At 51.1% G+C, this 140,515-nt stretch overlaps 1 protein-coding gene across 1 annotated transcript; it reads left to right on the top strand.

Moving 5' to 3' along the window:
- Positions 1-23,859: 23,859 nt before the first annotated feature.
- Positions 23,860-138,805, top strand: GRIK4 (glutamate ionotropic receptor kainate type subunit 4; the record flags this gene model as incomplete). The annotated part of the gene is made up of 19 exons (XM_082297104.1): positions 23,860-23,956; positions 72,058-72,222; positions 79,012-79,109; positions 81,487-81,652; positions 86,212-86,390; positions 89,268-89,321; positions 100,041-100,202; positions 104,325-104,477; positions 105,354-105,458; positions 112,079-112,186; positions 113,141-113,344; positions 121,132-121,245; positions 128,574-128,683; positions 130,584-130,757; positions 131,357-131,522; positions 133,501-133,726; positions 135,131-135,259; positions 137,764-137,882; positions 138,440-138,805. Exons 1-19 carry the CDS (start codon positions 23,875-23,877, stop codon positions 138,803-138,805), a joined length of 2,880 nt encoding a protein of 959 aa, XP_082153230.1. The 5' UTR covers positions 23,860-23,874.
- Positions 138,806-140,515: the final 1,710 nt, after the last annotated feature.

The raw sequence follows: 140,515 nt of genomic DNA, 5'->3' as shown, positions 1-140,515 counted from the left end.
TTCGCATTCGGAAGTTAGAGGGGTGATTAATATGTTGTACATTGTATATTAACACCTTCTCAGGGGCGTAATGAAGCCAAAATACACGCTCTGAGACGAGGCTGTTTATTTGTCCGTGTGTTCCCTGTGTTCCACCACCCCTTCCCACGGTGAAATACAAGCTCTCCAATCCAGAGGGTTTTGTTTCAAAGCATAATTTGGAATCAATCAATGAACTTTAATGTCTTAATCCTTTATTTCCCCCCTCTCCTTTTCACTGAACAAAAGGCACGAAGGGAACGGGATTTGAGGAGGGAAAGGCTGAGAGGGTGCTGGCAAAGGCCAGTGATGTGCCAGGTTCCTGGAGCTGTCACCTCATGGTGCTGGGGGGAATGATCTGTTGGTGGAGGTAAGCTGGAAAAAGAGTCCAGGGAAAGCTTTTTTCCCCTCTCTTCTGCTCCTTGACCGATGGCTCCAGAATCCTTGTAACGCTGCTTGGTTTTTTTTTTTTAATTATTGTGATAAATGGCTCCTGTGGCTGGAGCTTGGCTGGAGGCCGGAGCTGTGATTAATCTGTGAGGCTGCTGGAGGCTCTGAGTGCATCCATGTGACGAGCACAGATCAGTCTCCTGTGTTCCTGCCTGGGACTGGGGTGATGAGGGCTGTCCTTACTGGGGCCCCTCTGCCTGTTCTTCCTCCTGGATGCTCCTCACCCTTCCAAGGAATGTCACCTTCTGGATTAGGCTGGGATTTGGATGCTGCTGTGGCCCCAGCCTCGCTGTTGGTTTATCCCAACTTCTTGTCTGTGCCACGTTCCCAAAGTTCTGCTTCCAGGAGGGATTTGAGCAGGGCAGGGATTGCATCCAGGCACAGCCCTGGCACAGCTTTTGGGAGCAGTGACATCCTGATCGAGACCAAAAGGGTTAATTCCACACTTTTGCCCTCTGGAAGAGTTCAAAAGTCGCCCAAAAGTTGGTTTTGTTGCAGATATTTGAACAGGCTCATTGTTTTCCAAGCAACTTGCAACTCCTGCTTCCCTTTCCTAGCCAGATTAAGTCTCTTGCTTTCTAAACAAACCTTGGGCACAGCAAATGTGGTCAGAAAGCGGGAGGAAATGAACAATCCCACTTAATTCATTGGATTAACAACGATTCTGGTTAATTCCAGCATGTAGTGACAGGAGAAGGGGAATGATTTCAAACTGAGAGTAGGGTTAGATGGGGTTACAGTAAAACATTCTTTGCTGTGAGAGACTGGCACGGTTTTCCCAGAAAAACTCTGTCTGCCCCATCCCTGGAAGTGTCCAGGGCCAGGATGGAGCATCCTGGGATCGTGGGAGGTGTCCCTGCCCGGGCAGGGGTGGGATGAGATGGGATTTAAGGTCCCTGCCAGCCCAGGCCATCAGTGTTTCCATGCTATTGGTATTCACCTGTTGCTCTGTGATTGTTTGGAGATTTATTACTTTTAGTGTGACTTTGTGTGGTGACATTGGAATTGTTCCCTCAGCTGCTGATTGTGTCTGGGGTTGTTCATGATGGACAGCGTGGGATTTTTATTTTGTAATGAAGGAGGTCTGGTTCAGTGCCTCAATGTGCTCATGTGGAAGTGCAGGATCTGTTGAAATTCCCATAAATCCTCAGGGACGGTGAAGCTGTAACCTGGGAAAGCCCTTCAGGTGGGAAGGCAGGGCTTTGGTGCTCCAAACCTTGAGCACCAGCTGTTTCAAGAGGAGGGAGCAGATCCACAGCCACGTGGATAAAACCTCAGCATGAGGCTGGAAGGGTTTTTTTTACGGCTGTGACAGAAACCTCTGAGCCCTTCTGGCCATCCCAGCTCATCCCAGCTGCTCCCCACAGGCAGCAAGGCTGAGGAGCATCTTCATTTTTGCCTCTCTCGGTGCTCTGAGTAGAAGACTCCGGGAAATGAGTAGAAAACTCTGGGAAATGACTCTTCAGGAATATTGTGGTGGTGGGTGGGAGCATGCTGGAGGCTGTTATGTAACTGCAGGAAGGGGAAGGCGAGCACGGGAGCTGTAACACGTCTATAATTAAGCCCAACAAACAGCCAGAAAACAACAAACACTTCTCAAACCCCATTCTTGGCCACAGCTGAATTATTTTTCCTGCTTTGGCAAAGTCGTTAGAGGGGAAAGCGACAGGGGGGAAGCATCGACGTGTCAATTCATCAAGTGTGTTTGAAACCTTTTTTTTTTTGGGGGGGGGGTTGTTTTTTGGGTTTTTTTAATCTTTAATGAATGAAAATGAAATCTGAGAATGGGTAGAGAGCCCTGGTGAGAGCGGCAGAGCTCCCTCAGGCCGTAGGCAGCTCCTATTAATAGCACCTGGCACTGCTGTTCCCACTGCTTGGGCGACAGAGAGCCCCAGCTCTGGAGTGCTGCTCCAAACAGGGAGGGGAGGAACCAACCTGGAGTAATTCCTGTTCTGCAAGCTGAGTGTTTATCCACTTTCTGAATGAATGGAAATGTGCTTTATTTATTAAAACGAGCAAAATGCCTTTTTTCTTCAGGACTTGGCATGTTTTTCCTGTCCTTGCTGCCTCCTCACCCCTTTGGCTGCCCTTAAGCCACGTATTTGCGTGAAGCCAGCATAAAACTCTGTTTTATCTGGATGATTGTGGGCTCAAATTAAGGCTCTCGGGTTTCTTGGCTGTGTCCCTGCCCTCAGAGCAGAGTCCTGTGGCTGTGGACATGATCTTACCCTGCTGTATTATAACCTCCTTCCTTGCTTGGCTCTAATTAATCTCCCATTAATAACTCAGCCCAAAAGAGCTCCAGACCTGAGGAGTCACAGATAGAAAGAGCTGAAATTGAGAGTGATGCTACCAGGAGAACCCAGGGAATCTTTCAGGTTGGTGGAACAGGGTGATTTTATCCTTGTCTCGCTGTTCCTGGGCCAGCTGTGGTGGGAGGGAGGATTTACTGCTGCTCTTCCCTGCCTGTTCCCCTGACCTTCTGCTCCACCAGGCATTCCAGCCTGGCCATAAATCCGGGGCTATTGCTTCTCCCAGTCATGCTGGTGAGCTCAGTGCAGCCTTGTGCTCGCTGTTCCATGTCTGTCTGTCTGCCTGCCGCCTCTCCCGGGCTCACATTCCAATTTTTTGGGGGTCACCAGGCTGTGTCCTTGCTTTTCTGCAGCTTGCCCGGTGCTGGAGGGAGAGGGATGAGGGGGAGGGTTGTCCTCTCCCACCTCGGGCAGCTTATCTGGTGTCACCTGAGCAAAACTCATGTGCGGGAATATGGCCAAGGAATAACAGGCTGGAAAATGGGGATGGTTTGGGAAACTGGAGGAGATGGTGCAGGAGCTGGCGAGGCTTGGGTACCACCCATATTCTTGATGGTTTACTGTAAGGCAAACCACTTTAAAGGGGGAGTTGTAAGGTCCTTCTCGCTCATGGATAAGGATTTCCCCGTCCTCCAGGGATCCTTCTGTGCTCTGGAATTGTCAGGGTTGTGCTGGCACTCTCAAAAGTCGGGAATGCTGCTGGCACCGGGGAGATCAGGAGGGCTGATCCCAGGGGTGCATCAGCAGCTCCATTGTCCTGGAATGGTCAGGCAGGAGGCAGAAGTGACTGCCCTTAGAACCATTCCCACGTGGAATTTTCTGCCTCACACCTCGAGGCAGAGTAAATCCAAACTGCCACAATCCATGAGTGCGAGCCCTGCTGCACAACCCTTCAGCAGATTGCACGAGCTGCTTCCAGGTGAATAATTCAGGGATAAGGAGTCCCCAGCTCCAACTTAGGCACGGCTTGTAATGACTCCCAGGGAGCAATTCCAGCATCCATAATCCTGGGAGGAACCACGCCTGTGTCAAAGAGCTGAATGCAGTGGGCAGCTAAGGTACAAATTTGGGGCAGTTTGTGGGGTTTTGCCATGAAATCCAAGTATGGGAAGCAGCACTGGGGCAAGGAGAGGAGTAAAGGGGCTGGTTAAAAAAGATAAAGGCACAGGCCTGAATGTCATTTTAGAAACCTTGATAAAGAAAAAAAAATCCAACTCCGAGGCTGTTAAGACCAGAATGAAGGCTCAGATCAATAGGCTTTGAATGAATTCCTATAAAAAGGAAGAATTTGGGTTTGACTTTGTAGGCACACTGCAGGAGAATCGAATCCATTGTCCCCAAAGGAGCCATTCCAGCCCTCCTCTCGTCAAGATACTCGGGGATTTTAAAACCTGCCAGCTTTTAGTGGTGGTGGGGAGGGGAAAAAAAGGTAGAGAAGAGGCGGAAATTAAACTACCAATGTTCACAATAAAACCGTGATAGAAATGGAGGTGGACAGGGAAGAGGAGAGAATCTGGATTCAGTCTCAGGGGAGCAGTAACTCACCCAGGCGTTTGGGCTGCTCTCAGGAATTGCTGCAAAGGCCGAAATCAACCCAGAGCTGGGTTTTTTTGGCATATTTTGGGTGTCAAAAATGTGATTCCCATCCAGGCAATTGCTTGGATGCCCCCCCCCACCTTTTGAAATACGCCCAAAATCTGGGCACAGAAGCGTTTTCCGCGCACGTTCCCAAGCGTTCGTGCCTTGCCTCTTGTCAAGCCCAGCTTCCACAAACTTGTGTTCTGCACGCAAACAGATTTTCCACCTCGAAGCTGAGCTCTGTGTGTGGATATACGACAAACTTACAATTTTTTGATAGCGATCATTCATTTTTTGGTGGTTTCTTGGCTCTCCCTCCCAAATCCCCTTACAGAGGGAATCAGTGGGTGCCCTCTGAGGGCTGGAGGCATCTTCTCTCCTCGTAGCAACGTTTGAATCCACGGTGGGACTTCCAGGGATGTTATGGCATAGACAAAACAGCATTTCTGAAACGCCTTGGGATAAATCCGTGCAGTACCAAAGCCAAAAAAACCTCGCGGGGAATACATCCAGTTTTACAGAGGGGGAAGGAGAGCCAGGGAGTTATTTAGGGCTAGGGAACGGGGCATTTTCGGGGCTATAAATGGCTTTGTGCAGTGGCAGTGGACTAGCCCAGCCTCGGGGGGTGTGTGCTGGCTTTGGCAGGCTCGGTCCTGGGCACGAACAGCTCCCCGCCCACAGCTTCAGTCGCAGCCGCTGTGTCAGACACTGCTGCGGGGCGAACCCTTGGAAAACTCCACCAGGCAGTTCCAGAGGCGCTGCCAGAATTTCCCTGGCTGGTGGAGCAGGAATGCTGCCCCTGGGGGCTCCCTTGGAGGAGCAGCTGGGATTTTGAGCAGGGATTTCCTGGGGAAGGGGATTCCCCCGCTGGCTGTCCAGCTCTGATATTGTCCCTCCTGGCCCCAAGCAGAGCCAGAAATGGGAATAAAAGCGTGAAACTTTGTGTCTTTTCCCCATGAACGTGCAAAACTCAGGGTTGTGTTGTGGTGGGGCTTCTGAGCACGTGGCTGAGGCTCGATCCTCTGGTAACACCCAAATCCTGGTGGATCAGGTGCTGTCAAACCCAAATCAGTGCTTTGATTTTTTTTTTTTTTTAATTTTTTTTTTTTTTGTTATTTCTTGCATCTCCTGGACTTCTACACAGTCAAGATACTGGAAGGTGCAAACCTGAAGGAAGTTTTCTGGTTCTATCTCGTCCAATGTCGTCCGTGGTGGGTTTTGTTGGGGTTTTCCCCTGGTTTGCATTGGGAGGATGGGATATTTCAGGGCTTGCAGCGTTACCCTGGGATCTCAGTTCAGTGTCCTGCCAACCATGGACACTGTGGGATTCTGGAAAACCCCTTTGGGATTCTGGCAAAGGGGAGAGAGTCTGAGAGTCTTTGGGTCTCGGTTTTTCATGTGAGGATGGACATGTGCCGAGGAGCGTCCGTCACCCCCTGACTCTCGCTGGTGCCAGCTCGGGGTTTATTTGGACGTGGCTTTTTGGAGAAGGCCACTCCAGTTCCTCTCTGAAGCCCATCTCGTCTGTGTGGGGCCAGCAGGCAGCTCCGGAGCCCGCTGGCAGCTTTGATTCTGGGTTTGCCCATGACAGCGATGAATTGCAGGCACAGCGGATGACTAAACAGCTTCGTTACCACGTCGTTAATTACCTTCATCCCCGCGCTGCTCTGAGGCAGAGCACTGACCTGATGCTACCAGAGCTGTGTTGCTTGTCCTGAGCTGTCAGGGGAGAGTTATGAGAGTCTCTGCAGCTGGTGAATCACTGCTCTGGTTTGGGCTGAGAGAAGTGTTGTGCAGAGGGAATTTGCCTTGCGTAACCCGCTCGGTTCGTGTCTGCAGGGAACTCTTGGAGTGACTTTTCGATGCCCTGTCCCACGGTGGGGATGGCTGAGCTGGCTGCACCGCAGGGTGAAAATCCCCGTGGAAATGTTGTTAAAAGCTGTTATTTCCTCATTTTGCTGAATGTTGGGCTTTTCTACGACTGCTGTCTGTAGACTTTGGGTGTGAAATGTTAATGGCAGCATCTTCTAGTTCTGTTTTGGGGGGCATTCTGAGGCACAGGGTGGTTTTCTTGGGGTTGTGCTGTGCGGGGACAGCAGTTGGACTTCGATGATCCCTTTCAGCTGCGGATATTCCACGATTCTCTGTCTTTTTTTTTTTTTTTTTTTTTTTTTTTTTTTTGCTGTGCAGAGCAGGAATTTATTTGAATGACAGGACATCACGTTTGGGGGACAAGGATCCTTGAGGATTTCATTTGGGGTGCTGCTGCGCTCCAAATAAATGGCAAATAAATGGCAATAAATTCCAGCCAGGCAGAGGAGCAGGGTGTGGGCTGCAGGGAGGGAAACACATTCCAAGTGCAGCTGGAAAAACGCTGCTCCAGGTTCCCAGCGCCTGGGTTATTCCTGGCCAGAGCTAATGATGATGTATGAGCCTTACAGAACACTCTTCATCCTGACACCTCCTCTGGAGAGGTCTGTGGCTTTATTCTCGCTAGGTACAGGTGGGAAAATTATTGCATGAGGAGAGAAAGTTTAGCCAGGCAGCAGAGCTGGGGAGGAAGCGTTGGTGTCCTGAAGCAGTGTCAGGCTTTGCCTCGCAGGAGCCTTTCCCAGCTCCTGGAATTTGCTGGTGCTTTGATTTCTAAATCAAGCCCTGCTGTTTTGGAAGGTCAGCAAGCTTCATACCCCTTGTTCCTGCATAATTCCTTGTCTGGGGTGCCACGAAGGGCTCTTAACCCAGCATCTGCCGTGTGCTGCCAGGGAGAAAATCAAACACGAGTTTATCATCATCATCTCCCTTCTGCCGAGCAGCTGCTGGCACTGCCACATGCCAGTGCTTTAAGTCTCACAGATCACTCACAGAGCTTGTTGTGGAATTTTTGAGGCCTTTTTGGGACATGTGAAAGCTACAGCACCCTGAAAAGCCCTGGGAAAGAGCGAGGCCCGTGGCTGGTTTGGGATGTGGTCTATGGATGGGGTCACACCTGTGTGCAGGGCTGCCCAGTCCTAGGGATACTGGCACCCCTTTTCTCATCCTGGTTTTGGGATAGAATCCTCATTTTAGCGTGGACAAACCAAGTTCAGGGCTGAATGACATCAGGATGTGCTGCCTGCTCCTGAAATGCATCTGTTTCCCTTTTTCCCTCTCTGGTTCCTCTCTCAGGGTGCAGAACTCTGCACCCCTCAGTCTTGTCCCTGTTTCCTGCCCTGTGTCTCTCAACTATTAGCAGCTAAAACCTGTTCCTTGCAGTTTGTGGGTTTTTTTTCCCCCCCGTTTTTCCTTGCATGGGTCCTGCTGAGCCATTCTGCACCAACCCAGGGATCTGCCAAGCCTGTGCCTGACTCTCGTGGTTTTGGCTCCTTTATGTAACACTGCTGCTCCTGCCCTTGTGCCAGGGGGATGCATTGGCCAGGAGACACCCAGCAAGGAGGAGTGGGCCAGCACCAGTGGGAGCAGGGCTAAAGCCATGAAAACCCACAAAAATCCACAAAAATAGGGAAATCCTCTGTTGGACAGGAGCACGTGCCTCCCTTCCTGATCTGCTCTTTTCCTTGGCTTCTCCTCGGTGCCTCTCCAAGGTGTTGGCTCTGCTGCCTCCCTCAGCTTCTCCACCACCCTGGCAAGAGTTGGATCAGGACAGAGTGGGGGGAAAGGGCCCTGCACGCCTGCCCTGCCGTCCCTGTTTGCAGCACTGCCGAGATCCCCCTCCCGAGATGCTGCACAGATGGCCTGAACAGTCTGGGGAGCAGATTCTCTTCGTTTGTGTAAAGGCAAAGAGGCTTTGAAGTGCCTAAACTGCCACAGCAGGAGCGATGGGGGAAATCAGGGGGTTTGGGGCGGATTGATGTTAGGTTTGCTCCCTTCAGCTGCAGCCAGAGGTGGTGGCACGCACAGGGGGGATTCTCTGCACGTTCCCACAGCCCTGGTGACATCCTGAGCTGCCCCCAGCTGCAGCTGTGCCCTGAGCTGTGACATCGTGGCACAAACCTGTCCAGCATCTCCCAGCTGTCACTTGGGAGGTGATATTGGCTCTCTTTTGGGAAGCTTCTCACTCATTAAGGGGTTTATCACCTGGAGAAGTCACTGGGGTGGAAGGAGCCTCTTCTGCCCGGTGGAAAATCCCTGCCATTTATTCTGTGAGCAAAAGGTCAGGCTGGCAATCTCCCCTATTTAGATAAAATAAGAAACCCTCCCCTCTCTGCTGCCTGGGCTTGCTGGAGCACTTTTTGTTATCCCAGCATTCCTATGGGAGGAAGCAATGGACTGGGGAGATTCTGGAGCTGGTTCCTTGCTCACTCAGAGGCTTCACTCATGTCCCCACCCCACGCTCAGACACTGCTGCTGCCCACCAGGAGCTGATTAAATGCCACACAGGGAAGTTAAGGAGAGCTCGAGATTCCCACTGCAGCTGTGCAGGATGTGGCACAGCCCAGAATTCCGGGCAGGCTAAAATCAAATTAAAGTTTCCCAGCTTGATGTTTTAGGAGGAGGAGGGAGGGAAAAAAAAAAAAAAAAGATAAAGAGATGGGATAAAAGAAAACCCCAAACAAAAAGAGCCCCCTGCAGAGTTCATCTGGTGGATGGAGTTACATTAAGTGAATGGAAATTAAAGGCTTTTCATAGAGATCTTCAGTATAATTTGATGGAAGACTTTAATTATTTCAAAGTGCCTAAGAAAAGGAGCTTGGAATGATTTCGGGAAGGGAGGGGGGAGCTCTCATAAAAATATCTCTCTTCAGCAGCGTTTTGAGCTGTTGTTGGGCTGAAAGGCTGCTGTCAGCTCCAAGAGAGGGATTTGAAAATCCTGTGCCCCCCATCCCTCCCCAGAGAGCAATTCCTGCCTGAGTGGCAGCAGCCTGGGAAGAGAGGGACAGGGAGTGAGAGGAGGAGGCTGCAGAAAGAGCAGAGAGTCCTTTGTCGGCCTTCCCAAGGCACGGGGGATGGAGAGGGCTCCTGGCTGGGAATGTGAGGAGGGCGGGATGTGGGGAATTGGGATTTCTCATGGAGTTTCAGGCAGAGAGAGCATCCTCTTCCTGGCACCCTGGGGACGTGGGCCATTGTGGTCGTTGTGCTGAGGTTGTCACTCATCCAGTTCTTGCTTGGACAGCTCAGGAATTAATGGGTCCTTGTCTAGTCTCCAGGTTGACATAAATCCAGGGATCTGGAGACTGTCCATTCTTTCCCTGGGACTTGGATGCTGTGCTGCTGCCTCCAGCCTGGCTCGCTTTGAGGCAGAAATGTGGTCTCTTTGGGCTCTGAATGCTCAGTGTTTCCAGCTCCTCTTCCTCAGACCCTGGGGTTCCTGTCTCTACCTCCCTGTGCCTCTCTCTGGGATAGGGAGGGCAGCAAGCTGAAGCACTGGGGGCAGGACTGTACAGAATCAGGTTTAGAATCCAACATTTAGGTTGGAAAAGACCTCCACGATCAAGTCCAAGCTGTCCAAACCCCACCTTGTCACCAGCCCAGAGCACTGAGTGGTTCCTTGGACACCTCCAGGAATGGGGACTCCAAACCTCCCCTTCCAACGTTTAACAACCCCTTCCATGAAGGAATTCTTCCTGACCAGGATTCTGCCACCCACTCACGGACCTCTCTTCTCCTCTCTGAGCTTCTGCTGGGCTGAGACTGGAGCACAGTGGCCAAGGCTGGTGGAGTTGTCATCAGGGAATGGATTCGAGCTGGCCTGAGTTAAAATGCCATGGAAAACCAGCTGCTCTCACTCCTGCAGATCCAGGATCCTGCAGATGCTGTGGTGGAGGCTGGCACTGAGGAATGGCAGCGGCTCCGTGGAACCGGGAGCCTTGCCTGGCTCCCGACAGCCCAGGAGCTGTGCAGCCCTTTAAACTTCAGGGTGCTTTTCCTTGCTGTGCCTCTCCCCCTCCCTTCTGACAGTCCTGAGGTTGATTTGGGGGCTTTGTGGGGGCTCTGTGTGCCCCAGCAGTGCCTCTGTGTCCCCTGTGGCACACCAGGCTGTGAGCTGGACAACAGCACCGCGCTCCTCTGCAGGGATGCCCCGAGGACAAACCCCGCCAAGGAAGTGGAGGGCAGAGGGAAAAACACAACCAGCTTGGATAAATAGGGGAGATGGGGGGAGAGCAGTGGGATCCATTGCCAGGGAATGACTTCCAGAGCAGGGAAAGGCAGGCACTGATGCCTCCTCCCCGAGGAGGGGTGTTTGGCAGGCAGCTGGCAGAGAGTGGTGGTAGCCATGGGGATGGGAGGGAAAAGGGGATGCAGGTGGGAGTCAGGGGAAAAAAGGACAGGCACTCATCAACCTGGCTGCAGCAGGCAGCACAGGAGGTGAGCTGCTTCCATTTTCAGTTTTCCTGCTGAGCACTGCCAGGCTCGGGGAGGCATCAAGGTGAAGCAAATCCAAGCAGGGAGCTGTTGGGGTGAGCATCCACATTTTGAGGGAGATGAACTCTATTTTAGGGGGCTCAAATGACTGCAGTCGTGCGGGGGAGAGGGAGCACGCAGTGAACTTCAGGGAGAAGCTGGATCTGAAGGGACTTTTGGTGTTTGCAGCCCTAAGGAGCAGCTCCCTGCAAGTGCTGCTCGCAGAGGTCCTGCAGGACGGAGAATCTGAGCCTGGTCAGGGGCCAGAGTTAATCCAGCGCCTCAGTAACAGCAGATTGTGCTCTGTTTATTGCTGAGAGTGTTGTTTTCTGGGTTTTTTTCCCCTTGATGTGTCAAAGGCTTTCTGCACCCATCGTTCTTCGCTGCATTCCCTCGCTGAAGCTGCTGCTGGGGGAAAAGGAGTCTGTGCCGTGCCCCTGGCCAGGCTCCTGCGCGGTGTCACTGCACGAGTTCGGGCTGTGCTTGTCACCATTTTCATTTCGTGGTAGCAGCACCCAACCCCGTCCCTCCCACACCCCATCTCCTGTGCCACGGGGTGGAATTGGAGCCCTTTGTGAGCCCCCATGGACAATGCCCAGATCAGTGGCAGAAATTCATGTGAAATAACCTTCCTGATGTGTTGTCAGCCCAGCTGCTGTGGGAGAAGAGCTGTTGGGGTGGGATGGTGGGGGCAGAGAGCATCCTGTGGGTTCGGGGCAGGGCCTGTTGCCCCACCAGGAGCCACTGAGGTGCTGGCAGCTGGTTTTGTTTTTAATTTAAGGCTCTGTTTGCACGCACCAGGCTGCCCTGGCTCTGTTAATAACGGGGGGTCACAGCCTCGCTGTGCTCTCTGAGGGTTTGTTGTTGGAGCAGCAGCGTTTCTTGGGGGTGGCAGAGAGAGAATGGCCCCCTGATGTTTGTGGTTTAATTGGGGCTGAGGATGGAGGGGAGGAAAAGCTGCTCCAGCTCCAGCTGGGGGTCTGATCAAGATCCTTCCTCCACCTTCAGTGCTGTTCTCTCCCACCAGCAGTATGGAAACTACTTTTGGGAAGGAATAATGTGGATTTTAGCATTAACAGCTTTTCTTTTTGGGGGCAGGGGGAGACTCAGAGGCTGCCAGGCTGCCATTTGACAGCAGTCAGCAGCAATCAGCTGGGCTGGTGGCTCCTGGGCAGCTGGAATAGTTTGGAAGCCTGCTGGGCTCCAGCCTGCTTCAAAATGAGCTGTGCTGAATCACAGCCACTCCAAACTCCCTCTGCTTGGAGCGGGGCTGAGGTGAAGTGAATTCCAGAGGCTGGGGGGATAAAACCCAAGTGGTTCCCGTGAGCTGGGGAGTTAAGGCAGCCTGGAGAGTTGTTCATGCCTCGTGGCTGAGCTCAGCAAGCTCTAAGTGATGATTTTCCCTACGTTTAGGACATGAACAGTGTCCTTCCCTGGTGGATTCATTGGTGCCTGATGGGAGCCGAGCTGAACACGCAGCCCTTCCCTCTGCGAGGAAATCTTTCTCTCCTCTAGCAGACTGTTATTTCATGAAGCTCAGAGAAACCAGGAGTTTTTTATGAGCCTGCAATCCCCATGAAATTTGGCTGGGAGCTGGCCAGATTGACTGGGAATGGGCACAGAAATGGGTGTTGAAAGCTCAGCCGTTTAAGCCTCTTTTTCTCTGTTGTTGAGACACAACCAGAAGTGCCTGGATGAGAAGGAACAAGTCCGGGATGTCACATTCCCGAGTCCTGTTGGCCCATCTGGGCAGACAGGCTGTGAGTTTGGGCTCGGGGCTGACAGCTGCATTAGGATGTGGAGCTGGGGCTTGGATGGATTATAGGTCAAGATGCAAACATTGAAGCTGGGCTGAATCTGCTTAATGAGGACAATTTATGATAGAGCTGGAGGAGATGTGATGATGCTTTTCAGCGCGCTCAGCTTGGGCATAACTTTGCACTTCCCTCATTGAACCAGAATTGATGTCAAGCCAGCGATGAGAACAAGTGCAAAGCCAGCCCTGGGCAGGGCTCCTCCTTGCTCAGTTTGGAAATTGGACATCACTGACGAGGATGAGCGCTCTGGGAGCACTTTTGGGCACGCTGCTGAGCCAGGAGCACGGCCAGCCTGGTTACAGCAGCGAGGCAAGGTGGGCACAGAGGATTTGGTCAGGGGACAGATTTGGTTTTGATGCCGAGGCCGTGTCCTGGGCCTTTGTGGGGCTCTGTGTCACGCTTTGTTAACGGAGCCAAGTGATCTTTGCTCGCTGCACACGGAGCTCCTGGAGGAAGCCCACGACCATGGTGTCACTCCTCATTTTGTACCACGCTGCAGACAGGAGAGAGAGTGGAGTAAAACCTCCTTAAGTGTCTGGGAGGTTTATCCCATGCTTGGCTCTTCAAATGCTGGCTCCATCTGAATCACAGGATCGCAGAATGGTTTGGGTTGGAAGGGGCTTCAAAGCTCATCTCATTCCAAGCCCCTGCCATGGGCAGGGGCACCTTTCCCTGGACCAGGTTTCAGAATCAGTGCTGAAAATATCTGTGGCTGTGGGGTTTTCCTCAGGGCTTTCCTTGGGGTGGTTTTCGTGGCAGTGCAAGCCCCATTAGCACTTCTGGGGATCTCTGCTCACCTTGAGTGTAGAAAAGCTGAGATCTCCTGCAGGAGTGGCTCTGCCTGGGCAAGCTCCCCTTAGCAAAATAGGAGAAACAATGAAAAACTCAGGCAGAACCACACAGGGAAGTGAGGAGCTGTCCTGGAATTGTGTCTGTGAAGTGGCCAGATTTTGGAGAAACAGAGGATAAAGGAGGCAGAGAGGAGTTTATCTTGAGGCTTACGAAACTCGAGAGGTGCTCGGTTCCACTGCGCTCCTTGCAGCACCAGGCAGGCTGCTCTGAGCCCAAACTTCCTGTTATGCAAAAGGTTCCCCAAGCCTTAAATAAACCCACGAAAGGCCATGAGACAGGCAGGGGAGCGTGGGGAGAAACTGAGAGGTGCCAGAGCCAAGGCTGTGGAGGCAAAGTCATGTCTGCGAGTGAATTCTCTGTGCCGTTGTTGTGGTGCGGGGAGGAGCGGAGCGGGTTCCTGCCAAGGATGTGTGTGTGAGGGTTTGTCTGGTCTCCTGCCCAGCAGTGTATCGACAGGCAGGAGAGGAAATTTCCTTTTGTCAGCCAACAGTGCCTCTCTCCTGTCCTTTCCCCAGCCCTGCTCCAGGGATGCTCTTCCTGCTGAGCCGGGAGGGTGAGGGCTCCTTCCCCAGGGAGTCTTTGTTGGATTAAAAGCAAATCCGACTCCCTCAGGCTCACATCCTCACCAGGGAGGGAGGTCAGCAAATAGTATCCCCCAAAAAGCCCTGAATACTCCACTTGTCTGGCTGGTATTTCCCCTAGAGCCAGAATTCCCCTCTTTTACCTGGGATTTGGTGTGTGGTTACAACAAGCAGAGGAAAAGTGCCAGGGCTGCCTGTTCTCCTCCGTCCCTCTGGACTTTGGGTGTTTCATCTCAGCAACACAGAAGCACTGCACCCCTAATTGGTGCTCTTTGCTGTTCATTAATCAAACCCATGCTTTTCTGGCCTGAAATATTTTTTTTTTTTTTTTTCCTTCTTGTCACTTTTGCTACGAGCAGGATTAAAAGCTTCTCTCATGCAAAATAATGCCTTTAATTGCAGCTTCAGATCCAAGTTTGGACTTTGATTCTGCCTTCCTGTGCAAGACTATTTATTGCTGCATTATTCTTCGGCATCTGCTGGTTGCGTGCAGCTGTTGCATGAGCCTCTCCCAGCTCCTGTATTTTCCTTCCATCCCATTAATTTTGCAGGTTTCCTTGCTCCCTTGCCCCCAAGCCTATCACCCCTGAGCTTTCTTGTGCCTGTTCTCAGCTTGGCATCTGTCCTTGTTCCCACCTCCTTCCCTGTGCATATGCTCCCTGTCATCCAAAGCACCCCCAGCGATCCTTGCTCCATTAAAAAACACAAATATCCTCCTCAGCCATTCACAAATTTCCTTCTCCTATCCTCAAAATCCAGACTTTTGGAGTTTGCATGGATCAAAATGTTCTTTGGGTGATAGATGGGAGATTAATCTATTTGTTTCACTTACAGTTTTGGCAGCAATAAAAAGGAGTGAACCCGGCTTTTTGGCCATAAACCACTTCTTGCAGGTTGATTTGGTAGAGGCTGCTTTGTTTTCCTTTCTTCTCCCTCTTGAATCTGCCAGGGACTCTAAGTTAAACAAATAGATTAATCTTCTTTCTGTAGCCCAGAGATCAGGTTGATGCATTTAAGAGCTTCTTCTCCCTCTAGACTCCTGAGATGCTCACAGATCCGATTCATATTTTAGAACTTCCTTCATGTGTAAAGAGCCTCGTTGGTAGCAGCAATTCTTCACTAACAGCAAAATAGGGCTCCGTGCTGCTTGGGTTTCTTTTCTTCTGAGAGAGCTGAAAATTTTCCATCAAAGCCTTTTTTTGATAAAAGGACGGGTTTTTGGGTTGTTTTTGTGGGGCTTTTTTTGTGGAAAAAGAGCAGCCGTTGGCAGGGTAGGGGGAACCACCTCAAACCTGAAGGTCTCCTTCAAAAGGAGAAAGTTGGTGTTTTGTGTGATGAAGGTCGGATCATTTAGAGCCAAATGGCTGAGAGCAGGTCCCCAAAAGTGTCTCCACTTAGCAAAACAAAAGCGTGGCCCAACTGGAAGAGTCGTGGCTTTTGAGGAGGGGAAAATGGGTTTGTGAGCAGCTCTGTTTGCTGTGATCAAAGGTGAGTGCAGGAAAGCTCAGGCGAGGGATGTTTTGAAGCAGTTCCTTCTGAATGCAGTGCTTGGCACGTTGTAAGTGCAGTCCTTGGGGTACTGAGTGGGGTTTTGATCCACTGTGTGCACTCACAGCATGGCTGTGTAAGAGACAGGCAGGAAGGTTGGAAGAATGAAAGGTTTAATGCCAGCCAGGTGTTTGGGTCTTGCACTGCCCAGGGAAAGATGTTTTGCTAAAATTGCTAAAGCTGTGGGACACCTTCCACTCTCCCAGGTTACTTCAAGCCCCGTCCAACCTGGCCTTGGACACTTCCAGGGCTGGGGCAACCCTGGAACACCCATTTGGAACAGCCACAGTGGTTTGTTCCCTGTTGGAACAAAACTCACACTCCAAAACTCAATTTTTATCCATTTCTCAGTGTGAGACCTTTGCTGTTTTAAAGCCTTTTTCCTGGTTAAGCTTTTGATGAATCCAAGGCTCTGGCTGTGCTCATTTATTCAGAGTTTCTTTGCAAGCAGACTTGTTGAGCAGCTCAGATTCTGCTCACCTCGGAGTGTCCCCAGGCCACCTCAGCTGGAGAGATCAGTTTGCATTTCCCCTTCCGTAAATCCCCTCCTGCTCTGCTGTATGCAGTGCAAACTCTGCTCTGTCCCTCACCAGAGGTGCTTTAATGGAAGTGAAGGCCTGCAGAGCAGGCAGGTGTCTTCTGCTGAATAAATGTGGCATAAAATATGTCAGGAGAGCCCCTTTAGGTGGGAAAATCAGCTGTACACGGAGGGGTTTGTGCCTGCCAGGGCTGGGGAAGCAAACAAAGCTTTCCTTCCTTCTTTAGAGATGATTTTTGACCTGCCCAGAATCCTCCTCCAAGGTAAACAACCCTCAGCCTTGTGTTTTGTGCTCAGAATGGTCAAGGACTGAGGTGCTGGCTGTGGGATCAGAGGAGCAGCGCTGCTGTGGCCGGCTCTGGCCCCTGTTTAATGACAGCTCGCTGTCCTTCCCAGCTGGGAGAAATCCTTCCCTCCTCCTCCCACCTGCAGCCTCCCCTCTTCCCCCAGCCTGGTGGTGATTTTTCCTTTCAGACAACAGCTCCGAGCCAATTAAGAGTGTCTCACACAGTCCTCGCTGTGGGAGACCACGGTGCTTTTAACTGCTATTGTTTGTTAATAAAAATAAATCGTGGGCACCAGGGAGGAAGGGAATCCCACGTGGCCTTGGTTTTCTCTTTTCCTTATGGTTTTTTAATCAGTGGATGGTCACAGCCAGGGAGGTTTTGACAGATGATGTGGGGAGGGATGTGCTGGGATGTTTGGTCCTGGGTGTGTCCCCATCCTCTGTGCAAGGTGCAAATCACTGCTCAGCTTCGCTGTGAGGGGGCTGCGAGGCAAAACTGGAGCTGTGCTGCTGCTGCCAGGAGCAGCAATTCCTGGCAGAGGGATGGGGCAGCTGGAGCAGCATCCTCCCTGTGGCAGCAGAGGCTGGGGCAGCTCATCCAGCACAGCAGCGAGGCCAGGGAGGGTGGGCAGGGTTACACCAAACAGCCCCACAACTGCAAATACGGGGCTGTTTTGCTCAAATACGGGGCTGTTTTGCTCAAATACGGGGCTGTTTTGCTCAAATACGGGGCTGTTTTGCTCAAATACGGGGCTGTTTTGCTCAAATACGGGGCTGTTTTGCTCAAATACGGGGCTGTTTTACTCAAATACGGGGCTGTTTTACTCAAATACGGGGCTGTTTTAACTCAGATATCGGGCTGTTTTACTCCCAGCGCTGTGTGCACCCATCGTGCTGTGTGTTGCTCAGCAGCCACTGGATTTTTTTTGTTGAAAGCTTTAAAGGAGGGCAGAGAAGGCACGGCAGCTGGATCTCCCAGGGCTTTGCACTGCCTAAATTCCCAAGCAGAGACCCAGCTCGAACCCACTGCCAGGATCAAGCGAGCTGCCCCAGCCAATGAGTTCTAATGCTGCGGGGTCGATGCTGCAGTGGGACTTTGGTGAGCGTGGCTCAGGTGGGGTTTCCACACTCACCATTCCCTTCTCGGTGCCAGCAGAGCTCTCCAGAATTGACAGAGCCCGGGAGGGCCGGGGGGTCGAGTGATAAACCTGTGGAGAGGAGGAGAACTGCATAAAGATGTCCTGTGGCTGAAGCCTCCTTGTGCTCACGGCTCCGGGGTTGATAATGCTGGGGGAGGTCTCACTCTGAGATAGCCCAGCCTCTGTGAGCAGTGAGGATGGGGACACGCTGCTTTTATCTCTGAGCAGTGATGGGAAATTTGATCAGGCTTTGCTAATTCTGGGGAGGATTGAGAAGGGTGAGATGAGAGGACTCAAGGCTGGGGAGAGAGAAAGTTAAAGAAAATAATCCACAGCAACGAGAAATGTCAGGAATACGTTCGTCCTTCTGCTTCACTGCCTCCAGAATTCTTTTCTCCTTGAAGTTTTCTTGCTGCTTTTTCTGGAAGTCACGAAGGGTGGAGGGGAAAAAAAATGGAGAAGAGAGGGATGAAAGAACACAGCTAGGAGAATGGAAGAAAAAAAATACCCATTTTATGTATCAGCTGAGCAGGTGTTTATCACTAATATCACCTTCCCTGGGCTGTCGCCTGCTCTGGGGTTACCTGGCTGACTCTCCTGGAGAGGTGTGGTGTGATGAGGAGCCCAGGGTTCCTTTTATCCCCCTGACACCTGGGGAAGGGAGATACCACAGCTCTGCCTCTCACCCTGGGTACATCCATCCCTGGCACTGGTGTGAGGACAAAGAGAGGGGAGGCTGCGAGCAAAGCAGGCTCTTTAGTGCTGATGAAATCTGAAAAACGAGACGTGGTTTTTATAGGAACATAGAAATTGCCAGACTGGAACCGAGCTCTGCTTCATGTTGTTAAGTATCCTTTTTAAGCACTGGCTGCTTCCAGAGGCTGTGTGAGGAGCCTTGCCCCGAGGGCTGATTCTTCCAGCCCTCAGAAATGGGGAATTCACCAGTTCCTTGCAGTGGGAAGGGTTTGCACCCCATCCGAATCTTAATTTGTATTTTCCCCCCCCAAATTTACTACTGTAATTCCAGCCATTCGTTCTCTTTATAGATGTCGATCCTTCCCTCAGCCTCACGGAGGTTTTTTGACTGCGACAATACCTCGTGGTAATGATTTACCCGTGCTAATTATGCATTTTTTGCCGAGCGAAACATATTGATGGTGGCTTTCAACGGAGTGATTTTTCAGTTTAATTGAACTTACATCTTTGTGGCCCCGGGGCAGGCTGGCAACGGAGCTCTCCCCTCCCCCTGAGACGCTTTCTGGAGCTCAGCAGCAGCCACTTGTTGAGATGTTTTTCAGGTTTTTCAAGTTCCTCCCTCCTTGCTTGTTCCATTTAAACCCGAGCCGCTCTGCAGATGAAGCTGTGCAAAAGGCAAGAGCTCTCTTTGCCTGTCGGAAGAATGAAAAAGGCCCCGTTAAGTTGTTTGTTGATATTTCCCGACAGTTTTCCCCCCAATTCCTTGCTGTTCCGCAGCTGTTAAATTTGTTGTCTCAGCTGTGAGCATCACTCCAGCTCCTCTCGAGCTGCGTTTTCTCACCATTCATCAAGCTTCTGGTGAGGCAGGGAGAGATCCATCAACACCAAAGCCCCCTCCAAACTCCTGCTTGGGTGAAAATCTGCCTGGAGAAGGTGGAATTTGCTGCCAGGTTTTTTCAGGGTGTTTGTGGTTTCTCAGCTTGCAGGAGAAGGCGTGGAGGGGTGGCTGCAGCGTGCGGTTGCATCGGGATAAAAGCAACACATTGGGATTTTTGGGAAGCCCGGGCCTGGCCCTGCTTTCCAGGGTAGCTGGAGATGCTGAGCCCTGTCTGGCTCCAGGGCTTTGTGGGGACAGATGTGGCAGGAACAGGTTCTGTAGGGTGATGGCGATTTTGGAAGTGAGAGCAGAAGTCACTGGCACAGGTTGCTCAGAGAAGTTGATGCCCCATCCCTGCAAGTGTGTCAGGCCAGGCTGGACAGGGCTTGGAGCAGCCTGGGATGCTGGAAGGTGTCCCTGCCCAGGGCAGATGATCTTTGAGGTCCCTTCCAGCCCAAACCACTCCATAATTCCCTGAGATAACAGCAGATTCCTTGAGTGTCCTTGTCAGGCTGTGGAGAGGGAACAAGCAGAGAGGTGGCTGCTTTTCAGGGATCTCTTCATTATCTCCGTGGCAGCTTCAGCAGAGGGGTTTTTTTGGGGTTTTCCTTTAGAGGTTTAACATTTTATTCTGCCTTTTGGCTTTTGCTCTACTGCCTAAGAATTTTTCTGCAGAAATCTCCAAATACCAGGACGCTGTGGTGATAGCAGTGAAGAAGAGCACCAGCTCACACAGTCATTAAAAATGTATCAGCAGTTTCAGAAGCAACTTGCTCCTTCTCGGAGGCAAATCGACCATAATTCTGCTTGGTATTTAGAGACTTTTATCTCCAGAGAGAACACAAAACTCTCCAGTATAGCCCTGATTTATTTTATTCTCTTGAATTTTCAGAGCTGAAGATGGGAAAAAAAAAAAAGGGGGGGGGGGGGGCTTAGCAGAAAAAGAATTCCATATTTGTGCTGCACACAGGGGTCAGCTCGTGATCCAGCAGCAGCTTCTCGGCAAGGCACCTCCCACCCTGAAGGACCCAGGGAACTCTTTCCCAGCCATCCCACTCTTTTTTGGGGGAGCAGATTGGGAATGCTCCACAGACAGCTGTCCATCAAGCAGGCTCTCCAAGCCTGCTGTCAGCACAGGAAAGAGGAGCCACTAAAGCAGGAGCTGTGAATGCACAGCTCCTGACGTGTTCTCAGTGGAAACTTCAGCAGAGGAAGTTGGTTTGATTTATTTTCAGCCAGCTGAGGATGAGTCTGGGATAAGTCATCTTCACAGGCACGAGAATTAGTGCAGCAAGCTGCTAAATAGCTTTGTCTCTTCAGGGTTTTCTTGGCTTCTGAGGTTTTTATATTTGTGTTGCACGAAGGAAAGTTGTCCTCCTCCCTTCTCTGGGTGGAATTTGGGGCTGCACCAGAGTGGATACCCCAGCTGTAGGCACAATCCACTGGTGCACGTGGGTGGAACTCCTGGTTTACAACATCTCCTGGGGACATCAGGGGCAGGCAGATGCACCTTGCAGCTGGAAGGCAGCTTGGGGAGATGGCAAGTGCAGTGAGGGCCTTTGAACTGTGCTCACCACCCTTTAGTGCCCCAATTTAGGGAGGAGGTGGCAAGGGGGGACCGGGCAGATGCAGAGGGGTGTGAGGACTGAAACACCTCCTTGTTTGCTGGGCTAGGAGGAAAATCCTGCCTCCTTATCCGAAATCTGGAATGCCAGCCTGTGTGCAGGTGGGCTGGTGGGGAGGCATCCTTGTGCTGCAATCACCTCCAGCAGCCAGATGGGCACGGCTTGTAGGATCCTGTGTTTTCTGCTGTTTGGCAACCCCCAAGGTGCATTTCTGTTGCTGACAGCTGTTCCCTGGGCCCGTGCTCCAAAATCCAAGCCCTCCTGAGGGGTGGGAAAGGCGTGAGCTGGAGCAGCATCCCCCTGTGCTCCATGTCTTGGGTAATTACAGCCCTGCCGCTCCCGGAGCAGAGCCCAGCGGGCGCCCTGGATTTATTGCTCAGCTTTGGTGAACTCCGAGCTGCTGATGCACAGGCAGCTGCTGCTTCCCTGGGAATCTCCTCGGCAGCCTCTCCAGCGGGCTGCAAACAGGAGGAGTGGCCTTGGGGTCTGTCCCTCGGAGCAGGGAGTCACAGGGGCCTTTCCCCTTTCCCCCAGGAGTTGCGTGCTCCTTGTGCACTTTGTCTTCGCAGAGCCTGAAGTGAGAACCGCTCCTTTTCACCTCGTGGTTCGCAGGGTCACTGAGGTTGGAAAAGCCCTCCCAGACCATCAAGTCCAAGCTCTGCCCAGTCCCCACCTTGTCCCCAGCCCAGAGCACTGAGTGCCACCTTCAGGCTTTCCTTGGACACCTCCAGGGATGGGCACTCCAAACCTCCCTGGGCATCCCATTCCAATATTTAACAATCCTTTCCATGGGGAAATTCCTGCTGCTGTCCACCCTGAGCCTGCCCTGGCCCAGCCTGAGGCCGTTCCCTCTCCTCCTGTCCCTGTTCCCTGCGAGCAGAGCCCGACCCCCCCGGCTGCCCCCTCCTGTCAGGGACTTGTGCAGAGCCACAAGGTCCCCCCTGAGCCTCCTTTGCTCCAGGCTGAGCCCCTTTCCAGCTCCCTCAGCCGCTCCTGGGGCTCCAGCCCCTTCCCAGCTCTGTTCCCTCCAGCCCCTCAGTTCCTTCCTTGTAGTGATTCCATAGAGTTTTGGCAGGGAATGATGGGGATGTAAACTCCAGCACCCTCCTCGAATTTCAGGCAGTCATTTCCCTCCTGTTTGGCTGGAAACTGAGGGGTTTGTTACCCACTTTTCCCTGCCCTGGTCCTGCTTTGAGATTCCCAACCAGATGCTTCAGCTGAGCTCTGGCTGTTCATCACCAGGGACTGGCAAGGAAAGCACACTGGGGGTAGCACTGCAAGAAGTAGGACATAAAAAAGACCTAAAAAAGGAAGAAAACAGGACTGTGAGTGCTGGGGAGCAGCTTTAGGGCCAGAACTGAGCACGAGGGAGCTCTTTGGGTGGCAAACCTCAAGCTGCCCTCGCTGTCCTGCAGTCTCCATCCCTGTTTCCACAGGGAATGGATGTGTCTGTGTGTGTTCCACGAGCTCCAGCTCCACGTTCCGGGCTGTGAGCGCGTCTGACGTGATCCTGCTGTTTTGTCAATATCTTGGAAAGTTTGGAAATAAGTGCTTCAAAGTGCTCCAATGATACGATGCTCCACAATCTGTCTCTGCTGCTGCCAGCGCTTCTATGTAACCAATTCCCCATGTGCTTAACCTTTTAGGGCTTCTCTTCCCCAGGAATTACTCTGGAACTCCCACTGAAAAGAGGGGGGGGAAAAAAAAATATGGAGGAAATTGCTATTTGCCCTTCACAGAGGTGGCTCACGAGTTCCAGGTGGTTTTGGGGAGTTTCTGGCTTTTAAAAATGGGTTGAGCGTGCTGAAATCAGGATGCTCTTCCCGTGTGTGACTGACAGCTGAGATGAGATCCCTCAATTTGCTGGAATGGAGAGGGTTGGGATGCAGGAGGCAGAGCTGCTGGTGGGAGCTTCCCAAGGGAGGCGTGATCCAGGAAGGGATCGAACCCCAGCGAGTGGAGATGTCCCAGGGCTCCCTGGATTTTTCTTTCTGTGGCCCTGCCTCTGCATTTCCCCTCTGTGAAAGGGGATGGTCCCTGTGGAGAGTGCTGAGATAAGCTGGAGGAAGTCTAAATGTAATCTAAAAATAGATTAATTGGAAAATTGCAAGTAAAAGGCTGCGTCTTGCTCGGACAAAACTCCTGGTAACTTCAAAGGCAGATTAAAGACTTTGCCTGTGTCAGGACTTGGATATTTGGCCCAGGAAGGAGACAAATGGAAGAGTGTGAGGATGTTTGCCAGCAAGCTGGGGAAGGGAGAGATAAGGTAACAGATGAAAAGTCAGCATTTAAGGACATTGCTGCCTGTGGAGATAATTTTATCAACTCCAGAGACAACCTTTTTTTTTTTTTTTTTCTTCCCTATGAAGTAAAATCTGCCCTTTATGAAGCTGTTTAAAATGGTATTTGTTACAAATTTGATTAGCTGTGCTGCAGGAGCCTGCTGTGGGACAGCTGGTGCCAATATTCGTGCTGATGATGAGTTTGTGGATTTTCCACCTCCTGCCCTTCATTTTGGTGGTGTTTTGACTTTGGAGCTTGGACCTCTGTGTGGTGGGGTGGTGAGACCTTGTGTGAGGAGAAAAAGAGATGCTTTTGGTCTTGTGCTGAATCCTCCTGTTCCTGAAAGGGAGGGAAGGAGGTGACTGGAATTGTGGCAAGGAATTGGTTTCTAGTTTGAGGCCCAAGTGACTCTCTGCCTCCTAAACCCCTCCCTCAAATCACGTTGTGCTACGAAAATGTTTTGTCCCATCGTAAAATCAGAAGTCAGTATTAGAGAATGAGTTGCAGGCTGCTCTGAGTGGAAAAAAAAAAGGGGGGGGGGTTGGGTGAGAATAGAAGTCAGAGATGTGACTCAATATTGATTTCCACTTGTTTTTGTTGAAACGCTAAAAATGCCAAGATGAAATATTTGGACTTTTCCTCGTGTTTCTTTTCCTTCCTTTTTTTTTTTTTTTTTTTTTTTTTTTTGCTTTGTTTTTGCTAGAATCTCTCTGCCCAGTTTGATTCCAATCCCTGAATAATTCATAGTCTGTAAATAGCTTCCTCCTCCTCGGGTAAATGGAGCCTTTGTCCCCAGTGCTGGGCGAGCTGGGAGCTGTGTGGTGCTGCTGGGGGAGAGCTGGGAGAGCAGAGGGGCTCACGGCCGTGTTTTGTGTCTCCCCGCAGAGTTATGTCATGCCCAGACCACCGCAGGGCTCCATGAGGATTTATGGAAGATGCTCCGTGTCTTGGCGCCTCTGGTGCTCCTTCTGCTGTGGCTGATGCGGATCTGGGCCAGCCCCCATTCCCTGAGGATTGGTGAGTGCACACCTCGCTCTCGTCTGGGTCTGTCCAGCGCTGTTTGGCCACTCTGGGGGAATTCTTGGAGGGGGGAAATCCTGCCTGCCTCGGTGGGGTGTCCCCGTTGAGGTGGGGCTGACACCCTGAGTAAAAAGGTTCTCTCCTTCCTCCTGTGCATGAAATGTGATTTATGGTGAGCGCTCCTGCATTTTGGGAGAGTTCTGTCTTTAGTTTGTAAATGAAATGTGATTTACGGTGAGTTTACACACTGAGCTCCTCCCTTCATTTTGGAAAGGTTCTCTCCTTCCCCTTGTAAATGAAGGGCAGTTTATGGTGAGTTGACAAGGTTGCTGAGCTGCTCTCTGTGTTTTGGAAATGTTCTGTCTTTAGCTTGTAAACGAAGTTAGTTTATGGTGAGTGGACACGCTGGCTGAAGCTCCTCCCTGCATTTTGGGAGTGTTCTCTACTTCTTGTACATGAAGTGCAGTTTATGGTGAGCTGCCACACTGAGCTCCTCCTGCTGTATTTTGGGAGTGTTCTGTCTTCAGTTTGTAAGTGAAATTGGTTTATGGTGAGTTGACACAGTTGTTGAAGCTCCTCTTTGCATTTTGGGAATGTTCTCTCTTTCCTCTTGTAAAGGAGATGCCATTTATGGTGAATTGCCATGTTTGTGTTGGTTTTCATGGTGTTGGTGCTGTTCTTCCTGTGTAAATTCAAAGCCACCCCTCAAAGAGCCACTGAGGAACCAAACTTGTCCGTGCCATGTCCAACCCCCTCTCCTAAACTCCACATAAAATGCAATATTTCTGTCACAAATACATTGATGAGCCAGGGGTGCCTGAGCCCAAACTGCCCCCAGTTCGGGGGTGCCACAAGAAGTGTGATAACCCCAAAATACCCATTTGCAGGGAAGCCCCATGAACTCAGGCTCCTTTGGGCTGTGTTAAAAAGTGTTCAGGAAGAGGCACTGTCATTTTTCCTGGCTGCCTGTGCGGATTAGGGAACAGAAATGCATCCAGAAACCTCGTAATGAAACTCACCTCCCAGTATTGACACTTTGCTCTGTTGTTTAGAAAGGAAACTGCTTCCCCTGGCTGTTCCTCCTGCAGCCACCAGCTGCCTTTATTAACTATTTGTTGCAGATAAGCAGCTGATCTATTCCTGTCCCCATTTGCAACTTGCACAGGTGACACACTTGAAGTAAAATTACCTCTCCCCTCCGCTAGTGGAGCATGAAGCAGCTCAGGAAATATGGGAGGGGAGGGTGTGAGCTGGCAGGAGCTTGGGAAGGGTGGCTGATGTTTTATATCCTCGGCATCCCTGATTCATGTGGAGCTCTCCCTGCGCGCTCCCAGCTCTGCTGCCTGCATTTCTCGTTGATGGGCACATCCTCCGCTTGAGCCAGCAGGCAGGGATGGGGATGGAGGGTGAATCATCAGGGTGCTGAAGGTGAAAATCCTTCACTTTGCACTGTGTCCCGTCTTTTTGGGGAGCACTGTGGGGTTTTGGGAGTGTGGGAAGAAAGGGGAGCTCCCCCGACAGCACGGAGCTGCAAACCTGGGGTCTGTTTGTTTCCCACCTCCCCAGAGTGAAAGGTGAAGATGTTTGAGACCTGGGACTGTGATTTTAAGTTTTTAAGGACTGGAAACTCAAATCTGTGCTGCAGCTTTCCAGGTGGGAATGGCAGCTGCCTTCCAGCTTGGCTTGGCTGGGGGGTTTGATGAGTGTTGTTTCTCCGAGCCACAGTTTCATTTTTACAGCATCTCCAACAAAAAAGTTAATAAAAATAAAGTGCAGAATAAAAAGAGGGGAGAAAATATTACCAGCAGCCCTGAAATCATTCCCAAATGCATGCTCTTGGCAAGGCAGGGAGATATGGTATCTAGCAACATCAATCAAGGCTCTGCATGGGGAAGGAAAAAGAGACCAGCAAGAACATTTAAATATTCCAAGGAAATGCAAGCTAAGTTTAAAACAATCCTGAAAGCCATCTGATAGGGGGCTGCTGGAATGCCCCAGGATGTGATCAGTAACAGGAGGTGAGCTGGGCACTGCCAGGGTGGGTTCTTCACCAGCAAAAAGAGATTATTGCCTGCAGCTCTTGGCTTCAGGCAGAAGGAACCACGGTGCTGCTGAGTCAGGGGCACTTGGCTTGTGAACCGAGCCCTGAGCTTCCCCGCTGCTGCTTTTTTGGGGTTTCGGGTGGATCTTGGCCCTGGCAGCCCTCAGTGGAGCTGAGAGGCAGCAGATTGCCTCATCTCTGAGCACACAGTGAATTTCTGCTGGCCTGGACAGGACCCACAGCGAGTGTTGCATTGCAGTGAGCTTGGGAGGCGTCATCTGTGCAAGAAATCGAGCAGAATGTGGGCTCCAGGGTGACCTTCCCCGTGCCTGTGGCTGCAGAGGAGCAGCCTGGAGCCTCCTGAACGCTCTATTTCTCTCCTTGATACACAGTGGGGGGGGGAAACCATCAGTGCAAACCTGTTTCTTCAGCCTTAAACTGTTTGTTCCTTTCTGATCCAGCCCTGGAGAAAACCTCCTTGTCCTTGTTCTCCTGGAGGCCTTGGTGGGGAAATCCAGATCTAAAAAGCTTTATCCAAAATGGTGATGTTTTAACTAAGAATGTCTTTTGTCAGTCAGTTCCCTGCTCTGTCTGGGTGAATTATTGTATCTGTGCACCTCAAAAGCTGGATCTGATCAGGGAGGGAAGGAGCAGGCAGGGCTGGGAGCGTTCTCAGCAGCTTTAAGAGCTCTGGGAGGGAAGGAATTGCCTCCAGGCAGCCTGTAGAGCTTGGAAGAACCAATGCAAAGCCTCCCAAAATATCCTGGGGTGCAGCGCTTGCCCTTGCACAGGTTGTGTTGCATCCAGCCACCCCAAAAAGCGAAAATCATCAGCTCCCTCCTGCTCTCCAGGGCGACATCTCCCCTGGCCCTGCTTTCCTGCAGCACACAGCGTGTGTGGGAGCAGTTCTGGGTTTGTTTTTCTCCTGTTCACTCATGCTCGAGGAAGTGTCAGGAAATTTGCCTGAGTTATTTGCTGGGTTATTTACTCGGGCTCGCAGAGCAGAGCGTGGGGGCCCTAAATTGGCATTCTCTGCCTTGATTCATTGGGCGTGCTAAAAAGCTCATTTAAAATTCATACCCCGGCCAAAATTGGAGTTTAGCCACGGCGTTGCCCTCACCAGCAGCAGGACCAGGAGCCCTGACAGAGGATCTGCTGACAGGCTCCTTGCAAGGCCTCCTGTAGCCTCTCAGGTGCTCGTCTGTGATTCCCTCTGCCCGTGAAAATCCCTTCCCTGCCTCTGTCTCCCAGCCCTGCAAACTTTACACAACAGCTCCAGCATTTAAGGATGTTTTTTTGGGATGAAACTTGGTGGTTTTCTACCCCATAGTCAGGGACTGTGGCATTAAGGGTGTTTTTTGAGATGAAATTTGGTGGTTTTCTGCCCCCTGCCCCACCCAGAGACTGGGTATCCACCTCTGGCTCAGCTGTCCTTGCTGTCCCAGCGCTTTGTGGTTTCGTCCACCAGAGAAGCAATTTGTGGTCAAAGTCCTCACGAATCCCACCCTGATGCTGGGGTGTCACCAGAAGTGTCACTCTGGGGTGTCTGTCCTTGTTTCTAGGGACGATTCCAGAATTCTGGAGTGCCTGAGGGGTTGTGAATCTCCTGTGACTGCTCTGAACTATAATCATAGAACGATGGAATGGTTTAGGTTGGTTTAAAGATGAAGTTCGAGCCCCCTGTCATGGGCAGGGACACCTTCACTATCCCAGCCTGACCTTGGACACTGCCAGGGATCCAGGGGCAGCTACAGCTGCTCTGGGCACCCTGTGCCAAGGCCTGCCCACCCTCACAGGGAACAATTCCTTCCCAATATCCCATCTAACCCTGCTCTCTGTCAGTTTGAAGCCATTCTCCCTTGTCCTGTCACTCCAAGCCCTTGTAGAAATTCTCTCTCCATCTTTCCTGCAGCTCCTGGCAGGCTGCAGTGAGGTCACCCCAAAGCCTCTCCTCTCCAGGCTGAACAATCCCAATTCTCTCCGCTTTTCATGTCCAGAAGATGTTCTTGGGGATCCCCCAGAGCACGTGGAGCTGTGGGAAACCCCAGGCATTGATCTGGGTGTGCTGGAGGAGGTGGCAAGAGGCAGAACTGGAGCTTTTCCTGCATCGCTGTGGTTGTGTGGAGCCCCTTTATTCCCAGCCCATCCCTCTGTCACGGCCGTGGGTAGCAGAGCATCGTTTGCACGGCCCTGACTCCCTGTGTAATCACCCTCCTGAGGTGTTTATGATGTACTCAAGCACTTTTGCAGTGAGTAAAGGCCCCAGAGCTGCCCTGGTGGATGCAGTTTGTCCATAGGTGTGTCTGAGCTGGAGGGCTGAGGTGAGGGAAAAGCGAGCATTAAAAGCTCATTAAAAATGAACGGTAACAGCAGAGGAATTGGGGATGGTTTGGTTCAGCTCCTTCAGGACACGCAGAATTCTCCTGCAGGCGCTGCAGGGGAGATCCCACAAGGCAGCATTAGCATTTTAAAGGGTGCTGGTGGCTCTGATGATGAAGGTGCAGCCAGCCCCTGGGTGCTGGGGAAGGAGGACGCTGATGTCAGCAGGTACCAGATTCTTCCTCCCAGGAGTGAGGCTGAGATGAAGGGGGGAACCCAGCTGTGCCTTTCAGTGCAGGCAGGCAGAGAGTGCATTTGTGGCGTTGTGGCAGGTTCTGTGCCATCTCCAGCTCCCCCTCTCCTGCTTGCAGCTGGCTCACACAGCTTGAAACTCCTCTTCTCCCTCCTGCTGGGAACATTTAACACACACAAAGCACAAACTCCTTTCCTGGTGTAGCTCTGCCTTAGCCAAGCCCTTTGTGGATGATACTGATGGATCTGGAATAAAGTGGCCGTGGATTTGCTGTTCCCCAGCAGAGGAATGGCCTTACCCTGGCTTTGAACCTGGCCAGGCTGCTGTGATCAGCTCAGAGCACAGGAACAACCTGCAGGGCTCACATGGTGGTGCTGTTGCTGGAAAACCTTTCCACCTGTCATTAGGATGAGCGTTTAATCCCAGCCTGGCTTGGGGAGTGGGGTGGGGTGGGAGGAGGGTGTAGTTACTGGGATAAAATATTAATAGTTCTCCCAATATTAAAAACAGCCAGTTAAGTTTATTAAAGCGAAGCAGGTTCGTAGTTATTTATCATTTGCTGCTGGAGAATGGTGAGAGGTAGAGAAAAATACAATATTCATTTGCTATCTGCCCTTTTAATTTGGTTCTGATTATTCTTCTAGGAGAGTGATGTCTTATTTATGGGCTTAAACTCTTGTGGAGTTATGTGCATAAATATTTTTTTAATAAAAATCACCTGTACAGATGCCAGGCCCTTCAGCAAAGCCTCGTTAAACTTACAGTGAATCACAAATGGTTTGGGTTGGAAGGACCTCACAGATCACCCTGTTCCAGCCCCCTGCCATGGGCAGGGACATCTTCCACTGGATCTGGTTGCCCCAAGCCCTGTCCACCCTGGCCTTAGACACTTCCAGAGATCCAGGGGCAGCCACAGCTTCTCTGGGCAAATTTTATCCTTGGATTCTCTGCAGTTCTCGCCAGCTATTCCTGTGTTCCAGCACTGGGAAGAGTGGCTGCCACTGCCCCATCCTTTTCCCCTTCCTGTCCTGATCTCGTTCAGGCGACTCATCCACAGAGGCTACTCAAGGATAAAATGAGATGAGTTTATTTCAGGAAGAGGCAACTGGAACTGTTCAGAGAGGGGCTGGTGACTGGTGCAGTCATTTATCTACCCTGTTCTTCTCTGGAATGATCTGGTGAGAGGAGTTTCCTCGAAAGCTTTTGGTGCAGGACACCAGGGCAGGGTGTTGAGGCTCAGCCGAGGTCGGCGGTGGGCGCCGGACAGTCTCCACGGGCAGGCAGGAAGTTTGCACACCATTCCCACTAAACCTGTGGATGCAGCTTTTCCTGGGGCTGTGCTCGGCACCCTCTGAGCCTGCAGAGGCAGGAGCTCATTAGCACCATGGAAATGTGAGCGAAAACTGCGGGAGGAGCGCGAGCGCTTCCGAGCGGGAACCGGGATGAGCCGCGAGCGGGTTCTCGAGGGGTGTGGAAATCCCGAGGGATGCAGAAATCCCGAGCTGCACCCTGCTTCATTTGGCTTTGGTTTCCAGCAGTGAGAGGGGCCTGTTTGGCAGATTGACAGGACTGGCTACCAAGAGGGAGAGGGGAATTGATGGCTTCCTCCACCACGGAGGTTTGTACACGAATTCTGTGTGATCAAGGTTGGATGTGTTTGGCTTAAAAATCAACTGAGCCTCATCCTGCAGGGAAACTGCGTGGAAAAAAGAGGAGCTTGGTGCAGAGCAGGGAAACTCCATGGAGAAAAGAGGGGCTTGGTGCAGAGCAGGGAAACTCCATGGAGAAAAGAGGGGCTTGGTGCAGAGCAGGGAAACTCCATGGAGAAAAGAGGGGCTTGGTGCAGAGCAGGGTGAGCTGCCCTGCAACGGGAAGGTGTCCGTGGCATCAGGCAGATCCTGCCCAGCAGAGCAGTGCCCCTTGCCTGGCGTGGGAGGGCTCTGCCTCTCTCCAGGCTGCAGCTTTGCCACATAAAACATAATGAGCTCCCCATCTCCAGCGGAGGAATCCAGCTCTGTAATAATGTGAATAATAAATAATAAGCAGATTTATATTTCAGATCGGTGCCACAGGGCATGGAGTGAGGAGGGATGGGGAGTCAGCCAGACAGATCATCTCCTTCCATCTCTTGCACCTCTGTGGCAAGAGTTATTTTTCCTGATCTGTTCCTATTCATTAATGTCCGAGAGGCAGGTTATATTATCCACCCCAGGAGGCCTTTAAGCTTTGTTTTGATTCATTATACATCCACATACATATTATATAGATATAGATCTCTCTGTGCAGAGCAGCTGCATGGGGAAAGCGGCTGGTAGTTATGGAAAAGAGCCACGTTACTTAAGCAGCAAATCAACGTTCTATTTCTTCACTCTCTTGTTTATTGAAAGCCATTTAGCCACCAGCACGGGGGGAAGCTGTGGTGCCCCTGGGCACAGCAGCAGCTGCTGCCCTGGCCTGTGTGGCTTTGTGGGTTTGGAAGGTGACTGGGTTGGAAGCAGTGCTAATCCAGCAGGAAAGGGGAATTTAAGGAGAGGAGCCAGGCAGAGAGGGGCTGGTCAGTGGGAAGGTCACATTTATCTCTTGCGGGCACAGTCCTGAGCTGTGGCAGGGTGACAGAGGACAGGCACGGATAGGTGCATGTGCAGAATTTTGTATCAAAGGTCTGGTTTTTTACATTTGTTCCTGAATATTAAACATTCTCCCAGAGCCAAGGATCAGGATCTGAGAGTCATGTAACTTGTTTTATATCTAAATACTGCTCCTGCCCCTGGGCAGCACTTTGTGTGTTTAGCTGCTGAGCCACTTTTAATGCAGATCTTCTTGCTTCACACAGAGAAAGCTACAGATAGCAAGAGCTACTCTGCAATTTCTTTCATTATTTTTTCATATATATATGAATAAAAAAGTCAATTACATGAATGAAAGATCCTTGGTTGCCTGCCTAAACAGCTGCCAAAATGAATTCCAACTCGGAGCCAAATTCAGCAGAGCTGGAATTTCTGCAGAGAGTTCCAGTGTGGCGTGAGATGGGATTGTGCACGAGGCTGCATTACGGATTCCTGCTGCCCAGCCCCTCGCCCCTGGCTATCCGTGTGGGCAGCGAGGGAGGATGGATTTCACTTCACTGCAGGGCTGGATTAAATCTCCTCCTCAGAGCCGAGCTGGGGCGAGAGCCACCACCCTGCCAGGCTGCTGCCTTGGCATCCAGAGCACCTGGTACACGCATGCCAACCTCGGTGATGCTTGGAGCTCCAAATCTGTTCCTCCCCACAGACCAATTAACTTGTGTGTAAGGAACCATCTGAAGTGAGCAGGAGAATTTTGGGATGTAGACGGGAGTTAAATAATTTGGATAAGCACGTAGGGGAGGCAAGTCCTGCGCAGAGGCAGGAGCAGCTCTGGGAGTGACTCCTGAGGATGGGGCACCTCTGGATGCCTGGCTGAAGAACATGTTCTTTGTTTTTAGGGAACTGCGGGTCTGCAGGGACCATGATGTGATTGGAAGGTCCTTTTCGGGCAGTGAGGGGGAGGAGAGTCTTTAGGCAGATTTTAGGTAGATGCCCAATTTCCTCAAGGTGAGTGGAGATAAAGCCGAATTTGTTACCTGGGAGCTGTTGGAACCTTTCTGGGAAGGGCAGGGAGAGGACGGCAGATGGGAGAAGGACAAAAAGCCACTCCAGCTCCAGCCAGTTGGAGCAGGGCTGAGATCCCCACCCTGGGAGTGCAAGGAAGGGTTTCTTTGTGCTCCAAGCCTCGTGCTCATGGTTCATTCCTCCTGCTGTGTGACTCTTGGCACGTTCCCTTGTCCTTGCCCCGTGGATGGGTGGGCTGCAAGCTCAGGAGCTCTCCAGGCTGCCGCATGCCCAGAGCTGAGCTCAGCGAGGTGTTAAAGCCCTCTTGCCGAGTTTAGGCACTGCAGGGCTGCTGGGCAACCTTCCCAGAAGAGGAGCTTTTGACCTAGCAGGGCATTTATCTCGAGTGCCCCTCCACAGCTAATTGCTGCTGGCTCGGTGTCAGATAAACACGGCCCCTGAGAAGCTGAAATCCCAAATTGCCCTGGCTCAGATCCAGCAGCTCCCACTCTCCATATCCAGGTGTTCGGGACACGCAGCACTTGGAAAAGTCCCAATCCCAGAAGTGGAGAGCAACCTGCTGACAAAGCAGGGTGAGTGGTGGCTCCTGCCCTTCCCTTGCTCCCTGCTTTGTGCTCCTCGTCCTCCTCTTCTTCCTCTCTGAGATCAGAGCTGCTGGCTGAGATTGCTGAGGAAAAAGGGAAGGATGGAAGGATCTGACAGAATGAAATTTGCTTTGCTGTGGGGTGTCAGCTGTGAAGAGCAGGGGAGCACAGGGGAGAGAAGAAAAACACCCAGGGCACAACCCATGGCAGAAAAAATGGGGGCCTTTTGTCACTGGGACAACCATCCAAGAGCTTTGGGGGGGTGGCATCATAGCCCAGAGCTCTTTTTTGGGGTGTTATTTGGAGAGGAGAAGAATGTGGGCAGCCTGGGAAGCAGAAGGTGACAATCCTGGCTGGAGGAGAGTGCAGAGAATGCAGATGTGACAGCAGAGAGGTGGAGCTGGGAGGGAGCTGAGTGCAGCAGGAGCAGCTCAGCCTGGCCTTGCCCTGACTCCAGCCCTGCCAAATGAGGGCTGTGGATGTCAGGAGGCCGCAGGGAGGGACGGCTCCTGTTCCCAAAGACATCACTAATGAATTCCTCTTGCACCTCCAGACACTGCAGGGCCTTGGAGAGACTAAATGTAACTTTATGTGAAAGTGATGGCTGAATGTCAGCGCTGCTGTCGGAGCCAATTTGGGAGCTGGAAAGTGCTGAAAGAATTAAGATTGTTAAATGGAAATAAGTCTACTTGGTTGAGATAAAATAGGGTTTAAATGAGTGAAATTATCAGTGGATTACCCTTGTTAGAGCACTGCCTTATTTAATAAACTGGGTTTAATCTGCTGCGAGCATTCCTGAAGGGAGAGCTCAGCCTGTGGAGGTGCAGGGATGTGAGGAAGGGGGAGCACCAGCTGTGCCATCATCCTCTAGAATGGAGCCACAGGAGCAATAACTTGCCCAGGAGTGCTTTGTACTTTCACAAGGATCTTTTTCGCTGCTTTAGAAGTGGATTAATCTTTGTTCAAGTTTCTCTTGCTGGCAGATTTGGGATGGGATCATCTCAGAGTGGGGATCACCTTGATACCTCTGGATCCCTCATGTCCCTGGGGAGCAGTTTTAGAGCAGGGCCATGCAGTGCTCCATCCTTTTTGGGGTAAAATGATGCACTCAGAGCTCCCCTGGAGTGCTGCAAAGGGAGGGAGCAGCCTCTCGCTGCGTTTAGGAGAGAAAGAGAGCGCTGGGAGCCTTGAGTGCTGCAGTTTTACCCAAAGAGAGAGTGCAGGAATTACTAATGGCCACTGGCTACCTGCTTCTGCAGGAACAGAGCTGCTGCAGCCAGGTGCTTTGGGCCAGCTTTACCTGGCCGCCTGACTCAGTGCAGGTGTCACCTGTCACCTCTCGTGTGCTCTGGAGCCGTCTCTCTGCAGCAGCAGCCCTGAAAGCAGAACTGCTCCAGATGCTTCTGGAATTGCCCGTGGAGGGAAGGAGCTGATATTCTCTCAGCGCTTTTGGGACCCTGCTCTTGGCTGCTGGAGCTCTGAGCCCAGGAGGTGACGGTCCCTGGCCTAGGGGGGAGCATCTGGTACAAAGGCACAAGGAGGGATGGAGCTTGATTTTCCTCTTAGTTGTGCAGCCCTGAGGTTTCAGAACATCTTGTGTTCTTTACTTGCAGGATTCATGAATTTTCATTCTTTTTTACAGACAGTTTTAAGAGAGAAATCAAATCATTGGTGGGTTGGGAGGCTCAGGTGGGATGCAGGAATCCGGGATCAAATTCCAGCCTTGGGGTAACCAGGTTGTGGGTAACCCACCTGGATTATGCTCTTATCTCTTCAAAGGAGCCTGTCTCCCGTAAGTATTACATTTTTGGTAGCCTTGCAGTTGTCAGAAGGGCTGATAAAGCTGGCTGCAGGGAGAGCTGAGCCCAGCCTGGATTTTTATCTCTTTTCCTGGGCTTCTCCAGCAACCTGGTCTCTATAAATGCCAAAAGTTCTTGTGTGTCACGCAGCTGAAATTGTGTTCGGGGGGGAATTTAGGGCTGGAGGAAGGCAAGGAAGGGGCTCTGTGTCCCCACTCTTGCTGGAGGGATTGCTGTGCACTCCCTAGAGCAGACTCCCAGGAGCTGGGCTGTCCCCTGGAATTATTCCTGGTTTCCTATCATAGAGGCGCAGGCTGGGATGAATGCCTGAGCTCCAGCCCGAGGCTCATCCCTGTCCTGGGGTGACTCTAATCCCACATGAGCTTAAAACTTCTGTGATCTCCTTGCCAAGCCCAGGGGGCAACGAGGGCTGGAAAGTTGTGACGTGGGGTCAGCCTGGGTTTGTCTGAGCATCTCCTCACTCATCACAGATTCCAGCCTCCCCTTTGTAGTCCCCAGGACCTGGCAGGATCGGTGCTTTGGGATGCCCGTGTGTGCACGTTGTGGTGTTCAGCATCTCACATCCTCCACCTTGTTTCAGCCCTGATCCACGGCAGCTCCGCTGGGGCAGGATGCTCCCGAGCTCAGCCCTTCCTTCCCCCTGCAGAGAGGTTTTTCTGGTCATGCTCAGCTGCCCCCACTTGTCCATATTCCCATTTTTCCAGCAGCAAGTCCATTCTGCTCTTTGGCTTCGGCACTTCAGGACGTTTTGTTCCACATCCCAGTAGAGCTTGGCAGTTGCAGACCTTTAGTGTTGATTGCCCGTGGTATTTCCACCCATTTCAGTGGATGGAATATCCACTGGAATATCACACAGAATTTTTTGGCATTCTCGCTTCACTGGGGGCCCTGCTACAGTGGCAAGAAGAACTTTTATCATCCCAGCCATGCCTGGAAATCCAATGATCTTAATGACCACAGAAGATAAAGCAAAAAACAGAGGAGTTGGCAAGGAAATACCTTGCAGTGCTCTGGCAAAGCCATAAATACCCCATGTAACACCCAGCACAGATGCCTCATGAGCCCCAGCTGAGTTTTTTAGGGCCAGGTGAGGCTGGCAGTGGCTTTGCCCAAGTCTCCATGTCCCCAGCATGACCAGTCTTTGCCATGGGACAGCTGTGGCACAAGGCAGGCCGTGTGGGTGCCCAGCTTGGCACGACTGAGGAGGATCAGCATGGTAGGAGATGGGTCTGAGCTGCCCAACTCAGATTTTTGGAGCAGAAATCTCGTTTTCCCTCGGCTGTGGTTGAAATCCTGCTCTTCCCTCCTGCATTTAAATCCCATGGAGCATCTCATTAGGAGCAAATGATGCCTCGGGCAAGCGGAGCTGTAGAAAAGTAATCTTTATTAAGCACCCTCAGTGGTCAGAGTTGCTTGATGAGCTCTGGAGTTTTATTTGCAGGCAGCTTGGGTTGTTGTTGGGCAGGAAAAGGCTTTGAGCTCCCTCCATTCCCATCTCCAGGCTGCTGTTTTCCATTTCTGCCCTCAGTCCCTTCAGCCCTGCAGACGCTGCTGGCAAAGCTGTTAGCATGGGGAACAAAGTGAGGAAAAGAGGCTGGGGGTGATAAGTCAGGAACGTGAGGAGGGATTCAAGGTGCCTGCAGCTCACCCTGAGTCGGGCACAGACATGGATTTCCCTGGAAAAAAAGGTGTAAAGAACCCACAGGCTGATGTGGCTTTTTGCTGGCGAGCCAGAGGGGGGATGGATTGAAGAGCTCTGGGACATGAAGCAGGACATGGGGTGTGAGTGAAGGTGTTCCCACCACAGGTAACCCTGAGCTGCTGGAGGCTCTGCTGCTGCACAGGGTGGGATATTTCCAGGCTGAGCCGCAAACCTGGAATCTCTGCTGCCTTTGCTTCTCCTTCTCCTCAGAGAATTCCCAGGGCAGCTGTGGCTGCCCCATCCCTGGCAGTGTCCCAGGCCAGGCTGGACGGGGCTTGGAGCAGCCTGGGATAGTGGAAGGTGTCCCTGCGCATGGCAGGGGTTGGAATGAGATGATTTTAAGTTCCTTTCCAACCCAGACCATTCTGGGATTTTATGATTTCCTGGCTCCTGCCCTTTTGAATGACAAACCGCGACGGATCCGTGGCTGTTTGTTGTCCTGGGGCTGTCAGGTTCCATTGTGAGGAAATGGGAAGCATTTTCAGGCATTAGCTGGCAGCACAGAGAGTTTTAGAGTAGCAGTTCATGGCACTGAACATGCTTTTGGAAGACGTGTCCTCATGCTTGGAGAATCAATTAACCTCGAAAAGATTTGGTGGCTTGGTTAGAAGAACACTGGCTCTGAGAATTTCCTCTCCCACTGCTAAAATTCAGCATGAAGCATGGATGGTTTCTAGCACTGGAAGGTGAGGTGAGAACAAAAAAAAGAGAATAAAATAACAGCATAATGCCAGAAGAAATGCAAAAAAAATATATCTATAAAAAAGAGAGCATCTCTGTGACTAAAACCCTTCTGAAAAGCAGATATTTGCTGAATATAGCTGTTTTAAATGTCCTGGCTCTGTTCTCTGCTCTTCCCCACCCTCCCCACCTGGAAGCCCTCCAGTGTTATCTGTGCTTGAGAAGGCAGCACTGGCTGTGTGTTCTGCCCGAGCCAGCACCTGCAGGGAGCTGCAACAGGTCCCTGTCTGCCTGCTCCGTGGTTTTGGAGCTTTTTTGGGGAGGGAAAAGCAGAGTGATCTGTGCACAGCAGTGGGGAAGGGTGTCCTCAGCTGCTCTGCTTGCAGGCTCAGGACAACCTGTCAGGGCTAAAGCTCCTGCTCCCCTGGGAGACTCCTGATGCTTGGAATATCATCCCTTCCCCGCTGCTTTTATGGATTTCTCTGCCAGGGCTGAATTAAAGCAGCTTCTCCAGCGCTGTGGGGGAAAAGTGTTATGACCTCCTTGACCTGAAGTTCTCACCCCAGCAGCCTCGTCCTTCCCAGTCCCACAAGGGGCTCGAGGAGGGTGGGTTTTGCTTTCAGTTGCAAAAAGTGAAAAGTACAGTGGGATTTAATGCAGGCATTGCTGCTTACATCTCTCACCTCTTCTTCCTTTCTGATTCTCAGCCCTGGGTTTGAGGCATCTGGATGAAGCATTTCCAGGAGAAGCACCAAACTCTGGCTTCCCCTTCTCAGAAAACCATTCCCTGGGTACTAAGAGTGGATTCAGTTAAAAAGCTGAGAATCTGGAAATGCAAAACATTAGCATTGAGTTCAGGTGTTTTTCCAGCCAGGTTATCAACACCTGAGCGGGGAGAGCAGGTGGATTTCTTGTGGCACCGAGAGCAGCAGGGGCTGAGAGCTGTGGTTGTTCTACAGGGCTCTGGCCAGTTTTTTTTCTGCTTCTTGTAAGCCTGGGCACGCCACGCTCATGCTTTAGATTTCAGTCTCAGCTTGCTAATCTGCTTTCTGACCTATAGAAGAAAATAGCTGGTAATTATTTGTTTACTTTGCGCAATTCAGCTGTGCAAGAGCTTCCTTAGAAGAGCCAGGCTGGGTGATTAGGAGGGGAGGTTTATTTTATTGTATTTTGATTTAGCTTATTTTCCCTGGCACAATTTCTTTTCATTTGGAAGGGCTGAATTTCTTGGGGAGGGTTTTGCCTTTTTTTTTTGGAGGCTTGAACTCCGTGGCTGCGTTCAGTCTGTGAAAGAGCGAAAAATGAAGCAGAGAGGGGTTGTGGGGGGGTGAAAAGTCAATTTGGATGTGCTGTGTTGTCAGGGTTTGGGAGATGGGGCTGGCCCGAGGCCATGGAGCACGGCAGTGTCACCTTGATGGATTTGGAGGGACTGTGAGGCACAGCCTGGGCTGATTTTCCCCCACGTTATTCCTCAAATTCAATCTGACCCCGTGCTGCACCGCGGTTCCGTGAAAGCAGGAGGGTGCTGAGCATCGTGCAGACAACAAAACCTCTCTTCTGGGCTGGGATTATTCAACTAATCTCGTGATTATGGTGATAATCCCCTTTGCAGCCATGCCCCTCTCCGAGGAGCTTTTCCCTCGGGGCCTTCCAAGTCCCAAATCCCATTTTCTCCTGATGCTGAAGTGCTCTATATTAAATTAAGGCACTCTCAGGGATCAGAGGTGTAAAAGTCCTGTGGTACTTAAAGCTTCGGAGTCTCCTGCCTGCCTGACCTCCTTGGGGCTCGTGGTAGGGATGGAAGAGAGGGGCTCTCCTGTTGGAGAGAAGATGGATTTTGATATTTTACTCCTTGTTTTTGGAGCAGGACGAGCTGTGGGCAGGGTCACAGCCTGGCCAGCGATGCCCTGGGGGCCAGATGATTCCAGGTAGGGTTTTCCTGCAGGCACCTCCGAGGCCAGGCAGGGGAAAGCAGCTCCGTTCCCTCTCCCGCTGCCAGGTGCTCGGCGGCAAATAAATATTTTGCTCACAACTCATTGGAGGTGGCATCTAACCAGATGTGCTCTCACTTGGTGCAGCAGGAGATTTATTTGGTTGTCCATTTATAGCTTATTATTTCCTGCTGTTCCCCCCTCCCCAGCCTAATAGCAGTTTGCTATCCACCAGGGTATACATTTTCTTCTGATTAAGTGCCGCTTAGCCGTTGGCTGCTTGCTCATTTTACTTTTATAGACACATTTACAGAGGCACAAGCGCCCAGGAGCAAGGGTAAGGAGAATGGAGACTCGCAACAGCTTGATTAGATTGGATTTTAATAAAGTTTCCAGCTAAGCTGCATCACAGCTATTCCTCAGCGTGCGGATCATCTCCAGAGGTCCCTTTCAACCCTGGTTATTCCGTGGTGCTGGGGAAGGGGTTGCACAGCTCCTCACCTGTGCAGTGGGAGAGAATTCCCGTGCAATCGTTCACCAGCAGGGCTGTCTGAGCTCTGAACACCTCCGAGCTCTTCTCTCTGGAGCGAGGAGAGATTTTTTTTTTCCCCGTCTTTCCGCGGCTGCTAATTAGTTGCAGATGATGAGATAATTTATAAAAATTAGGAGTGATTTTCCCTCATTGTGCTAATATCGCTTGGCAATAAAACTGCTCTTTTAAGAGGGTGACTTTTCCCTAATGCAGGGATCAAGGCTAAAAATACATCCCTGTGTGTGTCAGCAGGGGGGGGGAGCGTGCTCCATCACCACGCGCGAGGAGCTGTTTCAGAAGTTCATCAGAACCACGAGAATGAACTCAAATTGAAATGCAAATCCCAGCCTTGCTGTTTGGGAAGGAGATGCTTGACGGTGTCACCTTGGTGGCAGGGCAGGAGGGAAAAGCAGAACGCAGCTGCTGTGGCAGGAGGCCCCGGCGTGGAGCAGACAGCGCGTGTGACGGGGCAGGGAATCGGCACGGGGAAGGTCGCTGCTCCCTCTCCCCTTCCCCAGCAGTGACAGTGACTCAGTGCCAGCTCCCCACGGCACCAGGCAGGAGCAGCAGCTCGCAGGGAGAGCGACAAGAGCGGTGTTTTGTCTCCTGTGTGCAGCGCCTGGGGGACCAGGATGCGGGAGCCAAGGGAAGGGGTGGGAGCAGAGTGGGGCTCAGCTCCCAGCTCTGCCTCTCCACGGGCTCCCCGTGGCGCTGGGACACGTTCCCTGCGGAGCTGGGGCTCAGGGATGGTGCTGGGGTTTGTTCCCTGTGCCAATTGTGGGTTTGGAAGGTGCTGTTGGCCCCTTTAGCTGGTGTAGGATCAAGGTGAGCCCTGTGTGTGCATCCTCGGTCTAGAGGGAACTGAGAAACAGGGGGGTTGCTGTGGCAGTTGTTTGGAAAAAGACATTCATTTGGCTGAAGAATGAATTTTCCATGAACTCAGAAGGCCTCCAGCACTCCCTCAGGCTCCTAATGATTTTGTCACGGCGTTAATCCCTCAGGTGAGCGGCGGCATTTTGATATCAGCAAACAAATTACGTTTTCTGCGCAGATAACCCAATCCAGAGTCAGGCATGGGAGCAGAAAGCAATTCATCAGCTCCTGATGGGCTCTGCAGATCCCAGGCAGGGCTGGATTCAGCCCCGGTGTGCAGCTCCCTGTATCCCATGGCATTCCAGGGAATGTGTGTCACCCCAGGACACCTGGTTTTGTATTTTGAGAGGCGCAATGCCTGTGCTGGAGAGTTTCCAGGAAGGCAAATCCGGGGAGGAATGGAGGTGGGGAGGATCAGCTGGTTCTGTGCAACAAGGGATTGATATGTTGAGCTCGAAGGAAGTGGTGGGTACAGGAAGTTTTCGCAGATTTAAGAGGAAAGTGGCCGAGCACAGGGGAGAGAAAAGCACTTAGGAGTTATTAAGTATATAAACAACATCAGTTTCAGAAGTTTCCTAACCTGAGAGCAGCCCAGGGCTGGGAGGCTATTAGCAGGAATTATTGGATGGACTTTTGCTTTGACAGTAACATTTGTTCTTGCGATCCAGATATGAGGCAGAGGCACAGAGAAAATGGAAGGAATTGCCTGTAGCAAGCTCTCAAATTAGCACCTCTATCTCCCAAGCCCCAGCCTGGTGCAGTGTCCATCAAGGCTGGGAAGTGTGGAAATCTGCCCAGGCTGTTAGCAACAAACAGAGGGAAGTTGTGGCAGCAGTGACGCAGGTGCAGAGGGCTGAACCAGCAGGGTCGGGGTGGGGAAGGGTTGGGAGCAGCACCTGGGAACTGGAAAATTCAGCTTGGATTCATCCCCTGGTTTAGTGGGAGCAGAATGAATGTAAACCTGTAAAATATTTGGGTTTTTATCCCAGGAAACAAAGCACTCCTCTCCCATTTCTGTAGCTGCGCCTTCATTTCTGCTTTTTAATGGCATCCCTAAATATCTGCTTCATCTCTAAACGATTCTGTCCTACGCTTTATGGTGGGATTATCTTGCTCTCCCCATTTCTCCTACCTCAGATTTAGTTTTTAGGAAGAGCAGGCTGTGTTCATTCAACCTCTCTGGAGATGTTGATACACAATTCTTTCCAGCATTTTATTGGTGTCCGTTGGATCCCTTCTAATTGAAGCATCTTTGCAGTTTTGGGTGCCTTGCTTTATCCCTGTCAGACACAGAGGCACGAGCACAACCTCGCTGAGACTCCATCAGGGAGGACCCCTATCCTGGGTTAATTTTATCCATGTGTGCCTTTGAATCTCCCCTTCCTGAGTCCTCTCTGATTCAGTCTCTCAGACATTTTTTTCTTCAGTTTTCTTCATTTTTTCTTCTTCTTTTTTTTTTTTTTTCCCAAACTTGCAGCCTCCTGACGGTGTGGCCAAAAGCTGAGTGGCCTCAGGCTGTGCTCTTGTCCAGCATGAGTGAGGAAAGCTGGAGGGGGGTGTGGACAAAAGGCAGAGCTGGGACAAGAGCATGAAAATTCCCATGAAAACCAGGGAATTTGAGCTGGAATTTGGACCAGCTGGGCTTGTCTCCTTGCATCCTTTAAATCCCTTCCGATCAGCCTGTTCTTCTGTGATGGCTGCAAGAAGCTTATCAGTCATTTATCTGCTAAGATATGTCAAATCTATTTATCTAGACAGTGTAATAAATATTCCTGACTTAGATCCATCCATCCAAATGTTAGCAAAGTTGTGGTAAAAGTTGATCCTCTAATGCAGGGAGCCCCTCTACTTTTACTGCGCTGTCCTCTGCCTTCGTTCCTTATTCTCATATTCCTTATGTTGCATGCAGATTAATTTGGGATATTTTCTAGGCTCCTTGTAAGCACAAATATTTGATCATTATCAAGAATCAAATTACAACGTTAATTAAGTTTTTTTGCAACTGGAAACAAACGTTAACTGGCAAAGACAGAAATGCATCTTCACTGTATTTGAATTCCTTTAATTGTCAGTGGAATTGGAGTGGAATAGGATGGGGTATGGTGGAATGGAATAAAATGGAATTCCAGCTGGTCCAGAGGCTGAAAGGGGGTTTGGAAACCTCCTGTGGATCTGGGAGCGTGTGACTGGTGCTGGGATGGGAAAAGCAGAGGAGGGGAAAGGTGGAGCAGGGAGAGGATGAGGAGGGAACCCCTCACCTCTCATTAGCAGGTGCTGCTTGTTCTTTAGAAGGGAAAAACCAAACCCCCTGGGCCCCCTGGCCCTGCAGGTCGATAAAATGAGCACTCACTAATGGCTGAATCAGAGACTCGACAACTTCATTCCACGTGTAAAATCAATGGTGGTTACCCGGCTCTGCCGATTGATCTGAGCTGCAGGACGTCAGCACGGCCTGCCCGCGGGCTGGGCGCTGACAGAGGTTTGCTAAACATGTCTGCAGCCCATTAAAAGACACTCTGAACACTCTTCCCGGTGGGCCAGACCTTCCTCTGATCCTCCATCCGTGCTCCCTGCAGGGCATTCCCGCACCCACGGCCAGGTGAGCTGCCGGCACAGGTGTCCTGGAGCAGCCAGGCCACGGGCAGAGCAGGAAGGTCAGCTCATGATGTAAAAGTCCACGCTACTGAAGGGCTGCTGAGGTGATTTTGTAGCTTCTGGACTACTGCTGGGAGGCCTGGATGTAAATGACAACTCAGCTAATAAGGTCTAATTGGCTATTAAAGGAGGAAGCGGCCCCGGAGATGCTGAAGGCCAATTAACCCTGGGAGCCTGACAGTGCTGCTGTGCAGTGATGTGTGAGAGCCTTTCACAAACAGGGAGCAAAGGGGCACTGGGTTTGGGCCTTACCCAAACCCTCTGGAAGGTGCTGGTGTATTTCAGTGCTCACTTGCAGGTGCTCACCTGCCTTTGTAGTGAGAGAGGATTTAGTGGCTGAGCAGTGCGGGCACAACCCCTACAGACGCCCGGTGGGCATCAAAGGGGTCCTGGCGAGGTGGAACTTCTCAGGAGGGTGATTTTTTTAAACTCTGCTCAGCTCTGAGGGGCTAAAAGCTGAGTCAGGTGAGGTGGATCCGTAGCGAAGGCGCTTTCCTGCATCAGGCTGTGATGGAGACAAATGCCAGTGAAACCAGGTACCAACCCCGAGGCTGGGGACCAGGGGGAGGCAGGAAATGCCTTGGAATGCTGAGATGGATTCTTGAGCAAGCCAGTCCAAAGGCTGTGGAAGCCACCAGGGGCTGTGGGAGGCCCAATCAATCATCCTGCCTCAAACACTGTGTGAGATCAGGGCCGTGGGGAGCCCGGGGTTTTTGACACAGGCTTGTTGCTAATTTGAATAAACAAATTGCGTCTAATGGCTTTGTCTTCTAATTGATGCCAGTGCCTTCTTGATGAGGGAAAACAGAGATACTCAGTGTTGCAAAGCAAGCTACCTGTTTCCAGAATCTGTTTTTCTGCTAGGAGTGGGCAGGCAGAAAATGGGATTGGGTGGATTTGATGAGAAATTGGGACTTGGGAATCTCAGCATAATATGGGCCATGGCTCAGACTTTGGATTCTATTGCATCTTAATTACATGAGGCTGGCTTTGTGTGCTGCTGCTGTGATGATGATCTTTCTCTTGTTCCTCTTCCTCCAGTCGATTTTATTCTAATTTCTGCGTCTAATTTTTTTATTTTATTATTTCTAATTTCCGCATCTTTGCTGCTCTGAACTCCAGCCTGTCTGAAATCCATGGATTTCAACCCAAGCAGGAGATGAGCTCAAAGATGGGGCTCAGGCTGATATTTTTTTGTCTTCTGGGCTTTTGTCTGCTGGGCTTTTTGCAGAGCAGAGAGAAGGGGACTGTGACTGCAGGGCCTGTCCCTCCCACAGTGACACCCATGACCCATCCCAGTGGAAGAACTGAGGCTGATGCACTGAGAGCAGCCCTGTGCTCACTGCAGTTTCCCGTGGAAAGCAGGATGGAGTTTCTGTCCTCATTTCTGGTGATCCCTGAGGATGTTTCTCTTACGTTGAGGAAGCAGCTGGAGGGAAGATCCAGTGCTGACCTCAGCAGTGCAGACAGGGTGTGATCTGCTCCCTCAAACCTGGCTGAACCATCTTTTAGTTTGCCTGGGCCACGAGACTCCTGTGGTTTGTGGACTTGCTGGGTTGGAGGTGAACTGGCCTGAGCTGGAGTTCCACTGCTCAGAGCCAGGAATGGACTGGGAGCCCCTGCCATGACCCCTTGGGCTGTGGGGAGCCAGAGAAGGGCCTCAGAGGCTGCTTTTTCTCCTGACTCAGCTCCAAAAGAGACAAAAGCTCCTTTCAGCCACACAGCCGGGAGCGCTTTGCTGAAATAATTTCTGTTACCTTTTATCTGCCTCAAAGGAGCACTTAAAAAAATCCTCCTGCCCATAGCGGGTAACCTGATGAGCCTAATTTGGTGGTATGAAAACACAGCCACTTGGAGGTTTCCAATCCATGTTCTGGCTAATTAGATACACTTCCCCTGCCAGCTCCTGCCCGCTGTGCAGTGTTGCGTGTGCTCTAACACCCCAGCACGAGCAGGAGTGTGGCACACGTTGGTTAAAGTGCATTTTGGCTAGAGGGTTTTGGGGGGTAGCAGTTGATGTTGTTCACTGTCAAGCCAAGGAAAGAGGCTGCGCCAGCCCCAGCTGTTCCCCCGGCTCGGGGGTCACACTGCAGCCTGCTGGTCCCTTTGGGCTCGTGGGGTTGTTTGTTTTGGTAAGCTGGGCTTGCAGGCAGCTCTGGAGGAGTCTGGGGAGAGGAAGGAGGATGTTCTCCAAGGGGGCTGTGGGTGGGGAGGGCGTGAGGGGCGGCACTCCAGGGCTCGTGCCTGGGCAGAGAGCACTTGGCGGCTCCGGGTCGCTGCCACTTCCCATCAGGGGACACAGGGATGATGGCATCCCATCCTCTGGCCCTGGAAGGGTGTCCAAGACTGTGCAGCCATTGCCTCAAAGTTTAAATTACAGCTGCTGGAATGGTCTGGAAGTTCCATCCGCACAGAGGGAACGGACTGAGCAGTTTGTGTGTGTCTGGGTGCAGCCTGGGTTGAGTGAGAGCTGGCCATGGACCAGCTACAGCTCACAGGTCTGGGCATCTGAGTAACACTTCTATGCCCAGGGCTGGCATTTCGATGCCTTTTCCATAAAAAATTGGCTTTATTTGTGGAGAAATGGGCCAGTTTATCGTAGGAGTTGACAGAGCTGCAGTTTTCCCTCCAGCACAGAAAACGCTCCCCGTGGTTCAGTGCTAGAGGAGCTCAGAACGCTGAGGAAACTTTCCTGCCCTGTAAGAGATTGTTTTGTGTCCACTTAGGGATGCCAGCAGCGCGTGTCCTGTCTGCTCACCCCTCCCAGCACAAACAGCAGCAGTGGGGAAGCGGCACAGAAATTCAGCAGGGTCTGGCCGAGGTTTCCACCCAGGCAGAAAATAAATTGGCTGCTGCTGCTGCTATTCTCTTTTCTAAATTGGCGGTGCCTGGAATGGGGCCAGCTCTCTTCCCTTCTCTGGGAGACACCCACTGCTTCTCCAGGGAAATCTCAGAGGGGACCTGGGGGAACGAGATTGGCTTGTGGGTTTAGCAAGCAGCGGGATGTCGCGGAGGTTAATTGCATCCGGCCGCCGCGCTACCCAAACCGTGAATTTTGGGTTGAAAAACCGCTGCAAAACTGAATCCCTGGTGTTGCAGTGTGCCCTGGACTCGCTCCCACCCTGCTTCCCCTGTGTGTGCCGGGGTGAGGCGTCTGGGCAGCAGATAGCAACAGCCTCATACACATTCATCCCCCGGCGCTCCTGCAGGTGAACATCCTTGCGCTGATGAGGCTCAGAATATTATCACTTGTGCCTCTAATGGCCGAGCACACGCTGCAAATTCTGGCTTAAACGAAATCTGATGTGCTCAGAAGCTGCACAAGTCTCTTAAAGAAAACGAGATCTTAGCAGGAAGCCTCACACCAAACAGAAGGCTCTTTATTGACCGTGGGATGCTGCTGTCGGAAGGGGACTGCAGGTGGCTGTTCCTGTGTAGTAAAACATGGCAGGCTGGGCTGGATGGGTTGGGTTTTTTTTTTTTTTCCCCCAGACAGTTAAGAGACCAATAAAGTTAAATTGGTAGGACTGTCTAATGTGATTACAGCAAGATGGGGATAAATGTGGTTCCATTAGAGCTTGTTTTGAGACAAGAGGCTGTCATTTTGTGATGGAGAGCTGGGATGACAGCGACTATTGGTGTTCCAAGGGCCTTTTTCTAAGAATGACCTGCTCTGTCTTTTTGCCATCAGACATATGTCTGCATAAGGAGAGCACTGGTTTGTGTTCTGGTGCAGCTCCACTTTTAGTCTGAAGTGTTCTATCAAAAGATTTACGAGGGAAGGGGAAAAAAAACCGTGGATGAAAGTGCTTGAATGTGGAAAGGCGGCTCCTTGGCCCCAGGGAGAGCCTGCAAATTCCAGCAGGGGAAGGATGAGCTGTGTAGAGCCGTGAGGGGCTCAAGGTGAGCCCAGCAGTGAAGGTGGCTTCTGGCTGCAGGCTCGTGCCTTCAGGGCAGCCCGGACCACATCCTGTCAATGGTAAATTGGAGTTCTGGTGGGAGCTCCTGAGCTGGTGCCGTGCGCAGGACAAACCTGGTCTGATCCTGTCTTTGAGGCTTCAGGTTTTGGGTTCTGTCTTGGGGTAACCCCAGTCCTTGACCACCCTGGAACCAGGATTCTGAGTTTCCTCTCCTTGCCATCAACACTTGGTAAGAGATCCAGAACTTGCTCCTTGCCTCTTCCGAGGAGAAGGCTCAGAGCTGACAGTCAGCTCCCATCTGGTTTCTTTGCCTCCTGGCTCTAATCTCAGTGTTGGTTGTTAAGTGTTTTCCAGGGACTTCCCACTGCCCCAGGGATGTTAGTTAAAAGATTTCCAGCCTTAAAAAAAAAAAAAAAAGACATTTCAAAATAAATCCGTCTGCACTGTTGGTATTCTGCAAGGAGCTACAACGTGGATTGGTGTTTGTACTGGAATCTCCTGCATGGATCCATGCATGGATTGATATTTCCTGGTGGTCAGAAAGAGAGGAAAATTCCAGATTCCACCTCTTGGTCAGGAGGTGGAATCTGGAATCTCATGGATAGAAAAGCACCAGGAAGGACAGGAGAGGAAAAGCACGGCCCAGATCTTACTAAAGCAAAGGTGATGTGCCATCAAATGATAACAGTGATGGAAAAGGTAGGAACTGACTAACGTTGTAGCCAGAGGAATTGTTTGGAGGACTGGCATTTCTGATATGAAAAGATTTAGAGTGAACTTCCAGTAAATAAAGGAGGAATTGGCCCTGAAGTGCAGGGCTAAGATTTGGCAGCCAGGATGGAAGGAGGAGTGTGTGTGTGTGGTGGGCGGGGTTGTTTCAGGTACTTTAAGGAAAGGAAATAATTTTTCCAACTGCATTTCACTTAATTGAGTACCAGCAAGAAGGGCTGGACTGAAAAATCTCTATTCCACAGAGCAAACATCACCTCAGTGAGGCTGCCCATGGAGCTGGAGGGAAACTTCCACATCCCTGTGGATGCAATCCCTTGGGATTAGAACATCAGCCCCACTTTTTGTGCTGCACAAACAGGAGCTCGTTTGCTGCTTGGTGTGAGGCTGCTTTCGCACTGCTTCTGTGGAGTTCTTTGTCTGTGTGTGGTGGCAGCCACAGCAGCTCTTCCAAGCAGTGGATGCTGCTTCCCTGGGATTATTTCATTTCCTTCATGGATGCTGGGCAGGCAGGGCAAGGTAGAAAAACCCTTTTGTGATGGGCTGGCTTTGTTCTAGTCTGTAGTCTGGGATTTGAGACTGTCTGGGAGAGCGTGTTTGTGTAAACTAATGATCCCGTTCCCTCGCTGCCTTTATCCACCTCATGATCTTCCTGCTGCCTTCTCCAGCAATGCCTTTTCCACAGGGTTAAATCAAAGTGCAGAGCTCTGGTGGTTTGAGCCAGTTAGTGATTCTCAGGATGCTCAGGGCCGGGGGAAATGGGGTGACATCAAACACCAGCTCCTGCCCTGGTTCTTTAAGGGGTTTGTCCATTGAGGTGGGATGGGGGCAGGAGAAGGGGATCGTTAGTGGGAGCAGAGCAAAGCCCAGCCAGGTCCTAATGAGCCACCATGCAGAGCTTTTAGAAAGGTTCTTGTGCCTTCCAGAGTCAATTTTTTCTCCCTCATTTCTCCGTGGATTCCTCTGCTCAGGATCAAGAGGGAGCTGTGATGTTGAGGACAAAGGTCTGGGTGTGGACCCTGAGGTTCAGGTCACAGAAATTCGTGCTGGGGCCAGACTGGGAATGGTTCTCTCTCCTCCCAGGGGTACTCAAAGCCACTGTGGGGCTGACACCAGCGGCTCAGAGCTGGCAGGACACAGGGGAAGGTCGGGCAGCACTCCCAGAGCCTGTTCCCCTTTCCCCAGGTCAGGAATGTGCCGCGGGAACCCTGAGGCGTGGAGCTGAGCTCGGGGCTGCTGGTGCTCTGATTAATGCTGCAGCAGGGCTCGTTCTGCTGGAGAGGAACCTTTCCTCCAGGGACATTAAATATTAATAGCAGCAATAGAGACACAGATAAACAAGAGCGAGTTATAAACTTCATTTTGAGGGCACTGCTGTTTGCTCTGGCAAACTCCTGTCACAGCCAGCTCGGGAACATGGGCCAGAGGCTGGGGCTGCATTGAAATATCTGCATTTCCACCTGGAACTCCGAGTTCCTGACTGTTTGCCCAGCAGAAAAAAGCCTCCCTAGCCATGATCTATCCCCTGCTGGAAGGTGACAGTGACCTGCCACCAGTGCCTCTCTCACGGTCAGAGCTTCCCCAGCCGCTGCCATCTGTGCCTTGTGTTTTCTTATTCCACTCCAGTGCCTCTCCTCTGTGCAGGGCTTTGTCCTACAAGTTCCTGGAGAGCTGGGAACTCACCTTCAAAAACCACTCAGGTGTTTCAGCCAGGTGGTGATGAAGTATCCAGGGTGGGCCAGGCTGGGGACAGGGATGCTCTGGTAGGATGAGCCTTTCTCTGCTGTGTGTGTTCAGCTCTCTCTGTGAAGCTTCTCTGCAGCATAAATCACTTCACGTATTTATTTGAAAATCCTCGTGACCTGTCATGGTGGTTTACAGATCACACCTGTTGAAAACGTGCCACTTCTGGTGCAAATACCTGCGCTTTTTGGGATAAGAGGAGTCGGGTATTTTCGGCAGGTGGTTATGAGCTATGCAGGGTGGATCAGGGTGGGAACAGGGATGCTCTGATAGGATGAGACTTTCCCTGCTGTGTGCTTGGAGCTGGGGGTGTTCAGATCTCTCCGTGAAGCCTCTCCGCAGCATAAATCACTTTATTTATTCCTTCGAAAATCCTCACCACGTGTGATAATTTGTAAATCACATCTGTTTAAAACCTGCCACCTCCTGGTGCAAATACCTGGCTTTTTTGGGATGAGAGGAGCTGTGTGGGCAGGCATCCCATAACTCCAGGAGCTGAGAATAGAGGGAAAATCAGTAAAAGCACTAAATACTTCCAGTGCAAACTGGGCATCAGTAACGAGCCTGGTGTTTACTGCTTAAACAGCTTTCAGATGAGAAATGATTGTAAACTCATATTTTAGTAATGCAAAGTATTATTGACTGAATTCAAAGTGAGAGCGTTTATAACACGTCAAGTCAACTTTTGTGCTGTGATTTATATTGGATTCTACTTCCCCAGGGGTGGGAAGGGGGGAGGCAGCTGCTGGCTGAGGTGTCACACTGGAAGCAGCTGCATTTTGGTGTTTTATAGCATTTTGGGTGCGCTTTGGGCTGCACTGCACCTCGTTATTTAGGGAGGAGCACTGGGACATGGAAAATACGGGGGGGAAAAAGGGATTTTTTTGAGTCACCCTGCCGGTCTGGAAAACTCCTCTTTGAACAAGCAGGTCTAGAAACTGCTTCTGGTTTAAGAATGTGAGGTTGGATGGAAAGCTCCAGCCCCTCCTGCAAAATAAGATGATGAACTATTTGTGCAAGCCCACCCAGGCAATGAAAACCCCAGCAGGTGTCTTGGGGAGTTCCAGTGGAGCAGAACCGTGGAGCTGTGATCAGCAAAAGCAGGAATAATTAATGTAAAAGGAAACAAAACCCAACCAGTGGCTGCAGAGGGAAAAGGGCAATAAACCCAGCCCTGCTCTGCCTCCCAAAGGCTTGACCAGAGGGGTTTGAAATCTCCTCTTAATAATGTATGCAGCAGCAAGGAAAATCAGACTGGGAATTTGAAGGTTAAATATTAGGGGAAAAAAGAAAAGAAAATCAGGCAAATAAATCTTGATTTCAAATTTGCTCTCATCGTCAGTGAATTATATTGAGTTTCTTTTTTCAGTGCCGTTGGGACAAACACACCTTAATCACTGGGTTTTAGCATGGCCAGCCTGGATGTGTTGAGGTGGTGTTTGCTCAGATCTTTAGCAGGTGGTGTGGAGATCTGGGAGACTTTTGGTTCAAGATCTAATTAGTCCTTACCCACAGAGCCCTGTCCTCTGCTCCTGGCCCCTGGCAGCTTCCCACCCATTTCCCTGCACGCTCCTGCAGCTCTTGGAGCTCCAGTTGAGCACTGATGAGAAAAGACAAGTGTTTTCCAGAACTGGATGGCACAGTGAGGAAATGGCCCTCATCACTTATATTTATGTTCTTAATTCACTCCTCCGTGGTCATTGGCCGTTGTACAAGGCCCCCATCATCTCTCCTGGTTACAACACTTGAATAGAGTTTGTCTTGACGTGATTTATGGCAGCAGAACTTTCAAGGTAATTATTGAGATTGCTGCAGCAGTTCCTTGAAGGGATTCTGAAGGGTATTTTTGGCTGGTGGTGGGGAAATGAAGGGGGCTGCAGGTTTTACCTGACTCGGTTTTTTCTCCTCTCTTGTGATGCTGGCAGAAAAACCTGGAAGTCACCTGTGCAGAAGATGCACAGAGAGACAGACAACCCCCTCCTCCTGCACAGTGTAAACCTCGCTGTCTTCTCTGGAACGAGACAGCTTAAAAGGGGAGGAAAATTATGGAGCAAAGTTTGGCTAATGCTCGCTTTCAGTGCAGCAAGACCCGCTCCCATAATTCCTTCCAGGATGGCTTTGGGTGGCGTGGCTGGGAGATGGATGGAGCTGTTGTGAGCACCCTGATGGGAGCTGAGCAGCGTGGAGCTGGAGGGAGAGGGCTGTGAATCTCCTGGAAGTGCACGCCAGCCGGGATGCTGCGCAGGGAACAGATGTTGTGCTGGTTTAACGAGGGGTTTTTATAAACCCAGCTCGCCCTGCCCGGGCTCTGCTGGCTTTTAGATTCTCAGATTGCTGCTGCTTGTGGCACGTGGGTGGCCCCGTTTGCTGGGAGGTGCTGCTCAAGTGCAGGCAGGGACACAAACAGGGGCTCTTAATGTCAAACTGGGAGGCACCAAAAGAAACTGGCCCTGCTGGAGGCAGCTGTGGGGGAGCTCATGGCTTGAGCTGCTTGTTTGGACTCGGACTTGTGTGCACAGAACCCTCTGTCCCCAGAGCTGGTGACATTTCCAGGCTCCTCTGAGAGCTCTGGTGTCACCTTTCTGTGGACTCGGTGTTAGCTGGATAAAGGGATTTGTGCTTCAGTTTATTTTTCCAGGAGTTTCATCTCCCCAGCTTTTTCTCTTTGGAGCTCAGCTATGGATACCCCCACATTTGATCAGATTATTAGGAGAAATTTCTGGCTGGAAAGCACTGGGAGAGGCTGCCCAGGGAAGTGGTGGAGTCACCAACGCTGGAGGTGTTCAGAAAATATGTGCATGTGGCACCTGAGGACATGGTTTAGTCCAGGGACACCTTCCACTGTCCCAGGTCACCCCAAGCCTCATCCAACCTGGCCTTGGACACTTCCAGGGAAAGTTTTTCTTCCTAGAAGGTTGATGGTGATGCCACTGAGCGATAAATTTCAGCACAGAAATTGCACAGGGTTTTGATTTTTTAAATGCTTTTTTGTTTGGTTGGTTGTTTTTTTTTGGCCCAGGAGTAAAAATTTGTAAACTGAGGAGATTGATAAAAAACTTCAAATCGAGAGATCAGAAACCCTCTGGGAGTGTTTTGTGATCAATCCACATAGAACTGAGGAACAAGGAGAGTGCTGAGATAGAAAACCCTCTGGTTTTCCTGCCTTTCCCTGCCAGGGATAAAAGTCAGGAAGGGTTTTTAAAAACCCATTGTTTGGCTGTTGCACACTCCCAGTAAAACCAGGAGCATTAACGATGGCCGTGCCTGGAGCCTGAATTATTGTAATGCCATTTGTCTTGGTGATTGCAGAACAGAACCTGGTGCAGAGCTTTGCTGAAGGGATCATGAAGTTGCTGTGAAAATAAACAGAAAAGGCTTTTACAAAAGAAGCGATGAAATGAGGTCTGGCTGAGAACTGGGGCATGGAGGAGGGATGTGGCTGTCGGGTTTTGCCTCTCCCACTGCTCCTTTTCCATGCTGCTGGAATAACCTGTGCCCCACAGGTGTGTGCCCAAAGCAAATTCCCATCCTTTCCAGAGTCCTGGGGTTCCTGCAGGGTGCGCAGGCTGCGGGGGAGGCCAGGAGTGCATGGGAACAGCAGCTCCTGTGCCATCCTGAGAGCTGATTAGTGGGTTTAATCCATGTTTTCCAAGGAATCCTGTGAGTTCTGGTGCCCTTAGTGCTGACTGATGGCTTTAATCCATGTTTTCTGTGGGATCCTGTGAGTTCTGGTGCCCTCAGTGCTGACTGATGGCTTTAATCCATGTTTTCTGTGGGATCCTGTGAGTTCTGGTGCCCTTAGTGCTGACTGATGGCTTTAATCCATGTTTTCTGGGGGATCCTGTGAGTTCTGGTGCCCTCAGTGATGACCGATGGGTTTAATCCATGTTTTCCATGGAATCCTGTGAGCATCCCGTGAGCCACCACCCCGTGAGCATCCCCCTTGCTCCCCTTCCTTCTCCCCCTCCTCATCCCAGCTCCTGAGGGGCTCCTGGCAGCCCCTGGGTGCTGCTAGAGCCACTTCTGAGGGCAGCAGGCAAGGAGGGAAGGAGGAGAGGCAGCGATGAGTGCTGGCATCTCCAAAGTGCCGTCGCTCAGGGAGTGATGCCGAGGTGCTGCCGAGCATCCCTCACCCTGCTGGGTTGACTCTGGGTGAGGTGGAGGGGCAGGAATTCAGTGGAGGCACGGGGAGAGCTGGAATCCCTCTCCATCCTCCCCCCTGAGCTCTGGCGCAGGGCGGGGAGCAGCGAGGGCAAAGGGAGGTTTGTGCCAGCCCTGGAGCAGATGGAGGAGCAGCCGAGCTCTCTCCAGCACGGAGGAAATTAAAAAGGTGGGATGCAGTCAGGGAGCAATGGCTCTGGCGTGTGCTGATCTCCTGTTCCTGCCCTGGCAGTGCCCAGGCGTGGGGCACAGGGAGGTGACACTCTGGGGACATCCTGCTGGCATCACGCTGTGCTGGCAGCGCCCTGGGGTCACTCTGGTTTGTGCTGGGGGTTTGCCCAGGCTGAGGGTGAGGCGAGCTGGCACCCGGAGCCACGGGAGCATCCAGCCTCTCCTGCTGCTCCGTGGTGAGCTGCCCAAAATTCCTGTCAGTCAGGGAGACAGGCAGCCTGTCCTTCCTGAGCTGTTTGGTGCCGTGCTGGGCTCTTCCAGCACCTCACGGGGGTTGCATCTCCGCAGCACCTTTCTTTTAATTAATATTTTCTCATTTTAACCCAGCTCTGAGGTGCAGGTTGAACTCCCACAACCACGGGCAGACAGAGTTACTTTAAATGGGGAAAATTTCCTTTTTGGAGTGTTCCTTATGGAAGTGGCATTCAGGAGGGCCAGGATCAGCGCTGTCCGGTGGCTGGTTGTGATTCAGAGAGATCCAGCCCAGGTTAAGTGCTCAGCAGTGTCCATAATTGCACCTCTAAGGGGAAGTATTTTCCTTTCATCACTGGTAGCCTAATTACATTTGTCAATGGGAGTCCTGCCCCAGAAATCAATAAGGAAGGGAGCTTTGCTCGGCTGTGTAGGAGAGGAGGTGCAGTTCTGCCGCCTCCCCTTGGCCCTGCAGCAAATAAAGGTAATAACAAATCTGTATTTGTGCTTTTCGTGTTTGTTGTTACCTGGATCTTGTTGGCGAGATAACACGGGCAGAAGAAAAGCAGCGCTCTCTCTTTTTTCCCTTCTGCCCGTGTGTTTTCATATTTTTAAATTAACCTTATCGACCCACCTGTGGCAAGCAGGGTTCTGCTGGCTCCTGGCTGCCAGGGCCTGGGGGAGGCTGAGATTTCTGCACCAGTCGCAAAATCCCAGAATGGTTTGGGTTGGAAAAGACCTTAAAGCTCACCCCCTTCCCCTCTGACACGGGCAGGGACACCTTCCATCAGCCCAGTCATCTTGGGGTGTTTTCATGATGAAGTGTGAAGGTTTTTGCCCTTTTATAACCAAACTCCAGCGCTTTGTCCCGTTTTTGTCCCTCACAAACGTTCACCTGTCCCTGGTGGAGAGCTGAGGCTTTGTAGGACGTGGGATTATTATTATTATTTTTTGGGCTCTTTAAGCAAGCAATATGTATTCCAGACTAAGAGACACTCAGGAAATGAAATTGCTGGCGCTGCTGCTGCTCGGAGGGGAAACCATTTCCGTCCCTGCTAATGGAGGAGGGGTCCTGCTCTCGGCTCTGGGGTCACAGAAACAGCAGCAGCCATCAAAAGAAGGGAGAAAGGAAAGCCAAACATAGCCAGGGGAAGCCTCTGGAGGAGCTTGCAGGTTGGTTGTGTTCAGGTTTTTCTCCATCCCCTGGGGTTTCCATAACATCTGGAGCAGCTGGACATATGCCCAGCCCTGGGGGCAGGGATCAGGAAAAGCACTTAAGGAAGCTCCCAGCACCTCCCCAAAGGCTGTGTGTGGCCCCTGGATTAACTGCAGCCAGGGATGAGCCCCCTCCAAAGCCTTCCAGAGGCTTCTCTAGGCCTGGGTTAAGCTGACAGGCTCTTAAAGAGGGATATCCCTGCCTTTCCCATGATGTGGGAACTTCAGCTGCCGGAGAAGGGTCGGGGCACGGAGGAACGAGGTGAAATCCTGAGTCCTTCAGCCTCTCCAGGTAGAGCAGAGGGGTTTTTGGCTTTCCCTGCAGACAGAGCTCTGGAGACCCGGCAGATCCGTGCCAGAGCTGTGCAAATCCCTGGCTGCGCCTCCCGTGGTGGGAGGAATTAGGAATGTCAGGTTAAATGAGCTTTTTTTTGGGAAGGGAAATCCTAAGATTGAGCGAGCTCGGGGACTTTAAAGGCTGGGATTTGAGTTGCCGTTGCTGTTGATGGATTTAATGTGAAATACAAAGAGTGGGGATGGGAGGGGGTTGTGGAGGGATGTCAGGGGTGTCTCTGAGGTGGCTGGGAGGTGGCAGGGTGATGAGGGAGCTCTGTGGAGTCTGTGTAAGAGGGGAAAGCTGCAGCTCTCAGCTGCTGGAGAAACACCTCAGGCAGCTGCTGCTGCACGAGACAGGAAAAGCAAGGAAGGACCCCAAAAGAATCCCAGAATCACTGAGGTTGGAAAAGCCCTCCCAGACCTTCAAGTCCAACCCGTGGCCCATCCCCACCTTGTCACATCCAGTCATTCCCTGGGGACTCCGAACCACCTCCCTGGGCCACCCCTTCCAATGTTTAACAACTTTGCCATGTAGAAATTCCTCCCCTGGCGCAGTTTCTTCTCATCCTGCCACTGGCTGCAGCTGGTTTTGGGTTGATGCTTCACACTCTGCCTCTGCTCATCTTCTAAAAATCCTCCCTGGGTTCAGCACCCGGCTGTGCCTGAGCCACCCACAGGACTCCAGGCACCAGGAAAATCCCTGTTCCCTCAGGCACCCTGATCCCATCCCAGCCAGTGGCTGGAAAATTCATTTTATCACTGCAAACCAGCACAGTGCTGGGAGATGCAGGAGAGCTTTATGCATTTCCTTGAAAACCATGTTAATGTGGCAGTTTTTGATAAAATAAAGGAATGGGGCTGGAGGTGAGAAAAAGCACATATATATTTTTATATATATATATATATTTATATATATATATATATATAATTTCTCAGTTACTGCTCCCAGAGCTTTTTTGATTTGACTGTTTCCCCTCTGATGTGTGAAATCTGAATCCGAATCCCGGCTTTCTCAGCTCCCTGCCTGTTGACCTCGTCAGAAACACTGAATGCAAGAGGGGAAAAAAGAACAATAAATTGCTTTCTGTACCTCGAGTCAGGAAAACCCTTCACTTCCCCTCACAGGCAGACTTTGCCATGTGTTACCTCGCCGCGCTGCCTCCAGGTTACCACAACAAGAAAACTTAATTGAGGCGATGTCATGAGAGAAGGGTACATCCATTTGTACAGAACCACTTCTGTAGCCTGTTTCACTTGCAGCACACCCACAGCGGGCTCCGTGTCTCTCAAGGTTGGTTTTTTGGTTGGTTGGTTGGGTTTTTTTTTTTCCCCCTTTCAATAATCTCCTTTCACGATGTTTTTCATTCATGCACAGGCAAATACTTCCGAGCTCTCACTGTGGGTTGTGTTGCCGTGCCCGTCCCGTGTGTAACCCACGAGTGCCGGTGCATAATGAGGGGAAAATCTCTGCTGCCGGACTGGATAAAGGGTGTGAGAACAGAGGGATTATCCCTCGCTCTTCCCGACACGGAGGTGACATCGGGAGGCTAATGGGAGGCTTTTTTAGCAGTAGAGACTTAACGGGCTGTGAGCGCTGCCTCGCTGGCTTTACACAGCCAGATGGGAGCTGGGGATGCTCAGAAGTTGTTGCTGAGCCCGTCCCGAGCTCGCTCGATGGCTGGGGCTGAGCCCCGGCGGGTTTGAAGCTCCTTTGTAGCACAGGAAGCAGCGCTGGGTAATTTGGCTGCCTCAGAGCCTCCCATTCCCCTTTTCAGGCTGGCTCGTGCCTTTAGAAATAACTGGAATTTTCAGACCTGTGGCTCTCCTGAAGAGCAGATCAGAGATGCTGGTGCTGTGCTCCCAGCTCCTCGGTGCTCGCAGGTGCCGAAAGGGGTTTGGGGCTAAAATTTTGGCTCCGTTCGTTGCCCCCTGAGTATCCCAGAGCACCCCCTTGCAGACAGGAGAGCAGGAAGGCATGGGGTGCAGCCCCCAGAGCATTTTCCCAAAGCATCCTTCTCCTCTAAGAACTTTCTGAGCCCAAACTCAGTTCCCAGCACTCTCCTGCCTTTCCCAGACTCAACATTTAATAAATGGCAGCGGAGTGGGTGGGGGAGCCGTGTTTACCCCGTGCCTGCCAGGCAGACAATGAACCTCCTCTCGCCCAGATGGCACAGGCTCTCCTCCAAGCTGATAAACAGGGCTGGTGCCATTGAAACGGGCCCAAACACAGCGAGAGTGTGGCAATTCCAGCGCCTCCAGTGACCATCTGGACACACAAACTGATTTTCTATTTGGATAATAAAGCCTCTCCTACGTCTCCAATATTAGCCATGTATGGGGATGCTAATTGATTTAATTGAAGCTCTCGATGTTGAGCCGTGGGCACTGCCAAGCTTCTCAGTTTGGGTACGTGGTGGGGTTTAATAAGTGTTGGAGGGGAGGAAGTTGGGGGGTGAGTGCTCTGCTGTCGAGATTTTAGGAAAGGAAGGGCTGTGGGAAGTCCTGGAGTATGGGAATCACAAGTTCCTGCTCCAGAAAGGAAATGGAGACGCTTCTGCTGAGCTCCCCTGAGCAAAGGGACAGAATTTGGCTGCTCTTGGTAGTGCTGGAGTCTTTAACTTACCAGTTAATTTTAAACAAAGGTTGTCTTTTCATGTTTTATTTATACATATTCACGCAAACACGTCTCAGATTTGGTTAGATGAGAAATAATAAATAATAAAGTCGTGGCCAAGTGATTAATATCCTTTATTTTTGGACTTTACTAGCATCTCACAACTTGGCTCATGATGTTCTACAGGAAAAATCCTTCATTCAGAACTTGTAAAGTAATGAAAACCCTCTCTACTCCTTGAAAAAACACTTGCTGGGCTCAAGAAATTTAAATTTTTTGAGAAACACCACTTTTGACCTAGAAGATATTGCCAGGGCTTCTCTGCCAAAAAATTATCCCAGCCTGCCTCTTTTTGTTTTTTCCTTTAGATGACCTTTTTTCTAGCAAACAAACCAACCCAACAACAACAAAAAAAGCAAACCCACAACCTTGCAGCAAAGTTACCCACTTAAAGGAGAGGCAGAAAGTGACCTCCTGCAGCAGGGACAGCATCAGAGCCAGTCGGTTTAGGAGCTATTCCCACACAAGCTCAGGCTTTTATTCATGAATATTCCAGCTCATTAAGGAGCTTTATGATATTAAGGATATGTAGAGGGGGTTTTCCTAGGAAAAGCACTTTTCCACTTGAGCTTTTGCCACTCTTGAGGGGAATATTTTGGATTTTTTCCCTGTGCTTTCCCCTTGTTTCAAACAGGAGGGATGCAGTGGCTCGTGCTGGCCTCATTTCCTGCTGGGTTTGCTCTGTGCAGACTCCCCAGTAAAGGGTTAATCAGGAAAACGCAGCCAAGCACGTTTTGTGAAGGTTTGGAAGGGAGGAAAACAGCTCAGAGGAGGCACCTGCAAACCACCAAGTTGTTGGCCCGAAATCCTTTTATCCAGTAGGATGGTTGGGAAAGGGGAGATAATTCGGATTTTAGGAGCAGGGATGGGTATTTTAAAAGGTGGGGGAGTCCAAGTGAGTGCTCTGGGCTGCCAGGGGGGGATCCTGAGGGGAGAAATGACAATTTTCTGGGGACTTTCGCCAGTCTTCTCAAGGGTGGAGGCTCCTGTCAAGTGGCTCTCGCAAGAGACTTGAGGAATCGTGTCCCCTGATGTCACTGCACTTGTTAATTGGGCTTGACAGATGATAATGAAGGAGAGGCTGTGGCTGAGCAAGGGCAGAGGGAATGGCAGCACTCCTGGGGGAGCAGGACAGAGCAGGAAAATCCAGATGTCCAGGAGTTACGTGAGGTCACTCCAAGCATTAATCTTTGCTATTTCTGCTTCCAGAGGTGGCAGGGGAAAATCAGTGACTCCGAGCTGGGCAGCCTGTGAAGGTTATTTATCTCCAGTTCACAATCCTGGCTTGGCTTTGCTGTTAAACCATTGATGAAAATGAGTTTTTTCGGGAGGGACTTTCCTCTTTTGAGGGTGTAGAGGAGCAGATGTGGAGGGGGGGGTGACATCGTGGTGCTGTGTCCCCAAAATGCATCCCCGTTCCCTGGAACTGCGGTCCTGTGCCCACATGCCTTATGGCTAGTGCATAATTAGCCTTAATTAGCTTAATTAGCCTGGAAAATGGGGGGTTTTGCCTTTGCTGAGAGGTCAGCGTGTCCTCCCCTGGCTGGGTGGACACTGTGACCTTGGCAGGGTGAGCAGGACTCAAATGCTGGTGGTGTGTGCTGCTCCATCGAGGAGAGGCATCGACTCCTTGGAAAAGGTGGGATTTTATCCCCCAGGGGCAGGATTGGGCTGCATTTTCTGCCTCTTCTCCCCATGGAAAGGAGGTGACAGCCCTTCTCTGGCTGCTGAGAAATGGAGCTGTTTCAGAGTCCTGAGCAAACGGCCGAGAGCTGCAGTTGTCCCGTGCCTGTCACGAGAAGAAGGGCCTTGTTCATCCTCAAATCACACAGAAGTGGCACCTTTGGTGGGGCAGCTGCATTTGTAGGATGCTCAGAGGCTGCTGAGTGCCACAGGCAATGTTTTCCCTGTGCTGAGAACCTGCCCAAGTCATGGGGACTCCTGCTCCAAGGTCAGTTTGGAATTCTCCCTTCAGCAAAGTGATCCTCGCCGAGGATTTTCAGCTCCCTCTGATGTGTTGTCTCCCCTGACTGTGGGCTCTCCTGTTTTCCCTTGTAATGAGCAGGAAGCTGCCTGAACAAAACACTTGTCCCTGACTGGCAGGAGCACAACACCCACTGATGAGTCAGGGGAGGAAGAGCTCCTGTTTAACTGGAAAAGGGGATTGGGGGAAAGGAAGGGGAAGAATTGCTGCCAGAGAGCTGTGGGATGAATGACATTTGTTTAAAGACACATAAGGAGATTAATGATGGGAGTTAAAGTATGAAAGCAACAGGGCCTAAGTGTGGCATTAATGGAATCCATTTTCTCCACCATCTCCTGCAGGAACTCTTTGGAAATACAGAAGGAGGAAAATCACTGTACAGTAATAACTGTTATTTATGTAAGAGAACAGCTTTGGATATATCAAAATGCGAGGTTTCAAGGTAATAACTGGGCCCTCACAATCATTGTTATCCATTTAAAAGACAGTTTCTGTGATGGTGAAGAGATGGAGGAAATAGCCCCAATCCTGCAACGGATCCAAAATGAAGTTTATTTTATTATTGTTGCCATTAGTCAGTTCCCAATCTGATAGGATTGTGTTAAGAAAAAGGGGAAAAGGCTGGAGGAGATGATGGGGCTGGTAATCACCCTTGCAGGATTTGTTGGGACCATTTGATGGGCTCATTAGAGACTTGGGGCCTCGTCTTGGCTCCCTCCAGAGCCTCCCTCCACTGTGGCTCTGCTCCTTGGGCAGGAAATCCATCTTGCACAAAGCAGGAGCTCAGCTCTTCTGCAGGAATCAGGAGAGACTCATGAATGATTCATAGGGAGGGATTGGGGGTAGCAGGGAAGGATGATAATAATATTCTCCATGTGTCAAAATATAACAATAATTTGACCAGCTCTAATTTTTAATAACCACTGGGTTTGGGAGCAGATGTGATGGATGAGCTGGAGCAAACCATGGTCTCCCAAGCTGGCTTTTCACTTCAGAGCACCAAGGCCACTCTCTGAAATATTAGAGCTGTATAAAACCTCTCAGGCTGTGGGAGGAAGGAGCAGAAAGCTGAAAAGGAAGGGACAAAGGGTCTGCTCTGTTTTCATAATTCCAATTAGAATAAGTGTTGGACATGATCTGTAATTGATCCTGGCTCAGAGTGGCGCTGGAGTGAGATTTTTATCTCTAAACCTCCAATCTCATGGAGTGAAGCCTTTCAGAAGGGTTTTTTTCCCCTTTAACCCTGCAGGGTGTTATCGTGAGCATGGAATGAGCTGAGAGGGGTGGCCAGGAGTGGGTGACAGGGAGGGGAGGTTTGGGGTCACAGTTTGCTGTCCCAGGCGTGGCCCAGGACATCTCTCCCGTGGGAAGAGGCAGGGGAGGATGATAAAGCAGCCCTGTTTCTCCAGGCAGGCTCTTCTGGCTGGGATAATGAAAAAGAATTGGATTTGTGAGGGCAGCTGACACAGCTGGCTGTCTCCAAGATGTTTTCATTGCTGTGCTAAGAAGTCTTTTACAGACTTGGAGAAGTGCTGGGAGCGTGGTGCTGCCTGAGGCTGCCAGCCCTGACTCCTCCCGTGACAGCAGCGAGAGTGAAGCCCCAGCAGAAACCCCCAGCAGGAATTCCAGGACCACCCACTGGAATACGAGACAGTGGGAAGGAGCCGTGGGAAAGAGCCTTGGCAAGGCCCCCTGCCCTCCCTTAAGTGTGTGCTTGGGCTTGCAAGTGTCAAACATCAATGCTGGCTTCAGCTCTTGCAGGTATCCTCATTAAGATGGTTGGAAGGAGGAGGACTTAACGATCTGAACCATGACTTCAATTAATCAGTATAAATGTTGCTTATTTATAACATAAACCCCAGCCTATGGATAACTCTGTTGTTTAATTAAGCTTATCACTGGGAAGCTGATCCCGTTCCTTGCTGCATTAATGTCACTAATTCAGGATCCCCCCTAAGAAGCTTCAGAACAGACTGCAGGGGATGTAATTCACTCCACTCACTCTGCTTTACAAGCCTGGCTGGGTCTGGAACGTCTCAATCCTCACCCAGTGCTGGTGCTGATTCCTCCCCAATCCCGGCTCTTCCATCATTCCTGACATCCCCGGGAGCCTGGAACAGCTTTTCCTTCGGGTTTGTTCAGCCTTGTTCACTAAGAGTTTTTATGTCTGCTTTAATTTGCTCTCTGCAGCTGAGCCTTTTCTGTGTCCTTGCTTTCCCCCCTTCCTTTCTTGCTCTTCCCTTGCCCTCTCCAGTGTCTGTGTGGTGTCTTCAAACTTTTCCAGATGCAGGAAAATCTGTAATGAGCTCCCAAGCTGAAAGCAAAAGCTGTTTGCCCAAAAGTTGTTTACCCACACTGGAGAGCCTTGCACTAGGAACCACAGAGATTGTCTGGGAAAACTTGGAGTAACTTTTTAAGGATTTTGTGGTTGTTTTTTCTGCTGGGCCAGAGGTTCTCCAGGCAATGTCTGACACCCCCCACTTAGGGGTGGTCTCCAGAGGATGCTGAGACAAATTGCTCTGAGCGAGGATGTTGCTGTGCATCACTTCACTCACTCAGGGCTCTGCATATCCCTTCTCTCAAAAAGCCATCTGAAAAACAAAGTGGAGCTGCTTTTTTTTTTGGTCCAAACAACCAGGAAAAGTATCCTGGGATTAGATGAATGAGCAGTGTGCTGCTAAGATGGATAGAAAGGCAGGGAAAACCACATCAGAGTCCAGGGAAAAGCAAATTACTGTTTTTCTTTCCCACCCAGAAGTCAGGGAAGAAGCCATCAGAGCAGAAGGATTGCAGTGGGCAGAGCAAACGAACAAGGGAAGGCAGGAGGGTGTTAAAGCAAACCCATTAAATCAGCTGAAGGCTGAGTGGCAAAAAAAGAAATAAATAGAGGCTGTGCAGATTGATCAATATTGGATCTGAAGGGCTTCCACATCTGCTGTGGCAGCTCCTTAGCATCTCATTCCAGCGTGACTCAGCAGCAAAAGGTGTTTGTTCAGGCAGGAAAGCACAGGGATGAAAACAGTCCCGAGGCACGGCAGGCGAGGGCTCGAGTGTCGTTTCATACCTGCATCAAACCCTTTGATGTGGTTTGAGACATCTGGATCCTCTTCAAGAGCGGTGAGGTTTCCAGTGTCACCTTTTCCCACCTTTATTCATCTTTTCAGCTTTCCTGTTGGAGCAACCTGGTTTAGTGGGAGGTGTCCCTGCCCGTGGATGGTGTCCCTGCCCATGGAGAGTGTCCCTGCCCATGGAAGGTTCCCTGTCCATGGAAGGTGTCCCTGTCCATGGAAGGTGTCCCTGTCCATGGAGAGTGTCCCTGTCCATGGAGAGTGTCCCTGCCCATGGAAAGTGTCCCTGTCCATGGAAAGTGTCCCTGTCCATGGATGGTGTCCCTGTCCATGGATGGTGTCCCTGCCCATGGAAAGTGTCCCTGTCCATGGATGGTGTCCCTGCCTGTGGATGGTGTCCCTGCCCATGGAAGGTGTCCCTGTCCATGGAGAGTGTCCCTGTCCATGGAAGGTGTCCCTGCCCATGGAAGGTGTCCCTGCCCATGGAAGGTGTCCCTGCCCATGGCAGGGGGGTGGAATTTGATGACCTCTAAGGTCCTTTCCAACCCAAAGGCTCCCAAGCATAGTTTGACTCTTCCATCCACATTCCGCCATGTGGCATTGACCTGTTTATCCACGTTCCTGCTTCCAGGGATTCCCACCTCCCAAAAGATCTGCTAACGGTGCTGACTTTGTGATGCCCTCAAATGCCTGAGGATCGAGGCACAAGTGTCAGGTTTTGGTGGTAGAAAGGCTGAGTCTCTAAACAAGGCTTTCTGAAGCCTCCTGGCACGTTAAATCTGTTTATTGGCCACGTGGTCCTGGAAAACCTTGAGGAGCCACTTTATCTCTTCACTCTTCATCCATCATGAGAGAATGAAAATCATTTCCCCTATCATTTGTCTGGCTCATATCTTTATAGGAATTGCCATATCTACATCCAGCATGGTGGGTCCTTGTCCTTGGGTCCATCTTTTAGAGATTTGTCACAGCAGCAGTGCCCAGGGATTTGTAACAGGAATAGAAGTGGTGCAAATTATCTCCAAACTCTCCATGTGAATGCAAGCAAACCCCCAGATCCCTCTGCAACATTTGCTCCCTTCTCACCTTGGCATTATGGGTACATCCAAGGCCGTTCGCTGTCTCTGTGTGTGGATTAATCACTGGGTGGGGGAAGCCAGGACCTGGCATTTCCCCCCTCCATCCTTGGGGCTGAGCTGTGCATCCCCTGCAGTGCACTGGGGTTTGCCAGCCTGGGAGGGATCAGGCACAGCTGTGATGCCCCTGAAGCAGGGAGGTGCTGGAAGGAGAGCAAATGCACTTTGAATGCTGAGGTATCTGGAAGGGTTCAGAGGAGAACAGTCACTGAAGCCCCACTTAATGGAAATTCAGTGGCTTTAGAGGGACCCTCAGTTCCGTAAATCCTCTACCCTGCTGTCTCATCCTCACCAGGATGAGAGGAAACAGCCTCGAGTTGCACCAGGGGAGGCCTGGATTAGATATTAGGAAAAATTTCTCCATGGAAAGGGCTGTCAAGCACTGGCACAGCTGCCCAGGGCGGTGGTGGAGTCACCATCCCTGGAAGTGTTCCAAAAACGCGTGGAGGTGGCACTTGAGGACAGGGTTTAGTGACCATGGTGGTGGCTTGATGATCTCAGAGGTCTTTTCCAACCTGTGATCAGAAGGAGGTTCAGGAGATGGTGCCCCCTGCAAGGCAAAGTGCCAGGTTTGGGAATATTTCTGTCCTTAAATCCCTGTCAGTCAGAAAATCCCAAAGTGTTGCAGATCTTTGTGTGTGCTGGAATAGCCACTGAAACTCGGCCACCTCTGGGGACGGAGCTCTGGGATTTTGTGGGGTTGTGGGTACAAAACACATTTATTGAGGGTGTTTTGTGGGGGGTCCTTTCCTGCCTCCCCATCCCACAGCAGGCTCTTCCCCCCACTCTGCTCTCCAGCCCCAGATCCCACAGCTCCATTACTCGTTGCCATCTCTCAAATCCATCATTAGAGCCATAAATCCTACTGGACTCTCCCATTTGTTTGTTGGCTTTTTTGTTGTTGTTTTTGTTTTGGAACTCAGGATTTCTCCCCATTGTTTCTTCTTTCCTCATTCTTTTTGCTTGCCTGGCAGTGGCACTTGGGGTTTCTGTGGTTATTTTTCTTAAATTTATACTCTCCACTGACTTAATTAAGTTCTTGCTCCTTTCTTGGTCTTGCCAAGTTTATTGGCCCCACCAGGGCTTCCCAGTGCTCTCTTCCTACAAAACCACAGCTGCTGCCAGTCACCTGAGACCACAAAAATGAGCAGAAAAACTTCCTCTGGAAGCTCAGCTTGACATTAAGGAAGCAAAAGACAGGCAGAGAAATGATCTTCCCAACCCAGGCCAGCGGTTTTAGGCTGGATTCCTAAGAAAAGAAGATTTAGGCATTTAGGGGATGTGGGTGGCCATGCAGAAGCTTGGATTTTTGGCAAACTCTGGTCCAGTTTGACAGATGGGGCTTTGCAGAGGTGCTGAAAATCTGGATTAGAGGGCAGTGCTGGGGGGAGCTCCTGCTGGGAACAAAGTTTCAGGGAAAACAGAAAAAAGCCATCCCATCACACCACATTCACCTGTGCAGAAACAAGCTCCTGGTGGCTGGAATTCCCTGGTTTTGGGGCTTTCTGGACATGCAGGAGAGCCCCTGGTGTTCATTCTTCCAGAGCCAAAATCCCATTCCCTACAGCAGCCCTGACCTTGCACCTCGGGAGGGTTCAATCCCTCATTCCTCCTCCTCCTCCTCCCTGCTTTTCTCTCCTCGTTTTTGGGAATTCTCTGGGCAGGTTTTTCAGGCCATGGAGTGGGACTTAACTGGTCACAATCCCAGTATTTAAATCCCCAGATCAGGACTTTCTCCACAGCTGCAGTGCCTCAAGTCTGGCTGTGGAAATCCACAGGAGTTTCCCTTTAAAATCAGTTTGCCACCCTGCTTTTTTACGAGAGGCTGGGCTCAGACCCCATGAGCCAGCTCTGGCTGGGACATTCCTACTCCAGACCCCCTTCTTTTCTTCCTATGCCCTTCTGCTCCTTTCTTCATGCTCAGGGTGTTTGCTGCTGCCTTGGAGTGCGATTTATGTTCCCAAAATCAGGTGAGATGAGGAGCCTGGCAAGGTTTTTCCCTGCCTGCCCCAGAGGGAGGATGTTTCTGGGATGCAGGGATGATCCCACTGAGGCTTTGCATCCCAGCATGACGGACAGGTCACCACCTTCCTTCTCAATTTTCCTGGAAACTCCAGGTGTGGGGGAATGTAATTCTGATTTGATGTACACAAAGCAGTTATTAAAGAAGATAAAAGAGAGATTGTGTTTCAGGCAGCAGGAACTAAAGCCCTCAGCTGTTTTTATCACGTCTCCCCTCCTGTCTCTCTCCCCCCTGAATTTGCTCTCTCTGGATAGCAGGAATGAGAGGGGAGCTCCATTTAAATGCAGATTTCCAGTGCTGGCCAAGAGCAATAAATAGCCCTCTGCTACCCCGACCAGACAAACATTATCAAGCCTCTTTGTGAAGGAGATTTTATGTTTTCAGATCTTCTTTTTTCCTTGATGAGATGCTCTTTCCTCACAGAGTAATAGCGTGTTGACGCCTTTTTATTTTATTTTTAAGCAGCACTTCAGAGATTATAATGGAAATACAATCCCACCTGTTTCTCCACTGGAGCTCCACTTGACATCCCTGTAATGAGGAACTGTGCAAATTTCCTCTCCTTTACTGTACTGACAGCCTGAAGGGTTGATACCTTATTCAGCCGAGCAGAAAAGCATAAAATAAGGCAATTTTGGCAACAATTTTGAATCCCCTGACCCTGCAGCCTCGTGGTCTTGGAGGTGGTTTGGAGTTCACGAAGTGGGGAGCAGGAGCAGTAGGTCTGGGGTGGTCCCTGGGGCATCTCCTGCTGTTCCTCAGCAGGACAGGGGTGTTTGAAGAACGAAATGTTTTCCTGGAGTGCTTTTGGGTTTCCTGGTTTGGAGAGGAAGGACTGGTTGGCTCCAGTGGCAGGTGCTGGATCTTTTGGGTGGCTGAACTGGGCTGGACTGGGATTAGAGCTCTTAATTTGATAAAGGGGGCATAGAGGATTTGAGGATTAGGGAATGGTGTGGCCAGCAGGAGCAAGGAAGTGAGGAGCCAACTGTGTCCAGTTGTGGGCTCCTCATGGAGTGAGGGACATGGAGGGGCTGGAGCATGTCCAGGGAAGGGTCTGGAGCCCCAGGAGCGGCTGAGGGAGCTGGGAAAGGGGCTCAGGCTGGAGCAAAGGAGGCTCAGGGGGGACCTTGTGGCTCTGCACAAGCCCCTGACAGGAGGGGGCAGCCGGGGGGGTCGGGCTCTGCTCGCAGGGAACAGGGACAGGAGGAGAGGGAACGGCCTCAGGCTGGGCCAGGGCAGGCTCAGGGTGGGCAGCAGCAGGAATTTCCTCATGGAAAGGGTTGTTAAATATTGGAATGGGATGCCCAGGGAGGTTTGGAGTGCCCATCCCTGGAGGTGTCCAGGGAAGGGCTGGAGGTGGCACTCAGTGCTCTGGTAGGGATTTGGCACAGGTTGGACTCGATGATCCCAGAGAACTTTTCCAACCTCAGTGGTTCTGTTGATGTGTTTACAGCATAAATCAGAAGAGGTTGTAGGTGTGATCTTAAGCTGTCATTTGGCATGTTTAGGAAATATTACAGGTACCTTTATATGTTCTTCACTTGGAGGGACAGCCTATGAACAGTGAAATATCCTGTTTACCAAGCCAGTGCTGTGTTAAATCTACATTTTCAAGAGATGCCTTGAGATGGAAATCGCGTTTCTGAGTATGACTTTACATTTCAAAGGTATAAAAAGCATCTGAGAAAATGTAAATAAATAAAAAAATGCCACGAACAGGGAAAGGTCAGCTGCACACAGTTTGTTGTATGATCCTGCCAGTAGCATCTGTTTGCTGTTACTGTTATAAAAATGTGACTTCATTAGATTTTGGATGAATCATGAGTTGGGGAGTGATGTTGTAGCTGCCTTGCAGTGGGATCAGCCTGTCAGGGCACATATGTTGGGAGTCTGGCTGGGGCAGGCGGTGCTCCAGGAGCCACATGGCCTTGGGGAATGGAGGATGGAGCCTTTCTGCTTCCTGAGCCCTGCTCGGGACCAGCTGAGGGTGGAGAGGATTGGATTTCTGAGCTGGCTGAGCTGGCTGGGGCACTGAGTCAGACGATGGCTGGGTCTCACCCAGCTCTGGGAGACAGCTGTCTGCAGCTCAGAGAGCACACAAGTGACAGCCCTGCCTGGCCCCTGGCCGCTTCTCTGGCACAGCTGAGCTGTTTGGGGTGAGAAATGAACGTCCTTCCTCCCCCTGGAGAAGTTTTTCCAGGGGAAGAGGCAGGAGGGGTTGAGCATCTGCTGTCACAGAGTGCTGTGCTCAGGGCTGGAATGGCTGTGGCCACATGGCCCCATCCTGGGTGGGCTCAGGGATGTGGGGCTTGGGGAAGCCACGGGGAGCTCCTTGTGCAGCCCTTGGCTCAGCAGAGAGCACCAATTCGTCCTTTCCTAGTTCCTGGCTCAGCAGAGAGCACCAATTTCTCCTGGTGCAGCCCCTGGCTCAGCAGAGAGCACAAATTCCTCCTTTCCCAGTCCCTGGCTCAGCAGAGAGCACAAATTCCTCCTTTCCCAGCCCCTGGCTCAGCAGAGAGCACCAATTCCTGCTCCTGTCTCCCGTCTCCCCATCCTGTCTGCTCATCCCCGAGGGCTGGGAAATCCCTGCAGGACAGTCACTGAAATCTGCTTTCTCAGAAGGCACCATCCCATCCCCTTGCATTTCTCTGGCTCCCAATTATACCTTTATTTTTTTTCTGCTTCTTGCTGTTGAATCATTCACTTTGAGGGCTGCCTTTGAAATCTGTGTCTGATGGAGATCTGCAGTGGAAGTCACTTGTTGCTTGCACCTTGATTGATTATTACCCAGCTCCTCCAAAGGGATGAACTCTCCTGGTTTTGGCACTTCTGGAGTGTGGATTTTGTGTTAATTGTATGGAAATCTGCACATATTGAGTAAAAAGCTGATTATTACGACATAAGGGATGTTTTTCTGTCAGGATTGGACCATCCCATGGGAAGAGATGTTCTTCCTGAGAAGAGCTCAGTCCTTGCTGGCTTCCCTCGACTCTCAGTGCCTGGGGAATCCTGAGCAGTGCTGAGGCAGGCGCTGCAGATCCAGGTGCTCCTGGCTCCCTGTGCAGTATTTTTCTCATCATTCATGGAGAAGCAGTCCAGACTGGAGACATTTATCACGATGGGGAAGATAGAAGTGATTTTTGAGGGCAACAAAGTTCAAAGACTTTGCTGTAAGTCTTCAGGATTAAAGATTTACTTGATGCATCTTCCCCTGTTTAATAGACAGGAAGAGATGAAAGGGAATTTCTATAAAGATTTTCGTTCATACTTAATGATGCCACTATTAGATGAGCTTTGGCACAGTGTCCTGAGCCATGAAGCTTTAAAACCAACCTTTTTTAAACATTAAATGACCTTTTTTCATCCTCTGGCTTTAATAAATAAAGATTAGTTCAGCCTCATTACCTCCCCAGTCCTGGGGGCTGGTTCAATATTTAGTTAAAGTAACCAGTCTCCCAAAATGAGCACATTTTGCTGGTTTCCTATCCCAAATCCCACAGGGAGACTGGAAGCTCTGCTGGAGTTTCATCTGGGTTCTAGGAATGCTGCTGCCACTTCCATCCTGGATCCAGGTTCTCCATCTGAATTCCTTATTTTCCAAAACTTGCACTTTCCCCTTCCTCTTGTATTTTCTCCCAAAGTTCAAATTTAACCAGAGCTGAGTAGGGAAAAGAGTTTGCTGTTGTTATTTTGGGTTTCTTCCCTTCTTCCCTTCTTCCCTTCTTCCCTTCTTCCCTTCTTCCCTTCTTCCCTTCTTCCCTTCTTCCCTTCTTCCCTTCTTCCCTTCTTCCCTACTTCCCTACTTCCCTACTTCCCTACTTCCCTACTTCCCTACTTCCCTACTTCCCTACTTCCCTTCACCTTTAAGGAAGTTTTCAAGATTCTCAAAAATAAGAACAGAAAATCCCATCCTGAATAGAGAGAGAGAAAAAAAAAAATCTTTGTGCGAACTTTTTTGCCTAGCTGGCTTGAGGAAATGATTCAAAATGCTTTGGTTTTGACTGTTTTTATACTTAAAAATAATTTAACTGTACGTCAGTGAAAGTGGATTCTGTTTGAAAGCTGCCAATTAGGAAAATACTTGAAAACATTCCCTAATTTAGTGATTTTGAAGCTTTAAATTAGAAACTAATGAATCTGAGAATGCTGACATCCACTCCCCCACCGCTGATCTTTAATTTCGCAGCATCAGCACCTGAGCAGGAGCTGCATTTGGTGATGTTCATCAGACTCAGCACTTGGATTTACCCTTCCCTGGGAGCAGGGCTGGAGGAAATGTTTTGTCAGTGAGAAACTTTCTCCTCTGCTTCTCTCCTGGAAAAGTGGAGTTTGCAGCAAATTGTTCTCCCAGCTTTGTTGTAATTAAAAGCAGTCACCAGTCATATTAATATCCTAAAACCCCGCTCCTGGCCTTGGAGGAAAGCACAACCCTTTTTGTTGCATAATGAGATTAGGATGAACTCAATTTAGCTCCCATAAAACTGGGAAAAGATAGGAAAAGAAGGAATTCTTGAGTGTTATCAGGATGTGAAGTAAAGCAGGCTGGTGTGGGCCATCTTTGGGCTTCCCCTGCTGGGGTTAGGGCAGGGCAGAGACACAGAGATGCTCTGCAGTTGTGCCAGGAGAGAAAAGATCCCACTGGGATGAGCAGGACAAGGCTGGGAAAAGAGCCCTGAGACGTGGTGCAAGCTGGGTGTTGAAATCGGGCTCTGTTTTGAGGTTTTTTGGTCAAAGCGAGTCTCAGGGGCAGGAAAGCCAAAGGAAAAGGAGCCTGGGCCCCAGCCAGGGGCGTCTGGGCCGTGTTGGAGACTCCGTGGTGGCAGTGAAGGGTGACAGGAGCAATGAGGAGCTCCCAGGCACAGCCCAGATCCCTCTGTGGATCCCTCAGTGCCACCTCCAGCACAACATCCCAGAGCTGCTCTAAGCCTGGTCCCAGTCAGCTCTGCCCTCCAAATCTGGGTGTCCTGCTCTTGGGACTCAGGGTATCCCTGCTGGGTTTTATTTCAGTTCTCAGCTCATTTTTGCTTTTCCCTACCAAAAAACCCACTGGGGTGCCAGCTCCTCATGAAATTCTGGCACGAATGCTCCACTCCTGAATCCTTTATGCCTTCCCTCAAGAAAACAAAAATAATACCCCTCCCCACCTCCCTCTGCCTCACACAGCTCTGAGTGGGCAGCCCCAGGAGCTGGGTTCAAGAGTCAAGTGCCTTCTGTTTGAAAAATATTTGTCTCTCCCCACCCACGGCTGCCCACGTGCTTCCTGAAATATTCCAGCTCTCAGCTCCCTTTCAATGCTTCCACAAAGGAACCATCCGGGGGTTTTTGGGGACGTTCTGCCTTTGTTGGGATGTGAGGCGGTGCCTGGATCTGCGTTTTTAGGGCTGGACAGCTGGATGTGCCTCTCTGGGAGCACCCAGCCCGTGTGGCAGTGGGTGCTGGGAGCCTGGCAGTGTGGGTGGCTGTGCTGCGCCATTCCAGCAGGTAAAACAGAGGCTGCTGCCGAGATTTCACCACCCACCTGTCTGGCAAGACCTGGGGAGTGGGAGAAGCAGCGGGAAAGGCCACGTGTGGGAAGGAGGATGCGCCATCGGGTGGTGACGGGAGCAGCAGCGGAGCTCCTGCAGGGATCAGGGAGCGTGGGCACGGCGAGGGGAGTGCGGATCCCAAGCCTAACCGGTGCCAACACCTTCTTCCCCCCACAGCTGCCATCCTGGATGACCCCATGGAGTGCAGCAGAGGGGAGAGGCTCTCCATCACCCTGGCCAAGAACCGCATCAACCGCGCGCCCGAGCGGGCGGGCAAGGCCAGGGTGGAGGTGGACATCTTTGAGCTGCTGCGGGACAGCGAGTACGAGACGGCAGAGACCAGTGAGTACCACCCCAGAGAGCCCAGCCCTCCTCCCTGCCGGCTCCCAGGAGGTGTCTGGCACACTGAACTTGTGATTTTGTGGCAGTCAAACGGGGACAGAGAGAAAAAAATTCTCTCTCAGTTCCTTTGCTCCTTGCAGAGAGCATTTTTCATTCGAGGTGAAATGAAATGTGCTGGTGTGAGCCCAGGCGTGCACTGAGAGGATCCCTGCCCCCAGTAAGCTTTGCCACCACTCAGTGGCTCGGGACAAATAATTTCCTTTAATCTGCCTGTCAATAAGCAGGGGTAATGCTGATCCTTTGTCGAGCATTTAATGGTGAGCAAGCAAGAGACTCTCGGGCAAGTTGGGTGCAATTAAGTTGTTTTTAAAACCCTGTGGAATCCTGTGTGTCAGCAAACATGACAGCTCTTCCCAGAGCTCAAGATTGGCAGTGGATTTATTTACACCAAGTGAAGTTTTTCAAGTGATGTCTGAAATCGTGGGGACGAAGAAGAGCTAATTTCGAAAGAGCAGCAGATTTCCCATGGCACTTCAAGGTCCCTTAATGAAACTGTTCTTTATTAGGGTTGTTCCTCTGGATGCCCAATGTGCCAGTGAATAAAAAAGAAATTGATGGTCACTGTCCCACAGTTTGAAAGAAACCCTAAAGGTCTGTGGTAGTGCTTTCCTGTAAGAGGGAAACCCTTTGGAACAGGAAATCCTCTTTATAGGATCATTGTCAAGCTGACCTTTAGAGTTCAAGAGAGGGCTATAATTTTTTAGTACCACTTGGCTCAAAAAAGCTGGAGGAATCCTTTTAAATAACAGGGTTTTTAGACTCGTTTCCCAGTGGCTCTGCATTCCACGACTGTGTGATTTGCAGGGTATCCCCAAAAAAGTGGGGCAGAGTGTTGTGGTTTGGGGCTGGCTGGCTTTTCCCGGAGTTTCGCTGCGTGTTGTGCACAGCCCTGCGCATCCCTGTGCCCAGCAGTGCTGAGGCTTCTCCAGGTGAGCTGGCAGAGCAGGCTCTGTGGGACCAGCACATGGCTCCTTCATTTCCTGAAGGAGCATTTGCATTATTTATAGCCATGTGCCGTTAATAAAGCGCGTCTCAGCGAGTACCTGGGCGCTATTTATAGAGCCTGTCACCCGGGAGCAGCCCAGATCAACCCCAGCTCAGCGACTCTTCCACCCAGCACTTCTCCACTGCTTTGGATCCCTCATTTTTTTTCAATATTCTCCTGGTCTTCCCCATCTCCATTGTGCACACCCTGTTGTCCCCTCCCTTGGCACAGCATTAGGGCAGATCCAGTGTCCCTGGCCAGACCTTGCGGAAGGGATGGGAATTGCCTGGATTGCACGGAATCACAGAATACCAGACTGGTGTGGCTTGGGAGGGACCTTAAAGCTCATCCAGCTCCACCCCAACCTGGCCTTGGGCACTTTCAGGGATCCAGGGGCAGCCACAGCTTCTCTGGGCACCCTGTGCCAGGGCCTTGCCACCCTCACAGGGAACAATTCCTTCTCGATATCCCATCTATCCCACCCCTCTGCCAGTTTGAAGCCATTCCCCCTTGTCCTGTCACTACATCCCTCCAAAAGTCTCTCCCCATCTTTCCCTTTCCCTCCCTTCAGCTGGAAGGGACAATGAGGTCATCCCAAAGCCTTTTCTTTTCCAAGCTGAACAATCCCAACTCTCTCAGCCTTTCCTCACAGCAGAGCTGCTCCATCCCTCTGATCATCTTGGTGGTCTCCTCTGGACTCGCTCCAAGCTCATTCCCAGTTTGCCCCTTAAAATATCCCAAATCTCCCTGCAAGACTCCCAGAAAATGAGAAAATGCCTCGTTTTCTCGTTTTCCTGAGCCTTCTTTGTCTTTGAAGGACCCAGCAGCATTTTTAGCTCCATTTTTGTTCCTTCCTCATAAATATCCTGTGTGTAGCAGCATTCCTGGCCTTTAATTTTGGGAAGGAGACTTGATTGCGGTGACCCCCGAGCTGCTGTAAGGATCAAGAAAGGGATTTCTGTCTTATTTCCAGCCTGTAACACTGCTCAGGAATTCTTCTCTTGGGAGGTTTCTCAAGGAGAAGAATATTAATTGGCTGAGAATGAAATATTATGCAAGAAATTGTTGATTTCAGCAAATTGTGTTTGGGGAGGAATTGGAAACGGGGCAGGTGAGGAAGAGGCATCTCCCATTTCCAGTTTTCACCTTGGGGCGAATTTCTTTGTTTTCTTTACTTGGATTTATAGAGTAGAAATTGGAGCAAATGGACTTGATTTTGGTGAATTTTGCAGTGTGTTATTTGCCTCTTCTTCAGAGCGGAAAAAATGTCTGGAAGCTTTTCTTAGAAAAGGAATAATCTGGATTCTGTATAGCTCCGCTATTAATGTCACTGGTGTTATTCTTGATTTATCCTGGTGGCAGAGGAAAATCAGATCCCCTAACTTAAATTTCAAGGCTTTCATGGCTTTCAAATGCTTCAATACATTGCTGGTATTTGTTATGACACACAATATTAATAAAAACTGTTGAGATGTTTTAACCTGTGACTGCAGAGCTGTTTACAGCTGTTTAATGCTGTTCTCACATTTCACACCCTTTGATTCACTCCGAAATATCACAGCTCCATGCTTAGCTGACACATCTAGGAATGCTGGGATTACACCATGTATTGCATATACAAGAGGAGGAAGAGATTTGGGGAGTTAGGTTTTTTCTTTGGGGATTTAGGGGTTGGGGTTTTTTGTATGTTTTGGTTTTTGTTGTTGTTTTGGGGGGGTTTTTTGTGGGGTTTTTTTGTTGCTTAGTTTGATTTTCTTCCTGTTTTTTGGTTTTTTTTCTGGAGCTGTTTTCCTCCCATTTTTCCTTCTGCCTGACTCAAGTGTTTTAATGTTAAAGAGCCCCAAAATCTCAATTGCTCCAGCAATAAAGTCTGAGTCAGTCCATCACATTCATGCCTGGTTTGCTATTCCAGCTTTAGATATGAATGAACACAAACTTTGGCTGTTCCTGGGTGATTTTAAGGAGGTTGCAGGGAGAGGTTATGGGCAGAGCCTTTTTTTTTTTTTTTGCTGTTACAAGGAAAGCCTGTTCCCTCTTTGTGTTTGATGTTCCAGCTCCTTTTGTGCAGCTCCAGAACGCCTTGTTTAATCATGTCTTGATCTAAACCACCTTGTTCCATTTGATGCCTGGGCAGGACAGATTTCCCTGCTTGTCACCCTGTCCCCTACGGCCTCGTGAGCCTTTGAAGCTCCTCTTTGTTGTGAATCCAGACACGCTGGGGCAGCTCAGGATCAAGAGCCAGCGAGCAGCTGGAGAGTTGCAGATTTTGATTTATCCACACCGGTATTTCAAAGTGCCCTTTCACAGGGCGTCCTCGTGTTGTTGTTACCTGTGCCACCACTTTTGTGGGGATTTCGTGTTTCAGCCTGCTCTGGTTATCGTGGAATCGTGGAATCACAGAGGGGTTGGGGTTGGAAGGGACCTTAAGGATCATTTTGTTTCACCCCTGCCGTGGGCGGGGACAACTTCCACTATCCCAGGTTATTCCAAGCCCTATCCAACCTGGCCTTGGAAACTTCCAGGGCATCCCCAACCTCTTCAGAGGTTGCAGGTTCCTGTCAGGAAGCCCAAGGGATGCTCCAGGAGCATCCCTAGAACCCCTTCTGTTTATGCACTTGGTGTTTTCTCTCTGAGAATCCCATGAGCAGTCCCTGTCTCTGGAGATCTCTGCTGTGTTTTGCAGGCAGGGAGCTGCTGAGGTAATTGCACACCTTCCCTGCTCATTTATTTGGAATTAGAGCCAGGAATCTTCTCTGCATTCTGTTGGAAACTCTTGGCTCGGGTTATCTCTGTGCACTGAAAGAGATGCTATGTTCTGCCCCTCTCTCTGGAGGGAGCTTTCAGCCCTGCTTTGAAGAGGATAAATTTGGATAAATGTTTTCCAGGTGCCCTGGCCTCTCGGGAAGTGAAAGACAGACTCTGCCCATGTCTGAGGGGATGTACATCCATTTATCATCAGAGCTACTCATTTGTTGTGCTTTTTCACGTTCAAAAATAAGTTTGCAGTTCTGCCTGGCTTTAAAAAATACCTTGCTGCGTTCCAAGTGTCCAAACCTGGACTTAATTCCCAAATATATTCATGGAAACAGTTGGACACAGCCTTGCTGTGTGAAAGGAGGGTCACTGTGCCCTGAACACACACCTGATCCAGGATGGTCAGTGGTGCCCATGGTAAAGAGGTTCGTAAAGTGATGCCTCTTCATTGTCCAGCATTTCCTGAGACCCTGAGTTCTAAACAACATCAAAATTGGGACAGAAACCCAGAGCTGGTGGAGCCTGCAGCACTCACAAAGTGCCCTGCACAGCCCACAGCTCTGGTGGTGCCCAGGTGCTGGAGTATGAAGGGATTTGAGTGGCAGGGGCTCTGTAATTGTCCATAGTTACGGTCCCTGTCATTATCATGGATGGATTTGGGATACAGGACCAACATTTCCTCATCCCTGAATGCCCACGGCAGTAGCAAGGTCGAGCCTTTTCTTCCTGTGAAGACCTGACAGCATCAGGTAACGCTCTGAAATAGGAAATGTGCTTGGATTACAGAAGGAGCTTTCCAAATGTGGTCAAAACCTTTGCCTCAGGCACCTCCACTTTGTTTCCATTCATTTTCCTTCATTTTTGTGGATGTTTCCCCCTGGTAGTGACAAGCCAGGTCTTTTTCTTCCTCCATTGTTGCTCCTCCGTTGCTATGGCTACCTAACCCACTTTTTGTCCCTGCTACCAGGCACGAGGAGCAAAGCACTCACCAAACTTTCCCGTCAAAATTTTCCCCAGGAACTTTTTCCTGGTGACCTGTGGATAAGGGAGGGCTTGGAGCAGCTCCTTCCTCCTGGATGCTGAATGGCAGAGCTGAGAGGGACTGGTGAGTGCTGCTGAGGCAGCAGGCGAGGCTTTCAAACCGCTGCTGCTCTTTATTTAAAAGGATCTTCTGGAGAGGTGTAAGTGGCTGTAAATTTTTTAAGCACGGAGGAGAAGCAAGCCCTGGATTTCCTTTGAAGATGCTGCAGAAAAATATCTCTCATTCTGGAGGAGATTGAGTTGTTGGAGGGCGAGGGAGCTCAGAAAGAAGGAAAACCCAAGAGGAGATGTTTGCATTTCATGAGCACTTTCTGTAAGAAGTTGGAGCAATCAGTGGGGACTGGGGAGGATAAGGAGTTTTTTCTTCAAAGGAGAAGTAAAACCAATTCCCCAGAGTGAAAAACTAAATGACATTTGGGCCTCTTCTTCCAGATGTGAGGCTGTCTTGAGGAGTCTAAGGCCGGAGATGAGAGAATCACAGAATGGTTTGGATTGGCAGGAACCTTAAAGATTCCATTCCCTGCCATGGGCAGGGACACCTTCCACTATCCCAGGGTGCTCCAAGCCCTGTCCAACCTGGCCTGGGACACTTCCAGGGATCCAGGAGCAGCCACAGCTTCTCTGGGAAAACTTGGACTTGGACATGTTCACTTCCCAAACCCCACACTCAACCCCACACTCGCTGTTCTAAACCCACCCCAAGCACGGTGTAAGCTTTCATTTCACTTCCAGCCTTGATTTAAAGACTCAAAGTTGCTAAAAAAACCTGCTCTGATCTGTAGCTCAGCAGTTTTGATGATGAATTCACTCTACTACCAAAAAAACCCCACGTTCGGATTTGAATTTTTCCTGCTTGGGTAACTCTTCACAGCTCTTCACAACCCTCACAGGAGCTGGTCTGAGGTGCAAGCCAGGGGAGGAGGCAGGTTTGATACTGAAGAGCCCCAGTCTTTAAAATCTCAGCTTTGTGATGCAGTGGTTTGGTTTTCACACACAAAAATGCTGTGAGCCAGAACTGAGAAGAGTTCTGGTGCCTCTTTTCTCCCTTTGGTGCCTCCTTCCTCCCCTTCAGTATCCAATTTCTTCTGAAAGATTCCAGTTGAGCAAATGTGGCTTTTTCTGGGGAAAAAGCTGGGTGTGTGAGGTTGCTGAGGCAGCTCTGGCTTTGCAGAAGGAGCCATGGCCAGCACAGGAGGATTTTGGAGCTCAGGGATTGAGGCATGAGGGGCTCTCACCTTTTGTTCATGAGGTTTTTCCTGCTCTGCTGGAAGGGTTCTGAATGCTGCAGGGGATGGGGATGGCAGCAGGGAGGTGACACCAGCTGGGCTGCTCCTGGGAGTGCGGTTCAGCTGGATTTGTGCTGTGAATTAAAAGGCCAAAAAAAGGTTGCAGTTTAACCCGGGGAGAGATTTAACTTGTTCAGTTTGTCAGGTGTTTTTTATGGCTCCGCTAACCTTGGTGGCGTGGAGCCAGAAGATTTAACTCCTGCCAGGGAAAAAATAACACAAAACAAATGAAAACCAGCAAAGCAATCCTTATTTTCACACTGAGTTCTGCAGAGATGAGGGGAGAAATTCCTACAAGTCTGTTTGGTGCTTTGAAGCCAGGTCACTGCTGTGTGTAGCATCTTCCATAAAGTTCAGTTCATGTTTTAACCTGGGGACAGAAAGGGGTGGTACAAGGCAGTCAGAGAGGAGGATACTGGGATGTGAGGGGCATTTAGGTGGGGTTTTAAAAGGCTGGGGAAAGATGGAGAGTGCCACAGGCAGGGTGACAGTGCTTCAGGGGGCGTGAGGGGATTTTGGGGATGGAAATGGCCGAGAGGATGTTGTGTGAAGGAGATGATGCCGTGTCCTCCTTGCTGAGGTGCAGCAGGCACTGTAAGCACGACTGTCTGCTGGAAGTTGGGATAAATTCTGACGCTTGTTCCCTCTCTCTGGTGCCCACAGTGTGCCAGATTCTCCCCAAAGGTGTGGTGGGAGTCCTGGGACCTTCCTCCAGCCCAGCCTCCAGCTCGATTATCAGCAACATCTGTGGGGAGAAGGAGGTAAGTGGAGAGGTTCCCCTCTGATGGTCAGAGTGGACAGCGTGGTTATCACCCCTCCTCCTAATGCACAACTTTTGAAATGTCTTCCTTTTCCCTTTCCTCCCTCTTTCTGCCTCCCTTTTCCTCTCTGCATCCCCTTTGGCTCCGACTCCCCTCACATCCATCACCAACACAGCCACGTCCCCACTGACTGAGGGGTGCAAACCCCAAAGCTTGCCCTGCTGGATGCAAATCCACAGCCCCTGCTGTGACATGACTGTGCACGTACTTGGGAGCTTTATGTTTGCTGCTCTTCCACCCAATTCAACCCCTTTTTTCATCTGTGTCCAGACTATGTGCTGGATTTAATATTTTATAGGCCTCGAACCATCCTACACTGATCTGGCTCTGCACACGGGGGAAGAAATTGAGTTCTCTTCTCATAGTTCATCCCTTTAAAGCCAGATAACATCTCTCAGCCATTTAGTGGCTCTCTCTGGAGCCCAGCCTCTGAGGAGAGGAGGCTGGGACTGAGCACTGTAAATAATTTGCATTCACAAATGAGTGCTGTTCATTGTTCCTGGAGTGTTGAGGAGAGGGAAGGGATCTTTCAGCCCTAATGCACCGGGCTGCAGCAGGAGGGGGTATTTTGTAGTGTTTCCTCCTGCTAAATATCATGGACATGTGCTCCATCCCAGGAAAGGCAACTCTGCAAGTGTTTTTCCTCTGAAATTCAGATTCAATCCAAGCCTTTGATCTGAGGCTTCTGATGTATTTTTCTCTTCAGAAAGGAGAGGTGAGTGCTGGTGTGCTCCGGAGGTGTTTGATTCTCTCAGCTGCCCTCCAAGCGGTGTAAACCTGCAGTAACTCCCTGGGATTTACATCCCAGCAGCATCAGCTGGTGCCACCGTGTCAAACATGGCACAGAGCCCAGCCAGAGCCCCCTGTGCCCACAGCCAGCCCTCAGGGAAAGGGAGCAGTGTCCCCAGGCAACCACCGAGCACCAGGTGGAGGGACTGATGTTCACTGGGGGGATGAATCTGTCCTGTGATACCTCTCCTGTGCCTTTGGCCCAAAGAATCCCTTCCCACCTGTCCAGAAAGGGGAGTTGCACTGGGACAGAGCTCTTGGAAAGGAGAGGAGGGCTCTGGGGCTGGAGGCAGGGGATGAACAGGGCTGTGCTCAGCTCTGGGAGCTGATGTGATGGTGGATTCCTCCTCCCTCTGTCTGCACCTCTCTCTGAGTCCCAGGCTGGGTCTGGATGACTCCCAGGAGTGATCAGGATGCTGCCAGGAGCTGCCCTGTCTGCTCTGCTTAGAGGAATCCACTTTCCCCTCCCTGGGTGAGGGCTGCAGGCTGGAATCAAGGCAGATAGCAGCTTATTACTCCTTAACTTCCCCTTGCTAACCAGCAGCTTCTGCTGTCAGTGAAGCAGCCATCACAGGCTGCTAATCGGCTTTCCCAGGAGCAGAGGGGTGGGAGGCAGGGGCTGATGGCTTCGGAAGGACTGATAACAGAGGGAGAGAGAACCTGACATGCGGCTAACGAAGCCGTGGCAGATGTTTCCCTTTCTTCAACTTCTGTTTCTTCCAAAATAATTCACCTGGCAGAAGGGAAACAAGAGGCTCTTTATCTGGCTGAGCCCGCAGTGTCTGGGCTCGATCTGTGTGTCTGCCCACCCATTCCATGCACACTGGATGTGTAGCAGAGCTACCTCGGAGGGAGCCCTGAGGCTTCCCAGCTCCCGAAATTCCCTGCAGAGCAGCATCCTGCTCCAGCTGCTGCTCTGCTGGATCAATGACAGGCCCAGCATGGCCAGCACTGGTGGTTCCAGCCCTGTCTGGCTGCCTGCTGATCAGAAATGCCCAAAGCTCCTGGTTGCTGCGGCTGTTCCTCCCCTGCCCATCCTTGCCAGCGCGGGGTCATCCTGTTCTTGCCTTCATCTCTGCTAATTAATTACCTGGTGGCACCTCTGTGCAGCAGGCAGGGCTGGATTCACAGCACTGGATGATCCCCTGTGTCCTTCCCTGCCTGCCAGCCCCGAATGAAGGCTGGGCCCGGCCACAATTAGTGCCCCAGCTAATCAGGTTGAACTCACACGGAAGGTTTCCTGGGCTGTAATCACAGCCCCTGTTGCCTTTCGCTGAGTGGCTCAGCAAGACTTTTCCTGATCCACTCCTTCCCGTGGCTTTTCGTGGCTGTGATAATTATTTTCCTCTGCTGCTGCACAAGTCCCACCCTCCCCTCTTGACTCCAGTGGTGTTTCTGCAGTTTTATTGGGATATTCCACTTTCTGCCTGCTGTGCACTTCACACCACAGGCCCTTTATCGCAGATTTACTTGTTTTTATTTCTACTTCCTCTTTAATGATATTTTCTTTCCTCCTCCCCACGTTCAGGTTCCTCACTTCAAAGTGGCTCCGGAGGAGTTCCTGAAGCTGCAGCTCCAGAGGTTCACCACCCTCAACCTCCACCCCAGTAATACCGACATCAGCGTGGCCGTGGCAGGAATCCTGAATTTCTTTAACTGCACCACTGCCTGCCTCATCTGTGCCAAAGCTGAATGTAAGTCTTTGCCAGGCTGGGTTTGCCTGCCCCTCTGCTTCACCTCCTTCTTGTTTGGTGCTTGCTGGAGAAGGTCCCAGGTCCCCTCATGTCTCTGGTCAGAGCAGCTTTTTCCACTCCAGAGCAGTTTCTCCACCCTGGTGCCCCATGGAGGTGTTTCTCAGAGGAGGAAAGGGCATGGGAAGAGATTCTCCTGCCTTCTGTTTGACCATCTGAAGAGCGTTTTGCTTCCACAGATGGGGCTTTGAATAAGAAAAATCAAAACTTTAATAAAGGCTTAGGAGGATTATTTTTAGGCGAGTAAAGCACTTTGAAATATGTCTTGCCCAAAGGCACATGCAGTTTGTGGCCTAAAACCAGGATTTGATTAATAGTCACCACAATGCACTCTGCAGCCACACACGTGCTGGTGATGGTGCATCTGGACACTGGAGTTCCCACCTTGGCGGGGCCACCTCCACCTCGGCAGGGCCACCTCCACCTCGGCAGGGCCAAATCCACCTCGGCAGGGCCAAATCCACCTCGGCGGGGCCACCTCCACCTCGGCGGGGCCACCTCCACCTCGGCGGGGCCACCTCCACCTCGGCGGGGCCACCTCCACCTCGGCGGGGCCACCTCCAGCTCGGCAGGGCCACCTCCAGCTCGGCAGGGCCACCTCCAGCTCGGCAGGGCCACCTCCAGCTTGTCAGGGCCACCTCCAGCTCGGCAGGGCCACCTCCACCTCAGCAGGGCTCCTGGTGTGGCAGGAGCAGGCTCTGCATCCCGGTGCTTGGAGCAAAGCGTGTCCTGTTCTTCCTGAGGACACTGTGCAGCAAATGTGGGGTGGCCCTACAAATTCTGCCTTTATTGTCCTGTGCCAGATCCATCAGCTCTGGAGTTTGCCAGGCAAACCAGCCTGGAAGAGGGGCTTTGGAGAGGCCATGGGTGCAGGGAGAGCTTTGGGAATGCTGTTCTCTGACTGGGCCGGGTGGAGGAAAGGCAGATCATTCCCAGTTAGCCCTGGGCAAATGTCCAGCAGCAGCTGGGTGAGCAGGGCAGTGCTGTGGGGGATTCCTGCTCGGGGACACAAGGAACAGGAGTGTCTTTGCCTTTCCTCTGTGCTTTCTGTGCCCTGAGGACAGCGGGCACTCAGCTGAGGTAAGTCAGTAAATCACCTTCAGTGAGCGTGCCCACATTTACCCCAGGAAAGGGCCTCGCTCAAAATGATGCAATTAAAATCATGCAAATGGTCTCCCACATTACTCCCAGTGCTGGAATTTTTCATTGTCTAACCTTAACCTTAAGCAAGAAGGGAAGCAAAGATAATTAGGTTTTCTCAGCTGCCATGCAGGAGGCTCAGGGCTCTGCTGCCAGGAGCTCACAGGGCTCTGCACCCCTGCCCTGCTCCCCACTCCTGGGCCAGGTGTCTCCCGCTGGGATTACCATGATTAATATGATTTTCATTTAGCTGGATCAAACCCTCTTACCCAAAGCAATTCAATTTATTTCACTCCAGTGCTGCTGCATAACTCAATATTTAGGGTGTGCTGAGTCCTTCCCAGAGCCAGGGAAGCAGTGGGGCAGGAGCCTTTCATCCATCCTGCTCTTTGTGCTCAGCAAGGACCTGATCGGAGCCAGGCTCAAAGCCCAACATACCCTGACTGTAACAGAGCACAGACAAGGCTTAATTGAGCTTCATGTAGGAGCACAAACCCTGATTTTCCCTCAGGACATGCACTGCTCCTAAGAATGGTCCTTAAACAACTAACTGGAGGCATTTCAGGCTTTTGGAAGGTTCCCTTGAGGCAGCTGAGGGGAGCACACAAGCTGCCTGCTCATCAGTGAGGAAATGCTGTTTTGAGGGATGTTGCTATTTAGATCCCAGGAGGGGAAGTTGGTGCTCCTTTGGTTTAAGTGCAAGGCTGTGTGATGGGACCCCTGGGCCCTACCCTGCCACACTCATCCTGTCACATCCTTCCTCCGGGGACTGACTGTGATTTCCCCTGGCAGAAGCAGAAAATGACCCTTAAAGCCAAAGAACTTGGGCCAGCCTAAAGTTTAATGCCGTGGGGAATGTAAAATGTAATGCCATGAATAGAGTGGGATTTGTGTGACTCAGTTTGGTGAATAGAATAAGATTATCTGACTCAGTTTCTCTGTGATGTTCAAAAATTGACTGGTTTGGGCACTGCTCTGGAAGGTTTTGTGTGGTTCCACAGAAACTTTAACCCAAAAAGGCAAATAGAGGAGTGCATAGACTTGTTAGGAGCATCTCTGTTTGTCAGAGGGGAGGGAATAATACCCAGGGCTTGAGAAGGGAGAGCAGGACACTGAGGTCCAAGGCTGTGCATGTCCTTGATCCTTTAAACATTTTTTTTAAGTTCAAACACCCAGGGAAATGTTTGAAGCAATGGTGTTGGGATTAAAAGCAAGGCTGGATGATGGGAATGTTCTCTTCCCAGCCATCCATGTCAAGGACTGCAGCCATCAGCAGCACTGCAGGTCCTCCATCAGCAGAGCCTCGCGGGCAGGAGCAATAAACAGGGATGTGGCACTCCAGGAGAGCTCCAGCTCCTGCCTTTGCTGCTTCCCAGGAAGCAGCTCTAGTGCTGAGAGCTCGGTGTTGGGCTGCTCCTGCCAGCTTCGGATGTTTGCGTAAGGAAAAATAAAATAATCAAGGTCAGGACTTGCCCCAGGCCAGCCTGAACCTCTCTCAGAGCTCCCCACGGGAGTGTTCAAGCAGCAGGTGCCTGGTGCAGCCTCTCTGTCCTCACTGTAGTACTTCAAAGGTGCCAGGAGGAGTCTGCAAGCCTTTGCTGGTGTTCACGTCCCTCTGAAGTCCCAGTCTGGCAGCAGAGTCTCACATCCTCCCGGCATCAAACAAAGGGGAATCTCTGAACACAATAGAGACTTCCCTGCACACAGCAAGAGCAGCTGCAAGCAGAAGGCTTGATGAGGCTACAGGTAGGATCTAACGTGCTGGAAATGATAATTTCCTCGAGCTGGAGATCAAATGATCCCTTTTTTTTTTTTTTTTTCTCCTGGTTCCACTTCTTCCTCTCTGTGCCTGATGAGCTTTAGAAAAATTTTCACAGCAGCAGAGATGAGCTGCAAGTAAACTTGGTAGTGTCAGGGCTGTAACTTGCAGCGACCTGTCTGGTCCCCTGCAGTTGTGGAATGAGGTGAAAATAAACCTTTCCACATCCTCAAGGGTCAAATGAAGGGCTTAGGTAAAATTTACTGTTCACTTGGGCTAGAACACAAAAGAAGAATTCAGGTGAGGTCCTTGTGTGCTGTAAGCAGAGTGAATTCTCTGCCTGGTGAGGAAGAAAAAGCTGGTGTGACCCAGAAAAGTCCTGGCACAGCTGTTTCTGTAACCCCTTGCTGTGTTCCTGCCTGTACCCAGAGGAAAGGTGAGAGGCAAGAGCATTGTCAGGAGCTCAGAGCAAACTCAGAGTGCTTTAAAGCTCTGGCTGTGAACGAGAGGCTCCTCATCTGGGGTGTGTCCCCTTTCCTGCACTGCTTTGTTACCTTGTGAAGTGCTGGGAGTCCTTGAGAGCAGCGCTCCAGCACTGACCCCATCCCGCCGTGTCCCTTCCCTGCCTCCTGCCCTGCTGGGGAACGAGAGGATTTGTGCAGCCAAAAATAAGTCAGGTTGAGAGTAAAACTGTGACTTGAGGGTTAATTTGCCTCTCTACCAGCTGGGATGTGATCCTGCTGGTAGTTCTGTTTTTCCAGCTCAGCTTTCCCCGCTCTTTTGGGGTTGTCCTCCTGTAGGGCTGGGCTGTGTGGCTGTGCTGGCTGCGTGTGCCTTGCTGATGATTACATCTGCTGGTCCCTCTGGTCAATCAAACTTGACAGGAGGTTATTTCTTGATGAAACTCAGCAGCTGGAGAGAAGAGGGGCTCTATCAAAGCTGCTTTCTTGACTAACAAAATCTGCAGCCGGAGTTTTGACATCTTATTAGGCTTCAAGGCAGCTGTGTTGGAAGGAGCCCTTGATGTGCCCATCCTTATTTTTGTCACAATTTCTTAATGTTGTATTTTTGCAGTGACTCTCACCAGAGCTTCCCATCCCCTTGGAAGACAGAGCAGCTTCCTATCAGAGCGCTCCAAGATCTCCAAAAAAGCTGCGCCTTCCTGGGCACTTAATTTGGGAGCTGGAAATGCAAAGGCTGAGGGGGAGGAATAATCCTCCAATAGCCAGAACAATCCCACATGCAGGGAGATAATGGAGACCTTGTCTGGACCATGTACTGATGGTTTTATGTCTTCCCAAGAGGAGTTTGGGGCCACTTCCTTTTCCTGGAGAAGAGCTGGAGCAGCTCTGTCATTTCTCATTCCCTGCAGGGCCCAGAATTGAGTCCCAAATCCTTTCCTTTCCTCTCTCTTTTTCTGGGGAACAGCTGGAGCAGCTCCATCATTTCTCATTCCCTGCTGGGCCAAGCGCTGAGCCCCAAATCCTTTCCTTTGCAGCGCACAGACCCAGAACTTCAGGAATGCATTCTGCCATGGATGACTGTGTTCCATGGGAGAACCAAGCCTCAAATTTAAAGGGATCTGTGTTTTTTCTCTCCGAAGGCCTTTTAAACCTGGAGAAGCTGCTGCGGCAGTTCCTCATTTCCAAGGACACGCTGTCGGTGCGGATGCTGGATGACAGCCGGGATCCCACCCCTCTCCTGAAGGAGATCCGAGATGACAAGACAGCCACCATCATTGTGCATGCCAACGCCTCCATGTCCCACACCATCCTGCAGAAGGTGAGCGTCCATCCCCTGCTCCCCCAGCCACGTCCTGTGTGATGATGGAGTGTGAGAAGTCCTGCAGCAGCGCTGGGAATGCTCTCTGCCCAGAGGGGAATTGCCACTGATGGAGTTTCCAGGGCTGGATGTGTGGGAGTGATGGTTTAATTGCTCTGAGTGGATGTGTTTGCTCTCCACAAGTGGTGCGTGCGGATGTTGCCATCAAAGAGCTGTGAAGGGCTGCTCAGCTCTGAAATGACTCCATCAGTGCTCTTGTGCCTCCTTTTTTCCCCTCCCATTATATCTCTAACTTCTTCCTTTTATTTTTTTTAATTTTAATTGTCTTATTAACCGAGATTTTATTTTAATCCTGTTTATTTTTAAATGGTCTCTGGCTGCAGTTTTTAGCGCTTGTTTTGATAGCCTGCTTCAAAACTGAGCAGTGGCTCCAGATGGAGCAGAGTTTCCCACATCCTGGAGGGAACAAGAAGCACATTCCTGAAGGGAGGCATGATCCAAGCACTGGGATCCCCTGGCTGGTGCATTCCACACTGTCCTGGCTGTTTTATCACAGAATGTGTCATCCAAAGGCCTTGCCTGTGTCAGGTTTATCTCTGATGACAACCAGCAGGGATGTTTTTATTGTTCCTCACTCTCCCCCCGAAGATTTTTATTCCCCTACATTCAATTTTTATTCCTAAACAGGCAGTTTGTGGGATTTTTTGGGTTTGTCTAATGGGGGGGGGGCTGTGTGTTTTTTTTTTCCCTTTTTCCCCTTTTGCTGCCTGGCTGCTGAGGGCTGTCCCCCTTCTCTGTTGCTATAGTGACTTCCCACAGGCTCACAGCAGTTCTCTCCAGGCACCCACATCTCCCTGCCCAGCTCCAGCCTCCTCCTGCCACCACTGAGAAATGTCAGAGATTGCCAGGATTTCCCAGTAAAACCCAGTCCTTCCAGCTAGAGAACTGTAGGAACAGAAGGCAATAAATAAAGAGCTCCTGATCTGGCACCTTCTTGCACCTTGGGAGGCTGGAGAGTGTTTTCTTTATAGAGCTGGAGCCAGGGATGGTGGTGGCGAGCACCAGGTGCATCCTCATCCCACCCCGCAGGGCACCAGCAGCAGGAAAAATGCGCTGCTGGGTCTGTCCCAGTGCTGCACAGCGAGAAGAATTAGCAGTTTCTCATCCCTCACCCTCCACATATGGGCTGGAGACACATGGCTGCTCCCCACATTCCCAGCCTGTCCCACTCCCAGCTGCCAGGGCAGGTGAATGGATGGGAGAGGCGCTCGCAGGCGCTGCTGTGCTGCTCACCTGCGTTTTCTGCCCTTGAAACCAAACACTCAGACCTCAAAGTGGGTCACAGGGAGAGCTGGCATTGGCACTGCCCCCAGGAAGGGACGAGGAGGGGGAATTGGTGCCAAGTTTTGCTGGGTAGGGGGTGAAAAATGAGGCGGCCTCCTCTGGAGTCGGGGGGCTCCTTGAGCAGACGGCTTTGCTGTGTCTGTTTTGAGACCTGGGAAAGGCACAGGGTGACAATGGGCAGCCAAAGGGCTGGGCACAGCCGGGCCTGAGCCACGGGAGCAGGTGAAGAACAGGCAGGAAAAGGGAAAGGTGCACTCCAAGCTGCCTCTTTGTGTCTTTCCTTCCCTCACTTCCTGTTGTCACAGCTTCTGGGAGGGATAAAAAGGGACTCGCACCGGGAGGTGCTGCCTTTGGTCCTTCCCTCCTCGCCTCCCGTTGCTCTGTGTGGTCTGGACTGCTGTGAAAACCTCTTTGCCAGGGTCTGGAAGCTTTATTTTAGACCAGCTGTGCTTGGCAGTGGAACAGAGGCTTCCAGGAGCATCTGCAGATTAATGCCCCACTTTCCTGAGCATCTGTTCCCACAACCAACTCCTTGTGTAGTGACAATTTTGGGAAAGGGCTTCAGTTATCTGCTCTGTGATCTCTAGAACAGATCATCCCCGTGGAATATTCTGTGTCCTTCCCTCTGCATCCCTGGACACTTTTGCCCTCTTTTCTTCTGTTTCTGTGGCCAGCACAGCCCTGTGTCAGTTCTGAGAACAGGCTGAGTTACTGGGTCTCATCCACGCTCATTAATTTGTGGGATTGGAGCCCACATTTGACTGATAAAACTGGAAAACCACCAGTGGCTTGATTGTCCTTTTTTCTGTAACTCCCAAGGGCTTCTCCTGCCTTTCTCTCTCCATCATGGTGTTTGTGGTGGAAGGGACAAGCCTGGAGCTCTCAGCTGCTGATTTCCCCCATTGTGTCCCCAAACAGGAGCAAAGCAGCATCCATACCCAAAGTAGGAAACCTCATTTTCCTCCAAAAACATCATGGAATTTCTCATCCCAAGGGGTTCTGGAGCTCTCAGGGCTGGTGCTGCAGGACCCACTTCACCTTTCCAGTGTCTCTGTGGACCACTGGAGTCTGCCCAGGGTTCAGAAAGCTGTTCTGTTGGGAGTTCAAAAGCTTCTGCTTTCCACAGGCGTCTTCCTTAGAGTTTGTCCTTGGATGGATGCACCTGCAGGATGCAGAAATCCCTGAATTCCATCTTGGAATGCTGTGGAGGGAGTGGGGATGCTCCCACGGGTCTGGAGCTGCAGCTTGGGCAGTGCTGGGTCATTTCTCCCTGTGCAGGTGCTCTGTCAGGGCTCTCGTGGGCAGGAGAGCCCAGGTAGGCTCAGTCCTGCTGAAAAATTGCTTCCCCAGACCTCAATTTCCAGGTCAAACTGTGCTGCTGTGTCCCACCCTCCCCTCCTGCAGGGAGATAGTGGCGCTCGCAGGGAGAGATAAGCCTGAAAAAGCAAAACGTGGCCCTGGCTCTGCCTTGCTGGAGTGGAGATTGGAGCTTGTCAGGCTCTGGTTTAATCTCTTTTTTCCTCTCCTTCACAGGCAGCTGAACTGGGGATGGCGTCTGCCTATTACACCTATATCTTCACTAATCTGGTAAGGAGTTTTTCCTGGCTTTTCCTGCCTGAGTGTGGAGTCATTTTAATGGGAGCTGATCCCCCTGACCCACGGAATCCTTGGGAAGAGCCACGTGCCTGCAGTGGGGAGGGAGGGAGGGAGGCAGGGGTGTCACCTGCTGCCTAGAATCCAAAGGCAAAATCTTGCCAAACAACATCAAGAATAGTAATTCCAAAAGCAGTTTTTAAATGAAAGCTGTCAGTGCTTTCATTTAAATCCATGGTATTGGATTTCTGCAATGTTTATCAGGTTAATCAATTAGTGCATCTAGCAGGTACATCCAATGAGAGACCAGTTGCCCCAGCAACCCACCCTTGGGTCTGCCCCTCCAAGTTGTTCTGTGTCTTGTTATGTCTCTTAAATTCTGGTGCAAAACAAGATGTCCTCGTTAGAAATTCCTGTCGTGAAAATCAGACTAACCAGGACGTCAAGAATGTGTTAGGAAGGGTTGGCTTATTGTTCTAAAATGTGAGGAAGGGCAGGAACAGTGCTGGGAACAACTACATATTAAAAAGCTACGAGGCAACAATTGTATGAAAAACACATAAAAAGCTAAAAAAATCTTCAGGCGTCATTCCTGCAAAGCTGGGAAAGCTTGCCCTGGTCTTTGGGAGGTGGAAAACGATTGGTGTGGCATCCAAAGGCAGGAATTGTGGACATTGTGACAGAAGCAATGAGATGTGCAGATGGGAAGCTCCAGCAGAGGGGTGGCTCCCAATTTTCCCGATTTTCCTGATTTGTGGGTGTTATGCTGGAGTTGTCACCCCCCGAGCCCACTCCCTGTGCTGGGAAAAGCCCAGGATGCTCTGGGATGAGCATTGGAAGGCGTCACAGCCCTGTGCTCTGCTGCTGCGCTGCTCCCCGAGACAAAGGAAGGATGATCCCATAAATGTTGAGAGCAGGGTTTATCTCCAGCACGGTGGTTTGGCTTTATGGCCACTAATAACATTAATGGGGGCATTGTGTGGTTAAACCCCACAGAGCTGTGCTAACAAGGAGTGATGGGCTGAGGCAGCAGCAGGGCAAACCCAAAATAAACATCAGAGAAACTTCTCCCTCTGCGGCAGCTCCAGGGCTGCCACGAGGCGTGAGGGAAGTGCCACCGGGAGAGCAGGAACCCAGCTGTCAGTGCTGGTGTGGGGCTGATGGAAGCCTGGAGGATTCAGTGCAGGTGCCTCCCAGCCCAAATGATTCTCCTATTCTCTAATTTCCATTAATATTTCTGGCAGGGAAGCCGAGAGCTGAGTCATGCTTTGTGTTTGGGTGGGAGACAGACGGGAAGGGCTGGAGCCAAACGTGTGGGCAGGGGAGCTGGAGTGGAGAGGAGCAGGGGAAGGAGGGAAATGGAGGGGTTGGGAGCCAAGGGAGCGCTTGGGGCACAGAATGGAGAAGGGGTAAGGGGAAGAGGTGTCAGAGAAAGAGAAATGCAGGAAGTAAAAAAGGCCGCGAGGCTCCCGGCTGGACCAACAGCACTTGGGTTCCTGTCAGTGTTCAATCCATAGATCAGTCCAGCAAGAGCTTCGCTGCTCATGTTCATCCCCGTGGAATAGGCAGGACAGGCAGAGGCAGGGATGTTCCTGAGGGGATCAGGCAGGCATGGAGCCCAGGGGTTGTGGTTTGTGCCCTAAATCACGGTGTCACTGTGCCGGCAGAGCTGCTGAGGGACACTGAGGGACAGTGCCATCCCCACCAGATCTGCCCACCCTGCCAAACCCAGCCATTCCCCACTCCCAGGAAGGATTTCCACTGCTCCCAACAGCTGTTCCTCTTCCACCTGCCCTCCCCAACCCTGGGCACAGTCCCACAGAGCAGGGCTGGGCTCGCAGGGAGGGATTTCCACCTGCACATCCCCAGCACAGCGGAGTCTGCTCAGGGATGCTGCTCAGACAACAGAAACAACTCTAAAAATGAAGCTCCCACCTCCACCCCCACACCATCCCCGAGCACGGGTGTGATTAAGCATTTGCTGGAGGTGAAATTTGCCTTTCAAACCCATTCATCTCGTGGAATGCAGTTATGGCAGGTGAGAAAGAAATGAGTTTTGTTGCCATTCACGCTCTCAGGATATTAATCTGTTTACCCAGGTTATTTTAACCACTTTGTCCAAAAGCCCAGCCCTTAGCAGAACTACCTGGATTTTTGGCAGGGTTCATTGTGGAAAGGTGACATCAGACAAAACCTGGGCAGATGGAAGAGTTGTTTAAGGAAATTAGTAATATTTAAATGGGGATTGGAGATGGGAGTGAGCAATTTAGGCTCATAAATCTGGAGGGATTATCAAGCTCCTAATGAACCCTCTGAGGTTCTGCAATCACTGCCTAACAGAAAAGATAAAATCATAGTGAACTACTGTCAGGGGGAGCAAGCGAAAAGATGGCTTAAATGGAGAGAGAACCCATCAGGAAAGGGAATAGAGAGTTTGTAGAGCACTGAGCTGCTTGGAGATGGAAAAATATTTCAGGCAAAAAAGAAAAAAAGAGGAGAAAATAGGATAAAATGCTGAATTAAACACCTGCCCTGCAGCTCTAGAGGGGAATTCTGTTTCTGTCTTTTAGCATTAATTTTATTTAATAAGCACATCCCAGCCGACAGCTCGTGGTGTGGTGCAGCTCTGCTCTCTTGTGAGGGTTAGAGGAGGGAATTCTCTGTGCTGGGGCACAGGAAGGGGATTTTTGAGGGTGATGGCTCCTCTGTCCCAGCCTGGTGGCTGCAGGGAGTGGCACCAATGCTCTCCCAGCTTTTAGGAGAGCACTGGAGCAGATGAGGAGGAACCCCGTCGTCAGCCCCCGACACATTTCCGTGGGAGCTGAGGCGAGCAGCCTGATGGAAAAATATCCACGGGCTCCTTTCCTGCGTGCAAATTCATTATCAGCCTCCTCCAGCCAGCTCCAGGGACCCTTTGTGTCGGCAGCAGCAGCCTGGCAAATTTTCCAGGAGTCCTAATGGAACTCTCAGGTCTGGTGCTTTTGTCCTCCCCACATCCATCACCTGCATTTGGGGCAGCCCTCCTGTCCTCCATCCCCTGGCAGAAAAATCTCCATCCAACCCAAATTTCTCTCCGGCATCTCCATGTGGTGATGGTTCCCTTGCTCTGGGACTTTTGGGAGGGATGAAATTCCTTGAAGAGGTGCTGGGATGAGCTCAGAGCTCTTCATCATCCCTTCCCCTCTCCCTGGCAGGGCTGTCTGGGTCTCCACAGAGCTCACGGCTGTGTAAGGGGGCACTGATATGAATAATAATAATTATAATAATAATAATGCATAAATAGACCATTGCAAGCAGACTGCTGTGCCTTGAAGAAAATGTTCCTTCCAGCACTGGAAATCCCTGAAATCAGCAGCACAGAGTAGGAGGGGTGTTGGATGCCTCCAAAACCCCATGCTACAATTAATTCTTTTAGCTTGTTAATTTTGTGTAGCTTGTTGGGTTTGTCTTTTTTTTTTTTTTTTTTTCCCCTCTCTGTTTGTTTTTTTGTTTTGTTTTTTCTTTTAATAACGTACGGACCTCAGGCTGGATTTGAATTTCAAAGCATTTGTCAAGGCCATTAGATGGGAATAATTGAAACAATTAAAATTATTACTGTAAGGAGAAAGGTGTAAAGGAGGTTTCCCAGTGCCTTAAGTCAGGCAGGGCTATTGACGGGGTGCAGTTTTGTTCCCTGACAAAATTGTGTGCAGGTGTTGTTGCTGATAAAACAGCTGCCGTGTTCAATTCCCTCAGACCAGATAAATCAGTTTGGGCTTGGTTCTTTTTTTGTTGTTTCCCCTCTTTTTCTTCTTTGTTTGGTGATTTATAAAGAGGTCTTCATACAGGACAGGGGCTTCGAAGCTGAATTGTGAGCCTGGAGCTGGAACTGGAGGGGAAATTGGTGTCCAAATCCTGCAGACAGTGTCACACGTTTCAGCTGTAGCTTGTCAGCAGGGTGACATCCCTTGGAAGGAGGGAATGATGTCAGATCAAGCAGAGGGACAGGGAACTACAGATTAGGCTTTGACCAGGGCTTAGGTTTTCAGTCCTGCTCTGTGAAATTACCTTTTTTTGGTGAAATAATCTTTTTGGCCGTAAGCTCCAGCACAGGCTGTGGTGTTTGGTCTTTCCGCTGCCAGGGGTACCTCTCTCTCAGTGCCCAGGTGAGGAAGGCAGAGTCTCTCTGTGACAAATCTCCCCTCCCAGCCCAGCCAGCCTTCCTGATTCCCAGCAGCTGATGCGAAGTGTTCTGGAGAGCCCCGATCGTTGCCCGGATTTATGGATCATATTTTCAGTGGCATGTGGTAGCAGGGCAAACAAATCAGGTTTTTGCAAGGCTGCCAAAGCAATTTCTCCTCATTCTAGTTAGCATGAGGGAAGGAGGATTTAGACAAAGCAGGAGCTGGGCCTCCCTGCCTTTTGCTGCCTGCCCGAGTCTTCTTTACTTTCTGACCAGATTCCTGTGCTTGATTCCCAGTTTTTGGGTAAATCATTCTCTCAGACACACCCTAGCCCCTCTGAGGTGAGGGCAAACCTCTCTCTTTCCCTCTGCCCTTCTTCCCACCTCTTTTTTTCCAAGAGCTGGGTTTTTTTAGGTCCCAACATTTAGCGCTTGACCTCTTTGTTCTTTGTGGATGTCTCTCTCTCCAAGTCTTGGGCTCCCTGCAGAGAAGTCGAAGTTTGGGAAGTGTATTTTCCTAAAAGTGCTGTTCTTGTTTGAAGAACAGCCTCCAAAATAACAGCTGGCCTTGCATGAGGAGATTCAAGACCCATATGGCACGTTGATGCTTTTTTTGGGAAGAAAAATCCAATTATAGACATAAATGCAGTTCCCCTAGATCCTCCCTGAGCTCCCTGAGGTCACAGCTCCTCTTCCCCTACCTGAATGGCCAACTAGCATTGCCATGAGTAGGTCTACCCCATCCTATTACCTACTCAAATTGTTGCTGTGATGACTTTTTTCCCCTCCTAGAGAAATTGATTTTTACATGTGGCCCATTAGAAACTTATTGACTCCGTCGATAGTTTATAAATAAATGGAGCCTTTCAGGAAAACCATAGAAAGCACTTAACATAATATTGTCCACTTGAGTAAACAAATAAATGTGTTCTGAGGGGAGCTTTGGAATGATTAACAGACTTGGCAGCTCGGCTCTGAGGGCAACAGGATGCAGAGAGGAAAAAGCAGAGTTTTCTCCACCTCTAACTGAGGTGGTATTTGGGAGAAAAAACGGTCACTTTGGGTCAGGGGGTGAAGAACTGACCATTGCAGGCTCAAGCTCCTTTTGGGTTAAGTGTGGTCATTCTGCCTTCCATGAGCTGGGAAGAGGCTCCCTGGAGTTCAGTTTGCCCAAAAACCTTCTCTGGGCTACTTTATTAACCCTAAAATGGTCGATAACGGCACACATTGGTGATGTCAGCAGTGGAGTCACCAGAGCTGTGCTGAGTTGGCACTGCAGGTTTGGCTCTTGCAGAAAAGCTGCCAAGAAATCTCAGCATGGACATTGCAGTCTGGATTTGGAGAGCTTTTCTAAGCACCAAACTCTCTGGACAAGGAAGTTTTGCCAGAGCAAGGGTTTAATAGAGAAATGGAAGCCTTGGCCCAGAGTTCTCCTTTCCCATCCCACATAAAAAAAGAGAAGGAACAGCACAGAGTGTCCTGGGCCTGGTGTAAATCAGCTTTTGGTGCTGTCAGAGGGGCTGGAGGGGGACGAGGTGAGTGCAGCCTCTGCTGCGATTACAGCAGTGAGTTTCTCCTGCTGAGCAGAGTGTTGGAGGGTGTTTTGGAGGCTGTTAATCAGCAGATCCAAAAATCCAATAAAGTCCTTGCAGTGATTAGGAGAGGAAGATAAAAACTGTGTGTGTGCAAGGGAGAGAGAGGAGGGAGGGAGGCATCTTGCTCTTGGTGCTGCCTGAATTGAGCAAATGCTGTTCCTTGCAGAGGCTGGGGATGAGGTCAGACGGGGTGTGGGAAGGTCTGGGTGTCCCTGGCAGTGACAGGAGCCCCTCTTGAGGCTCGTCCCCAGCCTGCAGGCACCACTCACTGCCTCCCGCTGCCCGGACGCTCCGGGTTATTAAAAACGAGATAAGGATCGAGGTCCTGCACACACAGCGGGCTGCAGAACAGGATCACCGGCAAAATCGATGCTGCTGCAAGGAGCTCAGGAGCTGCTGCAGTGCTGAGCAGCAGAGTGGCTGCTGCAGGGGCAGCAGGTACCAGGAGCCACTCTCCAGAGGGACATCCCGGTGTGGCGGGGCAGGGCAGGCAGCTCCACACTTTAAAATCGTTTTTTTTGTCAGGCAGGCTGCTGTGACACTGACAATCTCCTGCTGGGCTGGCCCTTTCTGTGCTCCAGCCTCTTCTTGCCAGAGTTGGGAAGCAGTAGGATGAGTGATGAGGGAAGGAAGTACTGGCCACAATTTCTGGGATTTCCTTTAGCCTAGGAGTTGATTGCTTAGCTGCAGATTTGGGATGATGCCTCATTAGTGAGATGCTGATAGATGAATGCTGGCTTTGATGTTTTGCGTTGTAAGGCAGGTTTTTAACCCACATCTCTCCTGGGCTGCTTGGCCTGGAGAAGAAAGTCTTTAGGGAGACTCACAGCACCTTCAGTGCCTAAACATGACCTACAAGAGGGCTAGAGAGGGGTTTCACAAGGGCATGGAGTGATAGGACAAGGGGGAATGGGTTTAAGGTGAAGGAGGGTAGATTTAGATGGGATATTGGGAAGAAATCCTTCCCAGTGAGGGTGGGGAGGCCCTGGCACAGGATGCCCAGAGAAGCTGTGGAGATAATTCCCATCCCTGGAAGTGACCAAGGCCAGGTTGGACAGGGCTTGGAGCAGCCTGGGATGGTGGAAGGCGTCAGGGTGGAATGAGATGCTGCTTAATGTCCCTTCCAACCCAGACCACTCCATGGTCCTGTGTTTCTACGAGCCGTGCTGCCAGGTGTTCAATCTCTTGGTTTTTACTATGCACCTCAGTTTCCTCCTCTGTGTTCCAGGTATAACAGCTCCAAGGCAGGATTCCCCCCAGGGTGAGGCACCCTGGCCCAGTGCCAGTGCGAGGGGCAGCGTGTCACTGCCAGGGTGTCACAGAGTGGCACGGGCAGGGCAGGAGGGACAATTCCCTCCCCAACTCAGGGGTGCTGCAGGAGCCCCGGTGCCAGCTGAGGTGGGAGAGGGCTTGTGGGTGCTGAATCCTGGTTGGGATCAGCTGATCCTCCATCCAGACCTGCAAAGCACTGAGTCACGCGCTTGTTCCTGATGGCTTCGTGTCCCTAATGGAACGGGGACTGCATCCTGCAGTTCTGACCGTAACTCATGCCCGGCAACACCGGAAAATCCAATCTCACGGCTTCAGGATCGCAGAGCTCAGCTCTGTGGCTTTTATCAGCCAGGTCCTCCCAATGATCTCAATGCTGGGGTCATTCCGTGGGGTTTGTGTGCTGCAGGAACCCGGGAAGTGACTTCATCCTCTAATAACTCCTCCAGCGCCGTCTCCCAGGGAGCCCCGTGGAATTCAATTAGCTAATGTGTGCCTAGCACTCGGAAAATATAGAGTGCCACGGAATTGCTAAGTGTTGTTATTTAACAGCACACGTTTAGTGGTTGCAGCCCTGTAGTAGCAGTCACAAAATCTACACCGTAATTGCCTGCTCGTGCTGCTGCCGAATTCGCTGTGGTTGGAGCAAGGCCTGAGGATTTTTCTTCTGTAAAAAAGTTCATTAATTTTAGCTGCAGATCCTCCAGGCCTAATTTTTTACCGAGGTCTTTTGAAACAGAATATTGACATGCGGTGGGTGTTTTAAAAAAGAGGAGTGGAAAGAGGGGGAGGAATTCAGGCGGGCAGGATTTGTGTCCCTGAAATTCACCTTGGCGTGATTCCTGGTGGTCTTCTTTGTGCCTCGGGTTGGACTGAGATTGAGGGCCAAGTTTTAGGCAATTACTGCAATTCCTCCAATGTATGGAGAGGAATAAAAAAAACCCCAATAGAATAGGAGGAAATGAGGGAGCTGCTGTTTGCACCCATTTGGATGGCATTTTCTGAAAGCCTGTGGTTACAAAGCTGTGTTTGCACAGGTGGAGGAGGCTTGGAGTCCCCTTTTAAACAGGATGTGAGAGTTATTTTCCTAATGGCTCTTTGCTGTTATTGCATTGGGAATCTTCTATCCTGTAAAAGCACCATCCGGCACTGGGAATGAGGGAGAGTAACTCCAGGAGGAGAAAAAGGCAGCTGGGAAAGTGTTTTGTGTAGGAATCAACTTCACTATGCCTCAAGGAGAAATCATTGTCTCTCCAGCTGAAAACACCCCTAAGATCAGGGGTTTTCCACCCCTTGTCCTGCCTGTGTTTGCCTCTTGCAGCATGGAAGGAAGGCAGGACGGGTGGGAAATCAGCTGAGAGGTGCAGGTCTCGAATAGCAAATGAGGTTTTGTTTGCAAAACATGGGTTTGGAAATGTCAAGCGTGGTGAATGAGTGTGTAAAAAGGGAAAAAAAGCCCAACAAATAGGGACAGAAGCTGAGCTGGCAGCTCCGGGAGTATCGGGATTCTCTCACCCCTCTGCCCTCTGCAGCAAAGCCTGACCTTACCAAATCTCTCTTATCCCACTGCAAACGAAGCGTGTCCCCTAGGGTGGTTCATCTCCATCTCATTGCATAGGCAGCTCACGGCTCATTTCCTCCTGACCCCGCTCTGCTGGCTGCCTTCGTGCTCATCTGATGGAAAGACATTTAATGGCCAAAGATTGGAGCTGGAGCAGAGGGAAGGGACAGGGAGCAGTGGGTGGAAGGGGTCGGGTACAGGCCATGCCACCCCTGTGTGTCACAGAGGTGATGCTTTATGGACGTGACAGCCACAGAAATGGGGTTTTCTGCAGCTGGAGGCTTGCCTGGGAAAAGATGGATATGGACAGGGTTGGCTGTAGGAAAAGACCAAAGCTTGCACAAAGCAGCCAGGGGTGATGGGAGCTGGGCAAAGCTGCTGGTAACGTTTGAACCAGAGCAAGTTCTTGGCTCTGGGGGAGCCCGTCGGGGTCTGGCCATGGTTGTTTTGGAGGCAGAGAGTCCTGGCAGCTGCCTCGGGGCAGCAGCGTGGAATTTGCCCAGGGAAAGTGGGAAAAGGTCCCTTCAGGGGCTGGTTCTGACCGTGGCACTCAGCCAGTCAGGGCAGGCAGGACCTGTGGGTTGAGCCCTGTGGCTGTGCCTGGCTGGGGTGAATCTCACCCCTGCCTCAGCTTCCCCTCATGAAGTGAGACCACTTCATTCCCTCACCCAGTAATTGCTAATTTAAAGATCAGAGCGTAACAAAACCTTCAACTTCAAAAGCTTGGAAGTGTTTTCAGGGGAGAAAAGGCACAATAAATAAATAAACAAACGCACTAATTTCAGCTTCCCTGAGGCTGGGGTGGGCTGGCACGAGAAGGAAGCCTTGGATTTTGTGCATGTTCCGATACAAAACATCTCATTTTCCTCCTGGATATCCCGAAGCCAAGAGGGCAGTGGGGCAGCTGTTTGCCTGGTGCCCTGCACAATTTGCCTCAGGGCTCTGGCTGCGGGGAGAGAGGATTTTACAGGGGTTTAACATCCCTCCTGCTGCCGTGCCTGCAGCCGGCATCTCCTCAGGCCCAGCTCCTCATTAGCCATCTGCCCTCGTTGCTGGGCTGACAGGATGCCGTGGGTGAATGGATCACCTGTCAGCGAGGCAGGGGGATAATATCATTCAAATGAATCAATAGTTCACAGGCAATTTCACGTTACCCAACGTTAACGTGGCACCGTGTCCAAAATGCGCTTCATCCTGGGCTTGATCAGCTTCCCGTGGGAGCTGGCCGGGCTGGAATAGTCTTGTAAGTCCCACGTTTGGGAGATTTACAGGAATTGCTCCTGCGTGCCCAGCAAAGATAAAAAATGGCTCGACTTGCTGGAATCTCATCGTCCACAGCACCCAGGGCCGGCTGTATCCGTGATGGGCATCCAGCAGTTGCTGGAACCATCACTCCCACCTTCTCACTCCACTTCAGCAATTAGCAGAAGAGAAATTAATGAGGAAGGGGCCATTATTCCTGGCTAATAGGACAAGGAGGGCTGGACTCTTCTCCAGGCTTTGTCGTGTAGCTGCTTCTATGGATGTGAGGAGCAAAACAGAGCCCTCTCTTTTTGCTTTAATTTTTTTCATGTAGTTGTTTTTGTAGTTTTTACCACTTGCAGAAATGCAAGAGGAGGCTCCCAGCTCCAAAACCCACAGTTGAGGCACCTTCCCACCCTCCCCAGGGCATTAGGGTGGCATCTCCTCCTGGCACCTGGCAGCACAAAGGAGCAGGGCAGGATTGGGTTTTTTTAGGGTTAGGCAGAATTTGGTTCCTGCCCCTGTGGGAAAGAACTGATTTAATTTAACAGTTGAAACTTGGTGTCCCCAGACTGGATGTGGTGATAGAGCAGCTTCACTCAGCAGGTGAGTGACACCCTCTTTGGAGGGTTTGGGGTTTTTTTGTGGGATTTGGCCAGTGATGTACTGAACTTAGTTGACATCTTTGTCAAAAGCCTGAGATGAGCAGCACCTGAGTCAAATCCTGGTTAAACCCCAGGCTCTCCCTTCAACACCTGGGTGGGTTTCTCATCCAGGGTTTCACAGCTCCATAGTCCCATTCCCTTCGAGGGCACTGAGTGGGTTTGAAGCTTTCAGGGCCTGTTTTCCCCTCTAATCCTGTTTTATGTTTTGGGCTGCTGTAGGAGTTTTCCCTCCAGCGCCTGGACAGCCTGCTGGACGACCGAGTCAACATCCTGGGATTCTCCATTTTCAACCAGTCTCACGCCTTCTTCCAAGAGTTCGTGCAGAGCCTCAACCAGTCCTGGCAGGAGAACTGCGACCACGCTCCTTTTACTGGGCCAGCAGTGAGTGAAGTCCATTCCCATTCCCCAGAACCTCCCTGAGCTGGGAGCTGTGACAGACCATCGGGAAAACCTTGTGGGAAGAGCTTCAGGATAGTCCTGAGCAATGCAGGGGTAGAAACTCTGGTCTTTAAATAATTTTTCTAAAAAATATTTAAATTATTAAATAATTTAATTACTTAATCCTATTTAACCTTGTGCTAAAGAGCTCAGAGACATCCCCAGGCTGCCGTTGTACCTTGGATTGGATTTTGTGGGGAGATGCTGGTCCAGGAATGGGAAGGATGAGCCAGGGCAGAGCATTTTTATTAAGTAGATAGGAGAGGACTTGGGGTGTCAGTCTGTGATTTACAGGGGAGCCTCCCAATGTGGAAAATACCGAGGAGATCCTGAAAGTCAGAACTGCCCAAAGGACCTTGGCGAGCAGAGCTTCTCTGTCCTGGACTGAGGGCACAGCTTTAAGTTCAAACCTATTCTTAATTTGGATTGTGTTTCTCTGTGAGTGCAGGGGGTGATGCAGCTCTGGTTTGGTGTTTCCCTCAGGGAGTTTGTCCCTGTGTTTAAACTCCAGGAAAATGGCTCGTGGAGAAGGGATTGTGGCTGCAGATGGCACAGGAGGGGCTGGCTCAGGCAGATGCCGAGGGGCTGAGCTGTGCTCCTGCTCCAGCATCTCCCTGGGGAGCGTGCACATCAGCACTGGAGGATTCCCCAGGGATTCTCCACAACTGGGAGAGTTTGCAAAGCAGATTTGCCACAGCAGAGGTGCAGGGAGCTGCAGCTGGGGGAGGGGAGAGGGAGGAAAATATCATCAGCTGAACCCTTTGCTTGGATTTCAATGAACTCAGAGCCCCCTTGACGAGCTGAGCTGCTGGAAACCTCCTCATTGTCGCCACGAAGGGATCCTTAAGAGGCAAAATAAGGAGATTTTTGCCCTTTGTGTCCTCATCCTTTGGCTTGACTTGAGCTCACGTGCCTGGGACCCTCCTGCGCTCCCTCCCACCCAGAGGCAGCTGCAATCAGCTTGCCCTGCTCAGTCTCCATGGATTTGTACCAGGAAGATTCCTTTTTGGATTGCAGGGGCTGTTGGGAGGCATTAAAAACAAATTTCCTCCTCGTAGTGCAAACAGGAGCCAGCAGGAACCGGCAGCAGGTGCGACAGGGAAATGAAAATTCTCACTGCAGGTTCGTAGCCCGCGTTGTCTTGAGCATCCAGCAAAACCTGCAGGTGGGAGGGTGATGCCTGGAGGGACTGGAATTCTTCAAAATGCCACGCCCCAGGTGGTGGGAAAAGGATTTGAGGGTGGGCAAGTTACAGAGCAGAGGTGAAATATTCCCAGGCAGAGTTTCTTTTGTCTGTGAGGTGAATCCAGGACCTTTCTGCCTCTGCTGTTGGAAATCCGGCAGGGAGTGTCCCTCTGTGTTAGGACTTCCCCTCGTAGCCCTGGGAAGGAGTTATCCCATGGGATAACTCATCCTGAAGGGAGAAAAGGAAGCTCAACAGCTGGAAGTGACAGGAGGGAGGTTTCCTGTGAGCTGCAGAAATCCCAGGGCCTTCTTGCTGGAGCTGAGGAAGCATCTGACAAAGGAGGAGGGAGCTGCCTGCTCTAATGCTGTTCTCATTAATCACATTGCAAAGAAAGGAAATCAGAGAAAATCATTCAAATTACAGATGGCTAGATTTGGTAATTAGAATTTGGGCTAAAACAGATGTTTGTAATTAAGTGTTTATGTCATTGAATAAAATCCAGATTGCAAAGTCTATTTCACAGGGTTTTAATGGTTTTAATTCCCCGTGTTGGGTTTGGGGGCAAAGACACAGCTGATAATGTTTTAGGGAGAGAAAAAAGCCCCACGTGGCAAAACCCAGAGCAACCAAACCTGTTCATGTTTCAGTGTCAAGGATTGTCAAGAATTTGGCTTTGGGGATTGAGGGAAGTCCCCCAAACCCCCTGGATTTTCCCTGGAGCTCTGATACTGCAGAGGGGCACAAAACCAACAGGGCCCTGCACAAATCAGATGCTGCAGGAGAGGGAGAGGATCAATTTGTTAGCAGGCAAATTGGCTTTTTTGTGACAGAGGGACAAAGCTGTGGTTTAAAATGAGAATATAAAAGTAGTGAGAGGTTTTTATAGATGACATGGGGAAAGTTGAGGGCAGTGACTGATCCCTCTGGCTGGATCTGCCTGGAGGATGTTCCAAAGGGTTTTTTTCGCTCCTCTGTTGAAAGTTGTGACCTCAAAACTTTGTGGTTCACACCTGTTCCATGCAAAGTCAGGCTGCAGGGAAGGGATTCCTATTCCATGCCACGAGGACTTGATCCTGTGCATCTCCACACCCTCCCCAATACTTAAATTGCTTGAAATCATAAAGGGTGCTGGCAGAAATCCTAATGAATTTTCCAGAGTTCAGGAGTAAAACATTCCAATCAATAATGTCAAATGCTTCACTGAGATCTACAAGTCTCTCGCTCACCAGCTAATAAGGGATTAACTGCTCAGGGGAAATGGAAATGGAAACCCAGCAGGAGACAATTAAAAATGCTGGGGCAATATTCTGATTTGGTAGGAAATGGGTGAAACTTTGGGTGGTGGGGTTGTGTTTGGTCTCATAACAGTTTCATTTGTCCAGCTGATGTTAATACAGTTCCTGATTTGGGAAAGAATTGCTGATTGGGTGTGACATCCTGTAACCTGGACGGGATTAAGTTCGTAATTAAAATTAAGTGTATGGAAAGAGCTTCATGGAACAGGGGCTGAGGACAGGAGGGGCTGGAGAAGCTCTGTTAGGGAAAGAATTTGTATTGAAGGAAAAAATAAAGATGAGGAGAAGGATTTATCAGCTTCTTTAAGAATCTCTGGAAAAGGCTTTCCAGGAGGGGAATGTTTAGGTCAGCCTTAGCAGGTTGGAGGAGTGAGAAGTCACCGGTGCTGTCAGAGCTGGTGTTCGAGGTTTTGATGGCATTGGGCTGGAATCCTGCCTTTAATTTAGGATAGCTTGTAGGTTTTGAGGGTTTTGTGCTGCTTTTTGAGTGCCTGATCCCATACCAGTGTGGTCAGTGAGGTCTCACCAGTGGTCTGAGTAAAATCAAGCAGGGTTGAGTCCAAATTAGGAACAGAGTGGAAGCCAAAGATTTTTCTGGGATCACTGAACTGGGTGAGGTTGTCCCTGCAGGGCCACTGGTCAGGCTCTGAGAGGAGGAGAGGATGCAGATGCCGCTGCAGGGCTGGAAGCCACAGCCAGGGTAAGGTGGGGAAAGCAGCCCCAGGCCAGAGACTGAACCCTCTGCCAGGAGCTGGGATGGGAAGAGGATGCTCCTGGAAGTATCCATGAGGAAAATGCCGCCTTGATAGTAATGAGCTGCAACAGCTTTAATTCCAGCAGAATCAGGAGGTGACAGTAATTAAAAGTGAAATCTCACTCGCAACAGTGAGCACGAGGGAGGAAATGGCTGGTTGGTAACGAGCCCAAAGCCATGGAAACTGTTGTGCATGGGCAAGAAACGGGGTTTGTGAGGCTGGATGGACAAAGAGAAACCTGGGAAAGGCAACCAAAGCCAAGGTGAGAAGGAGAGGGGGTGAGCTCTGTCACTCTGGACGTTCCCTCAGCAGTGCTGTTCCAGCAGGGAGCTGGAGGTTGTAGGAGGGATGAGTGATGTCTGTGGGGTCTGAAAGGCAGGGTTTGGCTGCTTGACAAGCAGATCGAGCAAAACCTCATTTTTTGCAGGTCTGCCTGTTAGAGAAGGGGTTGGACAAGGCCACCCGTGATGGCTGAAGCAGCACGGTCGTCTTCCCTTCTGTGGGAGCAGGCGCAGGATCTCAGGAGCAATTCCTCCTGGCAATTCCTGGTTCTCTCAGGCGCATTCCCCCTGGCCAGCAGATTTGATCAGGGCCCCCAAAATGCTCAAAAAACCTCCTTTGATTAGGAAAGGAAAACTGCAGAACCTGAAAGGACTGGGAAGGAGCAAGGACAAACAGAGAGAGAGATGACGGTGATGGATGAAACAAGCACGCAACAGCTACCCCAGCTGATGCCAGGCTGTGCACAGAGCACTCTCCAGCTCCAAGGTGCAGCAGGAAGGTGGATTTTTGTCCCTCCAGCTGACTTTTCCTTGCCTTTCCCCCCCAGCTGTCCTCGGCGCTGCTGTTCGACGCCGTGTACGCCGTGGTGACGGCGGTGCAGGAGCTCAACCGCAGCCAGGAGATCGGTGTCAAGCCCCTGTCCTGCGGCTCGGCGCAGATCTGGCAGCACGGCACCAGCCTCATGAACTACCTGAGAATGGTGAGAGGGGCTGAGGGCTGCTCCTCGCTGCCAGCTGGCTTTTGAAGGCAGTGAAAAGAGAGATCTGGGGGTTTGGGTTGTCACCAGCCTTGGAAAGACATGAAACTCTCCCTTTTTCAGGCTTTGCTGCAGAAAAGCTGGAATTCAATTGGTTTTTTTTTAAAGTCTGAATGTTTTGAAGTGATTTGAGCTCTGACTTGAGCTGATATGAGATCACGCAGTACAATTGCTCAGAGCTCAAGGGCAAGATGCGAGTTCCCCTATGGGTCTGGGCTCCTTTGAACTCAAAGTTGTCATTTCTGGGACCAAACTGGCACAAGAACACTCTGAAATTCCATCCCTGTGGCAGAGTCAGAGTTTGTGGCTCCTCAGAGCTGAGGTGAGCATGCAGCAGGAGGTTTCTGAGTCTGTTTGGGTGCGACTGAGACAAGGAAATTTTATAAGGGGTTTTTTATTTATGAGGGGGTTTTTTCCCCGCAAAGGAAAGCTTAGCTGAGCCTTGTACCACTTTGGCCCATTGTTTTAAATCTCACCTTTGCTAGGGACAGCAAAATCCTCCAGCTCCCCATAACTCTGCTGCTTGGACACCCAGTGGTCTTGGCCTTGGGATGGAGGGAGGCAACGAGAGGATGTGGAGCTGCTTTTTCCAAAGCAAGGAAATCTGGGGAGTCCTGCACCTCTTGCTGCTGATTCCCTGCTCCTCTCCGTGTCTTTTTTCCTCTATCCAGACTCCAAAAATAATTAGGATTGAGTCAAGAGCGTTGTTCCTGCTGGGAGTGTGGGGTGTGTGTGTGGGACCACCCCTCCTGTCTCTGGAGGGGGGCTCTGGGGTGGGGCAGCCTCGCTGGGCGCTGTAACTGAGTCTCTCTTGGACAGGTAGAATTGGAAGGTCTCACCGGCCACATCGAATTCAACAGCAAAGGCCAACGCTCCAACTACGCCCTGAAAATCCTGCAGCACACACGCGGCGGCTTCCGGCAGGTGAGGCAGAGCCAGGGAGGGCTGGGAGCGTGTCCTGGGTGTCCTTGGCTCAGGGTGACCCTCTGGGGGCCAAAAGGGGCCGTGGATCCCCATGGTTTGCACCGTGAGGTGCTCGGGGTGTCACCGTAGCTCCGGCTGAGCCCCGGCTGGCAGACACGGCGCCTTTGACTTCATCAGGAACGCGCCTCAGGATCATTTAGATTTGTCTTGATCTATCAGGCCCTGGAGGGGGTGATGCCAGAGCCAATCTCTGGCCTGTCACAGCTGCTAATTCGGGGCGGGGAGTCTGTGCCAGCTGCAAGCTCATGCTCACAACCCTTTTGTTCTAAAGCTTGTGGCTGCATTTGCTCAAAATTATTTGGAATGGGGAAAAATGGGAAGATTTTCCATGAAATGGGGAAAAAAGGGGGTACTGTGAACCTTTTCGAAGTGTTTCTGGGAGGTAAAGCAAATGGGACAATCCCATGTCAGGAGCTCCCCACCTCTCTTCCCTGTGTGGGGAAGTTCAGGCTCATTTCACTCTTGGTTGGTGGTTCCTCTCCAACGGGGTTGCTCAGCTCACACTCTCATTTACGTTTGTCTCAGTGCTCGTAGGTTCCTCACAGCTTTCCTCTGCCCACAGAACACCGAGCAGATTTCATTAAAATCATTAATTCGAGTGGTATTTCCTCATCTCACACTTTCTGCCCGAGCCATATTTTCTGGTTTGAGCTGAAGTTAAGGATAACTGTGTGGGACCACAGGTATCAGACTGGTGTGATTACATGACACCAATCCAAGGAATTTGCTGGTAAATCCAAACCTCATTCAGGCAAAAAAAAAAAATAGAAATCCCAGAAAACAAGTGGTTTTGTCAGTCTTGTTTCCCTGCTGACAGCTCCACTGCTGCCCTTTTCTCAGAGATTGCCACTTCTAGATGCTGGCAGAGAACAAAAGCTATTGTATCCTGCCCTCACCAACAGAGCATTTTGGCACCAGGAACCCTCCCCTGGCCTGGCAGCAGTGAATTTCAGCCTTGGCAAGGATGTTACCTGCCAGTTCTTACCTGTCAAGTGACAGCTTGGCTTTGATGGTGCCTTTCTCTGAGCGAGCAGGGGCAATCAGGATGGCATTTTCCCCACAGTGAGATCTCTCACAGCATCAATGCCCTTTTAATCCTTTCCCCAGCCCATCACCCTCTGAACAGAAGTGACAGATCCAAGCCCATCTGCATTAACAGGAGCACACATTCAGCTGGATTCGGGAAGGAAATGCTGCAAAGCTCCCCGAGACAGCTTTGGTTTGATGTGTTTGGATGTGGCAGGGACTTCACGTTAAACGCCCAGGTCCTCTTGGAGCAGAGCTTCCCCCAGAGCTCCGCAGGGAGCTGTGACTGCAGCCTGATCTGCCCTGAGACTAAAGCCTCTTCTCTTCCCCACAAACCTGGTGTGACAGGAGAAAACCTTTCCTGACCTGTTGTAACAGCTCGGTAAATAAGGAGCTTTGTGTCTGTGAGATGCCCAGGAAAGCTGCGCTGGGATTAAGCCTTCCAAATTCCCCGTCGGGGTGCACTGGGGATGGAGCACTTCCAGCCACTGGGAAAAAGTGCTGGAAGGACAGGGCAGTGCCTTGGGGGTGGCTGCAAGCCCTGTCCTGTCACAAACCCTCCAGGAATGAGCTGATTTATATAAAACTGCTCCTGTGACAGCTTTTCCACCTTCTCTCCCTTTCTCAGGGATTTTTCCTGACCCACAGCAGTGCCCAGAGGGGTGTCAGGGCCCCTCCCAGCCTGAAGGAGTTTGTTGAGATGTGTTTGACTGGGAAAGGCATCCCCAGAGAGCTGTGAGACCCATCAGGCTCCTGCCCAACCTGCCTCCCCTCCACATTCCTGCGAAGGGAAGCCAAAGGCAGCCCTGCTGTGCCATAAATGGTTATTTTCTTGTTGCCAGCCTAGCTTCTTTTAATGAAAAGGACTAAATAAATCATTAGAAATATTTTAATTAAAGGAACAGGGTAAAGAACAGACATTCACATCCTGGAGACAATCTTGCTCCCGAGGGTTGTATGAACTGATTTGTTTGAAACACTTCTATTCCCTGCTTGGTTTTAACCAAGCTCATTTTAACTCTGCCCATTCCTCTCTTCCTCTCTTTCCATCTCCTACTTTCTCTCCTTCCATCCAGTGGAGCCACAGGGGCTTCCAGCTCATCAACTTTGATGGAGAGTTCACCGAATTTTGAGGCTGATCCAGCCAGCAAGCAAATTAGAGCACTTAGATTCTCTAACTTGCTGCTGCTTTTGGGCAGGGAGAGGCAGGGCTTTTTGACATCCAATTTTTAATACGTTTATGTAACGCACCAAACACGTCCTTTCCTGATTTAGCTTAACCAGAGGAATTTTTTCCACAGCCATATGAGAGCTGCTCTCTCTGCTCGCAGGATGCTCCGTAAAGCACAAGCTCATTAATGTGCTGGTGATCTATAGATCTGACAAGGGCTGGGTTTGGTAAATGTCATCCTTTTTATTTTTTTTTTCCCCCCTTTTCTTTGCCCCTCTAAAAACCACTGCAGAGTTCCAGCAGGGTGATTTGCTGTAAATCACCAGCTGAGGTTTGGGAGCTGCACGGGGGAAGGGAGCAAGGAGGGGGCTGTGATTTAGGGAAGGGAAGGAGGAAGCTGCAGACCCTGACCCCAGCTCTCCCCATCCTAAGTGAGGCCGATCAGTCTCCACTTAACCACAGGCCCTGCTGGTGTCCTGAGACAGAGCAGTGAAGTGCTGGGGCTGTTAATTGGGATGTTGATGAGATACAGATGAGTTCCCCGCCGATAGCTCTGGGACCCTCCGCAGTCCCCGCCACATCAAACCTTTTTCATTTAGCAGCAGCTAATCAGCCTCGGTGGGACTGGTTCCTCTTCAGCTGCTACCCCCACGGACAGCTCAGGGACAGGTTCTGCCAAAAGCTCGATGACTTTTGCCCCCAGGACCTGACAAACTCCGTGCGTGCCGCCACAGCCCTGCCTGGGCTGTGCCAGGTGTCAGTTGTGTGGTCCAGAGGGGAGATTTGGGGAGGAGGGGACATCTGGGGGATGCTGGTGGCCTCAGGGGTGAGGTGTGTGTGGTTCTTTGGTTTAACAGTTGATGCTTTCAGTGCTAATTTCAGTGGAGGAACTGTTGCCTCCTTGCTGTGCTGGCATCAGTGGTGTCACTCAGGAATCCAACCCCGTGGCAGCCCTGGGCTGTGTCCTCAGAGGGATTTCCTTTGTTTGTTTGTTTGATTCCCTTTTTCCCCTCCCCAGTCACTCCCAGATTCCCTCTCCTTAGGGTACCTTGGCTGCATTATGCACTCCTTCCTTTTCCTGGGGACACGGAGAGGAGGAGATGATGAATGCAAGCTGTAGGACAGCACTTGTAATCAGAGCCCAGAAGGTGCCTGTTGTTGTCTGCCTGTTCCAAGAGCTGGATTCAGAGCTGCCTTTACCTTAATTTGAAGCTGAGAATGGGGATGGTAAATTCCTGTGGTGCCTCTGAAGCTTGTGGAGAAGTCTTGCCCTGTCATCCCTGTGCCTTCAGAAAAATAAGCAGAAGGTTTCATGAAAATCACTACTTTGAGTGGTCTTTCATCACCTCGCACCACGAGGAGCCTCAAAGCCTCTGCACAGAGGGTGGAAGGAGCGAGCCAGGAATGCCCCACGTGGGGATTTTCTTTGGAGATGAGAAATCTTCCTGTGCCACCAACCCAAATAACACCTTTGTGAGAGCAGCTGAATGGAGGCCCCTCGTCTGCCCCTGGGGATGGAGCAGTGGCAGCAGCAGTGGCACTTCCCTGCTCCTTGCAGGCTTGAGGCTTTTTGGGCTGATTCATGCTCCCAGTTTCACAGTTTGTGTTTGCTCCCTGCCTTCACAAGGATGAACGAGGCAGACCTGCCTCGAGATGCCTGTGGGTGTTCCAGGATCTCCTTAGGGCACAGGGAGACGCTGGGAGGTGCTGAGATGATGCCGTGGGAGTTGCACATCTCTGAGGACGTGGAGGGAGCTTTCTCCATCAGGCCCTGGGCTGTCACCTGTCACCAGGTCACCTTCTCACAAAGGTGTTGAGCTCCAGCTTGCAGCCAGGTGCTTGTGCTGCCCTCGTTGCTCTTCTAGGACAGGTATCACTCCAGCTCCTCTGATCATTAGGAACCACTTCTCTGTTTTTTCAACCTGTTTATTTCTGGCTGGTTTGTGTGTATTTATTTTTGTTCCAGTGCCATCGTTTCAGCTTCAAAAAGCTGTTCTACCTCTTTGCTACAGACCTCCTCCACCTGCAGTATTTATACAGACCAATCACATCCACTTCTTAAAAACCCTGAGTCCTAAAAACCCTGAAGTCCTCGTCCAGAGCCTTAACAACAGGATGGTCTCATCCATGTCCGTGTGGAGCATTTGATTGTTACTAAAAAACTTTGCAGATGGATATGTTTGCTGTTTTCCAGAGGCTCTTTATATGTAGATAGAGATGATTAAAATCACCTTGACATCCATCTTGCACAAGGAGGGTGTGAGGAGCCCAGGCACCCTCTGACACTGCAGAAACAGCAGCGTGAGGAGCTTTGTCGCTGTGTGAGGGGCACAGTGGTGAGCTGGCACCAGCCAGGATGGGGGGAAGTGCCCCTGCACGTGGGATTGCATGGCCTTGGTGCTTTTAAAGGCAAGGTCAACCCCACAGCACTGTCAGAAGAAGAGGCAATTAGTCTCAGCACATGCCAGCAGGGGAGGGACAAATTGGAGAACAGCGAGGGCTGTTAAAATTAAAGTTAATCTGTCACTAATCTCTGGCTGAGAAATCCAAGAGGGAAGAAAAATTAGGCAATGTTTGTGAGTGATGACTCGCTCTGAGAGGCGACTGCTGCAGAGGGGCTGGTGTTCAGCAGTCAGAGCAGGAGGAGACACCTCTGTGCTGAGCTGGGGAATTCAGGAGGGCTTCATCCCACATGGATTCAGACCCTGTGCAGGCCAGTGAAAGCTGTGCTCCAAGGGCTCCCTGCCTGTGAAATACGTGGGAAATCTCCCAGTTTGGGGCTGTTGTTCCCAGAGGTGAGTCCTGTACTAGGAATGGGCACAGCCCCGAGGCTGCCAGAGCCCCAGGAGTGTTTGGACAATGCTCTCAGGGACGCACAGGGTGGGATTGTTGGGGTGTCTTTGCAGGGCCAGGAGCTGGACTTTGATGCTTCTGAGTGCAAAGCTGTCCTGCTTGCCCTTCCCACTGCTCCTTGTGCCTTGAGGAGGCTGGATTTGGGACTCCTCACAGATTCCCACTGTGGCTTGTCGGTCACTTGGGCTGGATTTGCACCCACACCTGGGAGAGGAAAGGACTTGGCCCTGCCCTCAGCACCCAGAGGGATCCAGTCTGTGAGGGTGTCTGTGCTGGGCTCAGATCCGGGTGACCCCCAAGTCCTCGAGCCACTGGTCACACCAGAGGCCAAGCAGTGCTGAGAGCAGGCACGGAGACAATTCCAGGGCTCCAAACCACCTTCCCCCCCCCGGACCTAACAAGATTACTCAGTGACAGAAGGGAAAATCAATTAATTCCTCCCACCCTGACAGTGAGAGGATAGCCTGCCTCAGTCCCAGTGTCACAGGAGGGAGCTGGGCATGGATTTGCTCTGGAGGAGCTCTGAAGACCCCCAGCACCTTTAGGGTCACCTGCTACCTCTCAGGGCCACAGCACCCCACTACACAGGTGTCAGAGGATGCCAGCAGAGTGCTGGAACCTGATGGGACAGAGGAGAAAAAAGGAGGAGAAGGGGGTTCAGAGGGAGCTGGCCTCCATCAGCCACGAGTATCCACGAGGAAAAGCAGAGGCTCTTTTAAGGACAATAAGAGAGCAAGAGTTTAATTTGCATGCTCTGAACGAGCTGCTGGAGGTGCTGATCTCCCTGCCCAGAGCTCTGAGGGAGGGAGATTAGGCTCTTGAAGTTAAAATTAGGTTTTGTGGAATATTCCTCCCCCCTGGCTGAAGGCAGTTGTGTCAGCTGAGTCCTGCTGTCCTCCCCAGCGCTGGGAGGACTGGTCCCTGCCATCCACGCTGGGAATCTGGGTTTGCTGCAGCCATGATGATGCTTGGATGGGTAAATCGAGCTGTCGGTGGAGCTGTTGGGTGTGATGAGCCTGAATCAAAGGATTGGGAAGTGCTTAATTGTGGTAGTTAGGAGCTGGAAGAGTCGTGGAGCAGCACTACTGAGAAGGTGGCTTTGTCCCATCACCTGCCACCAAGGTGCATGGCAGAGGCTCCCAGCACCACGCTGGCAGGGACAAACCCACAGGTTGGGGATTTCTGGCTAAGATGGACCCATTTGGTGGCATTTGGGGACAGCACACAAGGCTGTGTGGCTCCCAGGGAGCTGCCCAGCTCAGGGCGTTGTCCCTGCGCAGGGCTCTGCAGGGAGGACGCGTGGGAAGGCAGCACAGGGCCAGGTTGGTGGCACTGCAGAGCAGGTGGGGGGTGCACAGCGGGTTCATCTCTCTGCTGACCCGTTCTGGGGTGCGTTGTGAAGGTAATGGAGCATCCCTAAACAGGCCAGCTCCGGGGTTGTCCCTCACCAGAGCCATATGGGCAGTGACTCGCCCTATAAATCCCCTTATTGTGCTGTTTCTCTCTCCAGATTGGCCACTGGCACGTCTCTGAAGGGCTCAGCATGGACAACAGGATCTTCTCCTCCAACATATCCGACAGCCTCTTCAACACCACGCTCATTGTCACCACCATCCTGGTAAGGGAGGGGGGCACCTGCAGTTCCCATCAGCTCCCGGCCAGCCCAGCCCTCAGGGGTGGGGTCAGCTGGAATATCGCTCCCTGTTCCTACCCCCCACCCTGTGGCATTTCCACGCTGACTCCACAAAGGAGAGGAGAGCAAATCTCTAATTACAGCACCGGGAACAATTCCTGGCAGAGTAATTAAGCTCAAGTCAGTGTTTCGTGTGGAAATGGTGTTTGATGGGTTCAGAGGCAGCTGGGGGCAGGGCTGGGATGGGGACACGCTGCCATTCTGCATCCAGCTTGGAACTGGGCTCTTGTTTGGCCTGTGGAGTGGGAAGGGACATTTGCCCCTTCTACCCATAAAATTATAAATATTGGCCAAGATGGGCACGATTTTTATGAGAACTTCACATCCACAGGCACCACTGTCTGTGTTCAGTGGGTTCCCCTTCCAGGTGCTGCCTGTCTAGTGATGTTTTTGCTCCTTCTTTAAAGACACCCAAACTCCTGACTGTCTCCTCTTGCCCCACAAAGTTTGTTGAAAAGGAGACAGACTGGAGAAGTGGCTCTGTGCCAGGAGAGATTGAGGTCTGGATGTCCTGCCATGACTTGGAGCAGTCACTGGGCTGCCCTGGCACTTCCCAGCTGGAACCAGCTCCCAAATCATGATCCCTTAGCTCTGCTTCATGTCCTAAACTGGGATAAATCTGCTGCACCCCCCCACAGCAGAGGCCAGCGTGGAGACAGCTCTGAGAGCTTCGCACCACCTGAGCTCCCAAGCCTCCCATATCCAGGCTGAGGGGCATTCATTGGGCTGGGATGTGCATTTTGGGGTTGGAACTAGATGTTTTTGAAGGTTTCTTCCCAATCGACCCACCCTGTGAGCCTCTGGCACTGCCCTCCCTGCTCCGTGCTGGCGGGACGCCTCGGCTAAGATGGGAATGACAGCTGCCCAGTTTCACTGCAGGAAAACCCTTACTTAATGCTGAAGTGGAACCACCAGGAGCTGGAGGGCAACGACCGCTACGAGGGCTTCTGCGTGGACATGCTGAAGGAGCTGGCGGAGATCCTGCGCTTCAACTACAAAATCCACCTGGTTGGGGACGGCGTCTACGGAGTCCCCGAGGCCAATGGCACCTGGACAGGGATGGTCGGGGAGCTGATAGCTCGGGTAAGTGGATTAGCTGCTCTTTTTAACTCTGCTCCGCTGGGATTTGGCGCTGCAAAGGCCCGGTGCTTCGTGAAGTGCGCCAGGAGGATGAGGATGGATGGGGTTTTAGTCCATGTGGGAGGTTTGGAGCAGAGGATTTCTACTTAATGTGTTCTGCCAGTGGAAAATGTGTTTCTTGGGGTGGTGTGACGGTGTGGGAAGAAGTCAGAGCAAGAACAGGGCCGTGGGATGCTCTCAGGGGTGCTCACTTTGTTGGAAAGGAGACCTGAACTCTGGGATTCTATATAAGAACTCGTTGCAGAGTTAATTATTAATGAAAACTTGCAACAGGAAAATGCACAGATTCTGGCAGGGCTTGGTACAAGCTGAAAACATTTACAAAACCAGACTGGGAAGGAGGCAAGGAAGAATCCCATTTCAGCCTAGAAAAGTTTTGGCAGATTCAGTTCAGCTGCTTAACTCGGTGCTGCTTTTGGAGAAGAACATTTTATATTTCCTTGAAGTGCATGGCTTGAGTTCTTTTCACTGCTCTGCTCTGTGGAGCTGCTGCCCAGCAGCAAAGCTGAAAACTGAATTATTTTGCTGGGTTTGACAATAATTCTGCATACACCTGGGCTCAGCCAGTCTGGACCCCCCCTTCCCTGCTCTTTGTTTTCCTCTGTGTTTCTTCCCAGGCTTCCTGAAGCTTAAATACAGCTCGGAAAACGCTCTGAGATCCTTAGGAAAATAGGCTTAGCCCCAGCTAACAGTGGGATTGATGCTATTTAAGCTAATACCTCCTCACTGATTTCTACCCTGCCTTGTCATTACTGATGTGCCTGTGAGAGCCCAGTGACACTTTCCCAGCTGGCGACAAATCCACGGTGACGTGGATTGGTGATAATCCCCCCATTGTGGGAGAGAAGGCCCTGAGTCATTTGCCTTCTGCAGAGCAGGAGGACAAGGGTCCAAATCCATCCCCTGTGGCTCCAGGCAGGGCTCTGAGGCTCCTGCCAGATCTTTCCTCCCTGGAAAATGAGCGTAGCTTCACTCTCTGGTTTATTTGGCACAGTGGAATTAGGTTGAAGTTTGGACTGGAGGATTTTGGAGGTGTTTTCCATGATTCTGTGGTCTTTAATGGTTCCATGATCTCTCAAAGATGCCCACTGGCACCTTCTGCTTCTTCCCCACATAGAGAAGGGTGATGCTCATCCCACCTTAGGAGTTTCAACTCAGTGTTTGAGGTCAGCTGGGACAACTCTTTTTCTGAAAGAGGGAGGGATTTGGGGTTTTCAGAGGGTCACAGACAGGGCACTGAACAGACTGGAGACTCTCCTGAGCTGCCTCCCTGTCTCCTGGGTCACCCTTCCCAGAGCAGTCGCTCTCGACACCAGCTGAGATCCCACCTCCATCTGCTCTTTTAAAAGAGCTTCTGTGAGGCTGTTTGCAAATGCTCCAGGCTATTGGCATCGTTTTTATCCATCCTTGTGTCTGTGTGTGTGTACACACACACAATTACACTCCTGCAACATTCCTTTGGGGAGGCAGGAGGGAAGGAGCCGAGCGCAGCATCTGATCAAAGGCAGGGAGCAGCCATCAAACTTTTGGCCTACTAACCTTGGCAGTGCCTCTTCATTAAATGGGACCTTCTGGAGGGTTGTTTTTCTCCAGTGAAGAGTGTTTTAACTTCATCTTCACAGAGAAACCATTTGTTTCTTCTGCAGCTTGAGCCTTCTTTAGGAGGATTTTTACTTCTGCTTCTGCAGGGCAGAGCTGTCAGAGCCTGTGAGGCTGGATCACAAATTGGAGAAGAGAAACAGCTTTGTCTGTTGTTCTCCCTATATCCCTGAGAGTTTTTAATAGTGGTTTCAGCAAGTTTTTGATCAATCCCAGGGACTGGGCTCAGGTCAGCCAGGGCAGAGCTGTGTGTGCTTGGTGTTGAGTTTATTCAGCACTGCCTGGGGTGTTGTTTTTTGAGGGCTTTTCACTGTCCTAGGGGCTCCTCTCCATCCTTGACAGTCAGTCCCCAAGGGAGTTTGTCTTTGATTCCAGCCCCTTGTTCATCCCTGTCCCGCGGGATCCAGCAGATCTGTGCTGGGTGCACATGTTCCTCTTTCAGTGGATTTATCCCTTGGGCACTCTGCTCCTTTAGGACAGAGAGGGGATCAGTTGGGGCACAAACCTCTCAAAAAAGTCCCAAATCCTTCCCAGAATGAAAGCTTTTCCTCTGTCCAGCACAATATCACTGTAGGAAAGTGATTCCTCCATGACCCTGATCAGCCACCAGAAAATTAGGTTTGACTCACGCTCAATAATGTGCAGGACCAAAAGGTCACAGACTTACCCAGCTCCATGCAACACTTTCCCCGTAATCCCTCTGTGGCACGGAATCTTCTCAGAGCAACTCTAGGCTATTTGGGAAAAAAAATGTTTCTTTCTATTGCTTCTAAATTAACCAGCTATTGATTTATTCTTAAGCGCTGGGAATTCCATTACAGCTAATTGTGCGCCGTGCTATGACTGAGCAGGATGCTGTGCTAACATAAATTTGCTGTTGACCCAAATTCACCAGTACATGTCTTATTGACCTGCTCACAAAACAGACTGGGAGGTAAGGAAGAGAGGGAATGGGCTGGCTTGGGAATCCTGTACAGTTTGTGATCAGCTCAGGGAGGTTTGGCTTGGGAGAAATCACTTGGAAGGACTCAGAATCACAGAATGGGGATTTAGTTCCAACCCCATTTACACCTTCCACTGTCCCAAGCTGCTTCAAGCCTCATCCAGCCTGGCTTTGGACACTTCCAGGGATGGGGCGGTCACAACTTCTCTGGGAATTCCATCCCAGTCCCCCCCCCGTCACAGGGATGGACTCCTTCCCAATATTTCATCCTCCTCTCTCTCGGTTTGAAGCCTCTCCCCCTTGTCCTGTCACTCCAGTTCCTGATGAAGGGTCCCTCAAGCCCATTCTGTAGTGAAGGATGTCACCAACCCAGACGAGCCTGGGCTAATTTGTCCCTCTGAGCACGCAGGGCAGGGAGATTGAGCACCCTGCTCGTCCCTGGAGTGAGCAGGGCAGCAAAGCTGCTCTCCCTGTCAGCCTTCCTGGCTCTGGCACAGACAAACAAACAAAGGAGAACAGAAAATCTTCCCATCTCCTGCTTTCTGGCATCAGAGACTTAAAGGGCATTTGGGCTGGAAGAATTACATCCTGCTCCTTGCTGCTGCAGTGCAGCTCTGGCTCAGAGTCCCTGATGGTGTCTGCACTTCCCCTTCTCTCTCTCTCCAGCTCATCCTCGAGCTGAAATGAATCCTTTGGCACGGCACAGACCAAGGGATGTATTTTCACAGCAACATGACAGCCTTGGCCTTGTCCCACCACCCCGGCCTTTGCTCTCCTGCCTTGAATCTGGCCGGGATCAGTGGTGACCAGAGCTCTTTGTAAACTGAGGGATGTGAAGTTGTCCATCTTGTCCAGCCTCAGGAGCAGCAACACCAAGAACAGGAAACCCCTTAAAGCTTTGGGGTGCTGGTTTTCCTTGCTGGAGGACGGGTGCTGCTTTCCCTTCAGCTGCTCCAAAGCTGGAGAGCGGCAGGAAGGGGAAAGGGAGGAGAAAACTCTCCAGAACTGGCAGAGTCGTGGTGGGTGTTGGTGTGTGGAGAGAAGAGCTGAGTGTGGGTGAGGGAGGCAGCGGGAGGGGGTTTGCAGGCTGTCGTGGTGGCAGCTGTGACAAGGGGGGCTCCAGGAGAGGCTGGGAAGGGAGGAGCTGTGGGGTTTTGTGCAACCACGGCGAGGGGATGGGCAGAGGGGTCTGCAAAGCGCTGCTGAGACATCAAACACAGGGTGGGGTGAGCTGGGCTGGTCTCACTGCTGTCCCTCTGTGCTTTGGGTCCCCATTCCTGGTGCTTCACCTGAGCTGGCTTTGCCGTGGGCAGAGTGAACACCTGGCACAGGCTTTGTCCTCCCAGCCACAGAGAGAGTCCAGCTGAGGCAGGGTGGGCGAGGGCAGACTCAAGGCTGACATCTGCACTGAGTGCTGGTCACCCACCCCGGGCTGTGGCCTGCAGGGAGAGCTGCAGCCTCCGGGGTTTGCAGGCTGTCACTTCCGATACAGCAGAACCCACACTTGTCCTTAAAAAATCCCCAAACACCTGTTTGGAGTGACCCTCCTGCCTTTAAATGTAGGAATAGGCATTTGAGCTTTATGGAGTTGTGTGGAACAGCAGAAAACCTCTGGAGATGATCCTGCAGGGAGCAGGGTCACCTCCAGCTCGGTGGGTTCCCAGCAGGGCAACAACCCCGTGCTGGTGCTGCTGGCTCTGCAGTCGGGTAATACCTGGCAGCCAAGTGGCTCCTGGAGCTTGAACAGCAATTTCACCTTTCTGAGAGGCTTTTTGAGCACAGGGACAGGGTAGAAAAAAGGTTTTTCTGCCTCTGGTCACGCTGCCAGGGCTCCGTGGGCAGCGCTGGTGACAACACCGCTGTCATGTGCACCCAGGGGATGTGGCATCCAAGGAGCTGTTCAAGCGAGGGACTCCTGCTCCTGGAAGAGATCCCAGCCCTGTGCTCCCAGAGCTGTCCTGGCTTGTTTTCCAGGTGTTTGACACAGACACAGCTCCGCTGGCACCTTCTCCCTGCGCTGTGTCCCCGCAGCCCAGCGGAGGGCTGGGAATCGCCGTGGGGCCGGAGCTGGGCTGTTCTCCCGGCTGGTTCCTGCTATCCCATGCCGTGGGAGGCTTTGCTGGGATGCTCTCCGGGCTGGGGCTGACGTCAGGCTCCATTCATCACCATTAGCACCGAGCTGAGCCCTGCCAGCCCCGCGGAGAGGGGGTGGAAGCCGCCTCTGGACTGGCAGTCCCTGCAATTTGCTCCTGAAGGATGCTTAATTGTTGTTCCTCCTCGGGAGCCCGGCTCAGCCCCCGTGTTTAATGTCCTTTCCAGAGCCCCGATGCAGGCAGAGCCCACGGGAATGCCAGGTAGGGTGGCGGTGCTGGCAGCTTTTGTCTGGCACGCCAGCCCACCTGGGTTTCCTCTCACCTAGCGAGGGTTTGGCCTTGTTTAGGCGGTGTTTTGTCAAGAGAAGCGGCTGTCTCCGCTCCCAAAAAGCTCTGGGTCGTTTTCAAAGCCTATTTCACGCCGACATTTGTAGCTGCAACTGTGCTGGGAGGATGAAACCCAACCCCTCTTTCCCCCCTCCTTTGCCTCCTGTTTTTCCCTCTCCCCAGAGCCGAGATGTGGGACAGAGTGCAGGGGCACAAGGCAGAATCCATTTCTCCTCCCCCAGGGCATCCCTTAGCCCAGAAAACCCCAACACCTACCTGTGCTCAGGTGGGGGAGGCTGGAGGGGACTCAGGTCTGCAGAGCTCCACTGAGCTCGGTGAATCACAAGAAGTTTTGTCAGGAAGCAGAGCTGAAAGCATGAAATGGATGAAATTCAGGCAGAGAATTCTTTGCATGCCATTGCCAGATCAAAGTTTCCTGCTATCAGAGATCAGCTCTTAACTTGCATGACTGAGCCTGCAGAGAGAAGAGAAGAGTGATGAGGAGCTGGGGCTCTGCTGCAGAAAGTTCTGATGTGGCAGGGGTCCTAAAAAGTTGGCAGGGAGTGAGCAGAAGGAATAACTCTGGTGGAATGGCAGCAGCCGCTGGAGATGAGAGAAGGGAGCTGGGCACAAAGTCGGAGTGCCCAGGGAAGGCTGTGCTGTGTCTGTGCTCCCTGGGCACAGGGAGGGGGATGGATTTTGTCGTGTTTTGTGTAGGGAAGAACATTGCCTACGTTCAGCAACCCCGAGATGTTCAGGGAACAACCAAGATGTTGCTTCTCCCCAGGGAATGGTCAGGACCCCAAAGGTGGGTAAACGTGGGGACAGAGCTGCTCCTTCCATCAGCACTTCTGTATTTGCCCCCGAAATGAAAATTTCCTGGAAGCTTTGCCATGAAACACTCCTGACATGGCATTTTTACCCTCTCTTTTAGTCTGTGGCTTTGCTGGTGGAATTGTGTTCAGTTTGAAGAACTGGGAGAAGAATTCAGACTAAGCTGTGTCTGCACCAGGGGCTTTGCTGGGAGAGCTCTCCTTGGGACAGTGGTACCTACAAACCTTTTAAGTAGAGACAAGAGAGGTTCAGGGAGCTTTAGGCTTTCCTTGTAGATAAAATTCTCCACATGCCACGTTCCAGAGATGAGCTGATCCCATTTTAGTAATCTGCCGGTGTTTACCCAGGGCTCAACTGCTCGCACACCACGTTTGGATTATTGGTGTCTTTTAAAAAGCCTCTGGGTAAATGTCTGGCTATGCAGAAATTCTCCTCAGCTCATAATTCATTCCAGCCTGAACCTCTTAGGAATCTGTAAGAGCTGCTTGGAAACAAAAAACCTGGTGCTGAGCACGTCCAAGCAGCCCTGCATGGCCTGTGAAGTGTCACCTTTTCCGTGACCCCTTCCTGGGCTCCTGGGTCACCTTCCCTTCCCTTCCCTTCCCTTCCCTTCCCTTCCCTTCCCTTCCCTTCCCTTCCCTTCCCTTCCCTTCCCTTCCCTTCCCTTCCCTTCCCTTCCCTTCCCTTCCCTTCCCTTCCCTTCCCTTCCCTTCCCTTCCCTTCCCTTCCCTTCCCTTCCCTTCCCTTCCCTTCCCTTCCCTTCCCTTCCCTTCCCTTCCCTTCCCTTCCCTTCCCTTCCCTTCCCTTCCCTTCCCTTCCCTTCCCTTCCCTTCCCTTCCCTTCCCTTCCCTTCCCTTCCCTTCCCTTCCCTTCCCTTCCCTTCCCTTCCCTTCCCTTCCCTTCCCTTCCCTTCCCTTCCCTTCCCTTCCCTTCCCTTCCCTTCCCTTCCCTTCCCTTCCCTCTTCCAGCAGTGCTGCTCCTCCTTCTTGTGACCCCAGCCTTTCCCAGGATCCCCATCAGGCCTGGTGGTGCCTTGGCATCTGCACAGACCTTGTCAAATTTAGGGACAAAAAGTGCAAATAGCTTTTCTTTCCCTTCCCATCTTCTCTTTTTCCACATGCATAATCATCTCCCTGCAAAGCAGAGAAACAAATGGATAAGGGAGTGGAGGTTTCATTTTTACTGAAAGCAATTACAGACATTAAAAGAGCTAAAGTAATAAAAATAATATTTAAAATTCAAATCCCTTATCTATATTACAGGGGTATTAACATGGGAAGAAGTTATTTTTATTTTTTTCTCCCCCTAATCTCATTTGCTTTGCAAGTCAATCTGCAAACTTTAATGCCAGGCCTCTGAATTTTATTTTATTTTCTTTTTTTGAGACTAATCTTTAGTTCTGGAAGTCTGGGCAGGCTTGTGAACTCCGTGGCTCAGAGGACAGGGGTGAGGATGCTGCTTTGTCACCTACCTGTGGTGCTTGTTTGTACCTGAACAGATGTGTTCAACAGGGAAGGGAGAGGTTGTATTTTCTATACATTAATATAATATTTATTGGTTTATGGCGCCAGGTTTCAATGCATTAAATGAATAAAAATGGCAAGCTGTGAGCACTCGGAGGAAGGAGCTGCTGTTCTGGTGCTGCTCCAGCCTGAGAGGGAAGGAAAAACAGGGAAAGGGAAGGAAAAATGGAGAGAATGCTCCAGAGCACAGGGTGGGCTAAACTTTGGGGTGTGTTTGAGCAGGGCTTGTGTGAAACCCACCCGGGCAGGGGGGTGTGGGGAGCCAGTGGAGGCCACCAGCAAAGCTCCTGCTGTTTCCACAGCGATGGCCCGGGCGGGTGGGACACCCCCCTGCAGGAGCAGTGTCCTGTGTGGCCCCAGGTTTGCTGCTTCCCCAGGATTCTGACTTTTGCCACTGTCCCTTCTCTCCAGAAAGCCGATCTGGCCGTGGCAGGGCTGACGATCACGGCGGAGCGGGAGAAGGTGATTGATTTCTCCAAGCCCTTCATGACTCTGGGAATTAGCATTCTCTACCGAGTTCACATGGTAAGAGCCTGGTTTTAGAGCCATTTATGTCCCTCCATTATTTGCATGCAAACCTGCCTGGTTATAGGAGAATAATGAACGACTCGTAAAAATATTTTGGTTTCTCATTTAAACGCAAATGTGCTCGACCTTTATTTCCTGCTTTTCTCTGTCCTTCTGCCGTGTGTCAGGATTGGTGAATTCCGCTCCTGTCCAACCCCCCAGCCTTTGGCTTCTCTCCTCACTCCTGCCAGGGCACATGATGGGGTTTTTTTGGCACGGTGGGGGTCGCAGGATGGTTTTAGAATGGCTTTAAGAGGCTTTAAGAGGCTTTAAGGCCACTGGGTGAGGGGTGCTGAGGGCAGGCTTGGCTGGAGGGGTGCAGCAGCCCAGCAGCATGGCTGGGTGCTCCCACAGTTGCAGAAAGCTGGTTTGGAGTCACCATCCAGTTGGTTTTAGTGGAAAGACTGTCTGGGAGGCTGAGCTGGGATATCTGTGGGTGCAGATTAGACCGTGTTCCTGATCTCAGCTTTGCTCTCTTGCTGCCTTCTCTCACCCGAGAATCACATCAGGGAGGAATCCTGGGTTGCTTTCTTTGCTATCACCTCCTGGAAATGCTCTACAGCAGAGATCAGCCCTCTGCTTTCCTGACCCCAGGGGAAAATGTCCCTCCTGGAGTGCCCGGGGCGGGCAGGCTGCCAGGCTGAGCTCAGCACGGGCAGTCAGCTCCTTGCCCTGGCTGGGCTCTGCCTCTCTGCTCTCAGCCTCCTCATTGTTCACCCTAAAATCAGCAGCCCCTGCAGCCCAAGGAAAGCTCCTTAACCTCAGTGGTGCTCTCAGCACAGTTGTAGAATCACAGGATGCTCGAATAGTTTGGGTTGGAAGGACCTTAAAGCTCATCCAGTGCCACCACCCCTTGCCATGGGCAGGGACCCCTTCCCCTATCCCAGGTTGCTTCAAGCCCTGTCCAGCCTGGCCTTAAGCACTTCCAGGAGTGGGGCACAGATTTTTCTGTATCAAAACAGCTGGGAACGTTCCCAAGGGATTGGTGTGTGCAAGCATGTACATGGTGGTGTGTCTTTGCTTAGCCAAACTTGTCTTAAATTCCCACAGATCCTCTTTTATTTGTGTTCTCCATTGTTTTATCGTCTCCCTGAAGCTCAGGAGAGGCCGGATTTTCCCCAGTTACTCCCAAACCCCAGTGTCACAGGAGGCCAGCTCCTTTTGCAGCCTCGTTATTCCCAATGTGCATTTTGGAAACGCTCTGCTCGGTGTCGAGTGTGACGTGCGTGACAGTGCCTCGGTTTCTGTCAGCCCAACAATAGCAGCCAGAAGGAATAAACCATTCAAGCTGCCTCTCCCAGCCCCCTCTCCATCCTGTTAAGGATGCAGCGTTGGGGATGAACAGAAACAAATTCACGCATCTATCTCTGTGCTGAGTGGCTCCTGCCAAGAGCAAACAAGTAATTAAAATCTAGTTAAAATTCTGGTTCCTCTGGTACGTGCAGAACTTAGGATCGATGACTTAACTGATCAGAAAATAAAAGGGGGTTGACTCTTCCAGCTCCTGGAAATCAGCTGGAATTGTCCCTTCCCCACCTCAGTTGGGTTTTCACATCAGCTGCTGCCTTGTGGAGCCAGGGCTTTTCTCTGCCAGTGTTTCCTAGGGTTACAATCAGATTTGGTGATTAAATACTGTGTTATATTAGGAAGGAATTCTTCCCTGTCAGGGTAGGGAGGCCCTGGAATGGATTTCCCAGAGAAGCTGTGGCTGCCCCATCCCTGGAAGCATCCAAGGCCAGGCTGGATGGAGCTCTGGGATAGTGGAAGGTGTCCCTGCCTGTGAGAAAGGGTTGGATGATCTCTAAGGTCCCTTCCAACCCAAACCATTCCGTGCATGTCCTGCCTCAGATCTGCACCACAACCTTCAGCAGTTCCCTGAGCAGCATTCCCTGAGCAGCACTCCTCCCTCCAGAGGAAAGGCAGGAATGCTGGTGCAGGCTTTGCACAGGATCTGCTCCTCAGAGGCCTTTGCTGCTGCCTCGGGGAGCTCTGTGGCATCGTCTGACACTTCTATTTAGGGTGGCAGTTCTTCAGGGCAGGGGAGCATCTGCTGCCACCAGAGGAGCACAGCCCAGCCATGTTGCAGCCTGCCCATCAGGCATTCACCAAATGGAGCAGGATTCACAGGTACAGGCTCCAGAGGGGTTTGGGAATATCCCCTGCTGTCAGCACGCCTTCGGCTGCTCCACACCCGGCTTGGATCCCAGCACAGGAGCTGCCCAGGGACCCAGGCAGGGTTGCAAAGACATCTCCCAGGTCAGGTCACCCCACAGTGAGCCCCAGCTGGCTGCACTGGGGACATGAGGGACTCAGAGGGGCACCCAGGGCTCGTGTCCTCCCCAGGAGAGGGGGGATCCCCATAGGGAAGCTCAGAGCCCTCCCTTCCCTCTCCAGCCCTTGGCACCTCTTCCTCCAGACCTCTCCCGCTCAGCTTGAGGAGGCTGCCTGAGAGCTCTGTGCCCGCTGACTTCTCAAACTGGTAAATATTTGTTCAACCAGACAGTTCTGGTTTTCCTTTAAGGATGTGGTTTGCAGAGCAGCCCCACAGCCTTCTTCTCCCCACCCCAAAAACCACCTCTGCAATGTCAAAAATTGCAGCTGACGTCTGTTAATCACGGCTCAGATGAGATGGAGCCTAATAAATAACCACAAATGAGCCTCTTCCTCGCTGAGGAGTTGTCTCCACACCCTGGGCTCCTCCGAATGCGATGACATTTCGTTTTAATTTCCATGTAGCTCCAGTGGCAAGTGATTTCTCACCCCTTTCTCCTCCCCACGCCGCCAACCCAGCCACCACAGAGCCTGTGCCTCTTAGCACACATAACCAAATATGGCAGCTTTAACCAGGGCTGTCATTTTTCTCAGTTTCACTGCTTGTGATACAATCAAGGCTGGATTTCTGACACGGGAGCTCTAACAGGCTTCCTGACTCGCAGGCTGCTGAGAGGAAAGGCTTGGTTGGTTTTATTAGGTGCCCGTTCTGCCCAGCCAGGGGGATGTGGGCATGGCAGGAGAGGGGTGAGGAGCCCTGAGCAGTCCCTGGGTTTGGCAGGGGCTGGGAGCAGGTGCCCAGGGTCGTTTCTGCACAGAGGATAAATCAGGATTATTTGTGTCTTACACATCTTTGCTCGCATCCTGCCTCTGAGGCAGGGAATGAGGGACTGGAGATGATTCTGCCTCCTCAGCCCTGGAAGTCCTTGCCTTCAAAATGAGGAAATGGAGTTTGGGAGAGTGCACAGGAATAGCTGAGTTTAGGCCAAGTGAGCTGAGGCTTAAAGTGCTTCGACTTGATTGCTGCAGAGGACACGAAATGGGAAGGATGGACTGAAAAGCTCCTTCATTCCTGCCAGAGGAGGCTTGAGAGGGGCTGAGAGGAGCTGAGCCCTGTTCCTGGCAGCTGTGCCAGCAGGAATCCCTCCCCACCAGAGCAGGGTGGGAGCAACTGCTGGCCCCAGGACTGTGGAATGCATTGGCTGGTTAAGAACCTTGTGATGACTCCAAATGAGGCTCAGGATTCACAGCAGCCTGTGCTGGGCTTTTATTGACTCCAGGGAAAAGGAGGGGTCTGGATCTGCCCCTGGATCAGATGTGGTTATCCTGGGATATGCCCTGGTTCGGTGCCCTGCAGTTGTACCGAGCACACATCAACGTTCTGCCTCTCCAGGCTGAGTTTTCTTGCTTTCCTTCTGACTTCCAGAGGCAGGAGAGAGTTCTCTGTCCTCCTTTTTAGGGGAAAACACTTGGGAGAAATGACAGGGATAGGGCTGACTGGGGTCCCTCCAGACTCCGTGTGTGCAGGGGAGGAGATGCTGAAAACAGCAAATCCAGGGCTGTCCTCCCCTTGCCAAATGTCCCCCTTGTCCAAGCTCTTCAGTCACCAGTGTCTTCCCAGAAAACTGCTGCTCACTGGCTGAAAAAATGAAGATTTCCAAGAACAACTTAGGAGGAGGGTAAATTAATCTCTCCCACTTCCATCTGAGGATTTGCAGGAGGCCTTCATCAATTATTGGACATTCTGAACATATCTATTCCAGAAAAAATAGCTCTTCCAATTAACAAAGCTCTATTGGGACTGCCTAAAAATATCTGACAGACTCCAGATATTGTCATTCCCATCTTCAAAACAGACAGATAAGAGAGAGTTTGTGCCCTCCGTGGGAACAGAATATCTTTATTCTTACCCACAACTGTGAATGAAAAGAATATGTCCCAGCAGCCTGGGAATGACTGTAGCTGAAAAGAACCAGAACTACTACAACTGTAAAGTCACAGGAGAGATTCACTGCCAAGCTGGAGACTTAAAGCTTCCAACGCAATTTCCTTAATGAGAGTAATTTATTGACAAACTGCCCCAGAAATATAAAGAAGACATCAAGGCCTTAATTGCAGAAAGGAACTTTGTCACAGGAGCAGCTCGCAGGGGAGCCTCAGCCAAGGCTCTGCCAGGGCCTGCGAGTTCCCTGCCAGCTCCGGGATGCCAGGGAGGAACATTCCCTGCCCTGCCTGGAGTGATGTGCTCCAGGAGCTCCAGTTTGCTCAGCAGCCTGTGCCATTCACACCTCGCAGGTTCCCATGGCCTCATTTCATCCTTGAGTGTGCAAACACCTGCAGGAATAAAGAGTTCTGGAGCCAGTTTAGCTTCAGAGGAAGAAGGGAACCAGGGCTTGAGGGGCATCCATGAAGGGGAGAGCTTTGGCAGTGCAAATCCGTTGTCGCTGTTGTACCGAGAAACGGCAAGAATCACAACGCAGGTCCAAGGAGAAAATGGAAAATGGAATTATTTCATTAATTACAAACTGGGTTGTATAACTTGGTCTGCAAGAGAGCATGATAGGATTGGTCCTTTGATCAACCACCCTCTAGAATGATAGGTGGAGGTTCCACAACGCCCATTCAAAATATTTTCCCCAGTGTACCAAAACAACAGTTGGAAAACACGTTCACGGGTGCAAGATAAAGTCTTGGTTTGCAAAAATCTCTACACTGTTTTCAGCTAGTTTGCATGAGAAGGGAAAACTTCACAAAATGCTTCAGCTGCTGGAAAATTCCTCTGCTCCTGGCTTTTTACATCCACAGTCCGTGATCCTGTGGATGGATCAGTGGGAAGGGCAGAGGGAACACACCGCGGCACCTGCGGGGTTGGGAGCGGGTCTGGCCTCCCTGAATTAGTGAGAGGAGCTCCAGCAGGGTGAGCAAAGGCTGATCCTGGAAATGGGAGTCCCTCGGGGTGCTGGGGGTGCAGTTTCCTGCAGTTTCTGTGGCTCTGAAAGCCCTTGGCTTGGAAAGCCAGAACACAGTGGCAGCTGACCAAAAAATTGGGAAAAGACAAAAAGAAGGCGGAGTTTTCACTGTTTGGACCTCACCTGTTTATAGGAGATAACCTGGAACAGAAGAGAGACATTGCCTTAAAGAAAGACTCTGCAATTAAACCCAGGAGAACCCGAACTTTTCCTTGGGAATCAACTTCAAATTAATCTGAGAATGGATGGTGAACCACTCAGTCCTCAACTCATCTATTTGCTAGAAGCCCTAATAAGCCAGATTCTCTAAAAATGCTCCTCCCAGAACGGTTTGGCTTGGAAGGGACCTCAAAGACCCTTTAGTTCCAACCCCCAGGGACAGATCCCAAACTCCTCTTGTCCTGAAGGATCCAGGGACAGGTTGTTGAGGTGTGCTGGGTTTCTCCTTGGTGCAGGCTTTGCTGGGGAAGGTTTCTGACACGTTACAGGTTCCCAGATGGTGACTGGAGCTGAGGATTTCACAGTCTCCTAGGTATTTTTAGCAGAGGAAGATTTTTGTGCAACAACTGTTGCCTTTTCTAGCAACAACTCGAGTCTCCAGGAGAACTGCTGAGACCTTGTGAAATTCAGGTTTTGCATAACATTTAGTAGTAAAACAGCGAGGTTTGGATGGAAATGGAATTTAAAGTGCTGGTCTAAGTCTGGGGAAGGAATAAAAAAGCCTTTGCAGAGCTGAGACTCGTGGGAAGCTTCCCAGTTACAGGTGCTTGGGGAAGCTGTGGAGCTGCTTTAGGGATGCCAGGATGGATTCTGTGTTTTGGGAGAGAAAAAACAAAGCTCTTGTGAGCTTTGTCCCTTGTCACTGTGGCGACTTGGCTGTGCTTGAGCTGCTCTTTCCTTTCAGGGCAGCTGCACCCACAGAGCTGGTGGTGAAAGGAGAAATCCACTCAAAATGGGAGGTGTCCAGCTTTTGAGAAACTTCTCCAAAAAATTAATCTCCCCCTTTGCACAAATTTTGTGACGTTTGACAATTTTCAAGTGGCGGCAGCATCCTTGTGAAAATTTCAAATGCTCTGGGAGATCAACCTGCTTTTCCTAGCAGTCAGGCCTGAGTTTTTTTCAAGGAAAGGTGGTTTGCTGAGGAAAAAACCAGGAAATTCTGACGCATCCTGGAGATAAAAATATCCTGTTCCCTGAGATAAAAGTAATCATTTTATTGGGGTTTTTGTAAAAGAAGAAACATTTCAAGGCCAAAGAGAGAAAAGTTTTGAAAACATCTCTTTTTTTTTTTTACCTTTTGCTGCACAAATTTATTTCCCACCCACCTGTGAGCTCAGCTGTGCCCTGCCAGGGGAGCCCCTTCTGCCCAGTTAAGTGTGGACAAGGCTGGGGGGACCCCCACTCAGGGCTGAGGGTGCTGCAAACCCTGCCAGGGAGGGGGCAGAGCGCTGTGATTGCCTCATTTTTCTTTTAATTCACCTCTTTCTTTGCCTGGAGGAGCAAAAACCGGGAGAAGAACAGATTTAGGGGATGAATCCAGCAGGGAGATGCTGCAGGACTTCGTTGTTTGTTGGGTTGCTGTCACTTGTTTGCCCTGCAAGGCTGTTCCAAAGCCTGGTTTATCCCCCTTTTCCCATTTATCTCCTTCTCTCATTTATCCCCCTTCTCCCATTTATCCCTCTTCTCCCATTTATTCCCCTTCTCCCATTTACTGCCCTTTGCCTCAATTATCCCCTTTGCCCCATTTGTTCTCTTTTCTCCCATTTATTTCCCTTCTCCCATTTATTCCCCTTCTCCTTTTTATTCCCTTTTCTCCTGTTTATTTCCCTTCTCTCCCATTTATCTCCTTTTCTCCCATTTATCCCTTTTCTCCCATTTCTCCCTTTTCTCCCGTTTATCCCCCCTCTCCCGTTTATCCCCCTTCTCCCATTTCAGTTTCCCTGCTGCTGTGCCACCAGGGCAGGTTTGTCCCCTCGTGCCTTTCCAGAACTATTTTCACCTCTCCAAACCCAGCCAGCTGGAACTCCTGTGCCTTTCCCTTCCCAGGGCCGCAGACCCGGCTACTTCTCCTTCCTGGATCCCTTTTCTCCCGGCGTCTGGCTCTTCATGCTGCTCGCCTACCTGGCCGTCAGCTGTGTCCTCTTCCTGGTGGCTCGGTAATGTCGCGGTGCCTTTCCCTTCCTCGCGGTGCCACCTAGTGTCACTCGCAGACCCGCGGAGAGGGGATGCCCAGGGGGACACGGGGACATCCTCTGCCCCCCAGCTCACCGGGATGGGCTGGCGAGAAGTGTTTGTCTGACTGAGGTTTGTCACCGTGTCCCCACTCTGGGATGGCCATCGTGGCCTGGTTCAGGATGTGCTTGGCCACAGCGGTGCCCAGAGCTGCGTGGGAAGGGTGGGAGAAGGTTTTGGAGAAGGTTTTGGTGCTGTTTGAATGCTCCCTGCAGATGTTTTTTTACCCCTTGTCCTGAGCAGGGAGGATGGAGGCTGTTGGGAAGCTGCAAATCCATTCCGAGGTGTCAACACAAATTCCGTGAGTGATGTCTGGATCCCTCGGCCCTGAGCAACTCAGTTTGTGGAGGACAGGAAGGTTCATGGCTATCTTTGAGCAGCTGACATGCAGAGCCTCGCTCGGCAGCTCTCAGCTCCATTCCCCTGTGACCAATTTAAATCAGTCTTAAAACACCGCGCCGAGAGCTCGCCTGCAGCGTGGCCCCATCGAGGCCCGGGCTCTGGGCTCCACTGCTGCTCTCCCTGACCTCCCCACATCCCTGTGGATGGGCTCTTACAGGCAGAGTGGAGCCGTGTCCTGGCTCAGGGCTCGATGGCTCTTTGGGGACACCCTTAATGCCCAATTCTCACTGCACAAATTGGAACTGTGCTGTCACCTGCTCCCTCAGCACGGCTACAGTTGTCATCCTGACAGGGCTGGACTGGGTTCTTCAAATGCTGTTACAGCCTCAGAAACGCAGTTCTGGAGAAACCATTGAATAATGCAGAGCTGGTGTCTCTTTAGCCCCTTCTTCATGTTTTAAATATGATCCTCCAAAAAGGTTTACCCACTGGTAAACCTTTACCACTCCTTTACCCACTGGAGAGGGAGCTTTGGCTGCTGCTCCCTGCCTTGCTCAGCAGGAAGGAGCTTTTGACCCTGTGCATTGCGGACTCTCCCAGAGCACTGGGGTTTGCTGCCAGTGCTTGATCCACCATGGAAAGTCTGCAGGAAATAACCTTCTCTCCTCCCTGGTACCACGGTGAGAGAGGGGATGCAGGGATGAAAATGACCCCTGCCTTTTGGCTAAACACGAGGTGAGCTGGCAGAGCCCTGCAGCTATTTTGGCAGTGGCCCCAAAATGACCCTCCCAGGCCCCAGCTTCCTTAGCCAGAGCAATAAGACGGAGTGCAGCTCAGGAATTAGCAGACTTTCTTAGCAACCAGGGATCTGGGGACTGGAAACAGCGAAAGAGAGAGAGAGAGCTGCAGTCACAACAGTGACAGACTGTCAGATATTCCCCATCCCCACCTCTGGCCTGTCTCTGAAGGATGGGATGCTTTGAAATACCAGCACTTGACTTCCAACTCTCCCTCAGACCTTCTCAGAACAACCCTTTGCACCAACATGGTTTTTTTGATGGTTTAATGCAGTCAGGGCTCACACACTTCGCTTTTGAACTTCCCATCAGCGCTCGTGCTCCAGCAGGGAACACAGCCAAAGACGTTTGATTTCTATTTCCATCAAGTCCGTGCACATCTGGAGTTGCTGCTGTGCTGTGAATCTGCACACAGGGCTGCAGGATGCACGCAGAGCTGCCCAGAGCAGAGCCTCTCAAAGTTTTTGCAAATCTTTACAAGAAAGCCTCTGGCTCCTGAGTCTTAGAGCAAACGTTTCACGCAGCTCTGAGCCCTGGGCATCAACTGACAGCAGAGAGTTTCCTCCTCAGAAAGCTCTGCCTCCAGGAGAGCTGGAGCTTCACAGCTTTTTTCTCTTCTTTTTTCTTTTTTAAGTGTCCCATTTCGCAGCACATTCCCTGAGCTCCCCGTTTCTTGTCCTTTCAGGCTGACGCCGTACGAGTGGTACAGCCCCCACCCCTGCTCCCAAGGTCGATGCAACCTCCTGGTGAACCAGTACTCCCTGGGGAACTCGCTGTGGTTCCCAGTGGGGGGGTTCATGCAGCAGGGCTCCACCATCGCCCCCCAGGCGCTGTCCACGCGCTGCGTCAGCGGAGTCTGGTAAGGAGGGCAGCCCTTCCCTTCAGGAAGGTTCCTCTGGCCTGAAGTGGATGTGGAGGAGGAATTTCCTCATGGAAAGGGTTGTGGGATGTTGGAAGGGGCTGCCCAGGGAGGTGGTGGAGGCATTCAAGGATGACTGGATGTGGCATTCGTCTGTCTGGGTGACCAGGTGGGGATTGATGGTTTTGGAGGGTGTGGATACAATATACCGCTAGCAAGATTCCTCTATTTAATTATTTTACAACTCTCTTATAGACTTTTTTCTTCGTAGTCTAATTGGTCAAAGGATCAGCCACCCCTTGGGGTGATCAGCTAAAATCCTAAAACATCCATTGTCAAAATATTTTCCTACTGTACCAGAAACAAAGCTCTGCAAGGTCACAGGTGTTCATAGCTTATAGAACTCTGCTGATATCTTCATGAGAGAGAAAAGTATCTCACAGGACTGGAAAGAAGCAAGAAAAATTCTTGCTAGCAGCTTTTTGTATCCACAGGAGGGATTTTCCATCCTCAGTGATTCTGGGATTCTCAGAGGCAAAGGGTGGGGACGGAGGGCAGATTTTCCGAGGGAAACCTCATCTTCTCTTCCCTCTCCCTAGGTGGGCGTTCACCTTGATCATCATCTCCTCCTACACGGCCAACCTGGCAGCGTTCCTGACCGTCCAGCGGATGGACGTCCCCATCGAGTCCGTGGATGACCTGGCTGACCAGACCACCATCGAGTACGGCACCATCCACGGCGGCTCCAGCATGACCTTCTTCCAAGTAAACCCCGTTCTTTGGCTGCCTGGGGGGCAGGGGGAGCACAGGGCACCCCTCAGTGAGATTTGGGTGTCCCCTCAGCCTGCTGCGCCCGTGTCACTCCAGTTTTTGGAGAGATCCCTGCACAGGATCCACAGTGGGGATGATGGGATGAAGGCGGGAGAGGCGTGGTGGGGGACAGAGAAGGGAATTAAGACAAGGAAGTCAAATTTTCATGGGTCTCCAAGTGGTTTTAGCTTTTATTTGAGAGTCTTTCAGGTGAGATAAGCAAAGCAACATTTGCACAGCCCAGGCAGGCTCGCAGAAGTCAAAGTGCTGACGCCTGTGTGAGGTCAGTGGCACTGAAAATAAGTAAGTCAAGTGTATGCAAAGTTATGTGCGCCATTTAGCCCAATTTAATTTTTATCTTCTCTGCTCTGCTCAGAAGGGAAATAAATGAGTGAATCTTTTCTGCAGCTCTCTGAACGCACAAAGAACTGCTTGAGGATTATTTATTTATTTATTTATTACTTGTTGAAATTCCAAAAGGAGAGAAAGCTTGTTCTCACTCTTTCCCCCCACTCTGAGTCTGAACTGAGTTTGGAAGGCTGGGAAATCTCTGGAGTGAGCCTGAGCTTTTCAGGCCAACTTTATGCTCTTCAGGGATATGGAAAAGAGCTACTTTTAAGCCAAATTTTACATCTAAAATGAGCTGAGCAGAGCCTAAGTGAGTGAGGTGGTTGTACATGAGGGGCTCCCTTGAGGAAAGCTTTCAAGTTTAAGCCCCTGACTGTGTCTCTGCACTGCCTGACGGGTGCTGGAGATCAGAGAGGAAATTAGGAAAAGAGGCTTTTGTCCCATTTGCGTTGCTTTAAGCTGTGCTGGGATCTATTTGCCCCTGGTGTGAGGATGGGGAGGTTCGAGCAGAGATGGATAACACAGGCTGCCTCCATCACCCCTCCCTTCCTGGGTGCATGAGGGAATGTTTGTCCCCTCCTGAAGCACCGTGTCCTGGCAGTGCTTCCCCTCACACCCACACAGAGTTTCAGGTTTAAAAATGCAGCGAATCGGGTCCAACTCCCCCCCTGCTCATCTGTCTCCTGCCCAGGTGGCTGCACCCAGAGGACAGAGCTGGACAGACGAGGACGGGAAGTGGGTCAGCAGCAGAGTCCCCGAGGCTGTCCAGCATCGCTCGGCAGCCACAGAAAATGAGCCCTTGACAGTGTGAAAATCCTGGTGTAGAGCAGAGTGTGTTTATATTCAGTCTTTGTGTGAGCAGGTCTCACTCTCTGCTCAGTGCAGGCAAGAGAGATTAATCATTCTCAGTTTTCTTTTCATCAGACCAAGGTGGTTCAGCCACCAGCAAACTCTGAGGATTTGGGGCTGGCTGAGCTTTAGTTTATTGTAATCACTGACAAAAAAAACCCAGTTCTTTTCAGCAGGCACTTTGACTTGCCTCACAGGGGGGTGAACCAAATCTGGATTATTTTTTGAAGAAAATTTGCAAGCACCAAGCTCCAGAGAGCTTTTGTGCTGCCCCCAGCCCTCCATGCCCTCCTCAGGGTGCTGGAGTCTGGCTCTGACACTGAAGAACTGTTGGGACAATGTTTGAGGGATGGTCAGTAGGGTGTGAGCTCTACAGGAAGCATCCAGAAGTTTCAATCAGCCAAGCAGGAGCTATTTTTTCTGGCTTTTTCTTTGTGTTTTTGATACATGGTTACTGAAAGTATGATTTTTTTTCTGAAGTTGAATTTACACAAAGAATTGGGGAATTGGGGCATTTCATGCCCAGCTTTGCCAACAAACTGCCAACATGTTTGGGCCTGTTTGAGATAAATGAAGACGAGGCATCAAAATCCTCTCTGAATCTGAAATCTGATTTGTTTCCTCTCCTCATTGTGGCCTTTTTGCAGCGGCACCCGATTTGGGGGTTTAATTTTGGGGAGTCTAATTCACCCCAAATCTCCTCCCTGAGCTGTGGCTGCCTCTTTCTCCTCACCAGAACTCCCGCTACCAGACGTACCAGCGGATGTGGAATTACATGTACTCCAAGCAGCCCAGCGTCTTCGTGAAGAGCACGGAGGAAGGGATCGCGCGCGTGCTGAACTCCAACTACGCCTTCCTGCTGGAGTCCACCATGAACGAGTATTATCGGCAGCGCAATTGCAACCTCACGCAGGTCGGGGGCCTTCTGGACACCAAGGGCTACGGGATTGGCATGCCCGTCGGTAGGCAGTGAAGAACAATTCTAGTCCTTCTCAGCTGTCGGCAGAGGACCGGAGCGTTCCAAAGGCTGCGCCGGCTCTACAAGCCAACGTTGCATCTCACAGCTCTGCCCAGAGTCCTTTTTATTTCTTACCTGTTGCCCACGCTCAGAGCCAGATGTGCCAGACCCTGCTCTGGTCCAGAGCCATGTGAGACGCGAACCGCGGCTCTTTCAATAATTCGTGTGAAAGATGTCTCAAAATTGCTGCTTGTTTTCTGCATATCTGCTCTTTGCTGACTGTTTCCTTCCCCAACCAGTGTTTGTGCATCGTTTTGTGCTTCTTGTTTTGATCCCAGAAGTGATGTCAAAGTAACGCTGTTGCAGCTCTGGTAGTTTTTAGCACGAGTGTCTTAACAGCTGGTGGTTCTTAGAACTGCAGGACAGAGAGTTGGGCGGTTCAGGGGCTATCTCAGCTCATCATCATTTAACAAATGCAGGGGTTTTGTCTTTCAAATGCATGAGCTCCTTGCAAGAGAACATCACCACTAAATAAGGGTTTAGTCGTTGTTATTCCAAACGATCCACTGATCTTTTGGACAGCCTGGAAGCCTTGTCCTGACCTTTAAGCCCTGACATTTAGCAACACAAAGTTGAGGTGGATTACATAAGGCCCCGTCACACAAACAGCCTCTCTAGTTTAGTGAACATGGGTAAGCTTGTAAAGTCACAGCAACCTGATCAAAGTGAGTACAAATCCCTACCTTCAGGGCTAAATTTGTTCTGACATTGTCTTGTTAAACAGTGAAACCGTAGCAGATAAGAGGAGCAGAAAGCTGCTGGCTGGGACAATAGTGCAGAGTTACTGGGAGAAGTGCAGCCTTTCCCACGGCCCTTCCTCGGGATCTCTGGTAGCAGACACTGGGACTGCAGCAGAGCTCCACGCCCAGCACAGGACTGAGCTTCTCCACCATGGACATTTGGGCTTCCATGATCCTTGGGGTCCTTCCAACTCAAGATTTCTATTCCGTGGCCAGTTTGAGGGAAGGAGCGTTAGAGCAAGGTTGAATTGGAGGTAGAACGACAGGAGAAGGACCTCCGTGGTCTGCAGGAGCAGTGATACTGAACTGCTCATTTAAAAGCCACAGCTCCCTTTGTCATGGACCTCCTCCAGTGGCCTGTGTGGGTCGTGGTGGCCAGGCAGAGTCACCTTCTGCAAGTGACATTAACCAGGTGACATTCCCAGCCGGGAGGCTGCAGCTTTCCATGGCTTGCATGGACTGACAGCCCCTCCGAGGCACCTGGAGAGGAGCTGTGGTAGCTGGGCACGCTGGGATGGGGCGAGTGGGGAGGATGATGATGATGATGATGATGATGATGATGATGGGGAGGAAGGCGGGACCCTACCACGTCCCTCTTGGCCTTGCAGGCTCCGTGTTCCGCGACGAGTTTGACCTGGCCATCCTCCAGCTGCAGGAGAACAACCGCCTGGAAATCCTGAAGCGCAAGTGGTGGGAAGGAGGGAAGTGCCCCAAAGAGGAGGACCACAGAGCCAAAGGTGAGCCCTGCACTCAGGCGACCAGGCACAGAAACATCCTGGCCAGAGGTGCAAGGATGAACACCCAGCTGCATGTCTGCCTTGTTTTCTGCCTGGGAATCACTTTTTCCCCTTCTCCTGACCTGAGATTCCTTCCCTCACAATTCAAGGAGAAAGCCAAACAGCTCCGCTGTGCCTCACGCTGTGTGTTTTTGCCTGGGGCAGAGATAGCGGGAACAACCAAATGACAAATATTGGAGGCATATGGAGGGTAAATTAGCTTCTAATGAATGTCTGGGAAAATGGATGGCTAAAGGGATCAGACCAAAATCCTGGGTTCCTTGAAGGGAGATGGATCTCCACCACAGGCCCGCTGGTTAATGGCTCCAAGTGAAAGCATCTTTTACACAGCCAGGGGAAGGGGCACGAGGACTTTATTAGTACATTTGTAAACTGAGGAGCAAATTCTTTTGGGTAATGCTATGCAAATTGCCATAAAAGCCACCACATTAGGCTGATGTCCCAGCGTGAGAGCAGTTGCCAGCTTAACACAGTTGCTGCATTTTTTTAGTGTTGGCAGCTGCCCTCTCCTCAGCAAGTGTTTTCTGGGAGGCCAGTGGGCCCCCCAGTTAAAAGCACAGCCTTGTGACCTTTGTGAGGGCAGAGAAAAGAGCCAGGCCAGATGTGGGGAAGCTCTTTTGGCATTTTTGACCTTGCAGCAGGTGTAGGTGTGTGTGTCTGTGCAGTTCCTGATGGGACTCCATGGGGCTGGGAGGTGATGCTCAGTTTTGGGCAGTGCTGCTCTACAGGCAACCCCAGTTACTAATTTCCAGGTTGAAGGTGTAAGACATCAGGTTACTGCTATTAAAGGAGTTACTTTCAAAGGTGGAAGGGTTTGGTTTTTTTCTCTGTAAACTGTGCAAAAATCAACTCCAAGGTGGAATCTAGGCTGGGGGCTGTTTTGAGATGGCTTTGGAAGGGGGAAGCTGGGCTGTTTCTGGCACTACCCAGCACAATCTGTGACCCTGGGCAAGTTTTTCTGCTGGTTTGTTCCCTGTGCCATGGCTCACTTCCTCAGTTTGGGAGATGCGGAAGGCTGTAGCTGCATGGAGGAAGGAAATACCTCTCAGTGAGCTTGGGTGTCTGAGGTGGCACCCAGGCAGAATGCTGGGAGCATGTAGAGAGAGGTACCAACCCTGAATTCACACTTGTGAGCTGCTGGGAGGAGCGGATGGCCTTTACCTTTGGGTCTAAATTGTGATTCCAGGCTGTGTTTTCTGCTTTGCCATTGCTGAGGAAGCAAAAGTCTCTGATTTACAGACTCCCTGCATTGCTCTGGGGGTGGTGCCAAGAGAATGACGGAGGAGGAGGCAGAAATGTGACCTCCTAAGTTTTAGAACAAAACAGGTCAGCGATTTACAAGGATTTTGGTGAGGTTTTATGTCTAAAAGCCAAGCCGAGATTAAGTCAATAAATCATCGATTCTTACACTTTGATTTAATGCTACAGGAGGGAGAGGAAGATTTTTATAGATGTTCTTGTTGAGAAATGGCCTCATACAGCAAACCCAGTGCAGGGCATGTGTTTTTTAGTAATCAATCCAATCAGGGACCCAAACCAAACACAGGACAGAGGAGCCACATCCCAGGACAGCGAATGTCGAGGTTGGCTCATCTCACAGGCAGATGAAGGCACAGTTTTGGCAACCAGGGCTGTGGTGGGAAGTGAGGTGACAGCCTCAGAGCATGGAAAACTCAGGTTTTTAAGGGATGGATTTTTCTTCAGCTGGTGAACTTCCTGGAATGCAGGCTGGGTAGGCATCGTGGTCATCCAGTGGAAACAGGCTGTCTGAGGGAGGTGGGATAAAGCACCCCATGGAAGGGGCTGTTTCCTTCTCATGGGCCAGGGGTGCTGGGCAGAGAGACCCAACCCATAACAGAGACCCCATTTTGTCACCCTGTGGAGTGACACAGCATCCTGCTCTTGTTTGGAGCCTCTCCTTTCCCAATGCAGTCCAAGCAGCCGGAATCATTTTCCTGCAGCACTTTGTGATGTAATCAGAGGAGCTTTTCCTTGTGCCAGCTGCCTTTAAAGCCCTTCCCTGTCTCCTTCATCTCTGCTCCTTTAACCACCTTGCTCCTCTTCCTTTGCAAAGTTCAAAGCCACCGGAGCTCGGTGAATAATTTGCAGGGATTAATGTGCCCCATTGATCCCGCGTTTTTCCCCTCCTGTTTTCGGTTTGTCCACAAATTGCTTTGTGCTTCCCTCCAATGTTCTGGCTGTTTATCTGCAAAATCATCATTTCTGAGAAGGCATCTTCGATCTGCAGTTATTGCAAGTCACTCACTTGGCCATCTGAGTCATGCAGGGAGCTATTAATAGGACACTGCTGGCTCCATGGTTTTGGTCCCTGGCTGGGTGTCTCCGATGCCAACAAAACAGCAAAACCTGGGGTTTCTGTGCAGCACTACTTGAGACTGATGATGTTTCTGCCTCTCCAGAATGTCCCTCCTGCTTTATTTTAGGCTTGGGAATGGAGAACATTGGTGGAATCTTCGTGGTGCTCATCTGTGGCTTAATCGTAGCAATTTTTATGGCAATGCTGGAATTTCTGTGGAGCCTTCGACACTCTGAACAGTCAGAGGTAGGACCTGGGAGTGTCCTGAGGGGACAGGGTGTGTTTATTGCTGTCTGTGGGGTGTCCTAGAGCAAGTCATGCACCCAGCTGGAGGAGCATTCCTAGCTTTGACACCTCAAACACAGGAGCAGGCTTGGTCCTTTGGGCAGGGTCTAAAATCCATGAGCTTCTCGTGCACTCCTACTCAGAGCGAGGCTGTAGGGATGCTCCAGAGGATCAAAGCTGTGCACAGCATCCAGGTACCTTTCCTGGGGATGGGATTTCTACCTGCAACAGGTTTGGATCTTGTGTTGATGTGAGGAACACCCGGGAGGGTCTCTGATGAGAGTCAGAGTTGGGTTAAATCAAGTGTAGATGTCTGAACACTGATGTTAAAACCAACGGCACTGAGTCCATAAAAACTTGGCATCAGAATCATGGAATGGCCTGGGTTGGAAGGGACCTTAAAGATCCATGATCAGGGACACCTGAGGGCTCCAAGGCCTCACCACTCCGGGAGCCAGAGCCCCTGAGGGACTCCGAGCTTGCTCAGGTGAGCAGGACGCCTCCGCTCTCCCCTGCAGGTGTCGGTGTGCCAAGAGATGGTGACGGAGCTGCGCAACATCATCCTGTGCAAGGACAGTTTCCACCCCCGTCGGAGGCGAGGGGGGGTGGTACGGACTCGCCCCGCTCTGCCCGAGGAGCGCCGAGCCCGCAGCACAACCACGCTCAGCAACGGCAAGCTGTGCAGCGGGGGCGAGCCAGACCCCCTGGCACAAAGACTGGCACAAGAGGCCGCCCTGGTTGCCCGGGGCTGCACCCACATCCGCGTGTGCCCCGAGTGCCGCCGCTTCCAGGGGCTCCGGGCGCGGCCGGCCGCGGGGTCGCCGGCGCGGAGCGAGGAGAGCCTGGAGTGGGAGAAGGCCACCAACAGCAGCGAGCCCGAGTAATGTTGGGGCGTCGGGGTGGGACGAGAGGGTCCTGTTCCATTTTACAGAACACGGACTTGTACAATGTCAACTCGTTTTTAAATCAATAGCAGTTACCCGGCTTCTCCAGAGCAAGGTGGACCTTGGGGTGGACGCAAGGGCGGAGGCCTGGCCGGAGGGCTGGCTGTGGTTTTGGTGTCCACTGCAGCCTGGCGTGGCACGAGGGAGGTCCCCAGGCTGGTGGGTGTCCAGAGGTTGTGTCTGGGAAGGAGGGATGTGGTGGGTGGCTGGTGCAGCAGATATTGCCCACCCAGGGGCTGGAGGGGTTCTTGGAACTTCTCCCCCCTCCAAGGTCAGGAGAAAGGACACTGGCACTGCCTCTCCGTCACTTACTGGGGGATGTTCTCTGAGGGCAGGGGGTGGGACTTTTTATTTGCTGTGGATATGGGAAGGGAGGAGTCATTGTTTTGGTTTTTTTATTTAATTTGGGTATGTCAGGACCCAGTCTCCAGGGCACCAGGTGCTGAACTCTTCTTCCTTTTCGGAGGGTGGCAGGTGGGTTGAAGGGGGAAGGGGAGGATGGGATGGGACACGCTCCCTGTGAGAAGCAGCATTTGCTGGAAGTCCATCTGAGGAGTTGTTAAAATTACTTATATAGAGAAATATATCTATACATAGATATATATACATATATTAAAATGCCAAAAAACAGCCAACAAACACAGTGAACTCAAAGAGGCCTTGAAACGCCTGGAATTTCAGGGGTTCTGTGTCTTTTGTTTTGTTCTGGGGTTATCTTTTGCCTTTTTTTTTTCTTTCTTTCTTTTCCTTTCTGTTCTTGGGATGGGGTGGGGGGACCCTTTTGAGGGAGTGGGGAGCACTGGGGGAGGCTGCCCATCCCCCCCAGCTGAGGGAGGAGGTGTTGGGACCCCCAAAGTGTCCCTGGCTGTGCTCTGCACGCTCCTGAAGTAACTCTGAGCTCTGCCCCAGGCTCACGAGCTCCCCAAATCCATGACCCCACGGAGAACCCTCAACTTTCAGGGTGAATTCCAGCCACACAGCATTTGAGAAAACCATGAGCCCGGGATCTCGTGTAAGGAAAATACTGACTTCCCTAGAAACGGCAGCAGCTCACCCTCTGCTTGGTACAGATGTGGGGTTTACACTGGCAAATTTAATTTTCTGATTGAAAAAACAAATTCTATGCAATTTCTGGTTGTAAAAGGAAAGAGACGACAATGGAGAGGGGCAGGGGAGATAAAGCCTTGAGTGAAGGTACATCCTGTTCTTGAATTGTTTTCTTTTCTTTTTGTCTTGAATGTACTGAAATAAAAGATGTCCTTGTATAATCATGCTTTTTTTTTTTTTCCCCCCTCTTTCCATCCCTATTCAGAGTCAGGAAAGTTGTGAGACAGTTCGAGGCCCGTCTGCTCAGGGAGAAACCCAGCAACTTGACAGGCAAGAGGTGCTTTGGCTGTTGCAGGTCTCTGCTGCCCGAGTGTGAACACACCTGTGGTGTTGCTGTTGGTGTAGCTGAATGGAAAACAGGAGTTAAAAAGCAAAGGTCAATTAAAAAGAAAGCCCAAACATCTGGTGATGAGGAAGGAGAGAACTCAGAACTGACAGCAGGGTGAGCAGGGATGCAATTCCATCCTTCCTAGACCTGCTGGTCGGAGCCCAGCTGCCCAGGGGAGAATCCAGAGTGATTCCAGCAGATGTTTCTGAAGAGGA

This window comes from Coloeus monedula (assembly GCF_965178545.1).
Source record: "Coloeus monedula genome assembly, chromosome: 25".
Taxonomy (NCBI): domain Eukaryota; kingdom Metazoa; phylum Chordata; class Aves; order Passeriformes; family Corvidae; genus Coloeus; species Coloeus monedula.
Note: the sequence above shows the minus strand (reverse complement) of the source record. Positions and strands in the feature narration are given on the sequence as shown.